Source organism: Typopeltis vanoorti, chromosome 18 (genome assembly GCF_054136105.1).
Source record: "Typopeltis vanoorti isolate ZY-2024b chromosome 18, IOZ_Tvanoo_1.0, whole genome shotgun sequence".
In the NCBI taxonomy this organism is placed as follows: Eukaryota; Metazoa; Arthropoda; class Arachnida; order Uropygi; family Thelyphonidae; genus Typopeltis; species Typopeltis vanoorti.
The window spans coordinates 27,081,518-27,185,088 of NC_143566.1; the positions used below are offsets into that span (position 1 = coordinate 27,081,518).

General features: G+C 35.6%; 1 protein-coding gene and 1 pseudogene across 1 annotated transcript; both read left to right on the forward strand.

Moving 5' to 3' along the window:
• Positions 1 to 6,089: 6,089 nt before the first annotated feature.
• LOC150096564 (epimerase family protein SDR39U1) lies at positions 6,090 to 80,048 on the forward strand. The gene is made up of 6 exons (XM_090408369.1): positions 6,090 to 6,228; positions 29,864 to 29,970; positions 52,037 to 52,122; positions 61,267 to 61,388; positions 66,008 to 66,154; positions 79,488 to 80,048. The coding sequence occupies exons 1-6, from the start codon at positions 6,198 to 6,200 to the stop codon at positions 79,919 to 79,921; spliced, it is 927 nt and encodes a 308-aa protein (XP_090264495.1). The 5' UTR covers positions 6,090 to 6,197; the 3' UTR covers positions 79,922 to 80,048.
• On the forward strand, positions 17,947 to 18,065 carry LOC150096565 (5S ribosomal RNA; annotated as a pseudogene).
• Positions 80,049 to 103,571: the final 23,523 nt, after the last annotated feature.

Below are 103,571 nucleotides of genomic sequence, written 5' to 3' on the forward strand. Positions count from 1 at the left end.
GGAATAAATTTGTTTCTAATTTAGAACATGATTTATATAAAATAAGACCCAATGTATATAAGGTTTTGAAACACCTAAATGCAGATACCAAAGAAAACATAAAATTAAACACTGAATTGAAATTAGAAGAATTTCTAAATTACTACACAGAACTGTGGACAGACAAATATTTTAAAAAAGACAACTGGCAAACAATCAACGAAAATGAAAAGGAAATAACTGAAGAAGAATTAGAAATCAGCCTGAAAGAAACAAGAAACGGAAAATCACCTGGAGAAGATAAGCTAGGTTCAGAACTATATAAATACGCAGGAACAAGATTCAAAGTAAGACTCTTATTATTTTTAAATAAAATTTACTCAACTGGTATCCCCCCAATAGAATGGAAAAAAGCAATTGTGATTCCTATCTTTAAGAAAGGTAATAGAGATGACCCTAAAAACTATAGAGGTATCAGAATACTAAATTCATGTTACAAAATATACAGCAGAATCTTAAATAACAAACTAATGAAATATTCCGAAAACTTTATTCTAGAGGTACAAAATGGATTTAGAAAAGGACGATCACGTATAGACCCAGCCTTCTGCCTAAAATTAATAATAGAGAAAAGAAGAGAATATAATTTAGAAACACATATTGCATTTATTGACTTTGAAAAAGCATTTGACAAAGTTAAAAGAAACATATTATTTAACATATTAAAAGAAAGACAAATATCAAATAATATCCTAAAAGCTGTCACAAGTATATATGAAAATAATCAAATACAAATAAGATTAAATCATGAGCTATTATATACAAGAGAGATAAACAAAGGGGTCCGACAGGTATGTCCCCTCTCAGCAACTCTTTTTAATATCTACTTAAATGAAATAATAAAATGGAGTAAAAATTTACATCAAGGAATTAAACTTTCACCTACAGTTAACTTAAACACTCTCCTCTTTGCAGACGACCAAATAATAATTACAAATTCTGAAGATAACTTACAGAAAGCTATTTTAAATCTAAATGAGATATCCAAAGATTATGGTATGATAATATCAAGGGAAAAATCAAAAACTATGGCCTTTAAAGGACAAGATCCAACAAGAACTAAAATAGTATTAGATAACAAGATCTTAGAACAGGTGAATTCATTTAACTACCTAGGATGTATGATCACTTATGAAAATGAAAAAGATATAAATATAAAAATTGCAAAATATTTAAAAATAACAGGAGTAATCAACTCTATATTTAAACCAAACCTAGTTCAAAAACAAACTAGGCTAAAAGTATACAATACATTAGCCCTACCGGTCTTAATGTATGGAAGCGAAATCTGGACAATAAAACAAAAAGACAAACAAAGATTAACAACAGCAGAAATGAAGTTTATGAGAAAAACTGCAAAGTATACCCTATTTGATCACAAAAGAAACGAAGATATTATGAAAGAATTAAACCAAGAACCGGTAATTGAAAAAATTAAAAAATATAAACATAAATGGATGGAACACGTTCAAAGAATGAAAACAGAAAGATTACCAAAACAAGCCTTAAAGTACAAGCCATTAGGAAAAAGAAAACCAGGACGTCCTCTTAAACAATTCAACGATGACTTCTAAGGCCGGAACAGGCCATACTAGGCCTAAATCCTTGATACGTATGATGATGATGATGATTAAAAACGGGACAAAATTGAGAGGGCGGCCGGGAAATATGAGAAAAACGGTACTGTCCCGTTCAAAACGTTACGGATGGTCAGCCTATCCAGAACTCTAACATGATATAAGTTAAGGGAATAATAAATCCCTCATTACTTTAAAGTCGGATACGAAACTCGGAGATCGAAATCTTAGAGTCTCATGCCGAAGAAGTATGGGCGAGTCCAAGCGTAAGTCAACACCTGGGTAGTACAACACTAGCGCAATTCGGAGCAAGCTCCTTCACTACCCTTAACATTTTCTCATAATGTAAAACGCAGCTCCTAGGAGATGTATTACTGTTTTGCATAATGATGAGAGGTCACTACCCAGACCGGTTTCGACCTTTATTGAGGTCTCATCAGTGAGTAAGTAGACCTGGAATACCCAGGTTTAAGTGAACCGAACTTACATATACCACTACTAACGAATTGCCAGACTGGTGTAATGTTATTGTTTGAAAATCAATATTTTCAAACAAAATTATTATTTGATTTGAAAATCAAATTAAATTTGATTTCATTTTCCGTAACGCCTTTTATTCCACACATTGAGAAGGTGATGCTACTTTTGCCATATCGAACTTCTGAAGACTGAGGAGAGCAGTTCAATCTCCACAGGTAGCGAAATTGAGATAGCTGGCCTAAGACTATCTGATTATATATGGCTTCCGGTGAAGAGAAGCAGCTGAAAAGTGCCGCCATCTCCTGGTCCATAATTCCAACTCCATTTTTTTACTGTCTGAAAATAGTGTGACTTCTGCGGTCTATTTTCCTCAGTTTACGGGACGAATAAACTGAGTCTCCAGGAGAAGAAAACCACTTCCCTGTGTCACAGATCGACTAACCGGGACCGGTCAAAAAAAAAAAAAAAAGCTTAGTAAAAATCTTCTAATCAGTAATTGAACTTGCGATGCTCTTTCTTCGTGTGATGTAGCGCAGTGAAGATTCATGCACCACATTCACTGAGCTACATAGTCCTTCAAGAAATCCAAATAGTGATAAGTTGATTTCTGTCGTAGATACTTAATCAGATGATAGAAAAAACAGTGACCTCCAGCAAGTGACCAATCTCATAAAAATGATAATGGATATATCTAAAGGATGTACAGATGCACTTCGCAAAGAGAATATAGAAAATTTGATGGTGAGTATCCAGAATCATGTTAACCATTTATAATCAATCAGACTCAATACAATGTGCACTTTATTGCTTATTCAATGATTAAGATACTAGACTACAAGTGTTCAGAATACAAGTGATTTCCCGAGTTTCCGGAAGAAAAAACTCGCTTGCCAGTGCCACAGATCGACTTACTCGGGAACCGGACGACGATTAGGCTTAGAAAAAGTTCCTCCAATCGCCAACTAAACTTAAACCGAAGTCTATCTTCGGACAGCCTAGCACTGAGGATGGAAGCGCCACTTCCACCGAGTTACACAGGCTTTAGCAATATGTACTCTAAATGCCAACTCTGTATCTACTACCACTCCAAAACCCTAGTATGTCCTATATCCAGGAATACGGTTGTGAACCACAACCTGTGTGTTTCATAGGTTGTGGCCTATTTATCCTGAAATGCATAATTTAAATTTCTCTACATTAAATTATTAATGTAGAGAAACTTATTACCCTTTGCCCATATTGAGAGCCTATTTGAATCATCCTGCAAGTGCTCCACATCGTTCTTGATGAATTATTACTCTGTGCCGAATTTTGCGTCATCAGCAAATAAATGAACATTTTCCTTCAGATTAGTTCGTATATCATTTATATACAAATTAAACCATAATGTCCCTAACACAGAAACTTGCAGCACAGTCGACCTGTTCTCGAGTAAGTTGATCTCTGGCGCGGGCAAGCGAGTTTTTCTCCCGAAGTCCACACTATTTTCAGACAGTAACCATAATGTTAGGATTAGGAACCATCAGATGGTGGCTCTTATCAAGCGCCTGTCTTCAGCAGACGCCATGTTTAATTATTTTTAGTCTTGGACCAACTCATTTTGATTGGCTGCGCTTATAGATTGACATCCCCACTCATCTCCAAACATTGGGCTAAAACAGCCTCGCCTACTCTCTATAAATGAATAAAAGGCGTAAGCTTTTTTTTGACATCTGGATAAAGACCTAACTTGTTTATTATCTTAACTTTGGTTTATTTGCGATTGTTCTTCATCATGTAATGATTAGATTATAAATAACAATAGAGATAATTTAACATTGCTTTCGTCCTAGTTGAAATGATCAGCTAAGAATTCAGAAAGTTTACACAGTTTCTTGTTGGTAACAGGGCACCATCGGCAACAATGTACAGATATTCTTTGGATGACACATGACCTTCCAGTAATATGAGGGGACATGTTCCATACCAACAGACCATGCCACATGCCACCTCCAGAATCTTGACTTCTGTTTACAAGGCAAGCTCGGTTCATGGCTTCATGAAACTCTCACCAAACTCTCTACCTACCATCGGTACAGAACAAAGTGTACGGTGAGTCGTTGGACCGTTTTTTCCAGTGTCCTGTGAAGATGATCCTGACACCACTGTAGACGAACTTTTCGGTTCTTCGGAGAAATCAGTAGTTTCCACATAGGCATGCGAGTGCCAATATCGATTCTCTGCTTGTGCATAGTTCAATGATATAACGGTCATTACGTGCTTCGGTGAATTGGTGCATATAGGCGATTCTGTTTGCTCGTACAAGCTTTTTAAGATGATAGCGATCTGAAAGGACTACAATTATGTCTTTTACAAAAACAAAGCGGGTTATTCTTCCACTGATTAAACACACACGAGATATTTTACCTTTTGAAAAATCAGTCAGTTCTACTGTTTTCAAAACCCTGGTTCTAGCCAGACTAGCACCCACAATAAGCTGTTTATCTACTTTAGAATGATCCTTTGATTTCCTATTGTCAATCAACTGTGTTGACGACTACTGATCGGCATCATTCTTATATAGTTGGCTAGAACATATAGTGACGTACTTGACTAAGTATTTTGCATATACGCCGCGTAAATGGCGTTTATGTATATCTGCATAAAGGTTTCTAATTCGGTGGTCGGTATGTGTACAGATCATTGTGGATCAGTAAATGATAATTATAAACTGCTAACGCCCTTGATTCCTTTACATGGAGTAGGCGAGGTCGTTTTAGCCCTGTCTAACTTTGGAGACTGAGAAGGGAAGTTCTATCTCCACTGGAAGTCAGTTAGAGTTAAATGGTTCTTCAAGACCATCACCAATAATACCTGACATCTGGTGAAGAGAGGCGGCTGACTAGTGTCGCCATCTCATGGTCCCTAATCCTAACACAATATATTTTATTGTCTGAGATAGTTTGGGATCAAGGGTCGATTTTCTTGAGTTTACAGGATGAAAAACCCAAGCTTCCGGAGTAAAAACCAGCTTGCTCGTGCCAAATATCGACTAACTCGGGAATCGGTTCAAGAAAAGCTTAGAAAATGTTCCTGTATTCGGCAACTAGATTTGAACCTCAACCTAGGTCTTCCTTTGCGGGCTGTTAACGCCGTGGAGTGCAAACGCTACTTCCACTGAACTACCAACTCATATTCCTGGTTTCGTAACAATTTTTAAATTCTTAGTGACATTCACTTCTGTACACTTGTTCGATTTGTTTTGCTATTATTAATAACACACACACACACGCGCACGCGCGCGCACACACACACACACACACACACACACACACACACACACACACACACACACACACACACACACACACACACACACACACACACACACACACACACACACACACACACACACACACACACACACACACACACACACACGAAGGCCTCAGGAGAGAGTCATAGCCCAATGATAAATTCCCTTTCCATTAGCAATGGCAGGCTAATAATGATACTACTGAAAAGAAAGAAAGTAAGAAGCATATGCAACATAGCCACATAGCAACATTTGTATCAGCTTTTTCACACTTGCTTCGCACTGCACACACATTGGATCTTAATACACTGGCCTCATAGCCGTTATTTTCAGACATTTAAGGTATTTCCTTTGTGAAATGTGAAAGCGGGATTCCGGGAATAATTATATATTAAAATTATATAATTATTTAGGATAAATAATTATTTTTTATTTCATTTGAATATCTTTTTCATATCTCCATTGAAATTAAGTTCATTGCATCGTTTTCATTGTTCCTTGTATTTATTTTAGGGATTTTTAAGGAAGGTGTGTATATTAAGATCCCATTGAAGAGAGGTGTGATGACAAAAAATTTGGAAAACCCTGCGTTAGAGATTTATTTCATTTATTTTTATTATTATTATTTACAATTCTTGCGAAAGTAATTCCCCTAACGGATCTATGCTGCATTATTGTTGTAGCAAGTTCAGCTGGTGTGTGTTTACTTGTGTTACTACCGCTTTTGCTAAGGAAGCTGTTAGATTTAATGCAGCGGTAGCATAATTATTTTTTTACTACATTTATGTCTGCAGTATGTTAATGATATGACAACTAAATTGGGAACGGTGGTTATAGGTAAAATTTCTTTTTATTTAACTTGAATGGTTTCGTCTGCTTCTCTTGGCTACTACACGTGCATTTATTTTATTTATGATATTTAAGACTGCATTAGTTTTATAAGTTTAGTACAACATTGCTCGACCAGCAAGTCTTGGTTTGCAGGAAGAGTCCTGCAACAGCACACGTCCCAAAGGTGTAGAAGGAAGGTACAATCGTTCCACTTCACAGAGATGTTTACAGGACTAAGGCTACATATTATAATCCAGTCTGTATACAAGAAGTTTAATTAAGGTGTTGGAGAGCCATGATATAGAAATGGTTAGATAACAGCAGTATAGATGCTGAATGGATATGGAGTGGTATACTTAGATTTTGCAAAGGCTTTCAATAGATTGGTAAACAATAAGTTGGTAACTAAATTGGAGCAGATGGAATTAGATGCTAGTAAGGTAGATAGGCAACTGACTATCAGAAAGGTATCAGAAAGTTGTATATGGGGATGCAGTATCCTAAAAGAGGAAAGTCACTAGTAGTGTGCTTGAATGGTTTCTGTTTTTGGGACCACTGTTGTTTAAATTTTATATTTATGATATTGGGACAGGTTTAACTGTTTGCAAATGATGCAAAATTGTAGAGAACGATGAGGAATCAAGCAGATGTTGGACCTTCCAGAAAAACTTGAATGGATTGTGTGAGTGGTACTGTCATTTCATTGTTGCAAGGTATAAGGTTCTGAAGTTTGGTAGGCAGTGATGGGATATGAACTATACACTCAGTGGGGAAATTTTGAAAGCTTATGGAGACAAGATCTGGGAATGGCGATGGACAAGGACCTGAAGTTTAGCGACCACATAGCACAAGTTGCGAAAGCATCACATCAGATTATGGCAATCATGTGGAGGACTTTAATGTGCAGAAATGAATATGCACTATTTCCTTTTGTATAGCATCTTCATCAGACCTCATATGGATTGTTGTGCACAGATTTGGTCACCTGGGCGATGAGAATATATTAAAAAGGGTCCAGTGAGGATTTACTAAAGTTGTAATTTTTTTTTTTTTTTTTTTGTAATGTGAAGACAGATCGAGGGAATGCAGTTTCCAAATACTTTTGAATAGCAGGAGGAGAGGGGATATTGGTGAGAAGTTTAAGTTGGTAAGGAATTGTTATTGGATTAACGTAGAAGAAATTTTTCATAGAAAAACATTCCTGGAAACTGTATAAGAAGGATAAGCAAGAGAGATAGTGAGGAGCAGGTTCTTTGTATGAAGAAGGATGATGAGTCAAATGCATTGCATGACAGTGTGGTGAATATGGAAACATTGAATGAGTTTAGAGTGCAGTTTAAAAAAAAACACTAAAAATAATGTAAACAATATAATAATAATAACAAAACAGATCACAAAAACATGAACAATATCACTCAAAATGCCACACCCTACTATAAAATGAATAAACAATAACTAACAGAGCGTACACCCACGTGATATTTAATTTGTGCAAACAGGTAAAATGTCAGGAATATCCACAGGATGAACATGATACAAACACTGAAAAAATATATATATCCCCCCAAATCAAGAAATACAAGCAACATTTATAAAAATCCCAATACAAGCATTATCAGAAAGAAGACAATAATGAACACCAGTGTTATTACAGTATATGTATATCACAGTACTGTCAGTGCTGATGAATACAAGAAAATAAAACAATTTACGCAATACAAAATTGAATGCTTACCTTCACATTCAATGAAATCAACATATCATCTTTTAGGAAATAAAAATAGCTAAAACCAATACTTAAAGAAAAAAAAAAAAAGCCAACATAATAAATAGTGTTGGACGTGTTGGTAATTCTTGATGATTCATTTCTGGTGTGCTGGCTTTTTTTGGTATTGGTTTAGCTGTTTCAATTTCCTAAGTGGTGATGTGTTAGTTTTACTGAATTTTGAAAATTCAGGTTAGCTTTCAATGTCGCATTCTGTAAATTGTTTTATTTATAGGCAGAACCTGTCATACTTAGTTCTGTGCTTCATGCAGATAATGCTATTATTCTAAATATATTGAGTACAAGTTCCTAGGATTCTCTAACTAAATTGCATAATAGCTGTAAATTTGGCATGTAAATCAACAATAAAAAGACCAGAACTACAGAAATAGAAACTTCTTGCGCATTCTTAATAGAGATCCTATAGAACAAGTAAAATATTTTGGCTATTTAGACACAGATTTTAGTGAAGATAGCAAATTAAATTTGGAAATAAACAACAGAATGAGCAAAGCTAGTATGGTGGGAGAGCCAATTGAATAAGTTTATATGGAATAAGAGAGAACTAAGCCAAAACACAAAACTAGTAGTATATACACGTCACTGTTCAAACCAATTTTAAGTTATGGCTATGAGAGTTTGGTTAGAAATAAAGCACTTGATCAAAAACTAGAGATCACAGATATAAGAGTTCTGAGCAAAATTAAAGGAGTGAACAAATGGCATTATGCAGAATCATATTAAAAAAGGAAGATATTAGAAAGGAACTTGACATTTTCACATTCAAGAATGTGTGAGCGCCAGGAAAGAGATCCAGAAGTAGGCCAAAATCTAGGTAGATTGATTCATTCAGAAGTGTCTTAGAACAAGAAATGTTATATGACAGTGTTGAAGTGCTGAAAATAGACTAATTTGGAGGAAAATTGTTCATAGGAGATTATTAATACACTGACCACTCAGCCAAATAGGCTGGATGTGGTGGTAGGAGTGACTATAGCAAAACATTTATTGGAATTATTTAATGAGTAATTTTTAAGAATATCAAACTGGTGTTAAGTAGTTAGATCTTAATAATTCTCTAGGAATAGATGACATAATACCACATATTTTGACTCAAAGTATGCACTTTTGTTTTCTTATTTGCAGTTTCAAACTGGTTTTTTTCAAAATAGCTATTATCTGTTTCAGGGTGTTTTGAGTGCTCTTTTTTCCCATTTTATACTCTGCCCTGTATGCTTGTTTAGTCCACAAGTCAGTTTTTTTTTTTTAGTATCTTTCATATAAATGTGGTGGAATATGTATGTCCAAAATTACCTTGATTGAAGAATTTCTTCTATTAAAAAAAATTGCATCAAAATTCACACAAAAAAAGGCCTGGTTGACTGAGTGGTTAGCATATCTACTCTCCAGCCAAAAGGCTGTGGGTGTGAATCCCGCTGTGGACATGGATGTCTGTGATTATCTGTGAAAATACTAGTGGTGGTGGGTAGTAGATGCATTGGTGTAGTCAGTGGATTAGGTAGAGACAGAGAGATGTAGAGTAGGTGCCCTCCCTCAATGAGTATTTGGACTCCTTGGAGGTGTCATGTAATAATAATAATAAAAATAAAATTGGTCCCATTCTGTTATTTCAGCCTGACAGCTTTTTGAAAATGAAGAAAATTGCAATTTTTTTGGGGTTGATATTATTTCTGCAAAATTTTTCATGTTACTCCTCTAAATATATATTAATTTTTAGGACTATTTTGCCTATTTTTGTTTAGGAGTACCCCTGTTTATGATGTCATTGGCTTTTTACTCAATTTTTAGGGCATTACTGATGTTTTATAGATATAATGAAGAATACAAGGAAGGAATAATTTTGGACATACTTTTGTAGGATGTTCCTGGTTGTCTTCTTATTGATCAACATCTGGTGTATGGTGTATGTACTGAAGTATGACTGAAAGGAAAGGGGAAGTTGGAAATGTGGAGATAGAGAGATTTGGGAGAATTGCGGGTGAGACAAAAGGTATGCAAATTTTAAAACCTGGGTTTCAAGGGCGGGCTGTGAGTTCTTTGGGAAGAAGGTGAAAGATGGAAATTTTTGGGGAAAGGAGAAAGATAGAATGTGATGAAACAATATTAGGGGTGGGAGTAACAGGGTGTGAGCTGTTTCAACTGTGTGTCATCTTATTTTAATAATTAATTAATAATGCAATTTTTTTTGTTTTGCATCTTTCAGCACATTTAGTACATTCACCTGAGTGTTGCAAAGCATGCAAATTACATTCAATCCCTCAGCCGATCCTCATAACTAACATTGTACAGTCCTGAAACCACCTTTGTTATCTGCCTCTGTACCCTTTTTACAGTTAATTTATCCCCTTCAAATCTTGGGGATCAAATTTGAAAACAATAGTCTAAGTGTGGTCTGATCAGGGTCTTATACAAGGGAACGATAGCTCTTTTATATCTCTGCAGGTCACTGTCCTTCTCTGTATTACAGCAATCATCTGGGTTACCTTCACCCTTTGCAATATGTTCTCTGAATTTCAGGTTTCTATCAATCATCATCCCCAGATCCGTTGTCTCCCCTACTTCCTCTAGTATAACCCCTCCCATAGAGTATGCAGTGTCCCATCGATGTTTCCCAAACCTCAAGACCTTATATTTTGCTGCATTAAACCAAAACCCCCATTCATTTGCCTATCTGTATAGTTTATTCAAATCCTCTTGCAGGGCTGCTGCATCTGCAGTATTACTAATAACCCTTCCCAGCTTCACATCATCTGCAAACAACTGAATATCCCCCTTGCAATCCCCTGACAATGTCATTGATATAAAGGTTAAACAATACAGATCCCAGTACTGGTCCCTGTGGGACCCCACTTGTAACCTTCTGCCTTCTCGATACTACCCCACCATACACAACTCTGATACCTATCAGACAGCCAATCCTGAAAATCAAGTGGACTAACCTGACATCTAAACCCATGTGCTGCAACTTAAATATCAGCTTATCATGTTGCACCCTGTCAAATGCCTTTGCAAAATCCAAAATAATGGCATTATACGCCTTTCCCCTCATCAACTGCTCTTGTTAAAGATACCAGGCAATTTTAAAAGCTAGGTTTTAATCCTTTTTCCCAAGTAAGCAAACAGACAAGTAAGTCAAGTTTGCGCCTGAACAAGTCTGAAGCAACTTGTGGTAAAGGTGGAGTAAGCTCCGATCACTTTTCTTAGTATTTTCCCCTAATGCAAAGCACATCCCCATGCAGAGATGTATGATGCTATGCATTATAAAGGCACGGGCCACTACCCAGACCGGTTTTGACCTTTATTGAGGTCTCGATTAAAACCTAGCTTATAAAATTGCTTGTTGTTTTTAACATAATATATACCAAAGGTAAAATGCTTTCTACAACTACTCTTGTCACTTTGTCACTAGGATTAATGTAAAAGTAAAATAAAATATTTAAAAATCACGATTTTTTTTAAACTAGTGTACAGTTTTCTACAATTAAAATCAGCAACTTAACTATGGTCAATGTAATTTCATATAAAGTCGCACAGTTGGAAGAATGATGGTATATATATTTCTCAGCGGGCTCACATTGGTGAGTACAAGCATGGCAAACCTGAGATACCTGAGCTAGACCTGATCTTACTTCCTGCAATATACACTTGTTATATCATATCTGTACACTGGTATTCTACTCTTCTTTCCTCTACTACTCTCTCTCTCTCTTACTTCTTATTCCTCTTTCCTCTCAAACTGTAGTTTCCGCTATCTACTAAAAAAAAAAATAAATAAATAAAACAAGCCTAGTTGCCTTAAGTTGGTAGCCCCACACTAGGATACCTATTGTCATGCTAGTAACTTGACATAGGGAAACACGTTACTTTCAAGTCTCACCAAAATTCAAACTGGACAAAAAACATTGAAAAAGACCCCAAACTGGAAAAGGTTAAGAAACTTTGGAAAAAGAAAACCGTGGTGAAATATATGTTACATGGATCATTAGAAGCATAGCACATAAGGAAGAATTAGATAAAATATTAAATGATGAAAATATGAAACTTGCAGTTTTTACAGAAACAAAAAAATGGAATGGAATACAGTAGAATGGAATATAAGTATAATAATACCTATATTTAAAAAAGAGGATAAAACACCTGCTAATTACAGAGATATTAGTTTATTGAATACATGCTACAAATTATATAGTAGAATACTTAATGAAAAATTGAAAATATACAGGAAAAAATAACATTATATTAGAATGTCAAAGTGGTAAAGGCATCAAAGAGAAAGTTAATCCAAATCATTACAGAAGTAATGATTTGGATCCATAAATCAATTAAAGCAAAATTAACGCATTATACATACTGGAATGAAAGTATATTAGAAGTGTGATTAAAATTAAATAAAGAAAATTTAACAGTTGTTGGAGTGTATAGCTCTGAAGAAGGAAAAGAAGAAGAAAATGATTACTTTTACAAACAGTTACAAGGAATATATGAAAAATTAAATAAAACAGACCATATAATTATAGTCAGAGATCTTAATGCCAGAATAGGAATGAAAAAATTTAACAATAATATAGAAAAATTTGGAGAACCAACAGCAAACAAAAATGGAAAGCGACTCATTGATTATATAATAATTTAAAACTAATGAATACATTCTACAAACTTAAAAATATACATAAATATACATGACGTGCAAGAGGACAAAAATCAATAATAGACTACTTTATAGCAAATGAAAAAGCAGCAAATCTCTTCCTTAGATGTTAAAGTCAGAAGAAGGCTAGAAATCGACACAGATCACTATTTAGTATAGGCAAAACTAAGGTTTCCACCAAACTGGTTACAAAAAATACGAAAAAATAAACAAACTAGAGAAACAAAATCTAATTGCAAAGTAAGACTACTAAATGATTCAAGTGTAAGAAATTTATACTAACAGAGGATTAATAACTACTTAGAAAAACTACAAGAAAATGAAGACATTGAGAAAGAATGGAATAATATAAAAGAAATTATAACATCATCATAAAAATAAAAAATTACATATATGGGGCAATGAAATAAAAACAGTAATTGAAAATAAAAAGCTGGCCTTTAAAAGATGGTTAAGTAGCAAAAAAACAAGAAGATGAAATATAAAAAAAGACAAGCAATAGCCAAAAGAGAAAGCAGAAAGAGGCACAGAGAAAGCTGGGAAAAATTTACATCATATCTAGAGAATGACATATACATAATAAGACCCAATGTGAATAAAATACTAAAACACATAAATGCAGATATAAAAGAAACTGCAAATATAAATTGTGAAATAGATGTAAAATAATTCTTAGATTACTTCACAGATCTTTGGACAGATAATACTGACATCAAAAAAAAATTACACCAGTAACTTACAAAATTCTTTAAATGATATATAACAATGAAAGAATTAAAGGACAACCTAAGTCAAATAAAAAAAATGGCAAATCAGCAGAAGATGGGATAAACTCCAAACTGTATTAATTTGCTGGAAAAAAATTTCATCAGAAATTATTAAAATTTTTAAATAAAATATATACAAATGGACGAATACCAATAGAATGGAATACAAGTATAGTAATACCTATATTTAAAAAAGAGGATAAAACAAAACCTGCTAATTACAGAGATATTAGTTTATAGAATACATGCTACAAAAGATATAGTAGAATACTTAATGAAAAATTGAAAATATACAGGAAAAAATAATATTAGAATGTCAAAATGGATTTAGAAAAGGACACTCTACAAATGCAGTTTTTTGTTTAAAACTACTTATAGAAAAAATAAAAGAATTTAATTTGGAAACTCATCTTTTGTTTATAGATTACGAAAAAGCATTTGACAAAGTAAAAAGATATATATTGTTTGATATATTACAAAGAACAAATATGCCTAATATTTTACTACATGCAATATTGAATATATACAAAGATAATAAAATAAAAATAAATGAAAAAATGTCTGAAAAACAATCTGTAAGCCAAGTAGTAAGACAGGGATGTCCTCTGTCTCCAACATTTTTCACTATTTATATTAATGAAATATTAATACAGTGGAAAACCTTAAACAATCAGGTATAGACGGGTTGGTCAACTGGATTCAGGATTGGCTGTCCGATAGATATCAGAGAGTTGTGTATGGTGGGGCAGTTTCAAGGAGGCAGAGGGTTACAAGGGGATCCGGAAAAGTTGTCCCCCAACACATTTCGCCCCTGTAGATAATGAGTAAGCTACAAAAATGTTAATAATTTCCTGGAATAACAAAATAAATACGCTATTATTTACTGTTATTATATTATATTACTGTTACTATTATTTACTTTATATAAACTGATATTTAAGTTGCAGCACATGGGTTTGGATGTCGGGTTGGTCAACTTGATTCAGGATTGGCTGTCCAGTGGGTATCAGAGAGTTGTGTATGGTGGGGCAGTTTCAAGGAGGCAGAGGGTTACAAGGGGATCCGGAAAAGTTGTCCCCCAGCACATCCCCCCCCCCCCCCCGTGGATAATGAGTAAGCTACAAAAATGTAAATAATACACCTAATCTTTTAATAATTCTAATTTATTTTGTTTTAATAGAATAAATGCACATTATTAAAATTGTTTAAAACTCGAAGTTGTATGCAATGCCTCTAAGGTAATCAATTACATTACGATTTTGGAAATCTTGGACTATTGTTTTGATTCTAGCAGAAATTGCAGCATACTTCTTGTCTTTGATTGCCTGAATTACCGGCAGTTAGTTGTGTAATTTCGAAATTGTGCAGCCCTTGTTGTTCCTTTAAAGAATCAATGAATCGGTAAATATTTCAGAATAAAGTAGCACAAGTTTCCTGAAATCTCCTGTGCCACCCCTCCACGGCATTGTTGGTACGTTGCTGATCATTCAGTGTTCATGTGTAAACATTACACAATTCAATGGCAAAAATGGGTAATTGCCGGCCTCTCCGTTGTCTTCTTCCAATATATGTATCTTCAAAGTAGTGTGCAATCACCATAGCTTCAAAGGGGAATCATCAGCTACAACTAAATCTTCAAATGCTTGAATAACGTTAGCAGGAGGAATCAATACCAATGCCAGAATCATTCGAATCCAACGAGCAAATTCTTGGTCTTGTTCATATATGGCTTTGGGAAAGATGAAAAAAAATACCAGTATTTACAGTACTAGGAAATTCTTGTTGGAAGGCTTGCATGGCACTTTGTTCGAAATCTGTCATAAGTCGCTGGGGTTGGAGCCTGGTTGTAGATTTTTAACTTCTTGAAGCAACTTAACAGATGTGGCATGAGTTTTGTTTGGCAGAAGCGCATAGACCACTGGAATAACTGCATTGAATTGAACCACATGAATTGTATAAAGCTGCTGGAAATGCGTGGGTACTGTGCTAAAAGTTGCATCAGAAAACCACTCCTGGCTACGCGCTAATAACTGAAGATTGTTACTAGTGGAAAAAATAAGCATGCGACCTGGGAGCAGTTCGTCGATGCATCAAAAACTGTTGTACATTGCCATCGATAATAATTTCTTGATAATTTTGTGGAATTACTAGGTCCTGGAGATTGCTCGGTAAAGCAGGAGTACCATTGTTGCATTGAACATGACGAATGGTTCATTTAAGTGAATCCCCTTTTTAGGAAGTAATGCTGACATTGGCATGAGCCTCTGCAATTACTGATGCAACAATTTGCTGTGGCCGTTCATTCGTGGTTGTTGCATGTTGCCATATTTGACCACTCAATTGCAGTGCTTCCGACTTTCACAACTGGGCCTTCCAAACACGCCCTTTGCAGGTGGAACGTTTTTCACAAACCCAGATTCCATGTTGTTCATCTACAGTTCTCTTTGAAAACACGTAAATGTGGTTGTCATCATCTACCAATTTTCTTTAGGCTCTTATTGATGGAACACTTTTTGCCATTGTACACACAGGATCAATCAAGATGCAAAAATAATATGTAGATATTGCACTGCCTGCGACGCTCAGCTTGTTCACGCGATGCACTGCCAATAATGGGGCGGCGAAAACAGCAAACGGACCCTGTCCACTGTTCCCCCCCCCCCATGTCCATCACTAACCACGAAACTGTTGCCCTTGTGGTCGAGTATGTATTCTTTCCATTGTGAAAGGATTAACAGTTCCAGTTAATACTTTCACTATGGAAAGAGAACCCTGAAGACATACAAAAGGGGAAAAATTAGTTTAAAAGGTACGTGACAATTTGTACACGAACGTAATTTTAAAAATTTGTTCAGAAAAGTTAGAGTTATCGGAAGTTTGGTTCAAGTAATCGAGAGAGTTTAGCATTGAGTCTCCACTAAAGGGGCTGGGACTTCATTAAAAATTTGAGTTATCGAGAGTTGACTCTATTTACATTATTGTAACCTACTCATTATCTACAGGGGGAGAAATGCTGGAGGCGACTTTTCCGTAAACTGGTTACAAGTGGGGCTCCACATACCTCAGTACTGGGACCTATATGAATATAGGCCCTGTAGTCCACTGATTGTAGGGGGATATTCAGTTGTTTGCGGATGATGTGAAGCTGGGAAGGGTTATTAGTAATAGCGCAGATGTGGTATTCCTGCAAGAGGATTTGAATAAGCTAGACAGATGGGCAAATGAATGAGGGTTTTGGTTTAATGCAGCAAAATATAAGGTCTTGAGGTTTGGGACACATCGATGGGATGCTGCATACTCTATTGGAGGAGCTATACTGGAGGAAGGCGGGGATACAAGAGATCTGGGGTTGATGATTGATAGAAATCTGAAATTCAAGGGACATATTGCAAAGGTGGTGAAGGTAACACAGAGGATTGCTGCAATAATGAGAAGGAACCTGACCTGCTGAGATAAAAGAGTTATCATTCCATTGTATAGGACTCTGATCAGACCACACTTAGACTATTGTTCTCAGATTTGGTTCCCAGGATTTGAAGGGGATAAATTAACTGTGGAAAGGGTACAAAGGCAGATAACAAAGAGTTTCAGGACTATACATTGTTAGTTATGAGGATTGGCTGAAGGAATGTGGACTGCAGAGTTTAGTGGATAGAAGAAGGAGAGGTGATATCGTTGAGACTTTTAAACTGTTGAGAGGTGGTTACAGGGTTGACACTGGGGAGTTCTTTCGCTTGGTTGAACAGCAGGAAGGAGTGGTGACAAGTGACCATCCCTGGAAGTGGTATGATTCCATTGTATAGGACCCTGATCAGACCACACTTAGACTATTGTTCTCAGATTTGGTTCCCAGGATTTGAAGGGGATAAATTAACTGTGGAAAGGGTACAAAGGCAGATAACAAAGAGTTTCAGGACTATACATTGTTAGTTATGAGGATTGGCTGAAGGAATGTGGACTGCAGAGTTTAGTGGATAGAAGAAGGAGAGGTGATATCGTTGAGACTTTTAAACTGTTGAGAGGTGGTTACAGGGTTGACACTGGGGAGTTCTTTCGCTTGGTTGAACAGCAGGAAGGAGTGGTGACAAGTGACCATCCCTGGAAGTTACAAAAAGAAACTGTGAGCAAGAGGATGAGGAGTGGTTTTCTTTGCATGGAGGGTGGTTGAACTGTGGAATGCATTGCTTGATAGAGTGGTGAGAGCGAGAACGGTCAATGAGTTTAAGGAGTGGTATGATAGACTTTGTGTTTCCTAGGAGGGACCTCCCATGATGAGTCTTGATAGACGTGTTTCCTAATAAGGACCTCCTGCAATGAGTCTTTTGACTCCTTGGATGCCTAAATAATAATAATATTTGCAGATGATCAGTTAATGATATCAGATAAGAAAGATAGTTTGCAAAAAGCAATATATAATTTAAACATTATAGTAGAACAGTTTGGAATGAAAATATCCATAGATAAAACTGAAACAATGGCATTTTGTGTACAAACTCCAGTTAGAAGTAAAATAGTTTTTAATAATCAGTGGCCAGATCGATTTGATAGCACCAGTTCTCTTCTGATCACTTGAAGTTAAGCAAACCTGAGCCCAGTTAGTACTTGAGAGGGTGTCACATGGGAACCCTGGGTGCTGCTGGCATTAATTATTTTGCCAGCCTGGTTGGCCGAGTGGTTAGCATATTAACTCTCCAGCCAAAAGGCTGCAGGTTCGAATCCTGCCATGGGCATGATTGTTTGTGATTGTCTGTGGAAATACAAACAAAGTTTGTGCCTGAAAATATCTTCAGGACTGGGGTATCCTGAAGATATTTTCAGGTTCCAACTTTGTTTGCTCACACTTGGATAAAGGATTAAACTAAATTTATTACAGTATAACCAAGTGAAAAATAAATTTTCAACATCTTTCTCTAAATCCAGAGTAATTTAATAAAAAAGGTGGCACACCGTTTGGCAACTCCTATAGGTAAAGATGACCTGCCATTGCTTCTGCCTGGTATCTCGACCTTGGGCCTGGCTCCCACTGAAGAGGCCTCAATAAAGGTCGAAACTAGTCTGGGTAGTGGCACTTCCCTTAATGCATAACATTATACATATCTACAAGGAGATGCGTTGTGCATTATGGGAGATACTGAGATAGGAGTGATGCTAGCTTGCTCCACCTTTGCTGCGAGTTGCCTGGTGTTGTACTACCTTACCCCAGTCCTGAAGATATTTTCAGGCACAAACTTTGTTTGCTCACACTTGGATAAAGGATTAAACTAAATTTATTACAATAATATTAATAAAATAATAGAACAGTAAATACTTGCAGTTATCTTGGATGTGAAATATCATATGAAAGAGAAAAAGACATAAAATTAAAAACTTCAAAATTTTTACAGATTATACGCCTGATAAATAGAACACTCAATCCAAATATAGTACAAAAAGAAACATGCTTGAAATATACAATACTTTAGCAGTGCCCACATTTATTATATGGCAGCAAAATTTGGCCAATAAACAAACAAGATAAAGAATAAAAAGAAGTGAAATGAGATTTATGAGAATTGCAAAATACATATTATTGGATCAAAATAAGGACAAAGATATTTTAAAAGAACTAAAATTATAATCAATAGAAGAAAAACTAAACAATTATAAACAAAAAATGGATAGGATGTGTAAACCAAATGGCCAACCCTCATATCCTAAACAAATAATAAAATACAAACCACTTGGAAAGAGAAGGGTGGGTAGACCTCAAGAAAGGATTTTAGATGGATAATGAGACCAGAACAGACCAATATGGTCTATATCCATAATTAGCATTATGATGATGGTATATTGTGCCCTTTAATTGTAAAAGGCCTGAGTTCGATTCTTGTTGTTACTAGTGGAATCTTTATATGGGCTGTTTCATTTGAAGGTAAGTTAGCCGATCTCATATGGAGGTAGCAGGGTTTTTTCTCCTGGAAAACTTGGGTTTTTCATCTTGCATACAGGCAAATTGGCCTTGAACACATGCAATTTACAATCAAAAAATACTGTTATGGTGGTGATAGACAGTAGATGGCAGTTGAGTGTACTAGGAGAATTAAGTAGTAGGGGAGATGGTTAGATGTGTGTAACAGAGTGGAGTAAAGTGCCCTCCCATAATGAGTCCTTGGAAGTGTCAAGTAAAAATACTATCATTGTAAAAATAATAATAATGTAAACTTTTTCACGTAGTGCTATCATTTTAACCCAAACACCCCTTTAGGGTACACATCAGGAAATTGATGATGACTCTGGTGGATGAATTGATTATTTTTATTTATTTATTTTTGTGTTATGTGGCTTCCATCCATGAAGAGTTTCTTGTAAACCTATAGCACTTTTTTTAGTACTGTGAGTGGGTTAAGGATTTTTTGTCTATTTTATTAATTTTATATTTTTTATTTAATTTTTTGACATAGTCCAGAAACTGCTCTTGAGACCAATGAAGCTTCATCAAGCACTTCAAGCCTATATAAGTTAGGCAGTGACATTCATCTCCCACCTAAAATTAATTGTAAACACATGTGCTCACGGTGGGATTTAAGCCTGCAACTAGTTCATTGGGGAACAAATACACTAACCGCTCAGCCAACTAGGCTGGATGTGGTAGTAGGGGGTGACTATAACAAAAGATTTAGTGGAATTATTTAAAGAGTAATTTTTAAGTGCATATCATACTGGTGTTAAGTGGTTAGATCTTAATAATGCTATGGGAATGGATGACATAACACCACGTTTTTTCACTGTTCAAAAGAATTGGCCACGATGGTCAACATAGGCTTTTGAGAAGAGCAAGTCTCACACCCTGATCAGATGAATAAGTTGGCTTTCTAATGATATTAGGAGTTGTAGTATTCTGTCAGTATATCTTCATCATCTGACTATGTTCTGCTTCTTACTAACAATTTTCAGACAGATCAGTCAGTGCTACAATTTTGTTACTCTTATTTTTGATATTCCAGTCATTTATAAACAAGCAGAGTAACTCATTTTGGGGTCTATAACCAGTTTATCTATGCAACCTCTCAACTGTGACTTGTTCACTCCTGTCTTTGGTTCCTTTCTTTATTACTACCATCATATACTTTATTCAGATTCAACTACTTTCTGTGTGTGTCCTAAGACATTCTTTCTTGTGTTCATTACTGCTTCCAGCATCTACTCTACTTACTCAGTGTCTCTCTCTCTCTGTCCATCTTGCATCCTTATTTTCTCATTCTCGTTTCCCATATTAATGCTCTCTTCTTCAATCTCATCCCTCATTCATGCTACTGGTCCTACACTTTCTCTTACTTCAGGTCTCTTTTTCACCTTTGACTCTCATTACTCCCTTTTCTAGCATTATTCACCTTTCCAGTTGACCCACACCATATCCAGTCCAATATATATACAGTCCAATACAATAATGTCATGAATGAAAATGTGGTGGTAGAGTTCACCTGTGCTAAAAAAGTGTTTTTAATTAGTGTATAGTGCTACTTGTTTGTTCTTACTACTTCTGCTTCCATAATGGATGCCAAAAATGGCATCCATAAAGAAACACACATCGGTGGCACAGAAAGCTTCAGTACAAAGATCGAGCTCCACCTTGGATTTTTCTAAATGGATGCATTGCAAAAATTGCTGTATGTATGCACCAAAAAATGTGAAGATTTTGGACTGTTTGGGTAAACGAAAAGAAAGAAAGCATTAATATGTTTGTGAAAAGTGTCTTGATAGGTTAGAGCAATTAGAAATGGGAGCAAGAGTTGGGACCATAGTAGAAGAGCTTAGGCAAGAGTTACTGAAAATGAAAAGCAAAATTAAATCATCTGGAAGAGGATAATAAACATCTCAAGAAGAAATTGGCTGGTGAGAATGAGAAGGAGGAAGTTAGAATTATGAAGAAAGAGTCAAAGAGTAGTCATATATCATCGTATGGGGGGACTGGATCATTAGAGGTGTGATGACTAATAAAGTGCACAAAACATGCTTTCCTGGTGGAACAATGAAACAAATAACTGATATGTTGCTGAAAAGGAAAAACTAGGCATCAAAATTAGTGGTAGTCGTGGACACAAATGACAGTTGAAAAAAAAAAAAGAATGTTGATAGAGACTTGAAGTTGTTGCAGCAGGTAAAGAATAATAGTGTTGTTATAAAAGTCGTTAGCATGTTGCCCTGATAAGACAATAGTGAATTGAGAAGGAGAGCAGAGATAATGAACAGTGTTAAGTGGCTGAGTTGTGTGAGACAAAAGGGGTTCAATTTGTAAATCTATGGAGTGAATTGGAAGGAAAGTTGAAATGGTTTAAAGTTGATAGATTGCATTTGAATGGGTTGTGTTGGGGAATTTAGAAAGGCTATTGTTTTCTGAGAAGGCACAGAGCCAAGAAGGTAATGTAGTAAATGATCACAGTACTTGCAAAGCAGGATAGCACAACTAAATGGATTGCACGACAGAAGGAAGATGGATACAAGATGTGGTTGCAGCAGCACAAGGTGATGGAATGCATAAAGGTGAGGATGACAAGTAGGAATGGAAATCAGAGTTAGGATCAGGGAAACAGGAGTGGTTAGACTGAACAGAGAGGTGTGGTATAGCAGCTACAATAGAGAATGTTGGTGCTGGTAGAATGGCCTCAAAGACATAGGGATTGTTATGTTTGTACATAAACATAGGGAGTATTCGAAACAAGAGAGCTGAGTTTGTTGCATTGATTGAGTCAGTTTGCCCATAGATAATTGGAATAAGTGAAACTTGGTTGTCTGAAGAGAATGTGATGTCAGGAATAGAAATGGAAGAATATATAATTTTCCAGAAGGATAGAAATGTGAATAGAGAAGGGGTGAGTGCTGTTAATAATTGCAGAGGAATTGTATCCACCAAGTTGATAGTGCATGCACAGATTTTGAATCTGTGTAGTGTGAAGTTGGTATTAACAGGCTAGTACAGGAATACCTTGTATAGCACGGTTTTGAACAATGCGAGTTTTGGTCTAACGCAGTTTTAATTATTACACTTACCATTATTACACTAACATTGTTAACACTGACCAGCGATTCCCGAGCACCGAAAGTGACAGTCGAGAGCCACGTTATGCAGTAGTTATTCGATTGGCTCTCACACTTTCTTTCCCCACGGCATTTTATTATTTACGTTATTATTAGTATTTAATATTTTTTAATTATTTAAGTATGAGTGAAAAGAGACAAAACAAAGAAGACACTGTTGGAGTAACAAAAAAATGCAAGTGGTTGACATTAGAGAAGAAACTTGAAATTATAAAATGTCACGAGAATGGCGCTTCATTTGCTAAAATAGCACGTGAGAATTCACAATGAGTCATCTGTACGAATAATTATTCAGAGCAAAGAAAAGATTAAACAACATGGAATGAGCACCGCTTCTTATATGTCAAAAGTGATCACGAGAAATCGATCTTCTACAATGGAAAATATGGAATGCCTTCTAATGATCTGGATTGAAGATTGTAATCAGAAAAAGATTATTCCTTTGAGTCAAATGATAATCCAGGCAAAAGCAAAGTCTATATGACAAAATAAAAGCGAAAATGAAGGAGGTACTACTAGTGAAACGTTTATAGCAAGTCGCGGGTGGTTCTACAATTTCAAAAAGCGTATGGGACTCTGTAACGTAAGAATCCAAGGTGAAAGCGTAAGTGCTGACACTAAAACTGCAGAATTATTTCCCAATGAATTGTAGGAGCTTATTGAGAAGGAAGGCTACACAGATGATCAAATTTTTAACACTGACGAGACTGGCTTGTTCTTGAAAAGAATGCCATCACGCACATTTCTAGCAGAGAAGGAAAAAAACACAAGCTGGGTATAAAGTGTCAAAAGACCAATTGACACTTTTTCTAGGAGGTAATGCATGAGGTGATTTAAAATTGAGGCCACTGTTAGTGTACAGAGCGGAAAACCCAAGAGCTCTTAAGGGCTTTACAAAGAACAATTTACCTGTTCATTGGCATACGAATAAAAAAAGTGTGGGTGACTCGTTCAATTTTCGAAGACAGGTTCAAAACTTGTTTTTGCCCTGAAGTTAAAAGCTATTATAAAAAGAATGATATTCCTTTCAAAATTTTGCTTTTTAGATAATGCGCCAGGCCATCCAACTCTATTGAAAAAATGAATCAAGATTCATTTTTTCCCTCAAAAACACAACATCAATTCTGCAGCTGATGGATCAAGGCGTTATCTCCACTTTCAAGGCTTACATAGTTCGTCTTACTATTTAAGATGAACTTTTGCTCAAGCTATTAAAGATGCAGCAGAAGAAGATTCTTGGACTTTGAGTGAATTTTGGAAGAAATTTAACATAAAAGATGCCATTCAAAATATTTATGAATCTTGGCAGGAGGTGACTCAAAGTAACATGAGAGTCGTATGGCATAATATCTTGCCGCATTGTTCAAAGGACTTTGTTGCCTTTGCAACACCGAAAGAGGAAATCTCAACAGAAATTGTGCAGATGGGCAAAGATTTCGGTTTTACAAGTTTAGATTGTAACAGTATGAACGAATGTATTGATTCTCATTCAAATGATCTGGATGATGAACCCCTTTTGGAGTTGGAACTACAACGAGCCTATGAAGAAGACCCCACTGATATATCATGGTTGAAGAATTTTCCTTTGCTGACCTTTCAACTTTTGTGAGAAAAATCGATGGAAGCTTCCGACTTTCTCATAAATGCCGACCAGAATTTGGAAAGAAGCATCAAAGTGAGACAAAGTCTCAATAATGCCATCAAATGCTACAGAGATCTAGTATTTGAAGAGACAAAGAAGACAAGGATGGTTCAGCGAACACTAAAAGACTACTTTAGTAAAAAGTAAATTACTGTATTCTAAAATTGAAGCAATATTTGTTTTGTTTTCTACAACTTTTATATCAGTTTAAAAGGATTTTATTTGTTATTTAGTTAATAAAAATAAAAAAATTTTTCATTTTTAAACATTTTTATTATCCTAAATTTTTGTAATAAACAAATTAAATTGAAAACCCTTTATAAATAAACCTCGAATAACGTGGTTTTGCATAGTGTGGACAATTCTTGGAACCAATTAACCGTGCTATACAAGGTATTCCTGTATATATGATAGGGTGCTGTTATAGGCCAAGGAATGTAGAGAATACTGATTGTGAAATGTTTAGCAACTTAGTTGGGCGTGTAAAAAGAAGGTGATCCTGATGGGAAACTTTAATTACAGGAACATAGAATGGAAGGAAGAGATAGTTTATGGGAACAAGGAGAGTTAGGTTGTTGAATTTCTGAGCGATAAATATCTTAAGCAGCATGTGACTGAAGCAACTGGAGGCTTTGATATTTTGGATTTGGTGATAACTTCACAAGATGTAGTTGTTAATGAGATGTTGACACTGCTGCTGGTTGGTGAGAGTGATCATGAAGTACTTGTTTGGGAAGTGGTGAAACAAGAAAAGGTTACTGCCAAAAATGGATATATGTGGAAGTAAAAAGCAGATGATTATAGGAAGCTCTGTAGTCAATCAGCATCGGTATGTTGGGTAGATGAGCTGAGTAGAAAAGATGTTGACAGTGCATGGAAATTCATAAGGCAGTGTATAACTGCATACCAAGGGTTAAGTGAGTAAATAGAATAGAAGTGAAATGGATGAACAATGTAATCAAACAAGCTGTGGTGGAGGTACAAGACAGTTGGTAGTGATCAGATCCATGAAGAGTATAAAATTCAGGCTAGGAAGGTGACGAGCATGGTAAAGGGCCAAGGTTAACTCAAGGGAATTTTTCTGCTACATGGCAAGCAAGAGAAAGAATAATTATGGCAGGTTGACAGTGGTGGATAGTCATGACAGCAGAATAACAGTTGCAAAGGATATAGCGGAATTATTGAATGAGCAGTTTATCAGTGTATATCATACTGGTGTAAATGATGTGGTGCAGCATGAAGTACACGTGTTGCTCAGCTAAGTTATTATTTTTCGTAGATATTAGCAAAATTGTTATACATATTTGGTGGTATTCTTGTATAGAGGCTTAAGTGCTGGAGATTTAATGGATTTTTTACAACACTCAAAAATAATTAAAATAGAATTTAATACTTCCTATATTTCATCCTAGTCACTAGGACATCTACGGGGATTACAGAAACAATTAATGTAACATGCACACAAAAACTTACAATACTAAGCCCAACCACGTGGGTGACACTAAAGTCCTATCTAGGTGGAGCGCCTTCTAAGGGCGGTAGTAGGTGGCCTGGAATGTAAGGTGGGACCTCTGGTGATGAGTGTTTCCCAAATCTTCGGAAGCTTAATACAACCATATTTATTAAGATTTGGTTGGTTACTGAGAGCTGCTGCTGCTTCTAAGAAAAGTCTCTCTTTCTTGAATTTGCTGTGGTGGAGCATGGTGGTTTTCTTCCATGATACTCTGTGGGTGGTGTCCAAAACATGGTCAGCCAAGCCTGAATGGCCATAGTTGTGTTTAACGATGTACGACTTGTGTTCCTCCAGGCGGATGGATGCTGAACTGCCTGTCTGTCCAAAGTACGCAAGCTTACAGGAACAGGGTACTTTGTAGAGTACAGGGTACTTACAAAGTACCCTGTAATACTCCAATAAAGTGTTCATTGAACAATCACTTTCCTTTACACTTTCTCCACTGTATCACAATCACAACGGAAACCAGGAGACCAGACCTGTGCACAATAGTCCAAGTGAGGTCTTATCAAAGCATATCATTGTGAGTACATCAGTGGGCTTGGATGGTATGCCAGCTCGTGTGCTACAATAATGTGCAAGTGACTTTCACAGATATTATCCTCAACTGCCCAGTTTTGTATATGATCCCTTACTCATTTTTCCAAAACCTTAACACAAAGAAATACACACTGGTCTGTAGTTTGATGTCTGCATTCTGCCACCACCCTTGTGCAGTGACAAAGCTTTCACTCATTGGACACTTTCCCAGTAGTTTTTCATTCATTCAGGCTTTTATTGAAACATTCAGGTTAGTGGAGCTGTCAGTTCCTTCAAGCACGGTTTCTTAAAATGTGGTGAAATTCCATCCATTTTCACTACCTTATTGACTTCCAGAGTACTTAGTATTTGAAAGACATTCTCATTATGCATTTCTAAGCCTTCACTCCTTTCCATTCCTTCTAGAATAAAACTTTACTTTTCCATGATGAAATGTCTTGATCATTAAACATCTCCATTATATCATCTGCACTGGCCACTTTACCTCCTTTTCCATCTAATAGGGTCATTTATCCACAATCATTCTCCCTCCTACTGGTCATGTAATGAAAGAATTCCTTGGGATTTTCCTTGGACTGTTTATCCCTCAAGAATTTCAGAAATTCCATTCTATTACTACTGTGTGCTGCTTCCTATGCCCAATTTATACCGCTGTAGTTAAAATCTCCCATAATGATCACTCATTTCTTGCTCACCAAACTGATCTGTCTAAACATTTCTTGTTTGTTACCCTCTGTGCACTCTGATCTATACTAACACCTCACTAAATGTCTTGTCCTACTCACCTCACACCCTACACTTTTAAAACTATTAGTGGCATTTTCTTCCAGATTCTCCACTCTGAGAGGATCCATCTCATCACTTATAAGTAACACTCCACTACCCGATTTGCCTTTCATATTCTGCCAAAATATGCCATAGACTTTTACTTATATTCCTGTCAGAATATCTTCAGTTAGTCACATTTGACTGATTCCAGTAATCTTAAGATAGGGTTAGATGCCTGATACTCCTGTCATTTGTATAAAGAAACATCAGTGTTTTGTCACCATCTTAATCTCCTTCCATTTTTCATTCCTGTTCCTGTTTATTCCTATTTTATTCCCTCTGAACTCCACTTGACTCTGCAATATACCATCTTCTCCCATCTCCCAAGTGACTATCCATACAGTGACTATCCATATAAGAGACCACTGTTGTTATCATACATCCTGGTATCTCTAGTTTCCCTGCCCCAGCACTTGCCCTGAGAAGAGCAATATATCTAGATGTCTATGCCCTTCCATGTTCCAGTGCATACAGCTATTTTGTATCCACATATTCCCAGACTTCTTTCCATGCATCCTTATCATAATGCCATTCATTATTGCTATTCTTCTCAATTCTGCATTTTCATCTGGGTAGAACACTCATTATCTTCCCTCTCACACTTTTCCACTGCATAGTTCCAAACAATAACCTCATCACCCAATAAACACTATTTCTTAATTCATTAATTATTATGACATTCTTTGTTTTGTTTGTTGTTCCCACCCATGAAAGATTATTTGGAAACCTGTAGTTCATTTTGTACTGTGGGTGGACTAAGGATATTTTTTTCCCTATTTTTATCGAATTTATATATATATATATATATATATATATTGTCTAGAAACCCTGCTCTACAGACCAAACATAAAACTTTTTCAAGCCACTTTAGGCTGCTAATAAGTGGGGTAGTGATCCATCTCCCACCTAAAGACGATCACAAACATCCATACCCAAGGGGTATTCAAACTCACTGTCTGTTGGTTGTGGAGAGAGAGTAATCTAACCACTGGACCAACCAGGCTGGCTGAATTCTGTTCTATACAATCATGATTCATTGTCTCCATATATCATTCCTCCTTACAGATCTATTCATTCCTTGCTCACCTGCATTCTTTATTTTTTCTCTCTCTCTTTCCCTCCACCAGTTTTCTCTCTCCTTGCTCTTCCTTTATTATCTGCCTTCCTATCATCTTGCTTTCCCTTGCTCCCGTTTCTCTCCCTCAACTTATTTCAGTTTGTCTATTCTCTTTCCTTCTCTCATCCCCATAAGTTTGTCTCAGACTTCTTGTTCATCTTGCATCAGTCGGCCTTTGAAGTCTTTTAATCTCTTCTTTCCCATGATTCAACTCATATTTCATACTCTCCATTTCCTCTTTCTCTCAGTACCTCTGTCTTCCTCTTCAAACTCAAGATTCATTGACATTTGGCAGCATCCTACACATATTTCATATCTCCAATCACACTACTTAATATCGAGTCTGTTGTCGCCTGACACTCGTCATCCTCCACCTCGATCAAGCTACTCATAACTCTCTCACTCAGCTAGATGAGTGACCAAAATGGTGACAGGTTTATGGAATGCTCCCTAGATTATGGTTTGTGGGCTACAAAAATTTCTTTTGAAAATATAAGTTAGTAAAGAGGTTTATAAGATAGATGATGTAGAAGAAACTTTTCAGTACATGACAAGAAGGGAGAGAACAAGGGGTACCCTTGCCAATTACATATGGGTATAGTTAGCAGAGCTAAGGACTAGATTTTTTTTTTTTTTTTTTTTTTTTTTCTTGGAGAAAAGTGGTGAACAAGCAGAATGGGTTGCCACCACTTTTCTCCAAGCAAATTTTATAAAAAAAAATTTATAAAAAAATAAATAAAAAATACAAAAGAAATTTAATAAAAATAGAACAAAAAAATTTCATAGTCCACTCACAGTATTAATGTACTATAGGCTTACAACCTTTCATGAGTAGGAATCACATAAAAAAATATAGTATTATACAAACATGTTCGAATCCATTTTACTTTACAAATTAATGAGCTGGGCTAGAAATAAAACATTTGATCATAGACTGCAGATAGGATAGTTGTTTGTAAAATTTGGAGAATGAACAATTTCAGAATGATATCAGAAAATAGCTGGACATCAGTAATATTTAAGAAAGAATGATCAGAGTTAATCTATGTAATATGGTAGTGGCTAGATTTAGTCACTACAATATCGTTATTTTATAATTTATTATTTTGCTTCTTAATTGCTTTTTCTTTGATGTTATTCATCAATAAAGATTTTTATTTCAGAATTATTGATTTTGATTTCTGCTGATAATATTTTTGTGCTTAAATATTGATTCTCTGATTGCTCCATTACTTCTGGATCATCCTATATGTAGAAATATATATATATATTTCTTAGAAAGGACCTCCCACGACGAGTCTTTTGACTCCATGGAGGCCTGAATAATAATAATAATAATAATATATATATATATATATATAGGTGAAGTGATGCTGGTACAAATGCTTTAAAAGACCGAAATATAAAAGTGATTCATATTGGAAGTCTGATAAATAATAGAAAGAGAGAGTTCTCTGTTTGGGAGAATGTTTTAATCAGATCTATTCACAAATAAAATCTTCATTGTTAGACTGTCATATCTTATCTTTTGAGGGGCACACACATGCTAAAAGACTATTCACTGATATATTTGCAACTTAGATTTAATAGAAATATTATCTTATGCTTCACTGATGTCCAAACCAGACATCAGTGAAGTATTCCCAATACCATATAGAATATAATGGAGCAGGTTTGCACTCTCAGAAATTTAATAACATAAATTTTGTAATTTGAATTTATTAGGAGGGGGAAGTGGTTTTATTGGCACAGCATTATCAAAAGTACTTCGCAAAAATAATTATGATGTGGTCATAATTTCTCGACAGCCTGCAGCACAAGCAATAACTTGGGTAAGTTAGTATCATTAACTTGATTATATAATATTTTTAAAATTACATTTTTTTTAAATATTCAGAATTAGAGTAATGAAATACTTGTTAAAACATTTGAGTTTGCATTTTTTGTTAAAAGAATTTCTTAATTTTTTTGTGTGTGTATGTATTCTACTAAGTTATTTTAATAATATACATATTAAAATATGTATAGGCAAATTACACACTCACAGTAGATGTGCATCATATCAAAATCATTTAGTGTAACAAAAAAAACTCTAGAAAAGTCTTGACCTTAGTCCCATAGAGCCAATACTATTTTAAGCCTACTATTGCAAGCGATGAAAGTTCAAAACATTCACAATAGTGAAATCAATTTCCTAGCAAATGACTTCACAATCCACACCCTGAAATGTATACATTGATTAGCTGCTATAAACCATCAGCTCAAAATACAGCTGTTGGGTAATGTTGCACAAGGACTCCATACAATTTGTGTTTAGTATTGAAACTAGAAAATTAAAGAAAAAGGACAAAACTGGTCATGTTATACAGCAGTTTCATATTTAGCATTTTATAATTTCAATGAAAAAAAAAAAATCAGAATTTACCTTTGTATTTGACTTGCGTTGACAGAGAAACTAAATTAAATTCATTATCCCGAATCAACTTTTAATGTATGGATGATAACAGCAAAATTTTCTTAGCCATAACAAGTGGAAAGAGAAGGGGTCGTCATAGTAAACCAGCATGCAGTAGCATACAAAATCTTGATTGCTAGAATTTTACAAAGGTTCTTTGGGGGAAGAAATGTTTTTTTTTTTTTTCCTTTTTTTTTTTTTGTGTGTGTGTGTGTGTGGGGGGGGAGGTTTGGTTTTGTAACTACATGTGTCCAAAAGCTAAGGATGAACTACATTGTTATTTATATTGTTTGCCAGCCTTGCTGGCTGAGTGGTTAGCGTGTCCGCTCTCCAGTCAAGAGACTGCGGATTCGAATCCTGCCGTGGGCATGGATGTTTGTGATGATCTTTGGAAATACTAATGGTGGTGGTCGGCGGTAGATCGCTTTGGTGCAGTTGCGGTCAGTTGGTGGATTGTGAGTGGTGGAAGCAGAGTTGTAGAGTAGATGCCCTCCCTCAATGAGTCTTTGGATTTCTTGGAGGTGGCAAATAATAATAATAATAATATGGGCACTCCATGTAGTCAAAAGACTCATCCGCGAGACCCACTCTGTCCATTAACACAATACCTGTCATACATCTCCTTAAACCTATTCATTGTTTGGGTGCTCATAACCATCTCTCTCTCTGGCAGTCCATTCCTCAGTCTTCATGTAAAGAACCTAGTCTGCATACTAACCACATTCTTAGACAGCTTCCAAATGTGATGCCCTTGTTTCCCACTACTCCCCTTGTATTGAAAAATTTCTTTAGTGTCATTCTAATAGAATACTTTTTAGTAACTAATATAAGTTTCTATCATATCCCCTCTCCTTCACCTGTCAACTAAACTCTGCAACCTACACACCCTCACTCTCTCTCTCTTCATAGGAAATATTCTGCAGACCTGTCATCTGCATAATCACTTGTCTTGGAATCCTCCCCACCACCACCTAATCCCCAAGAAAGCAGGTAAGCGGATCTGTGCACAGTAGTCAACATGTAGCCTAATTATCTTATAAAGAAGAAGAATAGCTTCCTTATCTTTACCTCTCGGTGTACTCTTCAGCATCCAAGTAATCTTCTGAGGTGCGAACTCTTGCAACATGTCCTCTGAATTTCAAATCCCTCCTCTATCCACCATCACCCCTCCCCCAGATCCCTAGCCTCATAAATTTCCTTGAAACTGGTACCATCAATATGTTACCAAATGTGTAATCTTTTCATTCCAAAGTGCATTACCTTACATTTTACAACATTGAATTGAACAGCCATTGTCCTTTGCTCATATTGCCAATTTATTTAAATCATCTTGTAAGATATCAACATCACCTTTATCAACTATAGCCCTCCCTAGTTTTGTATCAGCAAACAACTGAAGTTCTCCCCTTCAAATCTTGGTATATCATTAATATACAAATTGAAGAGTAGTAGTCCTAATACAGAGCTCTGGGGCAGTCCACGAGTCACCCTCATTCACCTTGATTCCACTCCTCCATACACCACCCTCTGATGTCTATCAGTCACTTCATTATCCATTCCACCAGCCTCATATCCATTTCCATTTGCTCCAACTTATGTAATAGTTTTCCATGCAGTATTATGTCATATTCCTTTGCAAAGTTCACCAGTTCCTTTATCCAGTTCTGCTATCACCTTATAAAATGTGAATAAATTACTGAGGCAGGACCATCTTTTTACAAAGCCATGCTGTCCCCTATAAAGTATCGTATTCCTATCCACTTATTCCTGAATTTTACTTTTAAAAAAAATTTTCCAATACGTTAACCATCACTCCAGAGATACTAATTGGTCTGTAATTTGCTACTTCTGTCTTGGAGCCACCTTTATGTAATGGAACTAACTTGTTCCCACTTCCTAGGAACATTGCCAGAGGTGAGACTTAAATTAAACAGCTTAAAAAATTAAACCAGTATATACATATAAATAGATTATATAATCAAATGTGATTGTATAAATTATTTTTAAAATTAAAATCATTTTTAAAAACTTGAAAATGCATGCAATTCATCTGAGTGCCAGTGTACATGGCTCAGCAAGTGTAGTAAAAAAAATTCATTTCTTTCTTGAGCAAAGCGTGAGCACTCCACAAGAACATGAGAAATGTGCAAGATGAGTGTGACATAAGTGGCGCATAGCCTAACAAGAACATCTTCCTATCTTCTGTTTCTCTGTACATAGTGTGTGTTTAATGTATTCATTGCTGAGAGTGAATGGTTTGTGGTGCAAGGTGAGAATGGAGAAAATGTTTGTCGCGAATGCAAGAAATGTGAGTCATGTTGGGAGTGGATAGTGAAGTGGCATATATTAAGGATATGGGATTGTCAGAGTGTTGTGGAGAATATAGAGAAGTGAATGATAGTGCACAAATATGAATGAGAGTTTGAAGAAAGTGGTCGAAAGTTAAAAGATAAAATGTGGATGATGAGATGCTAGCACAGAAATAAATTGCATGCTAACGTGGACTCCTTCACAGCACAAAATGTGAGCTCAAGCAACTGGAAAAACAATTGGAGTTTGGCACAGAAGGACAAAGAATGAAACAAAGAGTGAATTGGAAAAGCATAAAAGTACAAGAAACTGGGAGAAAAGAGATGGTATTATATGGGGATTCAATGATAAGCAGGCCTGGCTGGTGGTGTGTGCGAAGTGTGCAATATACACAGGTGCCGCAGAAGAAAAGGTACCTAAAAGATGTCAAAAAATATGAGATAAGAGTTTAAACGAACAACGAATGGTACATATAATTATTAATATACATCGTCTTCCGTTCGGGCCTCTTCGGATCTTCCCGGAAATGAACAAATAAATTCTGAAATTGTATCCTGGACCCGATTATATTACTGTAATTTTTTATTAAAATTTACGAAAATATATCTAAAATAGTTCTTTATTTTTTGATGTATCATAAATCAACTTATGATTAATTGTTGAGTTCCGTGTAAAAAAAAATGTGTATAAGCAGGACTAATAATCCATAGGTAACATTATACTGTAAAGCAGTTTTCATTTGTTTTTCATTTCCTGTTCGTTTTATTCACACTTTATTCAAAAAAAACTTTTTTGGAAAGGCTTTGAACATTAATCGCACACACAAGAAAAATACTAGGGGCTGATAAGAAGTATACTTAATGAGAAAGTGATGAAAGCATGTTTTCCAGGTGAAAAGATAAAGAATATTAGTGAAGCTTCAAGTTTGCAGAAGAAAGAAGCAAATGAATTAATTGTTTTGGCAGGCACAAATGATTTGAAAGTTGAGAAATATGCAATGAGAGAAGATATAAAAGTGTTATTAGAAGAAGCCACAATGAAGAGTCAGAAAGCAGAGATTGCGAGTCTGCTGCCTTGGTATTGTTAGATCTTGAATGGGGACTCTTTCGACAAAAAAAATGTCATTCATTCAAGATTTAACAAGAAACACAATTCTGAGCTAGAAATACTTGTACTATTAGTTAAGAAAGCAAAATATAAAAGAAAACCTGTTACAATTACCTTAGAAAGAAGTAAATTTGAGGAGAAAATTGTATGTCTAAGTAGAATTATATTGTTAAAGTTATTGATGTTAAAATTATACTCTGTGTAAGAATGTAAATCTAAGTGCAAACAAAGGTTCAAAGGTTATTAGCTTGCTGCCTACGGTGATGTAACCCCCCGCAACGGAAGCGTTTGTTGAAGGCGAGCTGAACTCGCGTTCGGCGAAATGAGCGCTCTTCAAGGAGCAGAAGTGTGATGCAATCGCGTAGGGGAAAATCGGAGAGCAATGAGAGATCCTCCAATACGAAAAGAGGCCGCTACAAAGAAGAATAAAAAGCGAGTTCACTCGGGTTTGAACCACCTGTTTTTTCTGTTCCTGTTTTCTCGTGTGGTCAAGCAGAGTACTGAACAATCAACAGCGCCAGAAGTAATTTCCTTCCCGGTTGTTATCTGAAGGAGTCGGGCATGCTATACGTGAGCTGACAGCAGACACTAAGAAAAAGTTCCCCAAAAGGATGGCAGAGATGATGATATCGATCCGGTAGACAAGCATTTGTGCAGCAAAGTGCAAGGGATGGCGATTTGCGTCGATCAGCATAACCTCTACATGGACACGACTCGATAAAGCAGAAAGACATCTGACTACAAAGGAAGGACGAAAGAAGTGCGATATCCTCTCTGAACACTGGTAATGTACAGTAAATTCCTCATTCTTGTAACAATTAGTATTGGGGCAAAGAGAGAAGAACAGATTTCTAATTGAGAAGAAAGAGAACTTTTAAGTGACTTTTGTGCTCAGTAACGTGTTAATCATATTGGACTAGTAGTCTGAAAGTATGCAACTTAGTTGAATGTGAATTGATCTTTGTTAGCAAGTTTTACTTAGAATTTTGAACTAGTGTTTTATGATGAATGTGTACTTATTTAAACTAGAGATGTAAATAGAGTATTTGATAATTAGAATGTTCCCTATTGCTTAGCTAGTGAATTAGAATTTTGATATGACATACCTTTGATGTGTGGAAGTTTATTGTATGTAATTTGATAATTAATAAACATATTTTTTCTATGTAAGTCTGAGTTTGTCTTAGCATGAGACTGATTTTACCACTCACTAAAGTTCAAACCTGTGAATAAGGAGAAATTAAAGAAAGTTATAGGCCATGACTGCAATGTTGAAGTTTCTATAGGCACTTAATACTTTAACAAGATTAGGTATTACTTGAACTCTGGGAAGGTTTCATTGTACAAGAATTCTTCTGTACTAGGACTCAGGCTGGCGCAGCTATGTCAAACAAATTTTGTCAGAGTTCCGAAAGAAGTGGCCCCAGAGAGATAGGTTAGAGATTTCAGGCTTAGTAGGTATGACAGGGATTTAGGATAGAGAAATAACAGAAAAGTGACACCATAACAATGGCACAGAGTAAAAATTTAACAATGGCGCAGCAGCCGGCAGGATGTGTTTGGTCCATAAAATTAAGGAATTTGGTCATTCACAGTGAGTTGGTCTTAGTCTCATGCACAGCAATCAGGAAAATTTTGGAAGGGAACTTTGAAAATTGAACTTTGTAAGATAGTGTAAGCTAAAAGTACAGGTATGTCTCTTCCGTTGAGCTCCGAGTTAAACAATTCAGCTTCTGATTCAGAATTCTTTAAGACCATAAACCCTCAACAGATTTTTCCTCAGTTCTCTGGAGAAGACACAGACGATGTGAGATCTTTCTTTGAGTATATAGAAGAGCTTAGAAAGATTGGGCGATGGAGTGACTTCCAGCTGCTTATCCTGTTCCGCAGTAAGCTAGTTGGAAGAGCGAAAAGCTTCTTTTACTCTTCGGCAATCCTAAAAGAAACTTTGGATTACCAGAGGTTTAAGGAAATTCTAATTTCCCAATTTTCTAGGGCGAAAAACGCAGGACCTGACCTCTGGAAACTTCAAAGGATGGTACAAAAAGAGAAGGAAAGCGTCTCTGATTTTCATAACAGGTTGCTTACCCTTGCTAGTGCTATGAGTGTGGCCGATGAGGAAAAACATCACTTTGATTGGGCTGTTTTTCAACACTTCAGAATTGGCTTAAGGCAGGAACTGAGGGAAACAGCTTTTGGGAAAGGGGTAAATTGTTTGAAGAGTTGTTACGAAACATTAAAGAAAGAGAACAGCTGCTTGGGGATATTTGTCCCGCAGCTGCAGTAGGACCAGTTAATGTGATCAAAGAAAGTAGAGATACTGGTGGGGATCCCAATCCTATAAAACAGGGATTGAAAGGAAGGAAAAACAAAAAGTACAGAGAGGTAATGAAGGAAACAAAACTGAGTCAGTTTGTAGTGTTGTGGTTGGTGCCTGTGCTTTTAGTGAGGTTCACTCCCTAGTCAGGAAGGAGGTGGAGAGGCTGCAACAACCAGTTATAGAGCAGCTTGACTCGGTCATGAGTCAATTGATGTTAGGTCCTCCCAAGGATTGGGAGACTCTTTCCTTTCCAGAAGATGAAATAACTAGTATGATTCATAGAGAAGTTGAGAGATTGAAACAACCAGTGCTGGAGAGAATGAATTCCCTAATGCAGAAATTGATAGAACTGTCTGCCAAGTGTCAGACGAGCTCTCCTTTGTCCTCGGACGGAGGTGATAAAAGGGCTTTTCGCAGAGAAGTTCCTAGGTAATGTTAATTGTAACAAATTAGGACATTTTGCCTGAGACTGTTTTACTACAACTAGAAACTCGAGAGGAAGGTATCAATCAGAAACAACGTCACACATTTGTGCTAGATCATTTGATAAAAGGGGGCAACAGGGCAAAAGACACTTCCCTGGAATGGCAGTAATTGCAAAAATCTGCGGAGGGGATCTCAAGGCACTCACTGACACCGGTTCCCAAGCTTCCATAATCTCTGAGAGTTATCTCAAGGAACTGGAGCCCTCTGTAAGTGGAAGAATTAAATGGCTGAGAAAACCCATCGGACTTTTAGGGATATCCCCCTCCACAACTCATGCCACTAAATTTAAGACTGAGAGTGGGACTGCCGGAGTTTGGCTTATATGCATGGCATAACTTCTTGGTTCTACCCAAGAACTCGCTCTCTCAAATCGGGTTGATTCTGGGGGAGGATTTTCTGAAAAAATATGATTTCTCGTGCGACTATTCTAGAGAAGAAATTCGTTTCCATGGGAGAAGGAATATCGCTGTGACAAAATCAAAACTATCGAGACCAAGGAAGGAGAGACGTCCCTCTGAACAACAAGCATGACTGCAATAGGCCATGACGGCAATGTTGAAGTTTCTATAGGCACTTAATACTTGAACAAGATTAGGTATTACTTGAACTCTGGGAAGGTTTCTTTGTACAAGAATTCTTCTATACTAGAACTCTGGCTGGCGCAGCTATATCAAACAAATTTTGTCAGAGTTCCGAAAGGAGAAGTGGCCCCAGAGAGATAGGTTAGAGATTTCAGGCTTAGTAGGTACGATAGGGATTTAGGATAGATAAATAACAGAAAAGTGACACCATAACAATGGCACAGAGTAAATATTTAACAGTATGATAGGATAGAAATGAGAAGGATCAATAAAAACATTATGCAAGAGGAATATATAGATGTGTAGAGTAAATTTAATATATGTAAGGAACTGTATATACCTGATGGACTGCACTTAACTGGTTTTGGAGTTAGGTGCTTGAATAAATAATTGTTCAGTGAGAGTTTGGAAGTGGAACAACTAGAGATATTGGGGGGAGGAGGGAAAGCAATCAGGCATGAATATAGCCACCCCTAGGATAGATAACTATGAGTGCAGGAATGATTAGGAACAGCTAATTCTGAAGATGAATTGGAGGTACTCAGTACATTGAAAAAAAAATATCAATGTGAATTCAGTAGTGGGCTTGGATGGTATGTCAGCTCATGTGCTACAAGAATATGCAGGTGGTCTGGCCAACTTTGCCAGAAGCATGCATAACATATTGTATGCTAATTTATATCTTTATTACTGTCTGCTGTAACCTTTAGCTTGGTACAGTATGATGTTTGCTGTGCTTGCACCAATCAACACTAACCAACCACACACATGGATTTAAAGTAAATTAAAATTTACATAAATTACCAAAGCATCTCGATGTTCACTGGGCAACTACAGATGCCGTATGGTCACTCCGATGCTCGATGATGTTCCACACCAGGCCTCGCCATGTAGTCCTGTTGTTTGCTTTTCTGGCAGTCTCAACTCTCTTAAGATCAGTCACTCCACACACGCCATCCATCCATCTCATTGATGGTCTACCCCTGCCTCTTTTTCCAGGAACGTTACCTTCTATTACTGTTCTGAGAAGTCCTCCTTCCATTCTTTCTATGTGTCCAAAATATTTTAACTTTCTTCTGTCAATATCCTTAAGGAGCCTTAAAGTTCTACTAATCTTTTCTAACACCCATTCATTTGTATGCCTTTCAGTATATGATATCCTCAACAGTCTTCTGTAACACCACATCTCAAAAGCAGATATCCATTTCTTTTCTTATCTGACTTCTTTAGATTCCAAGTCTCGCATCCATAAGTCGCTGTTGGTAAAACAACTGCATCAAAAATTCTCAACTTTGTTCCCATGGAGATGGATCCATCCTTCCAGATTTTAGACAGGTCTTTGACTGTTGTTTTAGCCATTCCTAACCTTTTTCTGACATCTTCTGAACAGCAATTCTTCACATTAATAATGGATCCCAGGTACTCACACTTGCTGACTTCCTCAATTCTTTCTCCATTAAGATGCACTTGTTTCTCAGGAGCTTCTCTGTTTGTTTTTCCTTTGAGAATCATGATCTTTGTCTTGCTAGAATTGAGTTGAAGTCCTCTGTTATTACTGATCTTGTTAACTTTGTCAAGAATTGGTCCTAGTTCTTCCATGTCATTACAAAGGAGTACTGTATCATCAGCGTACTTCAGATTACTAATCAATCTACCTCCTATCGTAATTCCTGTCCTGAGCTCATCCAATGCTTCACGCATGATGTCCTCTGCATATATACTAAACAAGTGAGGAGAAAGTAAACATCCTTGTTTAACTTTTTCCAACTTGAAGCCAGTCAGTCAATCCAACACCTGTTCTTACTATGGCTTCTTGCTCCTTATACAAGTTGGCTGTCAACCTGATAGTGTGTTGAGGAAAACCCATTCTTTTCATTACTTCCCACAGTTTCACATGCTTAACACAATCAAAAGCTGTGTTGATTATATTAAGAAATGATTCAGTTCACAGCCATTTAAAAAAAAAATTTAATTTTTAATTAAAAAAAACTTTAGTTTTCATGCATTATTACAAGTAGTATAAAGTCTTAATCACCTAATTAATTGAAATAAATTATATAATGACTATGTTATTTTGAGGAAAGACTAATCTGAGTTGTATTTTATATTAATTGTTTTAAGAAATCTAATTTAATACATATGATTTTTTTTTTTATTGTATCATGTTTAGTTAGTTTTTGGGAAAAAAAAAGGTCCAAACTCTTCTAGTAAAAGGTGGCACCCTTATATACATGTGTGATACATATGAATGTTATAAAGCTTATCACAGTATGATAAGCCAGTGAATAAATTACAAGAAAAGGAGAAAAATATTATCATACCATAATTACCTTTCCAACTATCATCAACATCAGCAATCATCAGTTAGTTTCCACCATTCAAGTTAGTAAAAACCATAAGTATTTGTGAGAAGGTTCTAATTACAATAAAAATTTAAAAAATAAGATGGAAAGCTCTAATCTGATGAGAAATAGAATACCTATTATGTAAATTTTTTTTTGAGCAAGCTTTTTCAGCTAGGTTTCTTGGTTAAACATTTTGCATGATTCAATAATTTTGTATGATTATGTTCTTGCATATTGCAAGAACATAATCATACAAAATTATTGAATGATTGGAATGCATTACCTGAAAATGTGCTGTTTGCAGAGAATATAAATGCATTTAAGGCACAGTATGATAAGCTGTGTGTATGATTGGGGGGGGGGGGGGGGGGGCTTCCATGATGTGTCTTTGACTACATGGAGGTCTTTGGATAATTATAATAATAAATCAGAGCAGAATATTGGAAATATATCAAAATAAGATGACTGAAATACGAAGTTGATTACATGATGTTAAAATGCACTTAAAGCACTTTAAACGATATAATAAATTATTATAGTATTCTTATTCATTCAAAAATTATTATCATTATTATTATTTTAAAACCACCTAGATATCTAATGTCGTATTATATTGGCGGCATTTTGCTAGAAGAAACTGATCAGACTAGGGATCTCGGAATTTTACTAGACAGGAACTTGAAGTTAAACTTCATATAGAAAGAATGCAAATACAACACAGAGGATAATTGCAATACAGAAATGAACCTTGACATGTAAAGATAAGAAAGTCATTTTGCCTCTTTACAAGGCCTTTATAAGATCTCATTTAGATTATTGTGTGCAGGTCTGCTCACAATAAGTCTAAACTCTTTTATCTGGTTTCCTTGATGATTCTGATATAGTGGAGAGAGTGCAAAGGAAATGTGTTAAAAATGATATGAGGATTGTGGAATGCAGTCATACCTCGGTTAATGTTACCTCTGGTAACGAAGCCTCGATATAACAAAGTCTGCAATTTCAAGCCCCATTTTACGTAAAAATATTAAAATTTTAAGGTCAGCGCCCAGCAATCATCCGATTGGCGAACGAAGGCGACTTGTCATATACTCCCAAGCTGTGTGTGTGTGTGTGTGTGTGTGTGTGTCTTTTAACAGTTTCACACGTCATCCACACGTAATTTAGTTGTTGCTTACACTTTGTAGGGTGTGTTTCAGTGTGGAGCATTGCAATAAATGACGTATGTTCTCTGATTGCATTATTGTAGAGTTTGTAAATATTAATATTTAGTTAAAATGTCAAAATCCCAGAAATGAAAAGCAATTTCTTTAGAAACTAAATTAAATTTCGTACAACATGTTGAAAGGGGTGAAAGAAAATCCGATGTGGCACATTCTTTAGGATTAGCGCAGCCAACTTTAACAACCATACTTAGTCAGTCAAAAAAAAAATAAAACGGTCTGCTCAGAATTGTACAGATGTTACAGAAACAAAATTAACTCGCTTAAGGAGTCCAATTTTAGAACATATGGAGAAAATGTTAAGTTTGTGGATAAATGATATGTCAGAATGTCATATGCCTTTAACTCAAATGGTGATTTAAGAAAAGGCATTATTTTTGTTTAATCACTTTAAAGCAGTTTGTTCTAGAAATGGCTACCATCAAAAAGCTTCATATCTATTGAAGAAAAATCAGCAGCTGGGTTCAAAGCAGCCAAAGATTGTTTAACATTACTCTTTGGATCAAATGCTTCTTGCAATTTTAAATTAAAATTGTTACTAGTTTTAGAAAAACTAGTTCAGAAAATCTGAGGGCATTAAAAGGTAAAAAAACAAACAAACAAACTTACCTGTAATATGGAAAGCTAATAGAAATGTGTGGATTACCAAGGAGTTATTTATTGATTAGTTTGTTAACCATTTTTGTCCAGAAGTGAAACGGTATTGCCAAAGAAATAATTTTGAAGAAAAAGCTCTTTTGTTGTTGGACAACGCTCCAGGACATCCTACTGATCTTAATAGTATGTTAGATACATGCATTCCTGTCAAAGTTGTCTTTCTTCCAGCAAAACAACTTCCCTGATTCAACCGATGGATCAGGGAGTAATAGCAACATTTAAAGCTTATTATCTGCATGGTACATTAAGCAATTTAATTGAACTAGAAGATAAAGAGCAAATGTCATTTAAAACTTTTAGGAAAAATTACACCATTAAAGATGCAATTGAATAGCAACATTTGAAGCTTATTATCTGTGTGGTACATTAAGCAATTTAATTGAACTAGAAGATAAAGAGCAAATGTCAATTAAAACGTTTTGGAAAAACTACACCATTAAAGATGCAAAGCATTTCAGAGTGATTTTTTGGAAAGAAATCACTCGGAAATGCTTAAATGGAGTTTGGCTTCAATAGGTTTCGAAAACGTCGACGAGGAGGATGTTAGAAATTTATTAAATGCAAAAGATGATGGCTGTTCAGTGGAAGATTTAGAAAAACTTGTTAGCAATGAAGTGAAAGAAAATGAAGACAAATTTAAAGAAGTTCCTACCAAAAAAGTGTTAGCAATCAAAGATTTAAAAAGGTGCTTCAGTGACATTGAAAACGTTTTAAATTTTTTCAGTGAAAATGATCCTGATTTTGGAAGAAGTGTTATTGTTAGGTGATCAATGTTAAATGTAATGAATCCGTATAGGCAATTATTAAATGAAAGAGAAAAAAGCATAAACAATCAACTTTAGATTCGTATTTTAAAATGTCATGATTTTATCATTGTTAGTATGTAATATTGACTTTTTATTTAATAAAGCTTTTCTTTTTTTCAAAAAAAAGTCTTTCATTTTCTTTACTTACAAACGTATCCCTGTTATGACCATAGTATTTTTACCTCTGAGATTGAAGTTTCGCTTAACAAAGTAATTTCGTGGAATGCATTCTCTTCATTAATCAAGGTATGATTGTACTGATTATGAAGACAAATTGAAAATTTGTAGATTGCAGACTCAAGCAAACAGGAGAAAGAAGTGATATTGAGTGATATATCAGCAAACTTTAGATGGTTGGTTCTTCTTTCTCCTACCATCGCTCTGATATCACAGTTCTCCAGGGCTTCATTTACAATGCATTCAAGGAAGCAGTTAAATAACATTGAGGAATTATAGCACACTCTTTCCAATTGGAAGGGTGTGCTATAATTCTCCTGGATTTCAACCATCATTTCAGAAGATGAGTACAGAAATTCAATCAGCTATATTATTTTGTTATTTATTCTCTAATGTAGAATTTTCCAAAGGGCATCATGCCAAATAGAATCAGAGGCTTTCTGTAGGTCAATAAAATTATGGCACTTTATTATTATTATTATTATTATTATTATTATTAAGAGAGACCTCTAGGGAGGCCGAGACTCACCGAGGGAGGCCACATACTACACACTCCAGCTATCATGCTTATTCTTGAATTCATTCACACTGCTTGCACTCACAACATCCAAAGGTAATCCATTCTAATCATGCACCACCCTCTGAGACAATAATCTAGCCCTCACACCCTTCTTGGCAGCCTTCATTCTCAGCTTCCAAGGATGCCCTCTTGTCCTTTCCCCACCCTCCATAAAGTGAAAAATTCCATCAATTGAAATCCTGTATGACCCTTTTAGAAATTTGTAAGTCTCAATTCAATCATATCACCCCTCTTTTTCCTGTTTGCTAGTGTCTGCAGTCTACAAATTCTCAATCTGTCTTCATGATCAGTATTGCCTAATCCTGATATCATTTTTAACACTCTCCTTTGTACTCTCTCCAATATATCAGAATCACAGCGGAGACTAGGAGACCAGACCTGCGCACAATAGTCCAAGTGAGGTCTTATCAAGGCCTTGTAAAGAGGCAAAATAACATCTTTATCTTTACATGTGAACGTTCGTTTCAGCATTGCAGTTATCTTTTGATTTGTATTTGCAATCTTTGCTGCATGGCCCCTGAACTTCAACTTCCTATCTATTAACACTCCAAGATCCCTAGCCTCATCAATTTCTTCTAGCCTAATCCCACCAATATAATACGACATTGGATATCTAATCATGCTGAAGTGGACTTTAAATGACTTTACATTTACTGACATTGAACTGACACCCATTTTCCCATGCCCACAATTCCAGCCTATTCAAATCATCAGCAAATAGCTGTATGTCGCTTGTCAAATCCTTCCCAATATCATTAATGTACAGATTGAATAACAGTGGACCAAGCACTGATTCTTGTGGTACATCACTTGTTACATTAAACCTTGCAGACTCTTATCCCCCATATACCACTTTCTGATATCTGTCAGTCAGCCATCCTCTTATTCATGCTAATATTCTATAACCCAAACCCATTTTCTCGAATTTATGCAACAGTCTACCATGCTGTATTCTGTCAAAAGCCTTAGCAAAATCCAAAAGTATCATGGTGTATCCATTCCCCTTGTCTAGTTCAATAGTAACGTTGTTATAGAATGTGAGCAAGTTGCTAAAACATGACCTTCCCTTAGTAAACCCATATTGTTCATTGCAAAGTAGAGATTCTGTCAACCCATTTCTGAATGTTGGCCCTAACCAAATTTTCCAATATCTTCACCACCACTCCTGAGATACTAATTAGTCGATAGTTGGATACATCGGTCTTTGCACCACCCTTGTGCAATGGAATTACCATACATCCTTTCCATTCCTATGGAACCTGTTCTGAGACTCATATTAAACATCCTGGTCAAAGGAATGCCAGTTCAGCTGAACACTGTTTTTAGAAGACATGCTGATATTCCATCAGTCCCTATTGCTGAATTCTTATCCAATCTGTGCAACAGCTTTAATACCTAGGCCTCACACACCTGTGTGTTTACATCTAGTGAAGAGGTATAAGTGAGCTCAATGTTGCATTCACCAGGTTTATAGCTTTTAACAAAATGGGGTCATTAACTGAACAACCTCTTCTGCATCTGTAACCCTCACACCATCTGGATTTGGAAGAGTTATTTTTTCATATTCATTCTTTCTTTTACTTGCAGCATATCAATAGAATTCTTGTGGGTTGTCTTTAGCATTCAGAACCAGTTTCTTTTCATAGTCAGACTTTGCTTTCCGTATAACAGTTGTGACTATTCTAGCCTGCTGCTTATAACTTTCATAACGGACATCATTCTTATGCAAACGGTATTCCTTCCACGTCGTCCTTTTCTTATGAATTTCTTGCTTAATAAGATTACACATCCATTTGACTCCTACTCTTCGATTTATTTATTCTTCGAACTCTCGGGACACATTCTGATATTGCATCATTTAAGTAGTGTTTAAATGCTTCCCATGCACTGTCGATATTCTTTCCATCCAGCAACCAATCCCATTCCACTGAACTCGGCGTACTCCTCATTTGGTTATAATTTCCTGCTTTGTAGTTTACCATCTAACTTTTTCTCAATGAAAATTCATAAACTTAGTCACTTTCCAAGTGAGTACTACATGATCACTGTCACCAACTGGAGGCAGAATAGTTATGTCTTTAACTGAAACGCTCTCAAAGAGTGTTAGATCTGACACAATCAGATCTAACACTCTTTGACTTCGAGTTCCTTCTGTCACATGCTACTTGAGGAAGTTGTCCCGCAAAGCTCAATAAATGCATTTTCATTCTTCTCATGAGATTCTACTGCTACCCAATTAATATTTGGATAATTAAAGTCTCCCATTATGATTACTCTTTTCGCGCTCATCTTTTCTATTTGGTGATGCATTTCTTCATCACTAGCAACTGATCCACCAGGTCTGTAACAACACCCCACTATGTAATTAGTCTTGTTAGATTCCAGCTCACATCAGATTGCTTCAAACTTACTGCCACATGAAACATTGTTAGTAGTATTACTACAATCATAGGTCTCAACTCTAACTGGATTTAAGTCATCCGATATCATTAGTAGCATGCCCCCCTCCTCTCTATCCTTCCTAAAAATACTGTACCCATGACACTCAGTACCAGTTTGTAGGTCTGATTCTGATTGCCAGGTCTCGCTAATACCTACTATGTGAAGTCGCAACATATTGACTAAGGCAACAAACTCTATCCCTTTGTTTCTGATACTCCTAGCATTCGTGTACAGACATAATAATCTACATGTTGGTTCTTTTGTATTGTCTTGTTTACAGTCTGCCTGACAGAGTTGGACAACTTGAAGATCTCTATTATTCTCTAATGCTTTACACATGTAGACATTTTTGCACACAAATGATGGGTCCAAACCGGACGAACACAAACCCAACATTTCCATGGCAAAGTCCATTCCTGTCATTAACACTGTTGTATAACATGTCGCTCTTACACTCACATTCACACCTTTCCTCCCTTTGTAATTTAGTTTCCCTGACTCTCTGTGTTAGGTCTCATACCAGTTATTAGTTTTTCTAGACTCCTGATACTAAATGCATTCAGGTGTAGACTATCTCTCTCTTATACAAATCCAATCTTCCTTCACACTCACTCCACACATCCAAAAACTCACATCCATTCCTTCTGCATAGCCTACACATCGAATCGTTTGCCATCATAGCCCTTCTTTTTAATTCATTTTTATCATAGCGAGCTAAAATGCTAACAATTTTCACTTTCTCACTCTTGCCTCTTCCAACAACCCTTTCATGTCCTTTCTAATATTGAACTTATTGCCAGTTAAATCGTTCGTACCTACTACAACTATGATTTACTTTTCTTTTCTGTTTATGAATTGCTTGCTTTATATTTTTAATATTCACTCCAGGAAAACTCAATGTTATAACTTGCTCATCTATAGCATGTTTTATTATAGAGTCACCATTCCAAATAACTTCTTTCTTTTTACTAACAATGTCACTTACCTGATTTCCATTATTTCCTGACTTACCTGTTTCTTTGCTTTGTTGTATCTTATTTTCCTGTTCATTTTTCTTTTTCTCCCTATGCTCATTTAAATGTCTCTCAACTTTTTGCAGTTCCCTCATGGTCTCTCTGATGATCTGCTTCAACTTCGCTGTTTTGGTGGACAATTCATTTTCGTTAACCTCCTCCATGTGTACAATAACCTCGTTAGAGGGCTAACCTTCTTGTTCTCGCCTGCGGTGCTTTTTCTTAGCATTACATTTCTTTTTTGGTGTCGTTTTAGATGTATACTAAATATTGAAATATCTTAATAAAAATATATGATAAAATACTAAATACACTATAAAACACTAAAATCTACACTAATATACTAAACACTAATTTTCTAAGGGAAAACAATAAAAACAGACGAAAATCATCAACTTTACAGGACAACTAAATTCGCCGACCAACCACTATGTATCCTCGAACCAGCCTGATGATTTAGCTTACATCATTATTACATTATGTTCTACATATTTTTCTCCAATGATGTGGAGAGTAAATATATGATCAGTTGTACTCCTGTTCTTTCTAAATCTTGCTTGGAAGTCTGAAAAACCGAATTCCATTTTTGCTTTAATACATGCAAATAAGATGTCCAAAAATATTTTGTTTGGGTGGCTAATGAGGCTAATTGTCCTAAAATTATTGCTCTTTTTGCTGTTTCCTTTTTTCAGAATGGGAATAAGGATAACTGTGCACCAATATTTTAGCCAGATCTCAGTGTTCCACATCTGCTGGCAAATTTTGTGGGATGCATTAATAATAGGTTTGTCCCCCTTCTTTAAGTAGTTCTGATGGAATATTTGTCAATTCCTATCATTTTCCCCAATTTTGATCTCATTGTAGAAAATACATAGTATTTTCTCCAATGGGTATAGCATAGCTTTGTAGGCTTCAGCAATTTGTGGTATTTTATGAAAATAAAGTGACAGATGTGCTGGAAAGGGTGACTCATATGGTGCTGTTATTGACTTGCCAACAGCTTGTCAGTAAATTAGTCAGACATAAGAGGTTGATTATAGAAAAGTGACTTGCTTCAGGGTTCTGGTTCAGGTCATTGTTCATCTTAATTGTTTGTGATATTTCATGTATATTGACAGGTGATATATAGTTTTGTTGAGGAGAATTATAATGAGGGATGCCAGTTCTCATCTTTTCCTTTAGATTTTTAGGTTATGAGCAGGATTGTTAATGGTGATAAATTCCAGGTTTTGCATTTCGGATTGCATTTGTATGGGATAGTTGAAGGGTACATTACTAGAATTATGAAGACTGCACAGTATGTTGCTACTTTAATGAGAAGGACATTGACAACTTGTATTGGCAAAATGGCATTCTTGGAGGTGAATACGATTTGTGTGGAGATGGTTGAGAATTGTGAAGACTACCCAGCATTTGCTACTGCTGCAATGAGAAGGACATTGACAAGTTGAGATAAGGAGGTGTCTGTGCCACTGTGTTGGGGCATAGCCACCTCATGGATTAATGCCTTGATTTTTATGATGAGGACACTCTGAAGAGGGTCAGGAGATAAGTGGCCAAGGTAATTTATGGCACAAATAATACATCTTTGTGTAATAAATTGCAGAGTTTAGCGGGTAATATGATTTTATATCATATCACATCTTTCCATCTGTTTAAGTTGGTGATGGGAATTTATATGGTTAATACAGGAGAGATTATACATAAAATGGAAGGTGAGATGGTAGGACAAGAGGCTGAATTTTATAGCTCTATAAGGGTATCATAAAAAAGTGAGTGATGAGTAACATTTAATATGGAGCATAATGGAGTATGAATGCTAGGAGTGTCAATGAATTAAGGGTCAGTATGATTTGAATTTATTGATTATAATGTTTGAGTAGAGCCTCTGTAGCTCATTTGGTTTCGACAGAGTTCTTTGGTTACAAAGACCTGGAGTTCAAATCCCATATATGATGTGAAGAACTTTTATTGGGGCTTTTCCATTAAAGGTGAGTCTCATATAGAGGTTGAGGGGTTTTTCTCTGTCTTGTTATCTAATAATACCCTGGTAAAGTAGCATTCCTTCCTCACCACCACTAAATTGAGGGGAAACACTCTTCAATAGAAAGAGATTTTCTAAAGAAAAACTATATAAGACAAAAATGTAAACTGTGTCATTGGAAAAGTATTATTGACCAGGTAATGAACTTATTTAATGAGATTTATTTCTACTTATATAGAATGTGGAATATCGATAGAATGTGTAGGTTATAGTGTGTTCAGGAGGGACAGAGAGAATAAAATGGAGGGAGGAGTGTTATTGATGATAGCTGATGAACTGCAGCCAAGGAGAATAGAAGTTGTATTGCAGGATAGTGAAAAGAGCTCATTTGAGGCTATTTGGTGTGAAATTGATACTAACGGAACAAAATGTACGTTGGGTGCTGCTATAGACCAGGTGATGGAATAGATGGTGGAGATAGTATGCATAGACAAATTGATGAAATGAGTCGAAGGAAGGTAATTATTATGGGGGATTTCAACTATGGTAACATCGATTGGAAGGAGGAGAGGGCACGTGTGAGGAAGGAACTGGATTTTATTCAGTTACTAAGGGATAACTATCTGAGACAGCATGTAATGGAAAATACTAAGGGTTTGAGAGTGCTTGACCTAGTAATAGCATCTGAGAATTTGACTGTAATGAATATGACCATGTTGCCAACTATTGGTGAGAGTGATCATAGGGTCTTGACCTAGGAGGTGGCTAAATGTGTGAAATTTTCGATTAAACAGGGTACATGTGGAATTACTGTGCTGGCAAGTATGACAAGCTTTGGAGATTGCTTGGTTCAGTGCCATGGCATGTAAAACTGCAAGGGCTAGATGTTGATAGGGCATGGGAAGTGGTTAAGGAGTATTTGCAGGAGGTTATGGCTGACTGTATACCTAGAGTCCGAATAGTAAATCAAGTAGGGGTTAAATGGAAATATAACACCATTAAACTTGAGTTGCAAAAAAAGAAACAACTGTGGAGGGAATTTAAGGAGAATGGTGATCTGCAGGCACATGAACGTTATAAAGTGCAGGCCAGAAGGGTAACGAGTGTGGTAAGAAAAGCAAAAGCGGATTATGAAAAGAAATTAGCCATGCAAGCTAAAGAGAATACCAAACAGTTCTTTCAATATGCTGCAAGTAAAAGAAAAACTGTACATGGCAGAATGATTTTAAGGAATGCTGATGATATAGTGGAATTACTGAGTGAGCACTTTGCAAGAGTATATCATCCAGGTGGTGACATTGAAGGAATGAAGGAACTATTAGTTTATAGGGGAATTGTGGTGAATGAAGTGGAGGTGAATAGTCTATTACAGAACCTTAATGTGAATACATCTGTGGGATTGGACTGTATACCAGCACAGGTCTTACGTGAAGCGGCTAAAGAATTGTCAGTGCCCTTGACCATATTGTTTAATCTGAGTCTCTGGTCTGGTTTAGTCCCGAAGGGGTGGAAACAGGGAAAAATAGTTCCACTGCATAAAGGAGGATCCAACACTACTGTTGCAAATTACCGACCGATCAGCATATCAGGAGTTGTTGCAAAGGTCTTGGAGAAAGTAGTCAAGGGAAAAATACAGGAATGGATTAATGAAAATGAGATACTGTATGGGGGACAGCATGGTTTTGTGAAGGGTAGATCATGCCTCAGTAACCTGCTCAGGTTTTATAACACAGTGACGGCTGAACTGGATAAGGGTAATGGATTTACAGTGATTCTGCTGGACCTGGCTAAGGCCTTTGACAGGATACCACATGGAATTCTAATCCGTAAACTGCAACATATGGGAATGGATATAGGGTTGGTGAGATGGATAGGAGGGTGGTTGATGGAGAGATACCAGAGAGTAGTTTACTCAGTAGTAGAGTCCAAAAGACGGCCTGCGACTAGTGGTGTGCCGCAGGGTTCTGTTCTTGGACCAGTGCTGTTTAATTTGTTTATTAACGATATAGGGAAGGATCTGAGAGGAATGATTCATTTGTTTGCTGATGATGCAAAGTTGAGTAGGGCAATAGTGAATGCAGAAGATGTCAAAATTTTGCAGGATGATTTGGATAGATTGGAGGTCTGGGCTAAGGAGAATGGATGTCAATTTAATGTGGCAAAATGTAAGGTTATGCATTTTGGGGTGAAAAGATTAGCAGCAGTATATCACAGGAGATTGATGAGGCCAGGGATTTGGGAGTGTTGGTGGATAGGGAGTTGAAGTTTAGGGTACACTATGCAAAAGTGGCTAAATCGGCTCATCAAATCACTTGGATGCTGAAGAATACTTTGACAAGTAGAGATAAGCAAGTTATTGTTCCTCTGTATCGAGCCTTGATAAGACCTCCATCTCGACTACTGTGCCCAGATTTGGTCATCGAGGTTTCTTCTTGATGGGTAGGAGGTTGAGAGGATCGAGAGGTGAGTGACCAAGATAATAGCAGATCTGTGGAATGAACCTTATGAGAACAGGTTGAGGATTTGTGGGTTGCAAAAATTGGTTGATAGGCAGAGGAGGGGAGATATGATTGAGACATTCAAATTGCTGAAGGGTTTCTTAGGATTAATTCAGAGGATATTTTTGAGAACAGGACTGGTGGTGGGAGGACTAGGGGACATCCATGGAAGCTGGGCAAGAGTGTGGTTAGTAAGAGTGTTAGAGCTGGGTTTTTTACTTTTAGAGTGGTGAATGAGTGGAATAAGCTGTCAGAGTCTGTTGTGGGTGCTATGACGATGAATGAGTTCAAGGCAAAGTATGATAGATACTGTGTGAATGTCGAATAGTTGTGATGGACATGATGTTTAGGTCCTCCCTCGATGAGCCTAAGGTCTCTTTGGAGTTGCCCGTAATAATAATTATATGTCTCTACAGTAATGTCAGTTACCATGCAGAGTATGGTAATTTAAAAAAGCTTGACTAGGAGAACATTATTGAGTAGGAGCCAAAACACTTCCTCCCTTACTTTAGTAAATAAAATTAAGTAATTTTCTGTAAATCAAAACTGAAGAACCAATATTTAAAACTTATCTTTCTCAAAAAAAAAAAAAAAGAAAAGAAAAAAAGTAAAGTAGTAATTTTGCAAAAGGGGTTAAAAACAAATAACTTAGCCAAACATGAAAACTCTGTGCATTTCAGTACTTCAGTATGTAAAATTATCTTACACATCCTAATCTTCTCTACATAATGTATATCCTAGCAAAAGAATATAATTTCTTTATATTTTCATTTTTTCTGCATACCATAGCAATGCCAACTATTTTGGATGATATGTCAATGTGTATGCATCTTATATTTTAGTTTTATTCAGCTTTCATGTAATATTTTGATTCATTTTTTTAAATTTATCTGTATGTGTTTGTGTGCATACTATAGGAGGAGTTACGATCAAATGGGCTTCCTGATGGCTGTGTTGCTGTAGTCAACTTGGCTGGACAAAATGTACTTGATCCAACCAGAAGGTTAGTCGCCATTATTATTTCTTTTTGTTTATATGGGATGCATATATAGAACTCCAAAGATCACTTTCTGAAAGAATACATTTTTTTTGCCATAAGATGTGATGAGATTCAGTTTTTATTTATTTTCACGTGTGCATCATACCCCAAAAGATTGGTAACCTAAAGGTTAGATATTACAGGAAAATATGCTTCAGGGACTAAACATGGAGCTTTTCCAAACCACTCTAACACCATATGATGAAAATCACCTATATAAAGATCTTAACAGATTTTTGTGCCACAGTTGAATTAAGACTTTAAAAAATGGATTATGATTAATTTACATCTGTGATATTATATGTGTGCTTGTGTTATAAGTATCTGGGGTGGAATGAAGAATATGTAATCCTATAAACTCTAGACTTTCATATTTGCATTTATGATGGGCATAATTAAAAAAAAAAACTTATGAATAGATGGAAAGTAATTTGTTTGCAAAATATAAATCACTAACAGCCACTATATTGCAGATGTAAGAAAAAACAAGTCCTTTTATTGTATCACTGAATAAGGTACAGAGACATTTCCAGTTTGTGTAATATATTTGTCAACAAATAGTGCAGTTAGAAACAACTGGAAGAAAAACATCACTGTCTAATGAAACACGTCACCTGCCACAGAAACTATGCTGCATAGACTCAAGAAAAACTGTTTGTTGTGCCTCCAAGCACAGCATCTAAATAAAAATACTCGTCCTGACATTTGCCCGAATTTTCAGTTACATGAAATAAGTGTTTGTTCAGTTGCATTTGGAATTTTCAATGTCATCATTAAGACAGATCAAAAATGCTAACTTCAAATAAAATTCTGCTGAAAGAGTTGCAACTAACATGGCACATAAACTTTGAGTCGGTGAGGCTGCCCGATGCAGAAGCGGCACACAAACAAGTGACAGTAAAATTCTACCAAAAGAGTTGCAACTAGTGCAGATCACTTAATTTTCCCAATGCCAAAACACCTTTGTGGGCAGGTGCATTGTCCTGACGAAAGATGATTTTTTCTTCTGCAAACCGGGTATTTTCTCACAAATTTTTTGTCTAGTCTGGTTAAATTTGTGAGAAAATACCCGGTTTCTCACAAATTTAACAAATTTGGAATAATATTCCCCGGTTATTGTTTTACCCTTTTCAAGATAATTAATAAACAAAATGCCTTTAGCATCCCAAAACACAAATGCCATGACCTTCTGCTGATGGAACCGACTTTGTCTTCTTTGCCGCTTTGGCTTCTGTCCACTGTTTTGACTGCTGTTTGGATTCTAGTGTGTAATGATGAATCCAAGTCTCAATCCAAGATCATAGTAATAAATTGAATCACATGTCATGAAGTGTGGGTAACATTCCTGAAAATAGTTTGAAATTCTATAATAATACAATATACGAGAGTGGTCTGAAAAGTTCTTTGTTTTATTCTTGTTAAAATGCTCCAAGCACTGTTCAGAGATTTTCAAGCGAATGCGTTTTTGATCTGCTGTGAGCAAGTGCGGCACCCATCTTTCACAAAGCTTTTTCATTTGCAATTCTTCATGCAAAATATATCCTACACATTTTTTTGGAATGCCTATAGTCTCAGCAATTTCATGCACTTTGACTTGCTGGTCATCCAATACCATATCATGCACTTGATCAATGATTTCTGGTGTTGTTATACTTTTTGGACGTCTTTCGCGTGGATCATCTTCAAGGCTGGTACAGCCACGTTTAAACTCGGCATCCCATTTCTTATTTGTCAAAAATGAAGGAGAAGAGTGCCCATAAACTTTTATGAACTTCGAATGAATTTTTTTTGACATTAACCCTTCTTTTACAAAGAATTTTATAACTGCACGATACTCAATTTTATCCATTTCAAGGGATACAGACAACACTTTTGCTTCAGACAGCTGTATAAAACAAACTACTTGATAGAATGACTTGCAATTTGACATGGATGCTTATGACAGATGTACCAACTTAGAAAAAAAAAATCTTGCCGATAGTGTTGCCATCTATGGTCGAGGCCAAGAACTTTTCAGACCACTCTCGTAATCTGATACGAGGTTATTTTGCATTATGGTTGTGTAATTCAAAACTCCTGTAAAGTGTTTTTTTTTTTTTTTTTTTTCATTTATTAAGTATTTTTTTAGATTAGTTAGTGTATTTTTACTATATTATTGTGGTTTTTGCTGATTTTATTATATTGAGTACATTTGCTAATATATTTTAAGATATATTGTTAAATTAAGATAGTTTTTAAAAATGACACCAAAAACCTGACAGAATAATAGAGCAGCATTGAAAACTGAGGATAACAGTAGTGTGGAACCTGAGAAATGAGAACCATTGTTGACATAAATGAAGAAAAATTAACATATGAAATTAAAGATTAAAATGAATTATTTAAAAATTGACCAGGGAGTTGAAGAAAGTAGGAAAACATTTAAAAGAACTAAGACAGGAAAAGAGGAATATGAATAATATCAGGAAGGAGAGCACAGGGATTTGTAAGCTATCAATGAATAATAATAATAAGGTAAGTCAATTAAAATATAAGAAAAAAAAAGTCATATGGTATTGTGATTCCATATCTAAAGTTGCACTTGATGATGAAGTCACTATATCAAGCTTCTCAGAGCTAAAATAAAGAATAAAAAGGCATTAGAAAACAGAAAAGTAAAAGAGATAGTAGTGCTTGTGGAGAATAAGTAGTGATAAATATAGCATGCGAAAGAGGATGTGAAAGACTTGATTGGAGAAGTGAGGGGAAAAAAGGTTAATTTATTACCATGATATGATGGTGATGAGGTAAGGAGGAGGGCTATGATAGCAAATGATTGGAATGAGCCCTAATGCAGAGATTCAGGGAAACTAGATCATCTTTGAAGGAATGTTAATGTGTATGTAAGTTCAGCTAGGATGTACAGATGTAATAGTTATACAAATATCATTGAGCATGGTTATGATTCTGCTGAAGGGATGGACTACTCTTTGGATTTGGGCATTTTGAGTGAGTCTAGGGAGGGAAAGAAAAAGTTGGCCCAACTGGATTGTAGATTTAAGTATAAGAAAAAGTGAGGAGGTAACATGTATGCAAATAGCAGGAGCATTAGAAACAAAGTGGCTAAGTTTGTTGTTTTGGTGAATATGTTGCAGCCTAAAATTGTTGATATAGTGAAAACTTTGATCTCAGATTCAGAGGTAGTAACTATAAAGGGCATAGTATTTTAGGAATGACAGAAGGAGGGGGGGGGGGGAATACCACTAATGATATTAGTGGTAGTCCCCTATCATGATATCAGATGACAGTTAGGATATATAGTTTCTATCCTGTAAGGATAGAAATTCATGAAAGTGATAATGGTCATAATGTCCTGTGTAGCAGTGAGCTTTAGGCTATTTGGTGTTAAGTGGAGGCTAATTAAATATATGTGGGAATGTTGCTACAGACCTGGCTGTTCATTTGCTGAGGATGATGAAATGATTTGCCATATTACCCTGATGGGTACTAATTGAGTAATTATTATGTGACATAAATGATCAAATATTGATTGGACAGCAGAGAAAAGTCATGATAAGAATGAAGAAGAATTTATTGATCTGTTCTGAGACAACTTTCTCAAGAAGCAACTTGAGGACAAAAAGTATTAGATTTGATCATAGCAACAGAAGGAGACTTAGTTAAGAATGTCACTGTTTTTCCAGCAGTTGGTTACAGTGATTATGCCATGCTGACCTGGAAAGCAGCCAACTATATGGATGTTCCAATCAGGACAGGTTATATGCTGAACTACAAATCTGGAAATTATGATAAACTCAGGAGAATGAATAACTTTAGTTCCATGGTATCAGTTACTACATGGGAAGGATATATCAGCAGCACATGAGAAGCTTTGAAAAGATGCTTAAATGAAGCAGGATCTGAACATGTCCCAAGAGCTCAGAGAACAATGATGATGGGAGTGAAATGGATGTGCAGTCTGAGCAAGAGACTCATAAGAAGTTGATATGGAAGGAATATTATGAGAGAAGTTATGAAATGTGTAAAGCACAGGCCAGAAAAGTTGCATGTATTGTACAGAAAGGTAAGTTGGAGTATGAAAAGAAATTGGCTGCATGTCTAAAGGCAGCCCAAAATAATTTTATTCTGCAAGTAAAACAAAGAATGAATTAGAAAGAATAAATTTACTGAATACAGACAGTACCCTTCTATCAGAAGCTGATGTGATAGTTTAAAGAGTGCTCTCTTTGTCACATCGATCATCCTAGTATATGTAGCATAGGCCACAGTACTGCTACTACATTGGATGAAGAGATAGAGGTTCATGAGAAGGGGGTTCTAGAGCCATTTCATAACCTGGATAAGAATTTAGCAATAGGGACAGATGGGATATCAGTATGAGTGTTAAAGGAAAGATCCCATAAGAATGGAAAGAATGTATGATAATCTAATTGTACAAGGTGGGGCAAAAACTGATGTATCAACCTATCAGTATCTCTGGAGTGATTGAAGATTTTAAGGAAGTTGATAAGAACTCGCATACAGAAACGGGTGGAGAAACAAGCTATATTTCGCAAGGAACAGCATGGGTTTGCTGAAGAGAGGTCATGTGTGAATGATTTGCTCATATTTTATAGTAATGTTTTTTTGGCTAAGTTAGATGAAGGAATGGGTACACTATGACACTGTTTTACTTTGCTGAGGCATTTCATAGGATACCACATGAAAAGCTGTTGCATAAACTGGAGAATATGAGATTGGAATATAAAATATTGACTTGTATGAGTGGGTAACTGATGGACAGGTATCCAAAAGTAGTATATAGGGATATGAATCTGCCAAATTTAAGGTGACCAGTGGTTGGCCTCAGAGATCAGTCTTTGGACTGCTGATTATTAATGATATTGGGAAGTACCTGGCAAGCGATCTTGTTTGCTGATGATGTAAAGATAAGTACGGTAATCAGGGATACTACTAACATATATCGTAAGAGAATTATTTGAATAAGCTGAAATAGTGGGAAAGTGATAATGGCTATCAATTCAGTGTTGTTAAGTGTAAAGGGAAGTTCAAAGATCACATTGCAAAAATTGCAAATAAAACTCGCAATATTGAAACAAACATTGGCATCTAAGGATAAGGAAGTCATTTTGCCTCTTCACAAGACCTTGATATGACCACACCTGGACTACTCTGCACAGATTTGGTCTCCTAGATTCTAAAGTTGCAAAGATGATATCAGGATAATGGATTGTAGATTACTAGGATAGATTGAGAGCATGTGGACTGCAACACTGGTAGACAGGAGGAGTAATATGATAGAAGTCTATAAACTTGAGAGGGTGTTACAAGGTTATTGGTTTGTAAAATTTTTCATTATGTGGAAGATGGGAGAGGACAAGCACTTATCTGTGGAACTTAAGTTTGTGCAGTTAAGAAAGGGGTGAGAGCTAGATTTTTCTTACAGAACCTTGAGTGAGTAAAACATTTTACCTATTGAAGTAGTGTGCATGAGTTTGAGAAGGCATGACAGCCAATGTGGCTAATGTGTGGCCTTCCTTCATGAGCCTTGACTCGTTGAAGGTCTAATAATAAAAGCCTGTTATGTATATTCTTTAAGATGGTGCTTATCGTAGAATACTATGATAAGCACCACTAAGGAAATTGAGTAGGATCCATTTCAGTCTGGATTCTGGAAGGGTAAAAATTCCATGTTTTTTTTTTCAGTATTAATGCTTTCTGGTTCTTTAAGGAGTTTGTGTGCTCAGATTCACTTTTTTTTTCCCCCTCAATATTTTTAAAGGCATAATTGTGTATTGCACAGCAAATAATTTGAAACTAAATGGACAATAAATGAAGAATGAGACAAATTACAACAATTAACCTTAACTTTGGGCTTCCTCTTTTGCTCTAAAATGATCCGGGTGCAAGATCTCACAGTGATATAGTATTTTAAAAACGCAGTAACAGTGTTTGCAATGTTTTGTGATTCTTAATTGGACAAAACCTAAACGATATTGATTCAGTTATTAGAAATCATTCATACTAATTAAAACATTTTATTCTTGGTTCTGATTCTTAATCAGTTAGCAACTTCAGGTAGAAGGATTACTCATCTTGAACTCTTGACTTTCTTCCATTACTTCCATAATGGAAAATTTTTACCAGTCATAAAAGCAGGGGTCTACTGTAGTCTATTTTGTTCTTTGACTTGTAATCTTTTACTTGTATGTGATGACTGATACTAGGCTGAAAATTTTGCAGGAACTAATTACATAAGTGATATCAATCTTTGTTTTCACCATAAAATTCTTGTAAGCCTGATGTGATCTTAGTATTCCATGGTAAACTTCTTTCCTGTCACCTGACTGGTGGGGATAACTTACCCTTAATTTGAACTACCCTTATAAAGGTTCTGTGCATCCTGTATGTGATTAAACTCAGGTCGTTCCCTGAGTTTGCATCGTTCCCAACAGAATGTAGGGCAGACACCAGTCTGTAGGATCCTTTGGTCATATGTGAAGCTGCCACACAGAAGTGCATTTAATACAGCATTATACAAGTACGTGTTTAATCTGTATATACTTTTATATATAGAGGTGTGCAGTTTTTTTTTTTAATCGGCCCAACAGTCAAGATTTCACAAAACCAATAACACAAGAATGACATATATGGGTGATGGTCAGGGAGAAAGAAAAAATCTGTTGGTGTACTCCTTGAACTGTTGAGGGTTCTAATCCTTGAGGTAAATGGTATAGGGAAGGCTCTTCCAGAGAACAGAGGTGATGGAAAATTGTGATGAGAAATTGACTAAGCAGGTTTGAAACTAAACTGTAAATGGATGTTGACCAGCAGCTGCACTTCTACATATTTGAAGGAAACTTCTGGAATGGTGATGGAGCCATGAAGATACATATAGAAGAGACATAATGTCAAATCATTGCCATCAATACTTTGAGAAAGTAGTATTGGGAGATCATCATCATCAAATTCCTGATATATATACCCTCAAGGGGTGTACAGGATATGATAGTACTACATGAAAAATTACATCATTACTAACTTCCAAAATAAAAAATGATAGTATTGGGAGATTTAAGTAAGATAGGGATCTCTATTAAGCATATTGGTCTTCTCTGGATAGCATCAATCATCCTAAGGTTTTTTATGGGTCACCCTAAATGTGAGAACAGTATTGGAATTTATATAATGTGAGGAGTAGTATAGGTCAGAAGTAGTATCTTGAATGGAAAAGGACCCAAAGTTTTCTGTATGCTAGTAGCTGCAGATGTAATTTATATGTGCCAGGAAAGGTGGGAGGGGGGAGTTGTAATGTAGCTCCTACTGTAGCCCCCTTCCCAAATGGAGATCCAAATATTATCAAAAAATAATGTGAATATAAGATTTTTCTTGCAGGAAGTAAGACAGGACCATGCTTTAGTAGTGTTAAAATTTGCTAGATTGTTCTTAGCCTACAGGAGAATGGTAAAGAGATTGCTGCTTTAAGACATTAGTTATGGAATATCTTGAAGTTTAAATTATTGAATAGTGCATAGTTTACTGAATGAAAAAGAGGAATAGTTCTATTATCAGCAAAATATGGGTAGGATTTGTGGTTGGTAGGAGAAAGTCATTATAAGAGGAAAGAGTGTAGTTTAAAGTGAATGATTAGAAAGGTAACTGTGACTCAGTTATCTGAATGGTGACTGAAGGTGGATGGCTGACTAGGAGATCAGCTGTGGAATGAAAATGGAGCTGTATTGGTGATAGCTAATTAATTGGTTGATGCCCATCTGGTAAAGCAATTGGTTGTTAATGGATCTGCCAGCATCTAGATGATGGTCATTATTTGTACATGATTATATTTGGCTACTTTTGAATGTTTACTTGCTTTTTTTCCCCCATTACACTGATGTAATGAAACAAGACATATGGTGAAATATTTTTATAATAATATAATTTAGTTTTGAAACTAATTTTGATATCATTGTAGTTACTTGTCATGCTTTTAGTTTGGACTATGCACAGGCCATTACTTTTTTTAAAAGTACTTCATTATTTTTAACATTATGAGTCAATAAACTTTAAGCTTGCTCCTGTCTTATTCATTGTACTAATTTCCTGTATACATGGCCTAATTATTTACTACAATGGAAATCACTTTTCCCAGGAAATGTGTTGTTTTTCAGTATAGTGACTATTAAACTTTGCATGTGTTTTGATCTTTATTAAAGTCAGAATTATGATTCTTGTTTCTTTCATATTTAATTAACAAGCTGGAAGAATAATACATCCCCTTCCCTTTGGTTGGAAAACTTAAGTTGAGTCTCATGTATAATGGGAACATTTAAGGTTTTTTTTAAACCAAAAGTTAGTTAGCTATTTTCATACAGAGATGTCAGGGTTTTCCATTTTGGAAAACTGGCTGGAGAACATGTATAATTAACAAACATAATATCCTTAGCTGTTTTGGTGTATGGACTGTCTTTTACCCTTGCATCAACATCTGTATACAGAAGTGTACAAAACTTTTGAACCTTTTGTGAACCATCACATTCTCTAAGGAGCGTAGTTTACTTTTCATAAACCAGAATGGTTGTGCACCATTTTACCATTTATACTTATCCAAAAGGATGTGTGCTTTGCATTATGGGATACCAAGGCAATTAATGTAAAGTCATTAGTTTCTATATACAAGTAGCCTAGTCATGAAGATATTTCACATGTGCAAGCTTTGTTTGCTTACACTTGGATAAAAAGGATTGAACAATAGTATAATTTTTTGGGAAGTTTAATTTCTACATCATTTTAGTTTATTGTTCTGAAAGATAACTTCTGCTCTGTGGTTAAAGTACATCTTGTTTCACATTGAAGAGACCTCAGTAAAGGCTCTTAGACTATGAATATTATAAGTGTGAGTGGAATGGATTACTAGTGGGAGTGTTGAGTGCATCATCAGTGATACTTCTTAAAAAGTATGAAAAGTACTGTGGTTAGTCTAGTCCTCCCATGATAAGTTTTGAGACTACACTGAAGATAACCAAATAATTACAACAATAACTTTACTTGTTTTATGAAGTTTGGACCATTTAAATTCTGATTGTGCAATAATGGCACATAATTTCTTAGGTGGACACCAGGATTCAAACAGAATGTTTATGCCAGTCGAATTAATACAACATGTGCCTTATCTCACGCTATTCAAAAAATGGCAAATCCGCCTAAAGTGTTTGCTACAATCTCAGGAGTAGGTAAGCTGGTTTGCTTTCATGTTTCTTAAAGTAATAATTGATATACTGCTAAGTTTTAAACAGGATTTAGATAGCAGTTTTAACTTAGTACATTTATTGTGTTCAGGTTTTTTATTGAAGCTTTAATTAATATTACTCTAAAGAAGAGCAATACAGGCATATACCGCACACTGACCACTGAGGATGCAAAGGACAGCAAATCAGTAGAAAAGCAATTTTTTCTACTGATTTTTCTAGTGATGTTAACATAATAGAGAAGGTTCTTGTATGGACCTCACATATATGCTTGTTTTGAAAATGCAATGGTAGTATACTACAACAACGTACATATACACAAACATGTTCATTTATGTCCTGATAATACTTCCTTAAATGTATTTCTAGACATTATTTGTACAATAATGCTTAAAACAAGCATTGCTATACATGAAATTCATGAATTATGGTCTTTTTTTTTTTTTTGAATACTTTGTGTATTGTTTTAAAATTAGGGTGCACGGTTCATTTGCAACTTTTCTCTTTGTATGTTTATGTACCGTTATTGCCATAACTTCTTTCCACAGGTCTACACTGCTGCATTGAAGTGGACATTATCTGAGCATTTGTATGGTCCTTCACTGTTGGTGAAAAACTGAATATTATAAAAGAAACAGAGGATTTGGAAAGTCAAGGCGGTACGTAGTATGATGTTGCCCAAGCTGCATAATAGGCCTAGAGGAATCAAAAAGAATTGTTGCAAAGTAGTGGAAAAGTGCAGTGTTTTACCTGAAATCCAAATGTAATATTCTTTTTTTAAACAATAATATCATATTTGGATATCTGTAATATAATTTTATGCACTTGAACCTTACATTAATATTTTTCTCTTCAAAATAGGTATGTGTAACTTATTCCTGGGTGCATGATAATCAAAAAAATATGGTAACACTCATCTCTTCTAGTGTATGCATAATTTTTAAGAATATTACTGGAATATTAATATATTTCATTTCCTGAAGTTTACTAAGTTATGTTATATTAGGGTACCCACCCATCCTGTTTTCACAAAAATTGTCCTAGCATCCCCAGATATTTGTTTTAGGAACACCAACATGTTCTGGTTTTCATTATCAGATTTCCACTATCAAGTGTTTTCATGTACCATTCATGATTGTTTGAATAATAATAATAATAAAGGCTGTATAACAAGGTTTTCTTATTCCTAAATCAAAATATAAGCAACAATTGGAAATATTCTTTTCCCATGAGCAATGGAACAAGTAATTAAACGTGTAGACAGACTTATGTGTTCATCGAACATGTTGTTTATTTTTTAACGGTATATATTAGAACACAGAAACTAAGTAAACAATTAATTTATTAACTTATTGCTGATATTTCGATGGTGTTATAACCAGCATCTTCAGAGCACAAAAACACAGTTTGTCACAATACGCGAGACTGTAACAATATGGCGTAATCAACGGACTAGTTAAACAAAATTGTAGCAGCAACACAAAGACTAGAGTCCTGATTTTGGTGCCCTCTATCTGGAAAAAAAAAAAAAAGTACTAGTTTTTTCTTAAGATGACTGTCTCCCAGCTCTTAGGCAAGTTAATACAGCCATATTTGTTGAGATTTGGAGTGTGTTTCAGGGCTTCTGTCGCCTCTAAGAACAATCTCTCCAACTTGTAAAAGCTTCTGTGTAGTACTTTTGTGTTTTTCCAGTTGATCCTATGTGCAGGGGTATCCAGAGCATGGTCTGCTAGGCCCGACTTGCCATAGTGATAATTCCAGACGTATCTTTTGTGTTCGCTGATGCGGATGTTCACAGTTCTTTCTATTTGACCGTAGTAGGCTTGATTACATGAGCAGGGTACTTGGTAGACTCCTGGATGTGATAAAGGGGGAATGCTGTCCTTGGGTGAGCAGATAAGGGTTGCTAATTTGCTACATGGTCTGAATGTAGTGTGTAGTTTATGTTTATTTAGAATTCTTGAAATCTTTATGGATGTGCCTTTAATGTATGGGATGGTGACTGTTTTGTTGTAGTTCTCTGTGGTGGATGGTGGGAGGAGTTTCTTAGGAGCGTTTAGTATTTTGTTTATCTTATGTGGATTATAGCCATTGGCCAAGAAGGTGTGGCATAAGTGAGCCAGTTCATCAGCAAGAGCATTGTCATTGGAACAGATTGCTCTCGCTCTATGGGTTAGCGGTTTTAAAATGCCATATTGTTGAGGAGGATGATGGTGTGATTGTTTGTGTAAGTATCTCCCTGTATGTATGGGTTTTCTAAAAACTGAAAATGATAAGGAACCATCTGGAAGACGTGTGATAAGTGTATCCAGGAAGGACAGACAGTTATTAGCTTCCAGTTCCATTGTAAAGTGGATTTTTGGATGTTGGCTATTTAAATGCGCTAAGAATGTTTCCAATGTCTCTGGGCCATGTGGCCAAATAGCAAGCACATCGTCAACATAGCGTAGCCAAAGTGTTGGTTTGAGAGTGGCTGTATTGATTGCTAGTTTTTCCAGGTGTTCCATATAAAGGTTGGCTTGGGGGGGGGGGCATGGCTGTCCCATCTATTTGTTTGTATATTTTCCCTTTCCATGTGAAATATCCTGCATGTATTGTGAATTTGAATAGTTCAAATATATCAGGGGGGAAGTGTGACTTCAGTAGATTGAGGGTTTCTATTAGTGGTACATTTGTAAATAGTGAGGTGATATCAAAGCTTACTATTAAGTCGGAGCTTTTTAGGGTAAGGTGTTGTAAGATGCTTTTTAGGTGGGCTGAATTTTTGACAAAGGAGGGAGAATTGTTTGTGAGAGTGGCTAGTAGCTTCGCTAAATGTCTAGCCAGTTTGTATGTGGGACTATTTATACTGTCCACAATTGGGCGTAAGGGCGTACCTTGTTTGTGAATTTTTGGTGCTCCATAGATCCTAGGTGTTTTAACATGGAAGGGCTTGAGTTTGTTCACTATGTCTTTGGGCCAGGAAGTGACTTTTTTCAATAATTTTCGTGCCTTATTCTTTTATGTGTTGGTGGGATTGCGATCGTTGACTGATCTTGTAACAGTGTGTGCATTTTGTTTTCATATGCTGTTGTGTCCATCACCACGATAGCATACCTATTGCGTATTGTGACAAACTGTATTTTTGTGCTCTGAAGATGCTGGTTATAACACCAGCGAAATATCAGCAATAAGTTAATAAATTAATTATTTACTTAGTTTCTGTGTTCTAATGTATACCGTTAAAAAATAAACAACAGGAACAAGTAATTATTGATTTAAACCAAGTTAAACTTTTTACCTAGCTAGATTGATAGCTCCAATTGTATTAATATCAAATTAGTACCAATTTTAATTTGTTACTATTTATCAGAAAAAAAAGGTGGCCAAATAAAAGTATTGAGTTTACTAATTTATTTGGAGAGATATCTGATTTCTCCATGTAAATTACGATCATATTTTAAACCTTTTGGATAAATCGAACTCTTGGAAAAATTTTATCAGCTTTTTACTAGAGTGGATAACACACTGTGGTTCCAAATGAAAAGGAAAGAAAAATGTATTTGTAAAAATTCGGGAATTTGTCGTACAAAGAGAAATATTATTGGAATGAGATGTGCAGCTCACATTATATAGAATGCTATATAAAATGCTGCTGATTGTTTGCCAGTTGACTTTCATAGTACATTCTTGTGAAAATTTATCAACATTTTCATATTTATTCCATAAGGATTGAATAACTAAAATTGTTTTGTAATTTTGATGAAGAATATAAAACTGTTAGGATACAGTAAAGCATGCTGGTCTTCTTTATTGCCTCTTCTGGAAAGCGTAACATATTTTAAGATAAAGTCGTATTTTTCTTTCATCAATAAATGTTCAACTGTATTAATAGTAAACTGAAAAATAATAAAAGGATAACCACCAAATCAGCAGTTCATAGTGGCAGTTCATCCTTGTGAATGTGACATCATGCAGAACTTGAGTATAGTGCAAAGAGGTTGGTGGTGGATGAGCAGGAGGTATATGATGTATTGAGTAAACTTGATGTTAATAAGGCTGTGTGCTTCTGCAAAATACATATCATGTGTTTTGCTGGAACGTGCCAGGGGATTCACATCTGTCAGCTGTTCTTTAAAACAAGAAAATAATTTCCTGTCAAGTATAACATACTTGATAACTGAGCAAAAAAACTTCCTATAACTATCCCCAGTGATGCACTTATTTTACTATTTGTACATGGAAAATATGACTTCTGTATTGATTTAATCTTGGTGTCTTCTTATTCCTGGGTCTAGTTCCCCACTGATAAGACCTAACTAAGGTCAAAACCAGTCTGAATAGTGACCTTCCCATAATGTATAGAAAGATACACATCTTGAAGGAAATGTGTCTTGCATTATGAGATGTGGCATTCTTCTGTATACAAGTAGGGTAGTTGTGAAGATACTTCACTCCAAACTTTGTTTGCCTACAAAGGCATACAAAGTATTAAAACTAGAATATATGCAAGGTAAAGAATTAAAACAAGATTAAAACATTTTATGTTTTCTTTAAGATTATCAGTATATATCTTCTAATGCATTTTAATGACTACAATATTTTAATCAAGATTATTTCTTTAGGATATTATAAGCCTAGTGATACAGCTGAGTATTCTGAAGATAGTGAGGGAGGAATGCATGATTTTTTAGCTGAGCTTTGTGAAAAATGGGAAACATCAGGCCACCTACCTCATGAACTAAAAGTTAGGCGAGTAATTGTACGTTCAGGTAAGGCTTAGAAAATAAATAAATTAGCATTGAATTTTCTTTCTTCTGGTTTTTTCTTCATTGGCAAAACTTAGAAAATGTGAATATGTTGAGGATGAAATATCTGGTTACCCAGAGACAGAAATGTGCAGATTTCTTCTAAGTTGTTCTCTCATTGCACCTGACCTTAATCTTAACAGGTCAACTGTGGTTGCAAGATAATTACTTACCAACTTTAAATTAGGAGTAAGTGCACTTGCATATGGTGCAGAGATGTTAACATGTCACAAGAAACTAATTCAAAAGTGATGTTCCCTTGGAAAAAGAAAGAAAGATGCCATTAGTCAAGAGGAACAGTGGAGAACAACACACGTTCAAATCCTGATGAACAAGGAACACTCACTGCAAAGTGAAACCAAGGAATAATGTAGACAAATTATATATAGACTTCTCTGTTGGTTATGAAAATTTTTATTATCTGCAACATTTATAACCATTGGTCTAAGGATAAGGTAATTATGGCCAGGTGGTAATGCCCAACTACGAGAGCAGTCTGAAAAGTTCTCGGCTTAACAATGAAAAAACGAATTTATAATTTCAAAATTATTTTTATTTTTCAACATAATCTCCCTTAAGACTAATACATTTATTCCAGCGATGCTCCAGCACCATTATCCCATTCCTGTAGTGGTTTTCAGTAAGATCTGCAAATACAGCTGCAATCACCTCTTGATTCGAAGAAAAATGCTGACCAGCAAGGAAGAGTTTTAGTTTTGGGAAGAGATAAAAGTCAGAGGAAGCCAAATCTCAGGAATAGGGTGGATGTTCCAACAATTCATAGTGTAGATCCCTTAATTTTCCTATTGGCAAAACACTTTTGTGGGCAGGTGCATAGTCCTGATGAAAGATGATTTTTTCTTCTGCAAACTGGGTCTTTTTCTTTTCAAATTTTTTCTTCTAGTCTGGTTAAAAGATCAGAATAATATTCCCCAGTTATTGTTTTACCCTTTTCAAGATAATTAATAAACAAAATGCCTTAACATTCCAAAACACTGATGCCATGATCTTTCCTGCTGATGGAACTGAATTTGTCTTCTCTGGTGCTGAACAACCGGCTTCTGACCACTATTCTGACTGCTGTTTGGATTCTGGTGTGTAACAGTGAATCCGAGTTTCATCCATAGTAATAAATCAAATTGCAAAATCAGTTTTATTCTTGTTAAAACGCTCCAAGCACTGTTCAGAGATTTTCATGCAAGTGTGTTTTTGATCTGCTGTGAGCAAGCGTAGAACCCATCTTGTGCAAAGCTTTTTCATTTGCAATTCTTCATGCAAAATATATCCTACATGTTCTTTTGAAATGCCTATAGTCTCAGCAATTTCATGCACTTTGACTCGCCGGTCATCCAATACCATATCGTGCACTTGATCAATGATTTCTGGTGGTGTTACACTTTTTGGACGCCCTTCATGTGGATCATCTTCTAGGCTGGTATAGTCGCGTTTAAACTCGGCAGCCCATTTCTTAACTGTTGAAAACGAAGGAGAAGAGTGCCCATAAACTTTTATGAACTTCAAATGAATTTCTTTTGGTTTAGGGAGGTCACTACCCAGACCGGTTTCAGCCTTTTTTGAGGCTTCATCAGTGAGTAGCTAGACCTAATACCAAAGTGGCTGAAACCGGTCTGGGTAGTGACCTCCCTCCATAATGTAATAACAGCATACATTTCCTAGGAAATGTGTTTTTACATTATGGAAAATACCTAAGAATAGTGATCTGAACTTCCTCCACCTTTGCAACGAGTTGCCCGGTATTGTACTACGTACTAGGATCACTTGCATTGGCTAACGCTAGTGTCGCCGATACTTTATAGTTTACTATAATCGGCAAGAAACTCTCTGATTCCGATCTTTGAGTTTCTTATTCGGTTTTAAAACTATGCGGGATTTAATATCCCCTTAATTTAAGAAGAGATTTTTGTAAGCAACAAATGCAAAATATTATAATCAGGCCATAACAATCAGGGAGAAGAAGAAAATGTAGCCATAATATTCAACACTAAATACAAGGATAATCTTGAATGGCAGGCAATATCAAGTAGAGTAATGTAGGCAAATATCAGAAACATCAAAGATTTATTTGACTTATTTGTGCCCATGGTCCCATTCTTTTAAGGAAGAAAAGGAGGAATTTTTTGAGGCATCAGAGAAGGCAGCTGACACAATGAAAAAGGGAATGTTGGTCTTTGTTAGAGACTTAAACATCAGAGTAGGAAATGATTACCAGACACATAGAAATGTTTGAGGAGAAAAAAGCAAAGCTAGTAGTAATGGCAAGTGCCTGCTGGATTTCTGTTCAGGACATAGACTAGTTATTACTATCACCATATTCCAATGTAAACATGTGCACAAATTCACATGGAAAGAAGATGCAAAAAATAACAAGTCTCATTGAAATTGTTATAGTTGAGGGTGATGCTTTCCCACTGTTTCAGGACACAAGAATATACAGAGGATTTAAAACAGGACGTGATCACTATTTAGTTTTAAGCAGGATAAAATTGAATTTCATATTGAAAAGAAGAGTGTGTAAGAAAGTTTCAATACAAGTTAAAGTTAATCAACTTTCAGAGGTGAACTGTAGAATAAAATTCACAAATATCATCCAAGCAAAAATGAAAGAGTTTGAAAACAAGAACCAAACTTTGGAAATGCATTGGAAAACCATGAAGAAAACATTGATTCAGCCAGAGAGGCATGGCGAGATTGTCTGTAAGGATAAGAAAACCAGAACTACAATGTGGATTCACTTTGTGAATTAGAGGCAGTGAAGGGGGAAAAAAAAAGCTCCTGCAAGTAAGTTGGCTTGTGTTCTTAGAGAATACAGAGACAAATGTAAGAAAGCAAAGCATGATAAACTAGCTAAACAAAAGTTATGGGAAGACTTTCATAAGAATATATGAGGGATGGGCCAAAAAGTTCTGATAAACACCTAGAACAAAAATGATATTAAAGCAACTGATATAACCACAAGAAAGAACCTATCTTAAAATCCTTTAATCCCCATGTAACATTTCGTGGGGAATATGTAGAATAATGTGTAAGTTATGTGGTTCTACCTCAATTTCTTCATGGTGATTATCACACCTATTCAGCACACCCTTATAGAAAATAAATATCAGGAAGGTTGCAAAATATTCTGGAGGCTATTGAAAAAGCTTAGACATGGAGGAAAGACTACTGTGAAAGCAGTCAGAGAACAAAAGAGATATGAAAACTAGAGATAACGATATCCTTGATGTATGGAGTAATTACTTTAAATGATTGCTAACTGAAATCAGCAGTGACAGTATGGTGATAGGAAACACTCAACAGGCATGCAATCAGGAATACATATCAGTACTTGAAGTAGATAAAATTTGACTAGAAATGCTGAACTATAAAGGTATAAAAGTTTTACAGTGGCTGCATTGTATAATTCAGAAGGCCTAGTTAGAGGGTCAGATTCTGGATGATTAGAGTAGGGCTCTCATAGTACCCGTCTGAAAAGGGAATTAAAACCGAATGTGAGAATTACAGAGGTATTAGTGAGCATTCCTGGTAAGATTTATATAAGTATATTTGAGAAATGGCTAAGAAAATTGTGGAAGGTTAGCTTGGTTAAAACAAGCTGGATTCAAGCCAAATAGAGGTTGTCAAGATCAGTATTTCACTTTAAAACAAATAGTTGAGAAATCTTGGGAATATAACAAGGATTTGGATTTAAGTTTTGTAGATCTGAAAAAGGCATATGACAAGGTGCCAAGAGGAATGCTCTTCAGAAAGCTACAGTTATATGGTGTAAATAGGACATATCGAGCAATACATAGTCTCTATTTAACCTCTAAGTCAGCAATTAGAATTGAAGGAGATACAGGAAGATGGTTTGATGTTATATTCCATGTGCAACAAGGATGCACATTATCTTCAGTGGTATTTATTATCCATGCATGGGTCACATTATGAAGGAAAGTGGTATTAAATCTGATATATCAAAATTAGTGATGTTAATTTTAGCTCTTTAATTTATATAGATGATGTTATATTTCTGAATAAATCCAGTACAAGTCTGCAAGATTTGCTGACTAAATTGAGTAACTGTTGTAAAAAATTTAGTATGAAAAATTAGCAATAAAATGACCAAAGACATTGAAAATAGGCAAAAGCATTAAAAACATCAACTTTATCCTGAATGGAGAACCTATAGAACAAGCAAAACATTTCAGCAATTAAGCACAATTTTTAGTGAAAATGGCAAATTAAATATGGAAATAGACAGAATTATTAAAGCAGTATAGTATGAAGTCAGCTGAATAAATTTATATGGAATTAAAAAGGAAATTAGTCAAAACACTAAATTAACTGTAGTATACAAGACAGTGTTCAAACCAATTTTAACTTATGGATGTGAGTGCTGGGTTAGAAATAAAACACTTGATCAAAGACAGAAGACCACAGATATGAGCATTCTGAGGAAGATTAGTGGAAGGATAAATGCCATCATGGTAGTATTGTACACAGCTATTGAAAATGAGGATCTTTGGAAAGAACTTGCCATTGTTAGCATTGAGGAATGTGTTAGCAGAACTAATCTCTAACTAATGATAGAGGAAAGATTGGCAAAGCAAGTGTTCTTTGCTAAGTTGTCAGGAAATGGGCCAAGAGGAAGACCAAGATGTAGGTGGATTGATACAGCAAAAAAGTGCTTTAGAGGAGAGAAATACAAGATCTGATAATGTTGTTGTTGTCAGGACAGATAACAGATTAATTTGAAAGAAAATTGTATTTTGGAAGTTAGTAATGCTATAACTTTTTATGTAGTACTATCATAATATCCTGTATACCCTCTGAGGGTACATACCAAGAATTTGATGATGAGAATTGTTAGGAACCATGCACAGAGTATACAAAATTACAATATGAAAAAGTACAAATGCAAAGATAATCTGATGCATATAAGGAAGAAGAAAACCAGAAGAATATGATGTTGCTTACCTGAAATCTTCATAGTGATCTCTATATGTGCAGTCCATATCATTAAAATGTTAAGGTAACCTGAAGACTTCAGCATTCAATCATCTCCAGTTAGAAAGAGAGAACACAAGTAATGAACAGCTAATCTGCATTAGTCAAGCAGAGGACAGGATTGTCATATCTGGTGTGAGCAAGTTGGCTACATAAATATTAATTTTGGATTTTCATTTTTATAATTTCATACTCTTCTAGTTTTTCCTCTTTCTTATGTCTCCATTATTTTTACATTTATACCCTTTATGTTGTTGTTTTGTTTGGTGTGGTTCCTACAAGTTTGCTATATGAGACTGTCACAAAACAGTGTAATCATAATTGTTGTGTTTTATGTGAAACTGCCTTTTTAAAAATCAGATCTTGATTTTTAACACATTCGCTGCCACGCTCCTCAGGCATGGTTTGTTCCCGCACGCCAAATGATTTCGCGTCTTCAAGGTCACTATGAGTAATCTCATAGCCGGCTTATCAGACAGAATTTTGTTTCATATGCCAACTACGAGTAATCTTGTATCACCCCCCACCTATATATTACATGCACTGACGACTGTGTTTATTGTGTCTAGTCTCTAAAAACCTTCAGTTTCGCCATGACCAGTAAAAGAAAACTTACTGATAAAGAATTAGAAGCTTACGCTTATATGAGCGATGATGAATTTAATGAATTCATCATTGCAAATGGAAGGATAAGAGGGAAGTTCTTTCCATTTCAAATATGCACAAATTTGAAATGATTGAAGCGAAAAATCGGAATGGTAAAATTCAATTAAAACCAAATATCATTAGGGACTATAATTTGGGTATGTCAGGCATTGATCTTTCTGATCAAATGCTTTCTTACTATTCCACCTTACGAAAGACAATTAGATGGGCAAAGAAATTGGCAATACGCATTTTTGATATATATATTCAAAATGCGCATAAATTTTATAATATAATTACTGGAAATGCAGTGACTGCATTAAAATTTAGAGATCAATTTATCTCAGTTTTTGTTGGAATGGATGAGCTTACAGCATCACAGAATATCAGCAGGATTCGGAAATTTTACCACCTACAGAAAAAAGAATCGCCCGACAAAGCTATGCCGAGTATGTACATGAAACAAAGAATGACGCGAAACACGTTATTATTGTCCTGTTTGCCAGGAAAAACCACCATTGTTTGTGGGAAATTGTTTTAAAGTGTATCATTAGTAATTTGAATAAATTGGTTTTTATTTTATTGATTTTATTAGTTTTAATTTGATTTACAAATTACGGGTTTACTCGTACTTGGCATAGGAGGTCGGTAATCGACATACGAGTATATTCGTAGTTGGCTTCTGAGGCACATATATGATATACTATATTTTAGCTGAAATTATTTCCCTTCTACCAAGCCCCCAGATGTGCTCTCCACTTTATTCACAAGCGAAGAGGCCAAATTAAGGTACTTACACTAAGGGTTAACTCGTGCTTGGTATAGGAGGTCGGTAATCAACATATGAGTACATTCGTAGTTGGCTTGTGAGGCTCATATACCAACTACGAGTATGCTCGTAGTTGGCAGCGAACGTGTTAAGATCTGATTAATCTAAAATGTTGAATATAACATTTTTTTTTTTCATCAAATCAAATTTCTAACACTTCATCAGATTTTGATTTAGAGATATTTCATTAAAGCTTCATAATTTCTTAATTACATTTGTGTATCTAAGTGATTTCTATAACAGGATTAGAAAGGATTTCCATTAATTTCATGAAAATAAATTCTCTACACTGTAGTTATTTCCTTTCTTTGTGGACAAATAGAGACATTAAAGAAAGAAATAGGTAAATAGGCATAGCATGAAGTCATCTATTTCTTTTCCTAGCCATATAATAAATAAAAGTGCAAACATAGATTGTTTTTCATATATGCTGATATATGTTTTTCATATATGAATCACATATATGCTGATGCAGGGTATGGCATCAGCATATATGTGATTCATGACATGCACATTAATCATCTATCATTTTATTATACTACAGTCAGATGGATTCCCCCCCCCCCTCCAGTCATGTATTAAGCTACAAATATATACAGATCCTATTATACTATACTATTTTTTTAGCAATGAATATCTTTCCTTATAAGTTCTTAGAAAATTAAAGATGGAAACTTAAATTTGTGTGAAATAAATTTATTAGCTGTAAAGTTTTTGCCTAAGTATCATAGCCATTCTCGGTACAGTAGCCATAGTGGAACACAAAAATAATTAATACAGAAGGCATTATAAAAACAGTGGATGTTAAGATGGGAAGAACAAGAGGCCATCCCTGGAGCTGTATAAAAATGTGGTGAAGAAGGGTGTGAGGAGTAGGTTTTTTTACATGGAATGTTGTTGTTAGGGGCCCACTCAACCAGCAACATGTCTATCATAATGAACTTCAAAGTTCATTATGATAGACATTTTGCTGGTTGAGTGGGCCCCACGATGAATAGTTACTCCACGAAGGCTACCAAAATAATAATAATACTAAAAGAGTCAAGTTCAAAAAGCACCACCATATTTTACATCTAATAAACTTATTTCACATAAATTTAAGTTTCCATCTTTAATTTTCGAAGTATGTCAAACTTGCATATTTATATTATAGGACTTATAAGTAATATTTTTTGCCTTAAATTCATCACTTGTACACATAGCTCATAGCTTAAATGCACATAGCTCATCACAGCTTATTTGCTAAATTATAGGCTCATAATTTGTAAAACAAATTATGAGCCTATAATTTATTCATTGTATCACCCACACATAGAAAGGCCACTTCACTCCTCTGTGGGGCAGTGAAGTGGCATACTTCCATCAAAGACCAGCTGCAATTGCTAGACCTACCAGGTGTTTGTTAGGTTTCTTGCAGTTGCAAATTTTCCCGTAATGGACAGAGAGGCAGAGCAGCCAATATCAGAATTGCAGAACACAAGAACCACATCGGTTTCACTACTACAGCTACTCAGGACTTGCTGACCACGCTTTGGACACCAGTGGCGGCTCATGGCTTGAAATCGTGGGGGTGCTGCAACTTTTGAAATATACATACACACTGTAAGTACAGTGTATACGTGTTTGGATAAAATATCAAAATTATGGTAAAAATTTAAAAAAAAAAAAAATTAAACATGAAAAAATATTGTTTATTATCGATAAAATTATACAGTTTGGTATAATTCAAAATTACTCAAAATAAAATATATTCTTCTTGTTTTGTTTCATGAAAAAATATTGTTTATTATCGATAAAATTATACAGTTTAGTATAATTCAAAATTACTTAAAAATAAAATCCATTCCTTTAATTGTAATTAAAGGAATGGATGTACAATTTTTGGACATTATAATTAAATCCTTTAATTGTAATGTCCAAATATTTAAAGAGACGGAGTAAGCACTATGAACACTCTACTACTGGCGCAAACTGCATATAAACAACAGTGGAACTGCACGACAGACAGTGCCACATTATGTTAATCGCTCGCATCTCACTATGACGTGCATATGCTTGCGCGCGTAGCAATATGACACTGTGGTAAACACAGTGCTGCTAGCGTCCTTCGCCCTCCTAAGTGCTACAAGATGGATTTTTATTATTTTTTAGACAGAATAAGAGAATTGTATAGGATTGTTGATGATAAAATTAAATATTACAAGCAAATATAAATAAATTAATGAATATATTTATATACCGAGAAAAATTGGGGGTGCTGCAGTTCCACAGTGCCTATGCACTAGACTCCCCTGTTGGACATCCACTACAAGATGTGCTGGAAGAAGGCCACCCTACTGCACTGCAGCAAATATAAGTATGAGAGATTATTCCTAGAATCTGTCTCGGCCTTTAAGCAACTTCCCAAACCTCAGCAAATTTGGCTGCATGAAACTTCTCCAAGTTTTGCACTCATCCTCTGAATTTATTTCAGCCCAACAGCCAAGAGCACCCATTAGCCCACTGGGGGAGGGGAGGCATTTTAGGACTTTAGGCTCAACTTTGGTTACCATGCTCCAGCCTCATTTACTCATTGCTAGTGACTGCATGCACATTTCATACTGTACTGCTGTGTTCCCTGATGATGACAATATGACTTTTGCTGAAATATCGGAAATACTAATTAAATTTATAATTAATAATTTGTCAACATTGTAATTTTCTTAAAAAATACAGTAGTTGAAATGCTTATTGATAGAGCATACATAATCTGCTCTAGCCCATATGACATTAAATTAAAACCTCGCACTATTCATAGAATTATGCAGTAGAATGGCTTCACTCCAGAAAAGATTCAGCATATCATAGATGAGCCTGTTCCTAAGAACTATGGCCCTGTACCTAGAGTTCCAGTTCCTCTTGTTGCATTACTGGGATCTCTTGAACCAGTTTCATGAAATATAATTCCATATCTGCTTTCTTTTCTGTCAATAAATTCCTCTCCCTGTTACCTTCCATCAAGGATGAACTGTCTGCTCTCTCTGTACCAGGTGTTTACCATGTTCCTTATAATTATCTTTCTCTTCTATCAAAACCCCCCAGAAGTTTGGGTCTAGCTCAGCCTGGAGTTGATACTGACCACATAATCTTGGGATCAAAGATCCATTTTTACATAAATACCATTTTTGATTTGAGCACCTGTTCAAAGATAATGCTCAAGTGCCTCTACACCCTAGTTTGAATCAGAATGACAGTGTTTCCATACCAGAAATTTGGGAAAGTCTTATGCTTATTAATTGTAATAGTGTATATATATATATATATATATATATATATATATATATATATCAATATGTACAAATTTGTATATCAACTTTATATCTGCTATACTATGACCACTCTTCTATATGCCTCTTATTTTGATTGTGAAATCCATTGTTATTCTACCTTTTTGAATTGTCATTTACACTGAGGATGATCAGTAAGTTTCAGGTTGAAATATTTGGCTGTTTGTATTAGTAATGAACATTCTTATTTCTATGTGTTCGTATATTGATATAGTTCATTACAGTAGCATGCATCTGCTTCTGTTTCGTTCTGAAATGGAATTCATAATTATGCATTATAATTCTGCTAATACAATAGTCAGTTTTCTTTTCTCGTTGCTTCCCTTCCATATCTTGATTTTTTTTCATCCAATCTGGTGTTTAAATTCTTATGTAACTCAGAAATTTTCTTAATATTTCCATTTTAAGTTTGTATTTCTCTATCTGATTCATATGTGTATCACAAGAAGCTGGTCATCATGGTGTTCCAGGTATTTCTCTATCTCAATGATTTTCAACCTTTTTCATAATATGGCACACCTAGACTAATTATTAAAATTCTGTGGCACACTAAAAATATATTCTTTTAATTTTTTTGATGATCTGGAAAAAAATAGGCATAATTTTGATCGATTTACACACACAAGATATTAATAATAGTAATTATTTATCCTTTTTGCTCCAAAAAAATGTGAACTATATTTTTGACATTTTGAGTAAGAAAAACAATACTCAAAATTATTTAAAATTTTTTTATTGATTTTTTCAAATGAATATTTAATGTATTAAATAATATAAATACTTGGAGTTAATTTTAATGACATATCTGAGCTTGATGTTGTTTCAGAATGTCTTTTGTGCGAGGTCGAATTTTAGATAGGCATACTCTTAAATCATCTTCCAAGGCTTCCAGCCGCGATCTATTTTTGTTCTTAATAATATTCATTGTGGAAAAGCTTGATTTGCACAGATATGATGTGGAGAATGGAAGAAGTTCTTCTATTGCTTTTTTGGTAATATTGGGAAATTCACTTCTTAGAGATAACCAAAATGAAGTAGTATCTATTGTTGAATGTTTTAGTTTTAAACCTCTGTCACTTCTTATATCTGTTAATTCATTCTCTTCTATAATCTTTAAATTTCCCAATTTTACATGTGCTTAAGACAAATGGATCTCTTATCCAATCGAAGGATGATATGTCAAGTGAGGGAAAATATTTTTCAATATTTGTATTTAGTAATCTTAAGGTTTGTAAAATTAGATTTATTAGATATTCATTCAGTTTGCACTTTTTTATTAGTTCAAACATATTTACTACATTTTTTTTCTGATTTTTTTCTTCCCAAAGCATTAGTTTTTCCTTGAATGCCTTAATTTTGTCAGTGAAAGTAAGAATGTTTTCAAGTCTCCCTGCATACTTTTATGAAGTGTATTTAAAAATTGAAATAAATCAGCAAGAAATGCAACTTACTACACCAAAGCTCGTCGACATACAGAATTACAACTCAACAATCTGAGTTATCAGATTGTTGAGTTGTCAAAAAAATTAGAACCTCTTTTAGTTTATAAAATCTTGATAAAACTCATCCACGAGATAACCGTCTCACTTCTGTATGTATTAACAACTGCATGTAAGAAGCTTCCATTGAGGAGCATAGTGCTGCAAACAATCTTGATTGTAACGGCCTGGCTTTTTATATAATTGACAATTTTGATAGTCTCGTCTAGTACTTTTTTGAGCTCGGGTACCAATGATTTTGATGCTAATACTCTGTGGAGAAAACAATGTGTAAAAATAATTCTAGGATTCTTATTTTGAGCCAGTGTAACAAATCCTTTTACATTTCCTGACATCGAGCGGGCAGGCACCACCCGTGCAAATACTAATGCAAGAATCCCAAGACAAGTTATGGCAATTAAAATAATTATCAACAATATCAAAAATATCTTGGCCCTTCGTTGTTTCCGGGAGTGGTCGACAAAATAAAAACTGTTCTATAATATCTTCCTTATAAATAAATCTACTGAAGGCTAGAAGCTGAGCTTTACCAGTTGATTATCTCAACTGGTAAAACTCAGTTGATTTGTCCAACTGAATAGCAAACATATCTGCTTCTTTAATGTGAGATACCACTTGCAACTCAACATCTTTGGCCAAATCCTGAACATGTCGATAAATGGTGTTATCTGACATAGGAATTTTTAAAATCTCCTTTTCATATTCCTCACCAAACATGATATTAAAAATTTTACAGCATGCTGGCAGAATTACAGATTCTGCAATGGTGTGAGATTTCATTTTTTTAGCAGCAATTTCTGTGATTGCGTAACTGGCTTCTTGGGCTTTTTCGGACACAGTTACAAATTTAGTCCATCTTTTTTGCTTGAATAATTTTATCCGGTACAAGTCTTTTAAAATATTCAGCTGGTTTTTCACTCAAGTAAGAATGTTTAGATTGTAAATGTCTTTTTAATTTACTTGGAACCATAGCGTTGTTTTCTAATTTTTCGCCACAAACTATGCATGTAGGACATGGCGGATCTTCTTGACTGGAAATAAAGCCAAATGACAAATAATTTTCGTCATAATGGCGAACGTTAGTTTTTAATTTAGTTTTAAAAGAACCAGTACTAGATATGGTATCAGCTGCTGATGTGCTGGGCAAAACTAGCTTCACTTTCTTCATTGTCTTCAAATTTTCGTTTTTACACTAATAAATAAATGCACAAAATACGACATTATTTCTTTCAATTAATTTGTTTTCACAAATCTCACGGCACACCATTTGAAAATTGCTGCTCTATCTGATTCATATATGTATCACAAGAAACTAGTCATCATGGTGTTCCAGAATAATTAGAATTCAACTTTACTGTGTCATCTTTCTGTGCTGTCCCTTATCAACATTAAATTAACTGTTCCTTCCAAACAAGATTGGCACATAATGCTTAATTCTTTAATTCGTTTTCACTTAATGCTTATCGATTTAGTAATACCAAGTTCTTTTGCCAGCTACGTTGAGTGATACATTTCAGGGAAGAGAACATGCCACCTTCAATTCTTCCTTTCAACTTTCATTATTTGTGTGACTAGAATAATCCTTGACTAATCTAATTTTCTTATAGAAAGCTTTTGCAACCCAAATCAAGAATTCAAAACCTGGAACTAATATGACTTTTGTTTATGATTGGCATATAACATAAAAGTCTACATGTAACACAATCCTTTGTAACAGCACAGCTGACATGATCAAGAAGTATCCAGAATTCCTCAGTTTTTAACCAAATTGTTGTATTTAATGATTTTCATTTAGAAATCTTTTTAAGTGAAGACCACTATATATAAAAGCAAATATTTTTACAGTCTGTTTCTGTGCTGTATGTCAACACACTGCATTTATTTGTTGTGTGTCATACCAAGTAACAAAAAAAAAGTTACTTTATCAGCAGGTATTTACATATAGAAAAGTAAAGATCATATTAATTTTTTTTTTTATTCTTTTCTTCTAGGTGTTGTTCTAGGAAGACAAGGAGGACTAATTAAACAGATGTTCTGGCCCTTTTACTTTGGATTAGGAGGCAAAGTGGCTACTGGTAAACAATATATGCCTTGGATTCATATTTATGACATCGTTGGAATTTTTCACCATGTTATTAAGTCAGATCATATAGAAGGCATACTGAATGGAGTAGCTCCTCAAATAATAACAAATGCTGAGTTTACTAAAGCATTTTCCCATGCACTTTGGCGGCCAGCTTTCATCCCACTGCCACGTTTGGTACTTAACCTTGCTTTCAGTCCAGAACGAGCTGCAATGATGACAGAAGGACAAAAAGTTATTCCAAAAAGAACTTTGGAGAGTGGCTATAATTATAAATATCGAGATATCATTTCTGCTTGCAGAGACTGTGCACATGTATTTAACGTAGATAGAGATATTTAAAATAAATAAAATAGTTACATATTGCACAAGTAAGTAAATTTTAGTGAGTAGCCTTTAAAAAGAATTAGTGTTTGCCAAAGAATCATGTGATATATGATCATTGTAAAAAAAAAAAAAAAAAGTAAATAGATAAATGAATGGCATGCAATGATTGATTATTTTCTCTTGATAACTCAAAGTCAGAGTACTCTTTTTCCATATAATTTATTCCCAGAATGTCTTTGGGTTTTCTGTTTCACCCTGAGTTTTTTAATTCTTATTTACTTTTGCAGTCCTTATCTTTATCATATAATGTATGATTTTCATTCATTGTACTAAGCATGACAAAATTTCATAGTATTGAATTTGAAACTGCCTAAATTTAATCACAAATGTTACAGATTTCATGTTATGTTGCAAATTAAATTATAAATCAGTTACTCCAACTCAACGTCTTGAAGAGGAAGAAAACAAACCCAATGTCAGAAGAACTGCAGATAGAAACTTGATATCAACATGAGAAGAATTAATGGGAAGGAAATCAAACTAACAGAACTGAAAAAGTATCATGTGGATGTGACTGGCATTATTGAGACAAAGAAGACAAAAAAACAGGTAATATCCTACAAAATAATAAACACTTCAAAATGGAGAAATGGACGGTGAAACTTATTTGTGCCTATGGTTCCACAGAAGGTTCTCCTAAGAAAGAAATGGGGGAATTTTTTACGTCATTAGAGCAGGCATTTGGCATAAAGAAAATAGAAAATGTGATCCTTGTTGGAGATCTAAACTGCAGAGGAGGAAATGAATCCCATCAGACATATAGAAATACTTTGGGAACTATTGGAGAAAAGAGCTAACAATAATGGTAAGTACCTGCTGGATTTCTACTCAGAATAGACAAGTCATTACTAATACCATGAGAATAAATTCTAGAATAAAGATGCGTACAATTCACATGGCGAGAAGACAAATGAAATAATAAATGTCTCATTGACTATGTCATTGTTGATATCTTCATGCTGATTCAGGATACAACAGGATTTGAAATTGGAAGTGATTATCACTTAGTTTTAAGTAGGATATCAGGAAGGAGGAAATATGTTCTAGAGGCTATTGAAGAATGTCACATTGAAAAGAAAGTTGCAAAAAGAATTATAGTTGAGCAGCTTTAACTGATAAACTGTAGGCTCAAATATACAAACATTATTCAGGAAAAACTGAAACAGTTTCAAAACAAGAAATAAAATCTCAGGACCAAACTGTGAAGAAAATATTGATTTACTAATCTAGGGAGACATGTGCAGAAGTTGTAAAAAGTAGGCAAATAAGTTTGGCAGATGCCCTAAAAATACAGAGAAAAATGTATAAGATGATATAAACTGGGTTTAATAGGTCAGAAATTTTGATACAGAATGTTAGCCTACTAGTTTCACCATCTAAATGGTGGCTTCGTCTGGGCAAGATAACAGCTTAAAGACAAAAACAAGCTTAAATTACAACTAATACATAACCGAAAGATGAAAAATATCAAATTCATATGAACCGTTACAGAACGCGTGGAGCATGTATGTTGGCAGTTGGTGCATCCTATAATTGGCTACAAAGTTGAACTCTGATGTGCTGAGCAATCCTGTAAGTGATTTCCAGATGTCACCATCATCCTTTGGTTTCTGTTTAGCTACCCCTTGAACAGATCACTACTGCAGCTTCTTTTATTGAGCAGGAGGTGTAGTCATCTTCTATGTACGGCATAGTACTCTTATCCCATTCAATATCGTGTTGTAAAAATGGAAAGCTAAACCAGAATTGTCTTCTCTGTTGTTGTTAATCTCTAATATGTTCCTTTTTTTCTTATTTCTAAACTTCTAGACATTTGTCCTATGTAATTCAATCTGCAAGAACACAGGATGTTGTAAACTCCAGGGTTTGTAGAAATCAATCTTGTCTTTTGGTGACCGTAACATATTGCGAACAGTCTTTATTGGTTTGAAAGCAACTCAGATGTCATGAGGCCTTAGCAGGTTGGCAGTCCTTTGTGAAACTGTGGCAGCAAAAGGAATGGAATTTTATGAATTTGATATTTTTCATCCTTTGGTTATGTATTAGTTATAATTTAAGCTTGTTTTTGTTCTTTAAGCTGTTATCTTGCCCAGATGAAGCCACCAGTCAGATGGCAAAACTAGTAGGCTAACATTCTGTATCAAAAATCTCCAACCTATTAAACCCAATTTATATCATCCTATAATATATAGTGGTCGAAAAAAACATCCATCAAGAGAAAAATGTAAGAGAGCTAAGCTATGTGTAAAAGTAACTAAATAGAAGTCATGGGAAGAGTTTCGTAAGAATATAGAAGATAAATATCAGGAAGGAGGAAAAATGTTCTGGAGGCTATTGAAAAAGCTTAGAAATGGAAGAAAGAGTACCATAAAAGGAATCAAGAATAAAGGCAAAATGAAAACTGAAGATATTCTAGATGTCTGGAGTATTTACTTATCTCTCAGTGCAGGACTACCACCCTCTCACTAGAAGCTGTTAGTGACTGAAACCTTCATCTAGAGACAGTGTTGATGAATTATTACTCTTGAGTAGTTTCCAAATTATTTAACCCTTAGCATCTTTGCATCCCATGATACTAGTGTACTGTACGCATGCAAACTTTAGGTGGGATAAACATTTGTGTGTGTGTATGCATGTGTGCATGCGCACACATACATAACAAATCTTCATTTTATGAAATTTTCCATGAAAGAAAATGCAAGAAATCTCATCGTACACTGCCAGGTATAATGAGGAGGTATGCAATGATCTTAAATATGACAAGGTGCTGAATAAAAGTTTACAGACTGGTTGCAAAGATGTGAGAATGTTAATCTATGTTTTCATGAGGTCTTATAAACCCCTTGATGGCCTTGAATTCAGCTTTTAGTGATGACTGAGGGTTAGCAAACCGTTTTTATTAATCTTTTTTTTCTTTGATTAGCTCTGCTCACTCATTGTTGTATGCTAATAATTTCAATCTTTGTTTTAAAATATCATTTTAGACACAATCCTGCCATTGATGTCATTTGTTCACTTACCTTACTTTTTTCATATTAGTCATTTCTAGTTTCAGTCAGCTGTTTTATTTCTGACCAAACTTTCATAGTCATAAGTTAAAATCGATTTTAGCCTCCTTATATGCTGCTGAGTTGTGATTTTAACATTATTATTATTAAGAGAGACCTCATGGGAGTCAGGGACTCATTGTGGGAGGCCACATACTACATGCACCAGCTATCATACTTGTTCTTGAATTCATTCACACTCGTTTCACACACACATCCAATTGCAATCCATTCTATGAAAGAAAAATCTAGATCTCACAGCCTTCTTAGTGGCACTCTTGTCCTTTCCCCGCCCTCCATAAAATGAAAAATTCCATCAACTGAAATCCTGTATGACAATTTCAGTAGTTTGTAAGAGTCACTCACATCACCCTCTTGTTTGCTAGTATCTGCAGTCTACAAATTCTCAATCTGTCTTCATAATCAGTATTCCATAATCCTAATTTCATTTTTAACACTCTCCTTTGCAGGCTCTCCACTGTATAAGAATCACAAAGGAAACCAGACCTGTGCACAATAGTCCAAGTGGGGTCTTATCAAGGCGTTGCAAAGAGGAAAATGACATCCTTGTCTTTACGTGTCAAATTTCATTTCAGCATTGCAATTATCTTTTGAGTTGTATTTGCAATCTTTTCTACATGGTCCCTGAACTTCAACTTCCTATCTACTAACACTCCTAGATCCCTAGCCTGAACAGTTTCTTCTAGTATAAGCAAATCTTTTTGCAAGTACTGCATATCAGCCTCATTCCTGATTACCCTACCTATTTTGCATCATCAGCAGATAGCTGTATGTTAGCTGTCAAATCCTTCCCAGTATCATTAATGCACAGGTTGAATAGCAGTGGACCAAAGACTGATCCTTTTGGTACACCACTGGTTACCTTAAATCTTGCAGACTCATATCCCCCCACATGACACTTTTTATATGTCAGTCAGCCATCGTCTTATCCATGCTAATATTTTATAATCCAAACCCATATTCTCCAATTTATGGTCTTTCATGCTGTATTCTGTCAAAAGTCTTAGCAAAATAAAAAAGTATCATGGTGTATCCATTCCCCTAGTCTAGTTCAATGGTAACATTATTATAGAATGCAATAAAGTTGCTAAAACATGACCTTCACTTAGCAAACCAATACTGTTCATTGCAAAGTAGAGATTCACTGTCAACACATTTCTGAATGAAAGCCCTAACCAACTTTTCCAAAATCTTCACTACCACAACTGAGATACTGATTAGTTGATTGTTGGATACATCAGTCTTTGCACCACCCTTGTGCAACATGATTACCATACATTCTTTCCACTCCTGCAGAATTGTCCCTGTTCTGAGACTCAAATTATATAGCCTGATTAAAATGAATAGGTTAAAATTTAGTTTGGGCAACAGCTCTGATAACTCTTTGTCATACACCTGAGATTCATCATCCAGTTAAGAAGTAACAGTGAGTTCAACTTCACATACACGAAGTTGATAGTATTTTAGCAAAATGGGCACTCATTAGTTGAAGAACCTCTTCTGCATCCGTCATTCACACCATCTGCATTCAGTAGAGTTATTCTTTCATATTTATTCTTTCTTTTACCTGCAGTATATCAATAGAATTTTTGGGGATTGTCTTTAGCATGCAGATCCAGTTTCTTTTCATTCTCAGGCTGAGCGTTCTGTACAACAGTTGTGACTCTTCTGGCCTGGAGCTTATAATTTTTATAACGGATATCATCCTTACACACACAATATTCCTTCCACATCATCATCATTTTCTTGCGATTATCTTGCTTGATAAGATTACACATCCATTTGACTCCTACCTATTTATTCTTCCAACTTTTGGGACACATTCTGATATTGCATCATTTAAGTATTTTTTAAATGCTTCCCATGCTCATTCGATATTCTTCCGATCCAGCAACCGATACCATTGTGCTGAACTCAGTATACTCATCAGTTGGTCATAATTTCCTGCTTTATAGTTCAGCATGTAACCCTTCCTGAATGGAACATTCATAAATTTAGCCACTTCCCAAGTGAATACCGCATAATCATTCTCGCCAACCAGAGGTAGAATAATTGTCTTTAACTGTGAAACCCCCTCTGACACTATGATCAAATCTAATACTTTTTGACCTCACGTTCCTTCTATCACATGCTCTTGAGAAAGTTGTCTCGCAAAAGCTTAATAAATTCAGTTTCATTCTTCATGAGATTTTACTGCTACCCAATCAATGTTTGGATAATGAGGTTCCCCATTATGATTATTCTTTTCGTGCCCATGATCTTCATTTGGTGATCCTTTTCTTCATCGCTTTACTTATTTAGCAGTATCAGAAACAAAGCGTTAATTAACGCTTTGTTTCTGATACTCCTAGCATTCATGTACAGACATTCGAAGCTACCTCCATGTACTCTTGTCCGTGTATACATGACATAGTTGGACAACTTGCAGATCTCTATTCTTTTCTAGTGCTTTATGCAGACATCTTTACACATTTGATGGGTCAAAACTGGACAGAGTTAAAATCGTTCTCTCCTGGTAATCATTTCCATGATAATGCCAATTCTCATCATTAACACAGGTACATAACATTGTTGCTCTTACACACATGTTCTTGCCATTCCTCCCATTATAATTTAGTTTCCATACCTCTCTGTTTTAGATCTCATACCAGTTATTAGTTTTTCAAGACTTCTGATGTCAAATGCATTCAAGGGTAGGCCATTCCTCTTATACAAATCTGATCTTCCCTCAAACTGACTCCAAACATCCAAAAACCTGATAGAGGTAATATACTTACAATTTTCACTTTCTCACTTCTTCCAACAACCCTTTCATATCCTTTCTCATATTGAACTTATCGCTAGTTAAGTCAATTACTACAGTAAATTACTACAATTACGATTTTACTTTTCTTTTCTGTTTTTCAATTGCATGTGCTATGTTTTTAATTTTTGCTCCTGGAAAACATGAAGTTATAACCCACTCATCAATAGGATGTTTTATAATAGAATCACCATATCAAATAATATCCTTCTTTTTACAATCAACATTACTTACCCGATTTTCATTACTTACTAACTTACCTGATTCCATGCTTTGTTGTTTCTTATTCTGCTTCTTAATTTTCTTTTCCTCCCTAAGTTCATTCAAACACTGCTGGACTTTCTGTAATTCCCGTGTTGTCTCTCCAATAATCTGCTTTAACTTCACTATTTTGGATGTTAATTAATTTTCAATAACCTCCTCAATATCTTCAACATCCTCTTTAGTGGGCAAGCCTTCTTATTCTCAGGCCACTTCACTGCTCTTCTTAATGTTATGTCTCTTGTGTGTTTTTCGTGCCATTTTGAACTATACTTAATACTGCAACATCTTAAAAAAAGATGTGATTAAACACTAAATAGACTTAAAACACTAATGTAATATAAAACACCAATTTTCTAAAAGAAAAAAAAACAATAAAACAGAAAAAATCACCAGTTTTAATACAAGAGGAGGCTAAATTCACCATCCAATCACAGTGGAGCTTCGAACCCAACTTAGTATACTGCTAGTTTGGGATTTTAACATTTTTATATAATGTTAGTTTGATGTTTTGGCTAATTTTTTTTCTCTCTCTCTCTGACTAATTCATCATCATCTTATGTGCTCAATGACCTCTCACAGCAAGGTAACTTGGCTTTATAGAAATCTAATTAATCCTTTGATAGGACACTTAAGTCGGCTTGTCTGTCTTAGGTATGGAAAATCTGAATTTTTGGGAGTGAAAACCCTTCCATATGAAACTGGTTAACTCACCTTCAGTTGAAAAGTCCTTATAAAGGTTCTTTTTATCCTAGACAATCAAACTTAGGTCTTTCCAGCCATAGAGAGTATTGATATTATTGACTGAGACATGAAGGTTTTTCCTTATTCTATATATATTTATTTTCATCTGGCTTCCTACCATAATAGTTTTGCTTATTTTGTTATTCTGATTTCCATACCTAAATTGCCATCTTCACAAAAAAATTATGCTTCAGTGTGCGTGAAATGTTTTATTTGTTCTTAGGTTTGCCACTGAGAAAGCACTTGTTTATTTTCATCTTTTTAGTGTTGATTTTCATACCAAATATGTTACAGCAGTTATTCAATTTAGTTAAAAGAATTTTGAAAACTTGTGGTAGATTTATTTATCACTATAGCATTTGAATAAAGTGAAGACCTGCCTCAATTTTTTTTTTTCATAATGTCTCTGTATGATGCATGCTTCAGTTATAGCATTTTGAACAGCTTTTTTTTTTGCCCACCTTAGTATATCTTTTCCAGATCTACGAAAATGTTAATATGGATACTTGTTAACAATATTCCCATAATTTCTATATTATCAGCATAAAAGTCTGATCTTCATAACCCATGAATTCAGTTTGTTCTCTTCCTTCTATAGTTTTTGCACTATGCTTGCATAAATCGTATGTGAAACAATCAGTAGAAATTTTCTATAATTATCATATTGGTTTATTCACCATTTTATTGATGAATACTATAAGAGCTCTACTCCAATCTGAAATTCAAACTTCTGCATATCAACTTCTGCATGCTGTACCCCCCCACATTTTCCAACCTCTCCCCCTTCCTTTAACAGCAGATGAATGTATCGCTACACTCTAGGATGGCGCTGAATAAGAAGACAGCCAGCAACATCCTACAAAGGTATGTCCGAATTATTCCTCCTATATATATTCTTCATGTAATGACATTATAAAAGGGGCACTTCTAAATAAAAATAGGCTAAATAGCCATAAAAATAATATTTGCTTAGAGGAGTAACATGGGAATTTTCCCAGAAATAATACCTATAATCAATAAATACTTTTATCATGTGTTCTCCCATGTAAATTTATGAACATCGTTGTGTTGGTACATAGTATCAGAATGGATCGTTTATGATCTACACATAATTCCAGTATACATTGTTGGTTTGGCCTTCTCAAAATTTTCCAGAAAATGTCTGCATGTTGGAGGTTTGTTTCTTCTCCTGCTATTTAGGTCTTCAAGAAAAGCCTTTCCTTTTTTTGTCTCTATGTTGGCTGCTCTCTCTAATGATTAAAAAATTCTTCCATTTCTTTTCTACTAGAATGCTCTGTAGGATCATACAAGTAAATTGCATTTTCTGATTTTCATTTTACAATTTATCCGTACCCTCTCTACCTAAAATAATTGCCTTCCATTCAAGAAGTTTATTTTATTGTTTATCACTGAATACTACAGTTACCTTTCATTGTATCAAACCAGTAGTGACCACAGAAGTGGTTTGTTTATAGTGGGTGGTTTGCTAAAGCAGATTTCCTTTAGAAGAGCATTGTGCCTTTGGAGCTTTTGTTAGGACTTTTCTTAGTTGTTACAGTGATATTTGCCATACCGAGAGTTCAATGTGGAGCTACCCTATCTTTTCATGAATTAATCATTTCATAGTTATTTCGAATTATCCCATCTGTTTTATTCTTCATCTTGGTAACACCAAATATGTTGATGTGAAACTTCTGTAATTCCTCTGCTAGTTTCACCTCTTTTTCATTAACGCTTCTTACACCGACATTGCATATATATTCAATTCTCTTGAGCTCCAGTAGTTGACCATTTGCTCTGGTTCCTTGTAAGCATTGAGCCATCTTATTTAACTCAACATTGCTCCAGCTGGCATGGCATTTTATTGTACCATCATATTATATATCTTTTTAAGCCAGTACAGAATATATTTCTATCATATGAGTTCGAGATTGTGATCCATCCTTATTGATTCAGTACTACTCAATCCACCAACTACAATGAACCGCAACTACCATCATCATCTACACCAATGCTACCTACTTCTCACCATCACCACTAGTATTTTCACAGACAATCACAAACATCCATGCCCACAGTGGGATTTGAACCTGCAGCCTTTTGGCTGGAAGTGGATACGCTGACCACTCAGCCAACCAGGCTGGCAAATTGTTGATATCCTATTCATTTTTTTCATACACCAAATGGCCTCAGATTTATCACTTTCACTAGGCATAATACTACTATTCTCATGAATCCTTAGTCTATATCCCTTCCATCATGAAAATTATGGAAACAATTATCATGTTAGCGTAAAACTTTAGTTTAATATAAACCAAAATAAAGACTCGACATTTCGACCTTCACATTAAGGTCATCATCTGGAGTATATACAAAGAAACAAGCTGCACTACAGTCTACATGGTATGCTAAAGTTACTGATCAACTGTTAAAACTATTGGCTGGACCTCTGGTTAAAAAAAAAAAAAAAACTATTAGGTTACAAAATTAAGTTAAGCTGGGGAAAAACATGTTCACACAGAAAAATAATAAATAATGATGGGTAGCCCTCGGTTTATGCCTCACTTCCGTTCCTGAAAAAACAGGCGTAAACCAAATCGGTGTAAAACGAATCCAATTTAATGGGTGGTGCAAAGTTATGTTCTGCTCAGTCAAAAAATATGCACATGAAGTATGTGTAACATTATTATATTTAAAGCTTTGATAATACATACATATATATTTGTTAAAATAAAATTATATACAAAAACTATGAAACTTCGAAAAGGTATTGCATATTTCTATGTTGAAGTTCCTGGTTTCGGATCACTTGCATTTTTTTTTTTGAAAAAAAAAAGTATCCAGTGTTAACTGCCTAGGTTTTCTTTTTCTTTAAGGAGTTCAATGTGAGATCGAATAGATGCGATTACACTCTTTTTTATGTTTGCACTCTGTTCCCAATCGTGATCCATTTCGCAGAGTTCATCAGTAAATGTCTATGCTTGCAAGGATACACTGAAAATCGGCTGTTTTTATATCTCTCAAAGGACCTTCTTCATTTTCCTTCTCCTCCTTTGGATGTTGACTTAATTGTTTGGCCAATTCTTTTAAGTCTTCATTGGAAAGCGGTTTATCATGGCTCTCTTACTTTTGTCACATCTTCAGCTGTAATATCGTCCAATCCTACCTCTCACGCAAGCTTGGTAACGTCTTCAAAAGTGATGTCGTGTTAGGGGGCATGTAAACAACCTTGACATCCAATGGTGTTCTTACTTCAACAAGGTTTTGAGGATGTCCAGGGGCATTATCCAAGAGAAGCAATGCCTTAGCTGGCAAATCATTTTCTTTACAGAAGCAAAACACGGTAAGGCAAAAATAATTTGTGTACCAATCTATAAAAACATCTTATATAACCCAAGCTTTCCTGTTCCATTTCCAATAGATTGGCAGCATGACTTTTAGACCCTTGAAGGCACGTGGTGTCGGTGAATAGTACACCAACATTGGTTTAAGCTTCCAAGTTCTGGAGACATTTGCACCCAACAAAAGCGTGTCTATCTTTTTCAGTTTTAAAACCTGGAGCAGAACGTTCTTTACAGGAAATGAAGGTGCGTGATGGCAACTTTTTCCAGTAGAGCCCAGTCTCATCAACATTAAAAATGAGATCAGGAGGATAACTTCCTTGTTCTACATGGTCTTGAAATTCTTTAGGAAAAGCAGCCACTGCCGCAACATCTGCACTTGCCACCTCACCACATAATTTGACACTATGGCACTTCGAGACTTAAATCTCATGAACCAACCTTTGCTTCCTAAAAATGTTTCATCTGTCTTTTTCTTTTTTTTTAAGATCCTCAAAAAATTGTTTTTGCTTTCTCAGTTATAACAGCCTGCGTCAGAGGAATGTTTTTCTGATTCAAGTCAACCACCCATAATGATAATAATTTTTCCATTTTTTCATGAAGTTTACATACCATGTCTGATAAAAGAAGTGCAGAAAAGTTAGTAGAACTTGGTGTTAAGAAGGCGTGGAAATCAATCGCACTTGAAAAGAAGATGGAGGTGATTCAAAGAATGGAAGATGGGCAGGCACATGCTAATGTCAGTAGAAGTATGACTTATAACTTACATGTTTTGCATTTAGTACTGACGTCGATTATTGCACAGACTGTTTTATTCTGCATTTTTCATAATTTTAGTAACAGTCGATGGAGGTAAGTTCATACTTCTACTGACATTAGCATGTGCCTGCCCATCTTCCATTCTTCGAATCACCTCCATCTTCTTTTCAAGTGTGATTGATTTCCACGCCTTCTTAACACCGAGTTCTGCTAACTTTTCTGCACTTCTTTTATCAGACATGGTATGTAATTACATACTTTATCAATTTAAATACGTATGTATGTAAAAAAATTAAATAGAACAATTAGGTGGATTCAACAGTAAAACTAGGTTTGATACATATACGTCGTAGTAGCTCGGTAAACACTCAAACATTAGAGTGCCTGTTAGCATCATTTCTCAGTCAGACCACACTACAGTAAGAAAGCACACGCAGGCATCCGACATTGTGAATCGGCATAAATTGAACCGTCATAAACCAAGGGCTGCCTGTACTTATATTTCATCTTCTTTATACCCTCTTTTACCTTAATAATCATCGGACCTCAAGCCGTTCACAGGATAAGGTGGGTAGCCCTATGCCCTGTAGTGTTGAGTTCTCAAGGCCAATTTGCTTGCTTTGCGGGATGAAAAACCCTAGAATACTGGGGGGGGGGGGACCCTACTGTCCACGCCCAAGACCGGCTAACTTGGCTATGGCTGAAGAAGATCCTTCAGTTCCTCACGTCACCGACGGGAATTGAACCTAGGACACTCCTTCCCCAGGCATATGGTTGCGAAGCACACAGCCAAAAGGCTAACTGCTGTACTTATATAAGTATACATAAAACTTGCAACAAACTGGTATGGATAGTGGACAATAAAAGCTGAAAAATTGCTTCGAGTCCTTTATAAAGTCAGCGTTTGCTGTTAAACTAAGTGGGCTGAATGTGTGGCATCCAAATTCTTGGGATTTTTATGCCACCATTGTTGTTAAGATTAGGGTAGTTAATCAAAATTGTTAAATTTAATGTGTCGTTTGTGTTCTTTTTTATTTATAGGGATTGTGCATCCAGTTTCCCCAATATAAGGTGAGTTACAGGTGCAATAAACTCCAGGGTGTGCCAATAGGGGAAGAGGAGTTGAATATGTTTTTTAATTTTAAAGGTGTTTTAAAAGTGGCATAAAGATTATAATGGTGTAGGATTCTGTTAATTTTTTCTGATAACCCTTTAATGTATGGGATATCTATGGTTATACTGTAATCTATATTATTTTTTGATGAAGTTTTATGAAGAACTTTATTATTAACTTTATAAAGAAAGGATTCTATATCCCTTCATTTATATTCATGTTTGTATATGATTCTCAGAGTTTTATGTAAAATGACTCAGTTATCATAAACACATCACTCCTTATTTCTGATGCCCCCCCCCATGTATTATTATTACGTAGCACCTCCAGTGAGTCCAGAGACTCATCGAGGGAGGGCATCTACTCCGTCTCCACCAATCCACCCATGACAACTACCTTCATCATCTACACCAATGCCATCTACCAACACTATTTTCACAGACAATCACAAACATCCATGCCCATGGTGGATTTGAACCCGCAGCCTTTTGACTGGAGAGTGGATAGACTAACCACTCCAACCAGGCTGGCAATTATTATATATTAGTATACAAATTAGACCTGGAAAAGGTATACGACAGAGTGGCCAGGCAGGAGGTATGGAGGTGTATGAGGAAGAAGGGGTGTCGGAGAAGTACGTGAGGTTGGTGAAGGAGATGTATGAGGGAACAGAAGGTCAGGTCTAGTGTCGGCATGACAGAAGGGTTCCCTATTGTCGTAGGGCTACACCAAGGGTCAGCTCTGAGCCCCTACCTCTTTGACCTGGTCACGGATGTACTAGTGGAGGATGTCAAGAAGGAGGCACCATGGAGCATGCTGTTTGCCGATGACATTGTTCTATGCAAATCATCCCGAGAGAAGCTTGAAAACATCCTGGAAGAGTGGAGAAAGGCATTGGAGGAGAGCAGCATGAGAATTAACTGGGTGAAGACTGAATATATGTCAACGGGGAGTGACGAGGATATCGTCATACGACTCCAGGGTGAAAGGCTAATTTCAGGGAAGAAATTCAAGTACCTTGGGTTGGTTGTCAAGAGGAATGGTGACCTGGATGAGGAAATACAGCACCGAATAACATGCGGTTGGATGAATTGGAGGAAGATGAGCAGGGTCCTGTGCAACAAGAGAGTGAGTTGTAGGAGGAAAGGAAAGCTCTATAAGATGGTGGTGAGGCCGGCGATGCTCCATGGTGCGGAGACGTGGCCTATAACCAAGGCACAGGAGAGGAAGATGGAGATGCGGATGTTGAGATGGATGAGTGGTGTGACAAAGAAGGACAGGATAAGGAATGACTACATCAGAGGGACGGTTAAGGTGGGACCAATTGGCAAGAAGATACAAGAAAGTAGGCTGAGGTGGTTTGGGCATGTTGAGAGGAAGGGTGAGGAGTATGTTAGTAAACGAGTGGAGTATATGGAGTTGGAGGAAAAGAGGCAGGCCCAAGCTCAGGTGGAGGGATAAGATGACAGAGGATCTTAGGGAGAGAGGATGGAGTCCGAAGGATGCTCTGGACCGGAGAACTTGGAAGAGGAAGGTTAAAGATTGGTGCGCCGACCCCGTTTAACATGGGATAAGGCAGAGTGGAAGAAGAAGTATACAAACATAACTCACTTGAAGATCATACCTGCCATGCTTATATCTTTACTCTGTCACCAGTCCAAAACTTTCTCATTATAATTCTGTACCTCGTCTATGCCACTCTCACCCCCAAACAATTCACATAATACTATCAGGTTACCTATATAATCTAAATGAAAAGAAACTTTTTTTTTTTTCATTGAAATATGCCAAAGAAAATTTTCTTCTTAAGATCTTGCAATGTTCACAAGTATACTTATATATTTTGTTCATATCTGGCAATTTATACTTATGTTGATTTCTCATCTTAAATATTAATATATGCTTGAATATATTTTGACAGCACTGATGGTAATAGTTAATATTGAATTCTGCTAAACGTTTATTAGATCTTCCATATCCCATGAAGCAGATGAACTTATATTTTGAGTTAAAAAAAGAAAAATACTGTTAATAAACAGTCAGCTTTGCATGCACTCAAACTAATTAATCTTAATAAAGATTTACACAGAAATATATTCTACATAAAAAGAAAACGCTAGTTTTTGTTGGAGACAAACAGAATTAATCCCAGATAAAATCTGAATTCTTGTTTAGGACAAAGTCTGGTCATAACTAGGGTTGGTGAATTAATGTTTTATTAATTCACAAATTAATTTTTACTCAAAAAAATATAAACTTAGTGTATTTAATAAGCCAATCATAAATGGCTACCCTGAGCTGATGAAATCCTGCTAAGTTTTCAATATCAGGTTCAATGTTCGACAAACGAAAGCTCAAGTCTTCTCTTTCCCGCAGAATTCTTTCTCGACGAAGTATGAAAAGCAATTAGCAGTAATTTTGTTTCTTGCCAAAGCCGAGGATAATTGCATTGCATGTTTGGCCAGAATCTTTCATTCCTACACTATTGATGTACTTGAGCTTCAAAATCATTTTTAAGTCAATAAATTCTTCACACAAATTTGGATTAACAGAAGTGGCATCAGAAAGAAATGGATTTATGACCCAATCGGTTATTTTAAGCTAATCAAAGTCTTTGAATCTGTCACGTCTTCTTTCGGTGTCAGAAGATGGGAACAATAACAATCCAAATCTATATCTAATATTAAGTTATTAGATAGTATTATCTAATATTACATTCTACAACCGGAGCATTTCAGCAATTCTCCGCTTCTAGAATGTTAATTTGCTGATAAAAGCATTTACACCCTCTGTCCAAAAAGAAACCGAACTTTTCGAAAAAAAGAAGAAACTAGTGGCGCCACCTGTTGTATCTTTTTATTTAGTTTAAATAGCTGACACAACCTTCATTAGTGTTGTGTCAACTATTTACGACATTTGTTTCATTAGAAACCGAGTTATAGTGACAGTGTGTTTTGACGAACAGTCGGAAAATAAATTTCAAACAGAGCTGCGATTGACTTTTGTGTTTAATTTGGTAAACGTTTTACCGAAATGTTTTTTTTTTCAAAAAAGCATACGGTGATGAATGCTTATCCCGTACTCAAGTTTACCAGTGGTTTAAGCGATTTCAAAGTGGTCGTGAGACGCTTGAGGACGACGAAAAGCCGGGCTATCCAAAAAACGACTGAGCGAAGTTAACATCCAAAAAGTGCGTGATTTCATCAAAGAAAACCCGATATCGTCCGTGAGATTGATTAAGGATTACAAAATAAACTGTGCACAACATTTTGACCGAGAGTTGGGGCCTTCGTAAATTGAATTCGCGATGTGTTCCCCACAAGTTGATCGACGACCAAAAATGTATCGAATTGAACACTGCAAGGACCGCATTAAAACCACTCGTAAGCACTCAGACTTCCTTGAAACGATCGTTACTGATGACGAAACGTGGTGTTTTGAGTAGGAGCAAAAACGGTGCCGAGTGTAGACCAGAAGAGGGACATTCGAAAAAAAGTCGCTTGGAGAAGTCAAAAGTAAAGACAATGCTAATTTGTTTATATGATTTCAAGGGCATTATCCATAAAGATTACATTCCGCCTGGCCAAACGGTCAATGGTGAGTTTTATCTTGAAGTTTTGAAGCGATTGATAGCGAGAATTCGTCGCGTACGGCATGAATATCGTGATGCAGGTAGCTGGTAACTTTTGCACGATAATGCATCTCATCGTTCGAACATTGTGAAACAGTTTTTGAGCAAAAGCCAAGTTTGTGTGTTGGATCACTCGCCGTATTCACCTGATTTAGCATCCTGTAACTTCTTTCACTTCCCCCGACTTAATTTGCCGATGAAAGTAAAGCGATACACCATTGAAAACGTTCAAGCGGCAATAACCACGACCCTCAACAGTATCCTAAAAACCGATATAAAAAACTCATTTAACGAATTAGTTGACCGTGCCAAACGCTGTATCGAAGCTGAGGGAGAGATCATTGATTGAAATAAATGATTTGAATAATTATAATTGGCCTGTGTTTTATTTTCTATCAAAAGTTCGATTTCTTTTTTTTTTTTTTTGGACAGAGAGTATAATTACCTTTGCTTTAATAATATTCATGTTGCTTCCCTGCAATTTGATGCTAACGTCATTTAATTTGGTGAAAATATCGGAATGATATGCGATGTCAACCATTTCCTTTTTTTAGAACATTACACATGTTCTCATCACGTGAATTAAGAAATTCCAAAACGGTATCTTAGTGATCATTAAAACGTCGCTGACAGCTTCATTTGAGAGCCATCTAACTTCAGTGTGAAGCAAAAGTCTCAAATTCTTCATTTTCCGAAAAATACGAGTATTCACTGACTGGGCTTTTATTTTATTCACTGCTTTAATAACATCATTCCAGTCTTATGTAGTCTACTGCTAAGATATTTTGCAGCTAATTGCTGTCTATGAAGAATCCAATTAATTATTATTATTATTTTAACGGTATCTCCATGGAGTCAAAAGACGCATCGCGGGGGACCCGACATTGACACACTAACCATTATTTACACAATACCTGTCATACCTCTCCTTAAATTCATTCACAGTTGAAGCATTCACAACCATCTCTGGCAAAGCATTCCACCCATTCACAACCCTCCAAATAAAAAATCTAGTCCTAACACCCTTGTTAACCACACTCTTACACAATCTCCAGGGATGGCCCCTCGTTCTCTCACATCCTGCATTGGTCTTAAGAATATCATCAGTATCAATCATGTAAAATCCCTTTAACAATTTAAATACCTCTATCATATCTCCTCTCCTACGTCTATCAGCTAGTTTTTGGAGCCCACAGATCATCAATCTATCCTCATAGGGAACATCCCACAGACCTGCAATAATCTTTGTAACCCGCCTCTGAATCCTCTCCACCACTTCCGCATCACCAAGAAATCCTGGCGACCAGATCTGTGCACAATAGTCCAAATGAGGCCTTATTAATGCCTTATAGAGTGGAACAATAACTTCCCTATCCCTGCTTGTTAGTGTGTTCCTCAACAATCATGTAATTTGATGTGATATTTTGGCAATCTTAGCAATATGCCCTTTAAACTTAAGTTCTCTGTCCACAATAACTCCCAAGTCTCTTGTCTCGTCAACTTCCTGCAGTTCAGTTCCGTTAATATAGTAAACAGCATGCGATGTCATCCTCCCGAAGTGCATCACCTTACACTTAGCCACGTTGAACTGACAGCCATTTACCTCAGTCCATAGCATCAGCCTATTTAAGTCATCCTGTAAAATATCCACATCATTTGAATTGATTATCGCTCTTCCCAATTTTGCATCATCAGCAAACAAGTGGATATTTCCATTCAAGGTATTTCCAATATCATTGATGTACAAATTAAACAGTAGACGACCAAGAACTGAGCCCTGAGATACACCACTAGTCACTTGCCTTTTTCTGGACTCAGCTCCTCCGTAAACCACTCTTTGATATCTGTCCGCCAGCCATCCTTTAATCCAAATCGCCATCTTCGGATCCAAACCCATTTACTCTAATTTATGTAACAGAGTTCCATGTGGAATCCTGTCAAAAGCCTTTGCAAAGTCAAGCAGTATCACTGAGTAAGGATTTCCTTTATCCAACTCCACTGTTACTTTATTATAGAACGTAAGCAAATTACTTAGACAAGACCTACCCTTCACAAAACCATGTTGCCCCTTATAAAGTATCATATTGCTGTCCGCCCAGTCCTGAATTCTAATTTTAATTAATTTCTCCAAAATCTTAACCACCACTCCAGATATATTGATTGGTCTATAATTTGCAACATCAGTCTTAGAGCCTCCCTTGTGCAATGGAACTATTTTCCCCTCTTTCCACTCTATTGGCACTTTACCAGAACTGAGGCTTAAATTAAACATCCTGGTTAGAGGAGTTGCTAATTCTCTTGCACAATATCGTAACGCATGGGTCGATATGTCATCTAACCCAATGGCAGTGTTAGCATTAAGGTTCTTTAATATATTAAGCACCTCAATTTCATCTATCTCTATACTCTCATCAGTCAATGGCACATCTGACACTGCACTATCACTACGAAGATGGTACACTTTTGCGAAATGATCACTAAGCAACTCAACTATTTGATTAGCTTCAGTAATTTCCTTACCATCAACACTTTTTAAAGTAATCTTTCCATGAATATTCTTCCTTTTACTAGCCACATAGCGAAAGAACTCTTTAGGGTTTCTTTTGGATTCATCAGCTAGCTTCATCTCATAATTAGCTTTGGCTTTCCTTACCATACAGGTTACTCTCTTTGCCTGTACCTTATATTGCTCATTGGAAAGCTCATCACCTTTTTCTTTATATGTCTTCCACAACCTTTTCTTTATCTGCAACTCTTGTTTAATAGTATTAGTCATCCATTTTACTCCTACTTGATTTCTCCTTCTGACTCTGGGAATACAGTCTGATACAGCTTTCTTCAAATACTCCTTGAGAATCTCCCACGCACCATCAACATCTCTCCCCTTGAATTTCTCATGCCATAATACAGCTGAAAGCTGACTTCTCAGCTTGCCATAATCACCAGTCTTGTAATTCCACATATACCCATTCTTAATAGAATATTCAGTACGTCTTTCAATCTCCCAGGTCAAGACCACATGATCGCTTTCCCCAAGTGGAGACATTGTAACTAAATTATTTATTATTATCACGGGCAACTCCAGGGAGTCATTAGACTCATCGAGGGAGGCCCCAAATCATATTCATCACAACTATTTGACATTCATACAGTATCTATCATACCTCGCCTTAAACTCATTCACTGTCACAGCATCCACCACAGACTCAGGGAGCGCATTCCACTCATTCACTACTCTAAAAGTAAAGAACCCAGCTCTAACACCTTTACTAACCACACTTTTGCCCAGTTTCCATGGATGTCCCCTAGTCCTCCCACAACCAGCCCTGTTCTCAAAAATATCTTCTGAATTAATTTTATAGAAACCCTTCAGTAATTTGAATGTCTCAATCATATCTCCCCTCCTCCGCCTATCAACCAATTTTTGCAACCCACAAATCCTCAACCTGTTCTCATACGGTTCATTCCACAGACCTGCTATCATCTTGGTCACTCGCCTCTGGATCCTCTCCACCTCCTCCCCATCAAGAAGAAACCTAGGTGACCAAATCTGAGCACAGTAGTCTAGATGGGGTCTTATCAAGGCTCGATACAGAGGAACAATAACCTGCTTGTCAACGTATTCTTCAGCAACCAAGTGATTTGATGAGCTGTTTTGGTCACTTTTGCAATGTGTCCCCGAAATTTCAATTCCTTATCTACCAACACTCCTAAATCTCGTGCCTCATCAATTTCCTGGAGCAGGGTTCCACCAATGCATCATCAGCTAGCTTCATCTCATAATTAGCTTTGGCTTTCCTTACCATACAGGTTACTCTCTTTGCCTGTACCTTATATTGCTCATTGGAAAGCTCATCACCTTTTTCTTTATATGTCTTCCACAACCTTTTCTTTATCTGCAACTCTTGTTTAATAGTATTAGTCATCCATTTTACTGATTATTGATATGTTCTCCGATGTTATGACCAGATCTAACACTCTAGAATCTCTTGTCCCTTCCATCACATGCTGTCTCAGGTAATTATCTCTTAACAATTGTATAAACTCCATTTCCTTTGTTCCTTCTGACCATTCCTTCCCCCAATCTATGTCCCCGTTAAAATCCCCCATAATAATTACTTAACCTTTACTCGTGCTAATTTGCCAATACATGCTATCTACATTCTCCCTTATTCCCCTTGGATTATAGCAACAACCAATTACATATTTCGCCTTGTTAATCTCTATCTCACACCAAACAGCCTCTAATGAACTGCCCTCTACATACCTGTCACAGTGAGGTACTTCTATCTTTTTTGACTTTAATGTTTCGTCTATCATTAATAAAACCCCTCCCCACATTCTGTCATCTCTGTCCTGCCTGAAAATACTGTACCCCTTATATTCAATCCCAATAACTATATCATTCTTGGTTAACCAAGTTTCGCTAATTCCTATAATTTTTGGCCATGTTGTACTAAGTAATGACAAAAATTCTTCAAACTTATTCCTAATACTTCGAGCATTAGTATACATAAACTGCAATACTCCCTTCCTCCCATAATATCCCTGTCTGCAAATTACCCCACTCTGTATACTGTTAACATTCTGCGAACAATTAATCCCAGTTTCACAACGATTAATGACCTTAGTACTATTTACAGCTGACTCTATCACCTGCCTCCCTAGCAAATCCTATTTCCCTGTTTATGACCCTTTACTCTGTCCTTTATCAATAAATGTTCTAAATGCCAAGCTCCTAATCCATTTAAGTGCAAACCATCTCTCTTAAAATACTCCTTCCTTTTATCAAACTCATCCCAGACATTCATAAAATGAATATTCAGTTTCATTTCTTTGCAAAACCTTTTACACAATCTGGACACCATTCCATTTACTATAATTGCTCTTCTGTTCATTTCATCACAATCAAATCGTGGTAGCACACTCATGATCTTTCCACTCTCACTCTTTGCATTCATTGCAATCATTAAATTCTTCAAATCCCGTCTTACAGAAAATCTTTCGCTACGTAGATCATTCGTCCCTATAACTGCAATAATCTCACTCACTCTATCTTTCTGCAATTTCACAGCCCTAGTTATATCCTTAATCTTTGACCCTGGGTAACACGCTTTAATTACTCTACCATCCTTCACACCCTTAATTATAGAATTCCCATACAGCACAACATCTTTTTTGCTTCTTCTTAACTTGACATCATTTACTCCCACTGATGCTTGTTTTTGTTCCTGAACCTCTCTCACATTCTTTAGTATATCACTCAGCAATATGTGTGTATCTATTTCTGCACTATTTATTCCATGCACATATTCACTTCTGTCATTCTCATACTTTGTCATTCTTAATCCTCCCATACTTCCTATTCCATAAAAAATATTAGAACATATTGGAATTCTAAAAGATAGATTATACAATTTGGTCTGATCAAAATTATAAAATATATTAGTCATTTAAAAATGTCCGTTCATTTGTTTCAGGAGAACTTGCACAACACAGTCTACTCCACATGCTTCTATCCGATACATTGGGATATGGCTGTATAAAACATGTATATTCCCTATGCGACTGATGGTAGCTAACTGCGAAGTCTTGATGATCACTTAAACTTGGGATATTAGTCAAACCAGATGTATCATCATATATTACATTAAAACTTCTGCGATCATACGAGTCACTTAATACAGGCAAAACATTTGATATATTAGAAGATGTGGAATTGCAAAGATATTTGGAAAGATAATTGCAAAGATATTTGGAACTGCTTCTTTTAAATGTGCTATAAATCCACGGTGACGACCAATCACAGCTGGTGCTCCATCAGTTGCACACGCAATATTTGTGAGAGGAATGTTTTCAGCGTTAAAAGTCGAACAACCTTAAAAATTGTAGAACCTTTTGTGTCAATTTTCACTAAATAGAAACTCTTTAATAATTTCTTTATTGGTATTTATATATATATAATACACGTAAGCCATTAACAAAGCTTCGTTGTCAAAAAATTGTCTCATCGAGTTGCAAAGAAAATTCTATGGTTTTTAAATCATAGTTTTTTTTTTTACAATGTCCTTTGCCATCTCGTCAATTCTTGTTGATACTGAACTATTGCTGAGAGGAATCGATATCATATTACTTTTACCTGGGCCAATCATCGTATTTAAAACTTCATTTGTAGCCAGTAAGATGATAGTTTCGCCAATAATTTAGTTTTTCACATTTGGCAATTAATTTTGAAAGTTTGGAACACACAAGTCCCTTCTCTTGTTGGTTACTTTGTTTTACAACCAACCCTTTTAAGTCCAGGACGATTTTTAAATTTAGTCTAATTTGCGAAAGTACTCCACATCTTTTGCTTTATTTTGGATGCTTTGTTCTTAAATGCTCAATCATTCTTGAGACTTCATTTTTTTCATTTCAGAAAGTTTTTTCACATATTAAGCACACTGGTACTGCTCATTATTTATAGACGGAATAACTCCATATTTTAAATATTCACTTGAATATTGACACTTTTTTCATTCATTTTAATGGGCTAAAGTGCCACACAATATCAGTGAAGTGCAACACACGATACCACGGGCTAGATGTAAACTGCAAATCAGGGTTATCAGATAAATGTTAGGAAAAGTAGCAAATAAAGCTTATAAAAGTAGAGGATTCTGTGAAGAACAACCCAGATTAGTTATTTTTCATGTAAAAATTCTAAAAAATAAGTAGCGAATAAATTTGAACAGTATTGCCAGACATTCAATATTCTGAATATAGATACCTATAACACAATATAAACAGGAATGCTAGATTAAATTCAGAATTTTTTTGCTTTTATTTTAGTAGTATTATAACGCTTACCGCCACCTCCCCCCCCCCCCCAGGTTAATATAGAGAAATGTGTGTGAAGGTATACATGAGGCGAGTGCGAGAATGACCAACAAGTGCAGAATCTAGTCTTTCAAGCCAAAATATTGAATAGGATAGTCAATTCAGGAAGTAAAGGTGATTGGAGCCTAAAGGAATGCTGCAGTTTCTATATACAGGAAAACTTCACTTAATGCGAATTCGATATGCATGATAATCAGTTAGTGGGATTGAGTGAAACGATACTATTTCCTGCTTTAAGCAAGTAATTAATCAGTTAATGCGATTTTTTTTTTTATGTTACGCACCAAATTTTTTGTCACCAATCTGCAGTGAGTGGTGGCGCTTGTCAATGTAGCAAATGGAGGTGGCAGTGCTGCCGCAGGCGACACTCGGCAGTTGAGTCAAAGCTATGATCGCAAGCACATGTGCAAACTATTCTCTTGCTCAATCACTATTTCTTTCATTTTGCTTTAATTTAGATACCTATAAGACTTTATTATATTCAACCCCTGGATAACGAAGATGTGAAAAACTTGTTCAGTTCCCATTCAGAACAATTAAGCGAGAGTGATCTTCAGAAGAACAGCGTGCATACGAAGAAGAGAATGTTACAACTAAGATGCTAACTGCAAAAGAACTAGAGCTAGTTTTCCATCACATTGAGCATGCTAAGGAAATTTTGTTTGATCCTGATATGGAATGAAATGTCAAAGTCCACTGAAATCTTGATAAAGTGATCACCAGCTATTGCAAATTGCATGACAAGACGAAAAAGTCGACCATTATTCAAACATCTTTACATCATTTTTTTTTTTGTAAAAAAGTAGCCCAATCAAATCAAGTGTTTAAACATTAAATAAAAATTTCAGCAATTGATTTTTATTAACTTTGATTTTATTCTCTAATATAGCTTTTTTTTTTCTTTTCAAATTTACACTAACTGATGCATTAATTATAATTATTCCTATTGTTTATTGTATTTGCTTAGTTCACATTAATTAATCACATTAAATGAGGTTTTCTGTA

Coding starts and splice junctions, on each gene's coding strand:
- LOC150096564 (XM_090408369.1), top strand. CDS start 6,198: ATGACAACTAAATTGGGAACGGTGGTTATAG. Junction 52,123..61,266: donor GTACTTGATCCAACCAGAAG/GTTAGTCGCCAT, acceptor ATAATTTCTTAG/GTGGACACCAGGATTCAAAC. Junction 66,155..79,487: donor GCGAGTAATTGTACGTTCAG/GTAAGGCTTAGA, acceptor CTTTTCTTCTAG/GTGTTGTTCTAGGAAGACAA.